Below are 144,179 nucleotides of genomic sequence, written 5' to 3'. Positions count from 1 at the left end.
GACAGACTATAGACCGGTCTATAGGAATAGTTTATACGTCTATAGACATTTCATAGACTTATGTCTACAAAAGTAAAACTATATAAGCCTATAGACTTTTTGTCTATAGACACTCTGCAGACATTTGTCTACAAAAGTGAATTTTCATTGATCTATAGACTGTCTATAGTCAGTCTATAGACTCAGACATTTTGTAGACTGGTCTAGAAAAAGTGTATGGCCATAAGTCCATAGACTGTCTATAGACTGGTCTATAGGAATAGTCTATAGATAATCTATAGACATCTGTCTATAGACATTTTATAGACTTATTTCTACAAAAGCAGAACTATATAAGCCTATAGACCTTTGTCTATAGACATTCTACAGACATTTGTCTACAAAAGTTAAAATTTATTGATCTATAGACAGTCTATAGTCAGTCTATAGACTCAGACATTTTGTAGACTAGTCTACAAATAGTGTATGGCCATAAGTCCATAGACTGTCTGTAGACTAGTCTAAAGAAATGTCTACAAAAAGTCTGTTGACTTCATAGACAGATGTCTATACACTTTATATAGACTTTCTACAAAAATTTTTGTAAGGGCAGAATCTTTTTGGGGCGCCTTTGTCTCTTTTGTGAATGTTATGCACCCAACGTTCACTTGCGCATTTAATTTTCTCTTGCACGAGCTCACTCGCGACCCTTTTCTTTTCTCGGTATGTATTCCATCTAAGGAGCACCTCTTCTTCTTGTAATCCCAACTTTTTGGCTTCTCGATGAACCCTAGATGCCTCTTTACGCTCTTCTATAGCTTGTTTAATTTCCTTGTTCCACCACGTAAGTGGTGGAACTAGCCCTTTTTATTGACTTTAAGAAAGCCTTCGATAGTTTAAATCATAAAATACTTCTTGCCAAACTTGAAAGCTATGGGATTCGAGGACGCAGCAGTGGCCGTAGCGACGCCCTCTGGCGGCAGCTATCCACTCTTCTACATCCTGGATGTAAAAGTGACATACCTGATAAAATGATTTGCAATGGAACTGAAACGGGCGGTCCTTCACTTGCTAATTTTTTCAATAATTCTTTCCTTGCGCATTCCCAATCCATTGGTAGCATATATGCATTGAAATTTATTTCGCCGAGTGGCCATGGAAGCGTTTTTCTTTCTCCTGTTGACAGCCAAGAAGTTGCCACCATATTTCGTAGCCTTAAAAACAGCACTTCGTTGGATGGGGACGACTTACAGATATTGCCTGTTAAGCATGTTATCGACCTCATTGCAGCCCCGCTGACCCACATTTTTAACCTTTGCCTTACGACGTCCACTTTCCCTGTTCAAATGCAAGTCGCTAAGGTCATCCCGGTTTTCAAGAAAGGTGATAAGAATAACGTTGCTAACTATAGGCCGATATCGTTACTTCCTGTTTTTTCCAAGGGCTTGGAAAAAGCTATTTTAACACGTCTATCCAGTTTCATTGAACGACATAACGTTATGACGCCATTCCAACATGGTTTCAGGAAAAATAGGTCGACTGAAACTGCGTTGCTGGCGCAGAAAGAATTCATTCTTGGAAACTTTGAAGAAAGACGCCTAGTACTAGCCCTTTTTATTGACTTTAAGAAAGCCTTCGATAGTTTAAATCATAAAATACTTCTTGCCAAACTTGAAAGCTATGGGATTCGAGGACGTGCCGCTGAACTCGTGAACTCTTATTTGTCGCATCGACGTCAATACGTTAATGTTAATGGGCACTCTTCAGAAACGCTAGGCCTTACGTCAGGTGTGCCGCAGGGAAGTATACTGGGGCCTTTTCTGTTTAATTTATATATTAACGACATTGTCAATATTCATAACTCATTTTATGTTATATATGCGGATGACACCAGTGTATTTTTCAGCGGTGAAAATCCCGACGAACTGATAAGAAAAGCTAACGAAATGCTTGCCGCACTGGAAGGCTGGTCGAAACTAAATACACTAGAAATTAATGCAGCCAAAACGAAAGCGATCATTTTCCGCCCTAAGGGTAAAACTGTATCGTTTTGTGAATCTTTGACTTATAGCTCCAAAAACATAGAAATCGTAGCAGCATTTAAAACCCTTGCTGTTTGGTTTACGGAAAAGTTGCTGTGGGATGTGCATATCAACCACGTGTGTTTAGCTGTCTCGCGTTTTGTTGGCCTCTTATACCGCAATAACTGTGTTCTTCCAACTAATATCAAATTGTTGCTTTTCAAATCATTGCTTATGTCTCAAGTGAATTATTGCCAACTTGTATGGGGCACTGGCACGCACACATCCTTAAAGAAGCTCTACGTCCTACAAAAGAAAGCTTTACGCATCATTTATAACTTAGCCAGAGATCACCCTTCTGCACAGCTCTTCCAAGCGACCGATATCCCTACGGTTTTCAACACGTATAACTTACGCCTTGTTCTTAGATATAAATATGAAATAAAGAACAATATTCCAATGCTTGCAGATTTGGCAGAATTAGCTGAATATTCTTCTTCGTATCCCTTACGGCTCATGAGAAAGTACGAAACAAGAACACCGCGCACAAATTACGGGGCCCAGATGCTGAGAACAGCTTTGCCCTTTGTGTTAAATCTGTTATCGCAAAATGATTTTGATATTTATTGTTGCAAGTCTGCACTTCATGCTTTTTTGGTGAGGTGATGTCTAAAATGTCAGCCTTGAACTTATCTTTGATGTTTTTTAGTGCGTGTAGCTGTTGTGTTCTTTTTTTTTTGCAACTATGTGCGAGAATAATGTGCGCTTTTTGTGTGTTTATACTTATGTACGCCAGTTTTTTTTTTTTTTTTTTTTTTTTGTATACCGTCACTGCATGCTGAACTGTAATCGGCTGGGAAGCCTAGTCAAGCTCACAAGAGCTTTTTCTTCCCATGCCCTCTACTTCCTGAAGTGAAGTGAAAATAAATGAAATGAAATTAAATGAAATTAGTTACGCCTATATCTGTGTCAAAACAGGCAACTTATGGAAAAACAGCTCTGCTCAGCATCTAATGAGCATGAGAGTTGCTTGTTGGGCTAGTTGGCACATGGTTATACTAGGAGAATGCCAACAAAATTGAAAAAGGAAAAAAAAATTCGATAGGTGGACAGAGACAAAGCGACAGCCACCTTCCTGTCGCTTTGTTTATGTCTGTCTCTCGATTATTTCCTTTTTCAAGTTTGTTGGCATTCTCCTAGTATAATCTGATCAGCAGTGCTCATCGTGCTCGAAGTAAACATGAAGAAAGTCAACATGAAGTCAACATGGAGAAAGTGTACCAAGCGTTGCAAAAAAAAAAAATGCGAAGCCACATCTTCTTCAGTACATCGCTTCTCGGCGGCAAACGCTTCAAGTTGCCTTCTCTTCTTTTTTTTTCAGCTTCAGATATGTCAAATCCATTTGTCCTTGTGAAATGCTTCTCTTAGTGATGTGCAGCTAACGACATGCTGAACATGTACAGTTTCTCATTCAGAACTACAGAGCGTAGCCATGAAAATCGAATTCCATGGTCAATGCTTCAAATTATTTAAGGTGACTTACGTTAAGATAGAAATTGGGTTGGAGTGCATACGGCAGACATTGCCAAATCTTGACTGGGAAATTGCCACTGTCGTTGAAAAGAAAAGTGTGCACTCATTGCATTCTACCGGTGCTTACATATGGGGCAGAAACTTGAAGGTTAACAAAGAAGCTCGAGAACAAGTTAAGGACCGCACAAAGAGCAATGGAATGAAAAATCTTAGGACTAACGTTAAGAGACAGGAAGAGAGCGGTGTGGATCAGAGAAGAAACGGGGATAGCCGATATTCTAGTTGACATTAAGCGGAAGAAATGGAGCTGGGCAGGCCATGTAATGCGTAGAATGGATAACCGGTGGACCATTAGGGTTACAGAATGGATACCAAGAGAAGGGAAGCGCAGTCGAGGTCGGAAGAAAACCAGATGGGATTATGAAGTTAGAAAATTTGCAAGCGCAAGTTGAAATACGCTAGCGCAAGACAGGGGTAATTGGAGATCGCAGGGAGAGGCCTTCGTCCTGCAGTGGACATAAAATATAGGCTGATGATGACGTTAAGATAGAAGATCTGATCACCATTGACTCCTTGGCATATAGCTTCGTCCCTTTATAACGTTTCAAGTCACCAAGTTACCCTCGTCGGCACATCCATGAACGGTTTACCATGCGCAATTAAAATTTTTATCTTTACAGTCCTATCCGTGTCGGCGAACGCCGCACGAGGACGTTACATGCATCAGGATAGGAGAGACACTTAAAACACACAAATACAAAAAAAAAAAAAGAAAAAAGCGAAGGAAACATTACCCGTCTGTAGGAAACACTACACTTCTCCACAGTTCACAAAACTTGACATACTCTACTGCACAGCCGAGGACTATGGAACCCAAGTACATGACACGCCAACAGTCGCTACTCAGATCTACCAACACACAGAAGCTTCCGGAAAATTGATAGCGTGTCCGCGGCAGCCACTTGAGGACCAGCGTGTCCGCGGCGCTCTCGAAAGTCGTTCGCTGACGACGTCGGTAAAGAGCACGCCAATCCCCACGCACCACGCAGCTCTTTTTTTTTTTTTTTTCCGCAGCCGCTGGCCGAACCGATCAACCAGGCCACCAGCCTCACGCGACGATTTAGGCATCCCGTGCCGCCCTTCGAGCCTGTCCGCGGGCGCGCGGAGCAGGACGCTTGTATGCATAGGTATACAAGACGAGTAAACGACGAGGAGCAGATCAGCGCGGCGGTGATCTGTTTGAGTGCTGACAGCCGAGTTGGATCGGCGGAATCGGTCATCATTAAGGACAGCGGCACAAAGGCCTCGGCCGATGTGATTGAGCACGACCGTACCGCGGCCGTGCGGGAGCACTTGAACGAGACAAGTAAAAACAACAAAAGTGATCTTGCGCACCGTTACACGTTGGTGTAACCAGCAATGCGAGGCGCACGGATGGACTCGCAGCCTTGCTCGCCGCTCCAACCATCCCTGGAGCAGTTCGTGCGAGTGCTTGGAAATTTGGGCCCAAGGCGACAACGGGCACCCGTCGCCCATCTTCCGCAAATTGACACGTGAAAGGGTACAACGCGTCAAGTTGGCCACCGAGTCCCGATATGCATTTACTTTTACGCTATGAACATACAAAAAGCCTCGAATGCATGAAGCACCAAAACGTCGTACATGCGAGTGTCGCTGGGTACCTTTATGGACAAACGAAATGCTTACACGTACCTGACGAACGCCTTATTAGCATTTAATTGAGTGCACTTTAGCGTCAAGCACAGGCAGCCTGAATGGTCAAGCAAGCGAGGCCCTAGCTACACTGAGGGCTTCAACTTAATTTTAAGGCACAAATAAAGTGTTTTCTCTCTCTCCCTCGTCAAGCAAAGGCGGCGGTGACATTTTGTAATTTCGCGCAGCTTGAGAACTTCCTGGCCAGTGCTGCATCCCTGACCTCGTACCTTCTGCGTGAAAAGTTTACAGACAGCGGGATCTGAAAAAACGTATGTCCGAGCATTTAGTGACAGCGGCCAGTAAAACCATATTATATAGTACTACTACGTTGTCCGCACATACTGTGTGTCCCAGCTAAGATGGAGCAAGTAGTAGTAGTAGTAGTAGTAGTAGTAGTAGTAGTAGTAGTAGTAGTAGTAGTAGTAGTAGTAGTAGTAGTAGTAGTAGTAATAATAATAATAATAATAATAATAATAATAATAATAATAATAGGGACGCAGGTTAAGTCCACTATAACAATGCGTGAGTAGGTGAGCGAAATAACAAGGAACCGTTCAGGCCGATGGCAGGAGCAGGAGCTATATTTTTTCTTCTTCTCTTTTTCTGGTTTTGCAGCACGCAGCACGAGGAACGAGGCACATGCGCATGCACATGCACCTGAGCGCGCCATAAATACAAGGCGGCCGATGAGGCTGACGATGGCCGCTAGAGTGCTCCCCCTCCCCTTTTAGGAGAGAGAGAGGGAGAAAATATTTGTTGTTCATGAGGTGGAGCGACTTCCTCGTAGGGTGGCGCCCTCAGTTTAGGGCCCCATTGGCTCACCACCCCGCGTGCCCGTGCATCGCTGCGCGATACAGGGGCGCCCAAGAAACGGCCTTTGATGACGGGCGGTCAGGTAAATCCTTTGTTTCCGCGATGGTAAAGTGGTCAAAAGCGCATAATGATGGCGAGGTCGCCAGGTAGGTGGGTTTTACTCTGTCGATAGCCACGACTTCACGTCCGTTGAGCTCCATGGTGACAGTTGTTTCTGTCCGGCTGAGCACCTTGAAATGGCCGTCGTGGCGAGGCGTAAGGGGTGGTCGGATGCCTTCACGCCGGACGAAAACGTGGCTCGCTGTAGTCATGTCCTTGCTGACAAAAACGCCAGTCGACGATGCGTCATGGCTAGGGCAAGGACAGAGGCGTGAAAAGAAGAAGCGGAGCTGTTAACGTAACTGTCTGGAACGGGCATGGCGACAGTAGCTGGCGCGAAAAATTCGCCAGGCATGCGCAACGTTGCGCCAACTATAGACCAACTCCGCAGTTATGCAGTCGAGGTCGTCTTTGAAAGACGAGCGCACGCCAAGCAGGACGAGAGGAAGATCTTCAGCCGAAGAAGTGCGAGCCGGGCGAACCATCAAGGCGACTTTAAGTTGACGATGAAGGCGTTCGACCATTCCATTGGCCGATAGGTGGTACGCGTTAGTATGGACATGGTGAATGCCAAGCAGGCACGTGAGTTCGCGGAAGAGCTCGCATTCAGACTGTCGGCCGCGATCAGTGGTAACAACGCTGGGGCATTCGAAGTGTGATATCCAGCCACGGACAAACGCTGAAGCCATGGTAAGTGCCGTTACGTCGGTGAGAGGAAACGCCTCAGGCCAGCGGGTATAACGGTCCACACAAGTGAGGATGTAGCGAGCACCTCTGGATGGTCGGAGTGGGGTAACGATATCGATGTGAACGTGATCGAACGGCGCGTCGGGTGGGCGAAAGGAGTGAATTGGCAATTTCGTGTGTCGTGTCATCTTGAAGCGTTGACAGTGAAGGCATTGACGCGCCCAGCGGCGCACGTCAGAGTTCACAATCGGCCACACAAAGCGGGCGTAATGAGACGCTGCGTAGCGCGAACTCCGGGATGACTTTTTTTTTTATTTCGGTACCCTAAGGGCACAGAGGGCATTACATAAGGGTGGGGGGGGGGGGGGGATTTTTATACAATCGTAATGTACATCAAAGTTGCAAATACACATGAAAATAGCAAAATACAAAAAAAGCCTATAGAAATAGAAATGGAGCGTTTACAAATCAAAGCAGTAAAGTAAAAGAGATGTCATTTTACAATCAAGAGGTATACTATTTAAAATATCGACTTCGTGCACATTGACAAGGTTAAGGTTGTTGCGTGTCAATTCTATCAAAATACATCCGCAATTCTGTCTTAAATGACGATATATCAGTAAGGGTAACTATTTGTTCCGGCAGATCGTTCCACTCCTTTACTGACAATACAAATGGCGAGTTCTGATATTTCAACGTTCTTGCGAAAATTGGTTCAACTTTAAGACGATGATCCCTGCGTGAAGAGATATGATGCGCCGGAAGGATATTCGTAATTGCAAAAACTGTATTGCTGTGATACATGGAGTGAAAAAAATGACAAACGAGATATCCTGCGTCGTGTGTCAAGGTTATGGAGACGAAGTCTTCGCTTCAACACCGTTACACTTTGATAAAATGAATATGAAGATAAAATGAACTTGGCTACTTTGTTATGCACAGATTCAAGCTGGTTTGAAAGGTCAACGCTATTTGGATGCCATATAATAGAAGCATATTCTAATGTTGACCTAATCAGCGTTGTGTAGGCATGCAGCTTCGTTTCGGCATTGGCAGCTGACAAACGGCGCTCTATGAGGCCTAGTTCTTTTAAAGGCTTTACTTGTTATATGCTCTATATGAACGTTCCACGTTAGATTAGGCAAGAAGTGCACACCCAGATACTTAAAGGGCTATGTTTTTGCGATTATGCTGGTGTTAATCGAATATGTATTCGCAGGAGTATTAGTGAGCGTAGAAAACGTCATCAGCTATGTTTTGTCTATGTTGATCTGCATTTGCCACAGTATGCACCACTCATGTAAGCAGGTTATATCAGACTGTAGGCGTGTTACGTCAAGCGGGTTAGTTATTTGTCTGTATATAACACAGTCGTCGGCGAAAAGGCGTATGCTAGAGGTTATGTTGTTAGCTATGCCATTTATGTAAATTAAAAAAGTTGTCGCAGTTTCACCTGAAAGGCGAAGCATCAATTGCGATAGCAAATTCGTAGAGAGCTATACAGAGTAATGATAGTAGCTTTATCAGCTGTATAAACTTGGACATGCAGCAGCACCGGCAACACGCAGAACTGTTGTCGACGCCGTCGGCGTTTTGCCCGCGTTCGCACAAAATGCGTGCGGCGTTGGTGACTGTTGCCGGAGCCTCTGATATAAACAGGCACTTGGTGCCGCAGCTAAACGTCGCCTCCCTTCCCTCCCCCTCCCCCCACCCCCCCACGGCCTTTCGTGCGTCAGAAGAAGGCGCGTTTGCTCTACATATATGGTGATTGTAAAGGATGAAAGAGACGCCTACTTCTGCAGCCCTTAAGGGAGCACAGCACAGAACTCGCGTTTGTTCTCCGCCGTGCGTTCACTCCCCGTGAAAGCGCGCGTCCCTCGCGCCCTTTCACTCGCACATACAGCGTTCGGCGGCGCGCGGCGACGATTTCATCTCCATTGACGTCATACGGAACCTCACGGCGACGGCGACGGCAACGGCGACGGCGACGCCGACGGCAGAAATCTGCTTTGGAGTGTCCATATAATTGCTATCGCAATAAAAGAGAAGCGGCCCTAATACTGACCCCTGTGGCACGCCCGATATTAACGCAGTACAGCTAGAAATGTGATCTCTAATGTTGACGTGTTGAAAGCGACTGCGCTCTAATTCTTCGATCCAAAACGTGGTATTGTCGTCAAGTTTCAGTTTACGAACCTTCTTATTTAATCTTCTGTAGGGCACCCGATCAAACGCTTTTAATAAATCTACAAATACAAATAAATCAAAGTAGTGCAAAGCATGCAATGAGTCATGACGATCGCTTACTAGTTCAAATAACTGTGTTTGACAGGACTTCTTGTATCTAAATACGTGTTGCTGTTCAAGCAGCAGATTGTTATCGTTTAGGTGGGACATTACGTGCGTGTAAATTATATGTTCCAACAGCTTACAGCAAACTGAGGTCAGTGAGATAGGTCTATAATTGTTGGGACAGGTGCTTACGCCCGACTTGAATATCGGAATGACGTGTGCTATCTTCCAGTCGTCGGGAAGACAAGCCGATTCCAAAGACTGCTGGAATATGAGTGCTAATAAAGTGGCTGGCGTGTGACGTGTTGCGCCGTGAAGCTTGTCGAATATTTGACGGCGGAGCCGGAGTGGGACAAACGGACGTGTTCGACCCCGTGAGACGTCGCAAACGATGGTGCCGGACGAAAAAGGAAGGGGAACGTCGGACAGCGCCAGTGACGTGGTGGATGAGCGGATGTCCCGAAGTTCGACGTCTGTAAGTTGCGCCGCGGCGATTTCTTCAAGTCAAATGTGGGCGTTGATGTTGTGTTGATACGGGAGAGGGCATCTGCGGCCGCGTTGACTGGGACTTCAATGTACTGAACGTCCACAGTGAATTCGGAGATATATAGTTGAGGTGCCGTATTTCTCATGCGGTGTAAGTGTTGTGGTTACCGCGAAAAGCGAATGTCATAGGCTTGTGGTCCGTGAGATCGTGAACCCAGCTTGCGGTCCGTGAGAACGGGCTTAATTTCTCCCGCTGGAAAAATAAGCCCACGAAACGTAAAACGTATACCACGCGATTACGCATCCACCCGTACCAAAAAGAGAAGTGTAGGATGTGTCTCCGAGATGGGGAATGTATAGTTGTGACACGCACGGCTTGTGCGACATGCACATTTTCGATCCAAGAGCTTATCTTATTGGGCTCTGTCTGGCTTCAATTCGGCAATTACCCCGCGCCCCATGTAGGCTCACTGCCATATAATTTAATGGGGATGCTCCCGAGTAAGCAGCGGTGATTTCGACGTCACTGCTTTCGTCACGCCAGGCTTGGCAATGTAAATTTCGGGCCAGGTGGCATGACGTCACGGACCGGAGTGAGCATTCGTTGTGCTATCTAGGTGGTGTTGGCTCAGGGCCGTGGCTTCCGAGCTACGGTGCAGACAGCAAGCTGAGGCTCCAAGAGACGGACACCAGACACACAAACGGGCCGCAGCGCATTTACTGCAGTCGTGTCCAGGCACCAATTGCCGCGACTGGACCCGGCACCCGCCGCGGTGGCTTAGCGGCTATGTGGTGCTGCGCTGCTGAGCACGAGGTCGCGGAATCGAATCCCGGCCGCGGCGGCCACATTTCGATGGAAACGAAGTGAAAAACACGCCCGTGTGCTTGCGTTGTAGTACACGTTAAGAAAACGACAGGTGGTCAAAATTAATCCGGAGCCCTCCGGCCACTACGGCGTGCCTCATAATCAGAACTGGTTGTACGTGGCACGTAAAACCCAAGAATTAATTATTCTTGGTGTGCACAATTGTATAAGCAGTGCCTGAAACGGCTATTCAGAAATTGTCAAATTATATTGCGCCCATACAGTTTGCGGTGGATCACGGGATGGCATGGAGATAGACAGCACGGTTATTACATAAGAAAGCTGTCACTCACTTTGATAATCGTCTGAGGTTGTTTCAATCGCATTGTACTTTTGTTTTAGCATTATGTCTTCAGAGCTCAGTTGAAACAATCAAAACTACCTCCTCCCATCAATGGCACGTTTGTGTAGGAAATTTGCGTCACTTCCTCGTAGTTTCACATAAAATAGAAGACGCAAAAAGTCAGACATAGTATTTTTTTTTTCTTGGTAGCATCTCATTCCGCCGTGCTCCATATGGCCGAGTATAGCGCACAACATAAGAACGTACGAGGAGCGAAGGAAGCGTAAATGCAGATGTGGGCATTATAAGCGGAGGGACACTTCGATTAGAACACTCGAGAGATTGTCGAGGCAGTGGAAATCGCTAGTGTAAGAGACGAATGTGTTAGCGTCCCGTCGTTATCGCTGTTAGAAAATGAATTGCGTTATCTGGGGATAGAGCAGAGTGTTGTGGTCTCCTATCCGTCATCGTCTATATAGTTCGCGCTGCCGCTTGCAAAATATGAACTTCCATCGACTCACCCAAGTTTACCTACTATTGCCCTATATACTCGTACTATAGCGAAATAGCATTAACTGAACGCGCATGCTTGACAAAATGTGGCTCTCATGTGCATCTCCTTTATGTGGCTTAGCTTCAAACTAAAATGTGCTTTATTGCTGCTCTTTTTTTGTTCTCTGAGTTTTTCACATTGACAATATAAAGTCAGTCGACTATACGACCGTGTTGTCCGTTCACTGTCGGATGGTAATTTCGTTGCGCGTTGCCATCAGTCATCAAGGAGATTCTCATTTCCGTAATACAGCCAGTGCAGGAGCCCTATACACTAAAGCAGTGCACATATAAATGAGACGACTGGTGGGTCGGACACCTCGCAGCTAAACTTCGCACCACACCCAGCTAAACACTGAGTGTGCGGCCAAACGAAGGAAACAATTTTCGGCGTTCGCAGGCACCCGGTCCGCCACGTTTCTCGTCTCAGAGGCCACACGCGGACTTCTCGGCAGTGTCCCTAGGTGGCACATCGTGTCGAGAAAGAAACGCGAGAGAGAGAGGAGCCCGGTTACTGCATGACGCGTTTCTGAGCGTTCGCACGCGCCGGCGTGCCAAGGATTTCGGAGGCCACGCGCAAGCTTCACGGCCGCGCCGCTTGGTGGCGCCGTGTGTTCTTATGGAAGAGCGAAAGAGGAATCCCGCTGAAGTACACGCGTCACGCATAACTCGTTTCGACGGTGGCAATACAACTGCATCGCTATATTGATTCAATGCTAAACCCATTACCGTCGACATGCAGTCATTGTGAGATTTATATAGCCTCCCTGGAACACTCGCCCATGAGAGGGAGGGAATAGTCACTCCTGGTGCTCTGTCGAGTTGCCGAGGCGCATTGCCGGTGTGCCCGAACCGTCAGCCTGAGTCAGAGAAAATGGGAGAAGGCTTCGAGCAAAAACACGCGCGCATGCATACATGGGGAGTGCAAAATATTGCCAATTTTTGTATCAGTGGCATGATTAATGGTTTTAATGCGTTTAGAATCCTTTGGGAACTAACTGCAATTTCTTGTGTACGTCTAACCACTTTAACGCGACAGAGTTAAGGAAGGAAGGAAAGAAATAAATTTTATTTCAAAAAGAAAATTAGGCGAATGTGGTTGGGCCCTCAGTCCAGGGCTCCACTGGTGCGAGCGGCTCGCTGGGCTTGGTCCAGGAGAGCCGCTCGCACCAGTGGATCTCCTTTTCCTCGTCTGCAAGCCATGCCTCCCACTGCCTATTTAACATGAGTCGTTGTGATGTTATGTACGGGCTCGTAATATGTGAAGCCTTTTCCAGGCACTCCCATGTGATATGTTGTAGTGCGGGTTTGTTAGAACACCATGAACAGACGTCCAGAAGTCTAGTTGGGCTTAACGGCCCCATGTCGCAGAAAATCCGGCGTCGTTGTCGGCGTCGGGGTTGGCGTCGGCATCCGCGGCCGAGAAAATCATTCCCAACCACCCCGACCACGCAGGCCCTCCACGTGGCGCAGAGGCGTTCGTCAATTGATTGAATTTCTCAAAGTAAAATGTGTCAGAAAAATCGTAAAGTACGACTTAACCACAACCTAGAGACATGATAGAGTCTAATTGTAATTTGAATATACAAGAAAACATAATTCTGTTACGCGGAAACTCAAAAAAAAAACACCGCCCAAGCACTCCGTAAAGATATTTAACCAGCGAAGCTGAAACATGCGGCCCCGGTGTTTAGCAGTGGGTTAATCCTGACGCTGCATTGAAGCGTTTCTTATTTATTGGTTACATGGTTGTGTTTCTAGCGGAACGCAAGCGCCAATGGCGGGCGGATGCTGCTAACCACGACGCCGAGCTAACTCGAGATATCAAACGCATGCGACAACGGCGAGCCGAGGAGACGGCGTTGCGGGCAGAGCAGCGTCAACGTGGCAATGGCGGGAACGCGTTCGCGTTCGCTAACGACGTCGCTAACGGTGCTGCCAATGGCGCGCGCGCTTGCGTGCGACGTAGAGAACGATGTAACTGACGGCGCTGCCAGTGGAGACGTTTAGCGAAACATAGGAAGAACGGTTTTTCGTTTGGCCTAGCCATATACAGCATTCGCTGTAAAACTCCTTTTCCAGTATTTGTATCATTCATACAGCGGCGCGCCCGGGTCGGTTCCTCGCAAAAAAAAAAACATCCAGATGGCGCTCGCCTCGGCAGCGGCGCGCGGAGGCAAAGGTGGAGAAACGAGAAAGATGCAGTTGCCAGGAAGCTTGACAAGCAGTCAGGGATCTTGGAATGCTATCGCGTTCCACTTTTAAAGGCGAACCTTAAGCGTCCTCCAAATTGTTAAAAAAAATTAAATCATGGAGTTTTACGTGCCAAAACCAGTTCTGATTATGAGGCACGCCGTAGTGGGGGACTCCGGAAATTTGGACCACCTGGGGTTCTTTAACGTGCACCTAAATCTAAGTACACGGGTGTTTTTGCATTTCGCCCCCATCGAAATGCGGCCGCCGTGGCCGGGATTCGATCCCGCGACCTCGTGCTCAGCAGCCCAACACCATAGCCACTGAGCAACCACGGCGGGTCCTCCAAATTGTTTGTGGGCCTATCCCGACGAGAATGCAGCCTAACATAGCGGTAAAAAATGTCGCAATGTCGGGAACGCATTACCCGCCACAACTGTTGACTGTCCAACAGTTTTATCCTTGCTTTCTGCACTTTGTGAATAAACCATAGCATTCATCCCATGTCTCCACCCGTCAAATCATGATTGTTAAAAGGTTTCTCTTGTGTTGTTTGTTATGCAGATTCTTGTTCAGAGTCTGCTATCTTGTTTGATCATATTTCATACTCGTGTTTTGTTTCAAACGCCCACTCCTGCCTAAGGCCTGGTAACAAGGCTGGCAGTACTTGTAAAAATAAATAAAAATAAATAAACTAAATACATAAATAAATATATACTGTACATGTGTACCGTACACATGTACATGCTCTGGTATACACATACAAACCAGAGCTGCGGACAACGGACGACGACGAGGGACAAGGCTCGGCCCTAAGGTGCTTCGCCCCTAAAATTGAACTGCCGCCGACCAACCATTTCACCGATATTGGAGGCACACGTGAAATGTTCGCTACATGGAATACCCTCCAGACCCATAGATGTTGCTCAAGATACATCTCCATTTGCTGCCAAAATGCTTCATCCGCACACGCGATAAACATAAAAATTTAAAACAACAATAGAATGTTTCTTATTTCGTGTGTGCCTTTTAGGGCTCACGCAATAAATAAATGACTCCATACTCTTTTTTCTTACACAACCAATCGACATCGCGGAGTGTCGTGACACCATACATTTAAAGTGCGTGCCAAACAAAGTTGCTCAAACTAAAAAAGTTCCACCAGGATATGTAAATTGATATAAAACTGTATACAACATGCATATAAAACTTTAGTCAGGCCAGTTCTCGACTATGATTCTGTCATCTGGTCGCCGTACTATTCATGTGTCGTTACAAAACTTAAGTCTCTTCACAAGAAACTAAATAATCATATTAGCACCAATGTATTTCTTTCATTTTTTTTTCGCACAACACGTCGCAGACACGCATTAAACATTTAACCTGGAGTGCCCCAATACGGCTTGCCTCATAATAACATCGTGCTTTTGGTACTTAAAGACCCAGAATTTAATTACGCATTAAACAGGCACGGTTCAAAGAACACCTTGATTGTCTTACATATATTCTTTCTACCCGTATAGTATTTAAAATTTGAATAATGTAAATGGTTCGCTTAGAGACTTACTCGAGGCGTTGTTTCTTTCAGAAATTGCTGGCCTTATTGACTTTTAGTCCCGTGTTGGTGATTATACCTGTGTTTATATTTACAGACAGACACACAGACATGAGCTTTATTTGGTCCCGAGGAACTACGTGGGGACCCCCTGTGGTAAGTCCGTAGTAGTCGCTGGCCGCGTCCACGTAGGTGCAGAAACACCGTGGTCCTCCGCCCTTTCGCAGGCCCTCTGGACAGCCTGGAGTTGGATTGAGAGTACGCTGCTTTTAAGGGCATTGTCCCAGTCCGCTTCTTTGTTTAACGGTGCGTTACGTAACGCAGGGCATTGCCAGAGCATGTGAGCCAATGTACAGAAATGCACACCACAATCTGGACAGTGTGGTTTTATATTTGGGGCGATGCGACTTAGAAAGCCCCTCGAAGGAAAGGACCCCGTTTGGAGCATTCTAAAAGTCGACGATTGAGACCTGTTAAGCTTAGGATGAGGTAGTGGAAAACTCCTCCGCTCTAACTGGTAGTGAGAAACTATTTCGTGGAATGTAAGTAATGGGTCGCTGTGCTTAATTTCGTACGGCCCCCCAAAAGCTTCCATACCACTGCGGCGGATAAGATCTCGCGCATGGTTATGAGCAAGCTCATTGGGGTTTGGGAGATTTATAAGAATATTCGGACCCATGTGGGCTGGAAACCACGTAATGGAGTGAAAACCAGTAACCACTCTATTTCAGAGGATGGCCGCCGCCTCTCAGGAGATGGAACCCGATGCAAAGGCATGTATGGCCGCACGAGAGTCTGTGTATATATTGGGACGCACAGGGTCCCTCATTGCCAAAGCTATGGCTATCTGTTCTGCTACATCGATGGAAATATGACGGACAGAAGCCGCGTTGATGAGTGCACCGTTCGTATCAACTACTGCCGAAACAAAGTTGCTGGTATGTCCATATTGGGCCGCATCAACGAATGCTGTCAAGCTTGGACTATCTGCGACTGTCTTTAAAACAGCCCGGGCGCGAGCCTTGCGTCGCCCAATGTTATACTGTGGGTGAACATTCCTAGGAAAAGGACTAACAGCGAATGATGGCCGGATTCCTTCCGATAGTGATTCCTCATGGTCGTTGATTAAGCTTGGAGCTAAGTTGACTGAGTCTAGTAAACATCTTCCGGCTTTGGATGTAGATAACCTGACAATTTGTGCTGTTCTTTGGGTCTTTATCACCTCCGAGACGGTATTATGCATGCCGAGCTGCATAAGCTTCTCTGTACTAGTGGTGACTGGTAATCCCAGTACTCTTTTAATGCTCTTGCACATGAGCGTGTCTATTTTGTTCCTTTCTGTCTTAGTCCAATTTAGTGCAGATGCCACATAAATGATGTGATTCATCAGGAACGCGTGATATATCCTGAGAAGATTGTCCTCTCCGAGTCCCCCTTTTCTATTCGAGACTCTAGAGATGAGCCGGAGCATACTCTCCGCTTTGGAGCCTCTGGCGTCCAGTAACAGGCCCCATATCCTGATCGAGTTGACTCGAGGAATAGCCTGACCATCCTTCGTGTGTAAGGCAATAGGTATCTGTTCCATCGGAACCAAACCCCTAACGCCCTGTCTCGCCGGCCTGTACAGCAATAACTCAGACTTGGTAGGTGAGAGGCTGAGCCCTATTTCAGTTAAGAATTCTTCCGTTACATTTAGTGCTTCTTGTAGCGCCTGTTCAACGTCCGCGTCTGATCCACCAGGACACCAAATCGTAATGTCGTCTGCGTATAGCATGGCCAATGTTTTGCACGGAGGATAGGCGCTCCGAGAGTCCCGTCATGGCAATATTAAATAAGAGAGGGAGATTACTGCCCCTTGCGGGGTTCCTCTTGCCCCCCAACTCAAACTCATCAGATTTAATTTGCCCAATTTTGATGGTAGCAACTTATCCTTAAGAAAGGATCTAACATATGTGTGGAATCTCCATCCCAAATTTAGCTCCGCGACTGCCTCAAGTATGAATCTATGTGAGATGTTGTCAAATGCTTTAGCCAGATCCAGGGCGAATATTCCTCTAATATATCTAGCCCTGCGGTCGATAATTTGGCATTTGATGAGAAGCATCACATCTTGTGTGGAGAGTGCGGGTCTGAAGCCTACCATATTGTAGGGAAATATTTCCCGGCACTCGATATAGTTGGAAATCCTATTGCGAATAGCGTGTTCTGCAACCTTACCCGCACAAGAGGTGAGCGAGATCGGGCGCAGGTTTTCCGGAGCTAGAAGTTTCCCTGGCTTAGGAATGAGGACCACCGAAGCAGTCTTCCAGAACTCAGGAACCGTGCCCGATTCCCATATCCTGTTGATTTCTTCCGTCAACTTCGTGATGGACTTATCATCCAGGTTGCGAAGGAGGCGGTTGGAAATTACCATCCGGCCCGGGGGCCGAGCGGCCATTAAGGTTAGGTAATACCTCTCTGATCTCAGCCTCTGTAAAGGGGACGTCCAGCTCCCCCACCTCTTCCCCCCGGTAGCTGGGATAGTCCCGATGACCAGCCGGACCCATCGGGAGATATCGATTAGCCAGCTCCATGATGAGGGCCGTCTCTGAACCTCCCTTCTCTTTGTGCTTCCGCACTATCCTATCAATTGCAAGCCTTTGGTTACTTTTTGCTTGCGAGACGTCAAGCAAATGTTTAAGGAGGTTCCACTTTCCTCCCGTGCGCATTCGCCCATCCACCGCCGAGCAAATCTCACTCCATTGTTGCTTAGCTAGTTCTGCGCAGTACTCTTCAATCTCTCTGTTGAGTTCCGCTATTTTCTTCCGGAGTCTGCGGTTGAGTCTCTGTGTTTTCCAACGTGCCTGAATGGAGCTTTTGGCCTCCAGAAGATGCGCCAAATGCGAATTCATTCTGGGGACCTCAACCTCCGTGCTGACCACCTTAGTATCCTGCTCGGAATCTTTCTTTAGTCTTTCGAATAAGTCACCTATGCTACTGTATTCTTCGGTGTCCTCTTTTCTGATTTTACGGCAAGCATCCCAATCGGTGACTCGAAACTCCCTGGGAGGCGCGGCTTTGACCTTGACAAAGATGGTTATGACAAAGTGGTCACTGCCCAAGCTCTCCTGAAGGTTTTGCCACGCCACCTCGGTTATGTTCTTAACGAATGTCAAGTCCGGTGTCGTATCCCGCGCTACGGACATCCCCATCCTTGTGGGAAACCGTGGGTCCGTGATTAATTCCAGGGCGCAATTGTCCGCCGCTCGAACGAGATCAATTCCTTTCGGGGTTTGCCTTGTGTAACCCCATACAGTGTGCGGTGCATTAAAATCTCCAGCAACGATTAACGGGGAACCTCTAGCTAAAGAAGATGCTTTAGCTAAGATGGAGTGAAAAGTCTGTCTCTGCTGTGATGGTGGGCTGTATACATTGAGTATGTAGACGCTCTGCTTAAGCCAGCTATTAGGTATGATTTCTACTAGGAGTGCTTCAGCCCTGGATCTGCCTAGTTGCATTCTATGCTCCTGGAAAGAGCATTTCTTACTAACTAGTGTGGCTATCCCTCGTTTGTTTTCATCCCGCCCCGCAACGGCTCGATAGCCCGCCAAGGACGGAGATTCACACAAAGTTTCCTGTATAATAATACGTGCGGTTTGACCGCCTGTGATTTAATATACTGTTGTATTGGTGTCCTAAAGGAGCCTTGCGCTCCTTTAGGACACCAATTTCCAAAGGAGCATTACGCCTTTGGAAACTGGCGCAATTCCACTGCCAAACTACCAATTCATTAGTATTCCCCGCCATGGTGCCTATATTACATTAGGCACCATGGGGGCGCTACTACCATCCGTGCCCGACATGGTCTGTACTGAACCCTGGTTCGTGGCGTTTGGTGTACCCACGATCGCTAGTTTTGTATCGACCACCCCCATTCTCAGGTTGAGCATGCTAATACTCTCCATAATCTGCTTCATTGACTTCTGTATATTCTCAAGAATTTCATTACTAGATTTGGTGTCCATAGAATCCGATTCGTCCTGTGGAGGAGGGGCCTTGCGTTTGGTCTTGTTAGCCTGTGACCCTTGCTCCTGGGTGGAAGGTTTCTGAACACTAACATTTTGTTGGGCGTTCGCCTTTCGAAAAGCATCGAAGTCGGTCCTCATTTGCTGTATTTCCGCCTTTAGACGAACATTTTCTTGTAAGAGAGAAGCGACCTTCGGGTCCTCCCTTTGCTCTGGCAATGCTACCTGCGTTACCTTTTTCGGTGTCGTTGTCTGTGGCTTGACTCGATCCACCCAGGTAGGCTCCTCCTGGATCCGCACCTGGGAGTTGGAGCACCCCCTGGAACGGGAGCGCCTCCTGGAGAGACTGCGTCGACGAGCAGCTGGTGTGACGGAGCGCCCCTGTCTTGGCGCGCTTGACACGCTGGAATTACGTGATCGGCTCTCCCGAGCCACCTGTGTCTTCTTGGCTCGCATTCGGCGCCGCCGCCTCCCTTGTCTGACAATGTAGGGCACTTGGAAACGCTCCTTACATTTTTGGTCCACTGTAGGATGCTGTCCACCGCACAATCAACATTTTGGGATGCACTGATGTCCCTCCACGGGAGATGTTGTTCCGCAGCTTCGGCACACCGTCTTGTTTGGGTTAGGGCAAACATCCACTCTATGGCCGAGGCCTCCACACCGGTAACAAACATCCATTTGCCGTCTGTATAACGTTCAGCGAAACATGCTGGCGCCACACAACACGTAGTTTGGCACTTTCATGCCATCGAACAGCACGACAACCGTGGTAGTGGCCTTGATTCTTCGAGCCTCCAGGGCCCCAGGGTTTCGGTGATTAACGATCATCGTTTCGAGTTGGGCGTCGTTGATATCGGCGTCGACTCCTCGTATGACTCCCTTGCACGTGCTGTCCGGGGCGGCTATGTAAGCGGACACCTTGTACGTTCCTTCGCTCAGCCGAACTTGTTGAATCCCTGCGTAGGCATCTGCGTTCTTCTTGTGCGGCGTGCAAACCACAAAGATATTCTGAGCTGTGTTGGGGCAGATGATATCGCCCTCCGTTTCCGCCGGAGCCAAGGCTGCCGCCATAGCCAGGGCTTGCGCGAAACGTATCTGACTGACCTTTGTTACATTCAGGCCATAGCAGGGGCGAGTACATACAGGAAGAAAATACAAAATCACTTGGTTACAAAAAAAAAATGTGGTTGATCCCTCTTATATAGGAATCGGTATAGAACACGAAAGTGAAACGTGTCTTCACAGAAGTAGTGTAATGTTTATTGCACATTGATATATAATGTCTATTGGTGTTTTGTGGCTAAAGCGCCCTTAGGCGTTGATGCACCCACGCTGACGCCTGGTGGCACGTCTCCTCCATCACGACTACCAACGTCGATGACCATGAGCAACCGTCGTGCATATGGAAGCTGCACTACGCTGCACACGCTAGCACAACGCGAAAGACGAAGCACGTAACTGACACACTAATACAACGCGCAAGACAAAGCACGTAACTGAATCGTCACCGAGTCAAATCAGCGCGTACAGCGCGTCGTAATTGCAGCCTCCGCGATCAACTTCAGAAACATTTTCAGAGCTAATTGCGGAGGCCACGCTCCGCTGTGCTGAGTACGGTGAACGCCACCTAAGTGGCGTTGGTAGTGCTTCTTGATGCCAGCGTCCCTTCGAATGCTGGCATCGAGGCGTGGTAGTGCTGAGACCACCGAAGCGTTCACTGTCGGTGCGCGTTAGTGTCATAATGCAGTACTTCTCTTTTCTGCTCGTAGGCGGCGGCACCGCCCCGAGCAAGAGCGCGGGTACACGGAGGAGTGTTAGATATATAAGGCGCGTCTGTGTAGCTCTCTGCAAATGCGTTTGTGGCGCAATGGGTTAAACGCTCGGCGATCTATCGTCGCGGACCGAGAGGTCGTGGGTTCGATTTCCAAATTTTGCATGTTTGTGGAACTTTTTCTTCTGGTTTCTTTCTTTGTATTATGTTCTATGACGTATTTCCGTGACGGAAATACGTCAGTGAAGTCTTGGTGGACCCCGGCATAAAACACTTTCGTGTTAAAAAAATACTTTGTTATTTATATTTACAACAAAGCATATTTTTTTGTAACCAAGTGATTTTGTATTTTCTTCCTCTATGTACTCGCCCCTGCTATGTCTCGTTTGTGTGATATCAGCACATGCAAATAAAAAATAAAATGAACAGGACTGATAAAGAGTTTAAGATTTCATATCCAGTGGTATTTAAAGTGACAAACAGTTACGATATGGTATCTAAGCTACGTGGCACCACGCCTGACAGAAGGTCATACTAAATCCTGCCTGACTACATTTGTCCTTGTCAACTTCACTGAGCGTTGTGCCGTCCGAAGCTGGAATCATAAAAGAGACGATATCCCTCTCTAGAGCGTCGCCAAAGCAATAAAATAGACGTGTTAAATAGTGCCGTCAATGCGCTATTCATTACGGTCAGCCCATGTAGCGCACATGCGTATGCCTCTTCGAAGGGACAGTTGTGATCACAAAGCAAGACGACGACCACACGAGGATGATAACGCATTGATTTGATTGACGGGACTCAATCTCCCGAAGCAACAACTGTGGGGAGACGCTATTAATGGGGAGATTTGAATTACACTTGATCCCGTAGAATTCTATAGCACACATCCAAAGAAAGCATGGTACACGAATGTTCTTGCACTGCGCGCTCCCATCAGAATGCGACCGCCGAGGTCTGGAATCGTATGGGTGACCACATGCTCAGCCGCAGGGCGTCATTTCCACTGAACCACCACGGCTTGAAAAGGCTCACAGAGGTGCAAGAAAAATAAGTGAACCCGAGGAGCTCGATTTTTCGTTAGTCACAGCCATACGAAGAAACAGGAAACGAAGCCAGATATAGCACAGGGAAGATCAATTGATGTGTTTGATTGAAATGTAGAAAGAACAGCTTAAAGGGAAGTGAAAGTGGACGAAAAGATAACTTCCGCGGGTTTTTTCTTTTCTGTTTTATTTTGTTTCTTCATATGATTGTGACTAATGAATCAAGAGTACTTTGAACTGTAGTCAACGTACATCCATTACGTTTTATTTGTCTTCCTTTATTACGGGTATTTGAACGGCGTCCGAAGGTATTGTAGTCACCACATGCAACCAAGTTTTTACACCTCATTGGACGTATTCGAGCGTGCAAAATTGATCGCCTATTACTTGCATGAACACGGCTAAGTAGCTGCGTGTGAAGTTGGAAAACATTTTCGCAAAATGAATGTCAGTGGGGCAGAAAGAAAGCGCATCGCTGTGATTTCGTAGATTCGCGATTGCCTTGAAAATGCTCGAGAACGTGGTAGACAACGAAAGAAATAATAGTAGCACCAGCGGAAACACCGACGCAAAATACACATTCGTGGGGAAACGGGTAGTTACAATTTCTCAACTGTGTATCTTATCGGGATAGCCGGCTCAATGCAGTATATGCCTTCCCAGCAGTTATTGAACAGCAACAAAAAGGCCATTGTGTGTGTGTCTTTTTTTCGGTTACTTAATTGTGTCCGTGTTCCAGCCTGTCATCTATATTATACTTTATATTACTTTACATTACCTTACTATACTGTACTATACAATACCATACTATACTATACTATACTATACTATACTGCACTGTACTTTACTGTACTGTACTGTACTGTACTGTACTATACTATGCTACACTAGACTATATTGACGCGTGTGCCCAAGGCAGACGACAACGACGATGGGGGCATTAACGGACTCCGTCTAGTGGGTTAGTTGGTTTTGGCTGACGACGAAGAAGTGTCTCTGTTCTGTTTTGCTTGAACAGGTTGTCCTGCTATTCTTAAAGAACGTCTTCCTGTCCTCTCTTGGCGTTGTACTGTGAGGTGCTCCCGCCAAGCCCACCTAGTCGCCGCCATTGTCTACCTCCCTGCTCCCGCCAAGTAAGCGCCATGCCGGGATTGAATTGGGCCGAAGTCGACGCTGCCACCGCCGCATGCTTCAGCACTGAGTTTCTGCAAACTGAGCTCATTCGCCGCGGAATCGATGCTACCGGGTCAAGAGACGACCTGATTCAACGTTTGACAGCGTGCCTGGAGGAAGCTCGTGCAGCGATTCCGAAAGCACCGAGACCGGCCTCAGCGCCAGTTTCCTCGACCAGAGTGCAGTTCCATGCCTCACCCCTGACTCCGACGGTTTATCAAGCAATTCCAGATGCAACCTCGCAAGTGTATGCGCCCGCCTCGTACGTCCCACCGCCACCGTGGTCCTACCCCACGCCGCCGCTCGTTTGCGACGCCGCAGCCGTGCCAACGCAAGTTTTTTCGCCGCCACAGGAACCACAGCCTTTTGTAACAACACCCGGCTTTGTAACGGCTCCACGGTACCCCCAGCCACCATTTGGAGTGCCATTTTCGCCAATGTCACCGCAGTACCAGGCCCCTTCCTTGCCACAGTTGCAAGTGACAACCATGCCCGACGTATCGTCTACCCTGACATTGTTCGAGGACTGCCACAAGCAAAGTGCGCGTTTGTGGATTCAGGAGATTCAACGAACACAGCAACTCACTTCGTGGTCGCCAGAAACAACACGCCTCATCGCCGCAAGCAAGTTGAGAGGCACTGCGAAAAACTGGCACCTGACTCTTGGCGCGCAGTTCCCGACTTGGGATACGTGGCGTAAAGCTTTCCTGGACGCATTCGCCGACGAGCTGACTCTACTGCAATGGCAGCAGCAAATTATGTCCCAAGTACAGTCCAGCTCTCAGTCACTTCGCGACTATGCCTATGCAAAGCTTCGAGTAATCGAGAAATGTCCAGCGCCACTGACGGAGCCTCAGAAGGTGGAATATCTCCTGCACGGCATTCAGTGCGCGCGAACCGCAACAAGCATAACAGTGCAACGCCCATCGTCAGTAACCAGCTTCATTGATATATGCACCCAACTTGACAGGGCTATGCAACATATGCAGATCGCTAACAACCCGGCTGATCTTCCTGAGCAGACTCTTCGCAGTAAAAATAACGGGACTACGCCATCCAGACAAGTCTCTTCTGCGTCGTTAATGCCTTCAACGGCACCTCCAACAGTCAGCAGTTTCAAGAAAAGCCATGTGCCCCCGTCCCGCCCTGCCAGTCCTCCGCATAGCCGTCGCATAGCAGATCTACCGCCTGCTGAACAGGAAGCTCAGTACTCGGCTCTGTCACAGCGTTATGGTGTCCCTGCGTTTCGCCCAGGACAGTCATTGAGTGAAGCTGTTTGCTTCAAGTGTCACGAAAAGGGCCACCTAGCATCAAAGTGCCCAACAAAGCAAGAGAATGTCGCACAGCAGCCAACAACAGCTTCAGCATCACTTCATGCAGCAGCCCCTGCGCTGCGCACAAGCCCTTTGGAAGACGTCCATGGCTCCCATTTGGAGTGTTCCTTCTTTACAGCTGACATTGCACTCTTGGGCTCCTACGACGCGTTCCCGGACACAGGGTCCAAGATAACTATAGTGACCTCTCTTCCTCTGATGCCCTGGACACGCGAGCCCCTAACCGTTGTTGGTGGATCAAGTGTGCATCCCGAAGGCACAGTCTGCCTGAAAATTACAGTGGGCCCCATAACAGCTCTAGTGGAAGCCGCTGTGATCAGCAATAATGTCTTGCCAGTTATACTGGGTGAAGATTGGTTTCGTTCCAGCAATACAAGACTTGTGTTCGAGCCAGCTGAAATCCACCATCTGGCCTCTGGTACAGTCATTCATGCACACCAGAAGCTGTATCCACGTGCCTCATGCGCAGTAATTCTTCGGCAGTCTTTCCTAGCTCAAAGTACTGAAGTGCCATATTCAGGCGGTCTCCAAGAAGCACCTCTCCCAGGAACGAAGCACCTTTGGAAGCCTTTGTGCAAAAGCCTGCCAGAACAACCCATTGTTGCTCCAGAAGGTACAGTAGTCATAACCATTCATCCTGACCTTCCTCCGGCTTGTGTTGCAAAGGACCTATCAGAGATGCAGCAAGTAGCTCTGGCTACAGCCCTTTCCAATCCTCATCTCACATATGCTCGTGATGAGGATGGCATCAGCCATTTCCAAGGTGTGGAACATTGCATAGACTTAGTGCGCGATGCCGTGCCGTACAGCCGAAGTCCATGTCGACTTGCCTCTCTTTTTGCATTGCTAGTGCTGTCCTTTTTCTTTTTCTTCTCTAGTTGTGTAAGCAGCAAGGGCTCATTATTATCTGTCCTCTGCAAGGCCTCCCCAGAAATTCAGCCATCATGGGTCACTAAGTTGGAGGAAGCAGCATTCGCTGTAAACACTACACTCAATACAAGCACTGGCTTCAGTCCATTTGAGTTACTCTACGGGTACATCCCAAGGCTACCAGCGGAACGCTACCGGCCAGTGAGCAACTCCTCGCTCACAGAGCGTCTTCTGGATGTCCAAGCACATCGTACTGAGGCCATGGCTAACTGCGAAGAAGCTCAAGATCGCAGGAAGCTCATCTATGACAGAATGCATCGTCCGCATACATTCAGTGTTGGTGATTTTGTGTGGGTCCGTCACCAACAACCTGTGCTTCAAGGGCTTGAGAAACTGTCCCCTCACTTCAGAGGCATCTACCGCCTAGCAGAACGTCTTACGCCTGCCACATTTAGGGCCATCCAGGTTTCAAGTCCATCCACCAGGCACTCTGCTCAGCCAAGAACAGTGCACGTTTCACAACTGAAACGTTATGTGCCGCCACTGCCTGTGAAGTGCCTGGAAGACACAGCGTCAACTTTGCCTTCGTCCTCTGAACAAGATTCGCCTTCGTGCCCTCAGCAGTGCGAACCGCCCAGCCTGCAGCAATCAACCAGCAGTGTGTCACGTAGCTCAGAAACTGCATCTGCTTTTCAGCTGAACGAGCAGCGCCCAGTCAGACAGCGCAGACTGCCCACCCATCTTCAGGACTATGAAGTGGACTTTTGAAAGTGTTGTGCTTGTGCCTGTTGCAATTTCTTTAGAGTTTGTCTTTGCCTTTAGAGTTTGTCATCGCAGTTTTGGCCTTAATCCATGTGGAACATTTATTGCCTTGCCTCGTCTGTTGCTATTTGCCTGTCATATGCCTCTGTTTTCCTGCCTCGCCATTCATGCCTAGTATTGCTATACATTGCCTGTTGACCATGTCTAGCCTTTTCTCCCCTTTGCCCAGCCTTACTTCACAATTGTAATCAAAGAGGACTTTGATCATAAAAGTGGGGCCGGATGTGAGGTGCCTCCGAGACTCCCACGTCCACTTCGCCAGTCGCCCGACAGATGGCAACACCTGTCTGGCGTTCTCCCCTGCTTTCCCGCCTTTAGTTGGAGAGCAGAGCTGAGTGAGTGTCTGCCCCGCTGCCATGGAGGACTGTTGTGTTGAGTCGCGCTGGCGCGCGTTAGCCCTTGTATTGTTCTGTATGCCTTGCCAACATTAATAAAGACGTCGACCTGCGTCGACGTTACTGCCTTCGTGTCAAGCCTCAAGCATCTCGCCCCAGCCTCGCCCTCCCAGTACCGCGACAGTGGTGGAGGTGCGGGGTATATTGACCACGCCTGATGCCCCGGACTCCTTCTGGGAGTCGTTCATCTAGCCCGGACGCATTGTCACCAGTTACAACCCCCGTGCATCGCTTCAGTCATCGACTGCTAGGCCTTGCCCCAGAGTTCTGCCCTCTTCAACCACATCTTTCCAGGAGCTTCACACATCTGGTGTGAGTGATGTGTGCTTGGCCTAGTTGGTCTGGGCGTCTACAGATGGCGCAACGTGTCCTGCGCAGCAAGTAGCCGCGCCGACATCGTCACCTACCTTGCCTTCTTCCGTTTCCGGCAGCCTCATCCTTTGTTTGCCCGCCATAGGCGAGTCAGTGAAGCCATTGCCGCTGTAGTGCTCAGTCGGTGTGATGTGTATGTAACATTAAACCGTTTCCCTACTATGTGAGTCTTCCTGCGTCCAACCCAAGCCTCACATCTGGCGCTGTCGACCCCGAACCTCTGCCAAGCCACTCAGCCACGGCAGCGCAAGAACGCCTTTTGGTCAACGCCAGCGTCGAACGCCGGTCAGTACGCCTTTTCAACCGCATTCGTCATTGTACTCACGCACTCACGCCGCCGAAGACTCACGCCTGAAGACACTCCTGCCATTTTACCGCTCGTCTGTGTTCACTCCGCATCAGAAGAAAAGCACGGCCGTCATATGAAGAGTGCCGTGAATGTTGACAACTAGCCCAGAACTAACTGAAATCCCCCTCATAGCCTGTGGCTTAGCGCTCACTCGCCTAGTCTCCCGTGCGCCCAGCCTCGTTTCGCGGTGCATCATGCCCGGAATTATTTGGGAGGAGCTTGACTCAACGACCATGTCGCGGCTCGGAGTCGACCTTATCCGCGAAGAATTGGCTCGACGCGAGTTAGAGAGCACCGGCTCTAAGGAAGAGCTCATTCAGCGTCTCGAAGTCGACATTCACCAACGTCGTGAGGCAACGCCGCGGTCAAGCCTGGAGAGGGCGGATACCGCCGGAAACTCAGGTTTGACCCTTGATCCCGCGACGCTCGAAAGTCTGGCACTTCTGTTTCAACAGCTGCCACGCCCCTCGACTACAGTTACTACCCTGCCAGACCTGTCGTCATCGATTGCTTACTTTGACCAGTCTCCAGCACAAAATGTTAATGTCTGGCTCAATGACGTTCGCCGGGTACAGCAGCTTGCCGCGTGGGATGACGCCACCACCCGTCTCATTGCGGCAAGTAAACTGAAAGTCACAGCTCGGAATTGGCACCTCGCTTTTGGAAATCAGCATTCAACCTAGGAAACGTGGATCGCCGCCCTGAAGGAAACATTTTCGTCGGAGCTGACCCTCATCGAGTGGCAGGAACACGTCATAAAGATCAGACAGGGCCCAAGCGAGAGCCTGCAAGAGTAGGCTTACGCAAAGCTGCGTGTGATTGAAGCTGCCCAGCGTCTTGTCCCGCGAATGGCCAATGCCGTCATTTTAGCCCGCTCAAAACTTTTTGCGCCAGCAGAAGCAACGTCACAAGGCTGTCTACAACGAGAACCCTTACTTTCGCAAGAACAGCCTCGCTGACAAGTTTTGGCAGCGAAGACAGTGCCATTGGACAGCAGCACTGCCACACTACAAGTCTGCACTACGGTGCCTGTAACCATTCACCCCGAACTTCCACCAACCAGCCTAGGCATCCAGTTCTCCCCTGAACAGCAGTCTGTCATTGCTGACATACTGGCCAAGAACTAATGCCGTATTTTCTCGCCATGAAGATGACATTGGTCATTTTACCGACATTCAACATCGCATTGATTTGCTACCTAATTACTGTGCCGTACAGCCGCAGCCCTTACAGATATACGCTAGAAGACAGGCAATTCCTCGAAAGGCAAATCAAAAAGCTCCTTGCTCAAAATATCATCCTCCCTGCATCGGGGCCATGGGCATTCCCAGTCGTTGTAGTGTCCTCGCGATGGAAAGAAGCGCTTGTAGTGTGAATTACATTCCACTAAATGAACGTACGATCAAGGTTGTACACCCGCCCTACCACTGGTAGATGACATCATTCAGGACATCGCTGGCTGTGCCTACTTTGCCACAATGGACATTAAGTGCGCCTACTGGCAAGTCAGCCTAAGACCCCAGGACTATGAGAAAACAGCATTCATCACCCACCACGGAACTTACATGTGGACCCGAATGCCATTCAGATTAAAGAATGCACCGTCCACATTTCAGCGAGCCATGCAGTTGGTATTTCAAGACCTTCGGCCTCGCCCGGACAAAAGCGGCATACGAGTATATCTCGATGACATCCTTATCTACGCAGAGTCATTCGCCACATTCGCAGACCTTATGCAAGAAGCCGTCCAGTTGCTGCATGCCAGTGGACTTAAGGCCTCACTTGGCAAATGTTCCTTCGGTCTCGCTTGCATCAAATTTCTTGGGTTCATCATATCAAGCGAAGGCCATCGCCCGGATCCAGAAAGAGCAGCTGCCATGTGCCGTATCGCAACTCCCCGAAACCAAAAGAAGTCCTTTCCTGGATACAGACAGCCAGCTTTTAACGTCGATTCATCAAAGGCTTCGCTAAAGTGGTAGCCCCTCTTCAAGCCCTTGTCAAATCGTCCGCATTTCTGTGGTCCCCAGAATGCGAAAGTGCCTTCCAGACTATTCGCTCAACCCTCACAGAGCCACCACTACTTGCTCATTTCAATCAATCTGCAGCAACAACAGTAACCACTGATGCTTCTGGTGAAGCCATAGTAGCAGTGTTGTCACAATTTCAGGATGGCAAAGAACGTGTTATTGTCTATGCTAGCCAATCCCTGACACTAGACGAGCGCAAGCTTCACAGTAACGTGTGGGAAGGCATCGCAGTACATAGGGCGATAACAGTGAAATTTCGTCAGTATCTAATCGGAATGAAGTTCGTCCTAGTTACAGATAACTGGACTGTTGCTTGCTTGACCAAGTGTGTGAAACCATCTCGCAGATTTACGTCCATGCTCATGGACTTGGTTGAATTTGACTTCTCTGTCAGACATTTGCCTGGGCGGCAGAATGTTGTAGCTGATCATTTGTCTCGACTTTCGTGTGCAGTCACACACTCCGCCCAAACACTGGCTACCGCTCAAGAAAAAGACCCTGAATGCAGCGCAATTCTTCAAAGCTTTGCTGATGGAGATGCCCCGGCCGAGTTCAATCTAGTCGACAACATTCTATATCATCGGACACCGGCAGGAACCTATGATGATGTAGCGCCATCGTCATTGCGCCCCGCCATTCTCCAGGCACTACATGATGGTGCAGGTCACTTCGACGTTAAGCGGACTTTACAGTGCAAGACCGCTACTGGTGGCCAGATATGGAAAAGGCAGTCAAGAACTACGTGTCATCCTGCCAGTGCTGCCAGCAATATAACCGTCCAACCTCAAGAAGTGTCGGTTTTCTTGGCAAAATGCCCACTTCAGATGTTCCATTCTCAAGCATTGCTATCGACACATAACTATGCCTCCCAGCAACTCATCACGGTACATACTGAACGTGATTGATTTTGCGACTGGCTTTATAGTTCCAGCAGCCGTTTCGTCAACCTCGGCAAGCGAAGTTATTCATACTTTACATAAAATATTTTACTGCTATGGTGCACCTGACCACTGCCTCTCTGACCATGGGTCAGCCTTTGAGTCGACAGAGTTCAAGCGGTTCATGCGTCTACATAACGTTGAGCTGCACTTTTCAACAGCCTACGGACCGGAAGGGAACGGCCTCGTTGAACGTAGCAATGGGACATTACTTACAGTGCTACGAAAATAGTATCGTTGAACGTAGCAATGGGACATTACTTACAGTGCTACGAAAAATATGTGCTTTGGAACCTTTATGATGGCCTGCAAAGCCCCATGAAGCAGCCTTTGCGGTCAACACTTCGGTGAACTCTAGCACAAGATTTTCGCCCTTCCAGTTGCTCTTCAGCTACGTGCCTAAGGTTCCTCTCTAGCAACAATGGTCGCTCCAACAAACTGGCCTTGTTGAGCGCGTCCTCGACGTAACAGCGCAACGTTCAGAGGCATCTGCCAATTCAGAAGCAGCTCAAGCCTACCGCAAACGCCACTATGATAGTGCCCATCGCTCTCATAGCTTCACAGTAGGTGTACCTAGTATGGGTCAAACGTCAAGCGCGAGCGCCCCACGAGAAAACGGCCCCGCGCTTCAGATGGATATACCGTCTCACTGAGCAGTTGACTGCATCCACATTCAAGGCTTTGCGTGTGTCAGGAGTGACAGCTCGCCTGCTTAACCAGCCAAGAACTGTGCATGTTTCGCAAATCAAGTTGTATGTGCCTCCGTCATCTCCTGTTGCACACCTTTTGTCCAGCCTTGAAGGGGAGACATCCTCCACTACAGTCCCTGATGATTAACTGCCATCGACCAGACACAGCCTCAGCGCCAACAGCGTGTGCGCCACCTTCCCCGTCACTTGCGAGACTCTGTGCTTGAGTGACTGTGGACGCCAAGTTAGACCAAGGGACTTGGTCACCCGGACGGGGGTGGAATGCGAGTGATGTGTGCTTGGCCTAGTTGGTCTGGGAGGCTACAGATGGCGCAACGTGTCCTGCGCAGCAAGTAGCCGCGCCGACATCGTCACCTACCTTGCCTGCTTCCGTTTCGGGCAGCCTCATCCTTTGTTTGTTTGCCCGCCATAGGCGAGTCAGTGAAGCCATTGCCGCTGTAGTGCTCAGTCGGTGTGATGTGTATGTAACATTAAACCGTTTCCTACTATGTGAGTCTTCCTGCGTCCAGCCCAAGCCTCACACTGGCAATGGCCGAAACCAGCCCACCGCAAGTACCCCAATGCAGCCGGTCACCCAGTCAACAACAGGTAACTGTTCTTCATCCGCTGGTTCCCGATCGCTATCGCGGTGCAGCCTTCGAATGCATTAAAGACTGGCTTGACAAGTACGAGCGCGTCGCCCAGATTAACCAGTTGACTGAGCAGCAAAAGCTCTCCCACGTCTATTTCGCGCTTGATGGCAGTGGCCGTACTTGGTACGAGAACCGCGAAGCTAGCCTATCGACATGGCATGACTTTCGGCAGAAAATCACCGATACGTTTGCAAATGCCGACCGACGCGACCGCGCCCAGCAGTTGATGGAGCTACGAGTGCAACAACCCAATGAGTCGGTCACAATGTTCGCCGAAGACATGGCCCGTCTCTTTCGTAGAGCCGACCCGAACATGACCGAGGATAGGAAGTTACGCTACCTTATGCGAGGTGTAAAAGAGCAGTTGGTTGCGGGGCTTGTGCGGAATCCAGCAGTCACCGTCGCTGATTTTATCAAAGAGGCTACGGCTATTGAGCGGGCCCTTCATCAACGATGCAGGCAGTACGATCGACTGTCCACCAGCACCGCAATCAATGCCGCCGCATTGACTCCAGAGTATCAGAGCCCCTTGCGTGAATTGATTAGAGAGCTCGTCAGAGAAGAAGTTCACCGGATCCTGACACCGACACTGGATAACCCCGTCGCGTCAATCGCCGAAGTGGTACGCGACGAAATCAGGCAGGCGTTACCGGCAGCCGATCTTCCCGACCACCAGCGTCCCATGAGTTACGCCGCCTCTGTCCGATGTTCCCCACCCGTTACAACCACACCCCCGTACAACCAGCTTCCGAGAGCCGCTCCTTGGTCGCCGCCTCAAGAGGAGACATCGAGGCGCGCACCCGTGATGCCGATGCAGTCATACCGCCAGCCGTCATTCGCCGCGCCTTGGACCACGCCGCAAAATGACCCTACGAGACGGCCACAATTTCGGAGATCCGACGCGTGGCCCTTTCAAAGTTCTCAGCGACCACCATTCACTGTGCTGGTTGACGAACCTTAAAGATCCGTCTGGACGATTGGCACGTTGGAGCCTAAGGCTGCAAGAGTTTGACATGACGGTCATGTACAAGTCGGGGAAGCGACATACGGATGCTGACTGTCTGTCTCGATCGCCGATAGAGTCGGCTTCACCACTTGAAGAAGAAGATACATCATTTCTTTGTGTTCTGGACACAGCCGCCATCGTTCAGCAACAACGGGATGACCCTGAGTTGCTTGCACTCATCAACTACTTAGAGGGAAGGTCTGTGAAAGAACCTAGAGTTTTCGCAAGAGGACTGTCGTCGTTTTGTTTACGCATCAAAGTCCTTTACAAAAGAAACCTTTCTTCTACCGGGTCCCCCTACCTGCTCGTCATTCCTGCAGCTCTTTGTTCGGAAGTACTTCAAGCCTGTCACAACGAGGTGAGTTCTGGTCACTTATATAGGCTACACGCGAACAATGGGCAGAGTGCAGCAAAGCTACTACTGGCCGAGGCTTACCCCGGCCGTGAAACATCACGTTCGCACTTGTCTTGACTGCCAGAGGCGCAAGTCACCTCCGACAAAACCAGCCGGCCTCCTACAACCTGTCCAGGTTTCTCGAACACCATTTGATCAAATTGGTATGGATATTTTGGGCCCACTTCCTACTTCCACTGCAGGGAATCGCTTTGTTCTCGTCGCAACCGACTATCTGACACGTTACGCTGAAACAAAGGCCATCCAGAAAGGCACAGCAGCCGAGGTGGCGCGCTTTTTCATTGAAAATGTTGTGTTGCGACACGGAGCCCCAAGCGTCGTAATTACCGACAGAGGAACCGCATTCACGGCTGCACTTTTAGAACACGTCTTGCTGCTAAGTGGCACGGCTCATCGGAAGTCGACCGCCTACCATCCACAAACCAACGGACTGACAGAGCGCCTAAACAAAACAATTGAAGACATGCTCTCAATGTACGTGGATGTCGAACATAAAAATTGGGATGACATCCTCCCTTATATCACGTTTGCGTACAATACGGAGAGCAAGAGACGACGCGCATGACTCCGTTCACCTTTGTTCACGGCCGGGATGTACGAACGATGTTGGATGCAATGCTTCCACACGAATTTGACGACACTGAAACGGACGCCCGATGTGTTTACGCAACGCACCGAAGAGGCTCGGCAGCTCGCGCGCGTGCGCATCTGCCAGCAGCAAGACTACGACGCAGGCCGCTATGATGCTCACCGTAGAAACGTAACCTATGAAGTCGGCGACAGAGTGTGGGTTTGGACGCCCATACGAAAACGAGGCCTCTCCGAAAAGCTGTTAAGGCGATACTTCGGCCCATATCGAGTATTGCGGCGACTCAGTGATGTCACCTACGAGGTCGTCCCGGATAGTCCCAACTGTACGAGGCACCGCCCGCACCGTCCTAAACTTGTGTATGGTGTACGCATGAAGCCGTACGTGAGCGAATGACTATGCAAGAGACCCTCACTTCCGCAAGTGACATTTCTGGTATAGCATCGGGACGCTGCTCTTCTAGGGAGGGACAAATGACGCGTGTGCTCTAGGCAGACGACAACGACGATAGGGGCATTAACGGACTCCGTCTAGTGGGTCAGTGGGTTTTGGCTGACGACGAAGAAGACGTGTCTCTGTTCTGTTTTGCTTGAACAGGTTGTCCTGCTGTTCTTGAAAAACGTCTCCCTGTCCTCTGTTGGCGTTGTACCGCGACAATACTATACTATACTATACTATACTATACTATACTATACTATACTATACTATACTACTATACTATACTATACTATACTATGTCTTACGGTGCAATACCAACAAGAACACACTGAAACACTCGTGGCAGAAAAAGTCAAGCTTCTTTCTTTTTTGGCCGTTAATTGACTGAACAGTTTGTGCAAATTTAAGTGAGCGATCATCGACCAGTGACGGCCAGTTGACAGAAGAAACATAGAAGCCAGCAGGCCGAACAGAAAGGTGTAACAAGATTGTCGCTTTATGTGGCAGCAACTGCTTAAGTCACACGAGCTGCTGCTCAATGCAAACTTAGAAAGTGTCTATTAAAAACGGCTCTATATCGCTCGCTGAGCGACCAAGTGCGCGCCTTTATCAATACATTTACTGGCAGGAGATTGACCCCGGAGTAAATCGTGTGAGTGTTGGAGCGCTCGACAGGTGTCTGGCACTGAAGCGATATCAAGAGAGATGTACGCGTGGAGATATTGAAGCTTATTTTTTTTATTCACAAGAAATGCGCGTATCAATTGCGCCAACATTCCCAAAATAGTCCTGTTTGCAAAAGTGGTCGATTATCTGAACAGTTAATGTCAACAGTATGCCCGTAGGCCAGTGTGTGTGTGCACGTACGTGTGTGTGTTTTCTCGGCTTCTTTTTCTTTACTGTTTTCTCCTTAGTTAATATTTGCTTCCTTGTTCATTTACTGGTCAGCGCAGGTGTGTTGGAATGTCATTCTTTAAGTCCCGCAATTCACTACTGCTGTTTTTCTCGAGGGTCATTTGGTTTTTACTTTGACCCCGGCTTATAGTGTACACGTCCTATCTTTATTTTTGACAACTGCCCAGCGACGTGGGAGCGGTCCACGGTGGCTCCTCTCCCGTAATTGGGTCTCGGAGTCGCTCCTCAGGACCTAAAATAAAGCTCACTGTCTGTTTTGACACGTACAAAATATGTGTTCAGAAAATCACCACAATACTGCAATGACAGTTACGATGTGTACGCGTCCCAAAGCAAATCGCAGTTTATGGCTGAAAGACATTGCATCGGAGGGGCTCCGAATTAATTTAGATCCCAGGGGGTGGTTCAAATAAAGCATGTCCGTGCACCAAAAGCACGGTATCACAGCGTTTTTCTTCCACCGAAACACGCCCACAGCAGCCGGGAATCGAGCCCACGACCTCGGGATTAGCAGCAGAACGCCATAAACACTGAGTCATCATGGTGGGTTGTAGTTTACGTAACGCTCTTTGAATAATTTCAGTATAGCTTTGACTGCTACTTAAGGGTTTGATAATACGTGAATTCCAACTAGCTTACATTGCAAGACGTGTTTGTCTGTGAAGCGATGCTTAGCCTCCACTCCATAGAAATTTATACGTTACTTCTGCGCCTGTACGTGTCTCTGATATCCTTACTTAATGTACTCTTGCAAGAGGCTTTCAGGAGGCCACGATGCCAATTCAGTTAATAATTTCCGAACAATTTGAGTTAATAATTTTCGTCGCTTTTCTGATAGTGAAGGGACATGACGTACAGCCTAGCAGTACATACTGCTCGTTTGTAATGAGTCCGTACACTTAGTAAGACGTACAAACATGGACATATCCACGATGGCAAGCCCTGAACAGGGTGTGTCAGGACATTTCACACAAGGGCATGCAGGTGTATATATATATATATATATATATATATATATATATATATATATATATATATAATCTCACGGGAAACGGTATAACTGCAAATATATTTACAATATATATACAGCGAGCTGTAGCACTGCCAAGATGGCGGAAAGACAATCTCTTCAATCATCGTCTTCTTCACCCAAATGGTCAACGTCATCTTTGTCCCATTGCGCGCAGTCTCGTAACATTAACCTCCGGCCGGAAAAGCGCCGACCCGGCGCCTAAGACGCAAGGTATGGCTTGAGGCGAGCCACGTTCACGACCTCTGAGGAAGGAGAAGACGTGGTAGGATCGAGCGGGGCTATTTCGTAAGTGACATCTGTCAATTGTCGCAGGACGCGGTAGGGGCCAGAGTATCTCCAAAGTAGTTTTTCGGAAAGGCCAACGCGCCGAGACGGGGACCAGATAAGCACAAGATCACCCGCACTGAAGCGGGCGCCCCGGTGGTGGGCGTCGTACAACAACTTCTGCCGTGACTGCGACGCAGAGAGGCGAAGACGGGCAATGTGACGTGCTTTTACTGCTGTAGCAATGGCGTCGCGCTCGTATTCAGTAAGCAGTGCGGCAGGGGTCGAAAGAAGTGTGTCAAAAGGGAGCGTTGGTTCTCGCGCGTATAGAAGATAGAAGGGAGAGTAGCCGGCGGTGTCATGGCGTGAGGAGTTATAGGCAAAGGTGACAAAAGGTAGCGCAGTGTCCCAGTCATGGTGATCAGACGAAACATACATAGAGAGCATATCAGTTATAGTGCGATTCAGACGTTCAGTAAGACCGTTAGTTTCGGGGTGGTAAGCAGTCGTAAGTTTGTGTTTGGTGGCACAAGAACGAAGTAAGTCTTCAATGACTTTAGATAAGAAGTAGCGACCCCGGTCGGTGAGAAGCTGACGAGGAGCGCCGTGATGTGAAAATACGTCTTGCATCAAGAAGTCGGCGACGTCTGTAGCGCAACTGGTCGGGAGAGGTCTTGTGATAGCGTAACGGGTCACATAATCCGTAGCAACGGCAATCCATTTATTGCCAGCGGTGGAGAGAGGGAAGGGGCCGAGAAGGTCGAGGCCAACAAGAAAAAATGGCTCGGCGGGTATGTCAATAGGTTGGAGGAGTCCAGCTGGAGGAAGAGACGGCCTTTTCCGGCGTTTGCACGACGCGCAGGCAGCGACATAACGTTGAACAGAACGGTAGAGACCGGGCCAGAAAAATCGCCGCCGTACACGGTCATACGTCCTGGAAACACGAATGTGGCCGGCTGTTGGGACATCATGCAGTTGCTCGAGTATGGTCGCCCGAAGGTGTGCGGGAATGACGAGTAGTAGTTCCTGTCCCTCGGGGTGCATGTTACGGCGATATAATGTGCCATTTACAATGACAAACAGGCGAAGTGACCGGTCCGATGAGCCAGACTGCAGGCCGTTGATGATATCATTTATAGACTTGTCCCGCCGTTGCTCGTCACCAATGTGGCTGAAAGCGGAGAGCGAGAAAAGGCCAGGTGGTGTATCCTCCGTGGTAGCTTCGGGGGTATCAACGGGGTGCCGAGACAAGCAGTCGGCATCCTGGTGTAGTCGGCCAGACTTGCACACCACAGTGAACGTGAATTCCTGGAGACGTAGAGCCCAGCGACCTAGACACCCAGTTGGGTCCTTGAGGCTCGAAAGTCAGGGACAGAGCGTGGTGGTCAGTGGTAACAGTAAAAGGCCGCCCGTATTGACCCTTTTCGCGGCGCTCCCGTGGGCGCTGCCATGTTTGATCACGTGGTGACGCGTCCATTGCTTGCCTCAGCCGCCTCCGTTAACTCCGTGTTTACAATGCAAGCGTGTGACGCGGGCACGACGCAGCAAACCTCTGTTTCGACGCGTATCGTAAACGGTGACTGCGTGGATGACACGAAGCTTTGGCCACAGCTGTAGAGGACATGTAAGTGCTTTCAGAGCTCATTACGCCTTGTCCAAACGGCGTGAGCAGTGTATACAGTGCTTGTACTAAAAGCGGGGCTAGAAATGTATTCCAAGCTGTCCAAACTTTCCGCTTATAAATTAAATCGGGATCAAGTGTGCTCTGCGTTCTTTATTTGGCAAACATTTTGAACCAGTGGCTTGTCATATTTCTGACTCAGATAGTGGCCTCAGTGTGGCCACTATCTGATTGTTTATTTTCAGCGTAATCACTCGCGGATATGCTCTGCTGCGATAAATTTGTTCTTGCTGCGCACAAAGTATGGAATTTAAATGTTCTGTACTTTGTGGTAGCCCGTAGCAAAGAGGTATTATCGCTAGTCCCTTGCTTACACTATGGAACGTCACGAAACATTCAGCTTCCAGCATTCGTGTCTTGTCGGTGTAGTCGCCGTCACCCATGCTCCGGCACATTGATTCAAGTGTGCGCCTATTCACTCACACGTTGGCGATAGGGTGGGCGTAAGTTTTCGTGCGAGTAAGGGTGGATGTGTGTAGAAAACGTGCGGGAAACTTACAATGCCAGTAAGTGGCACTACTTCATTTTGTAACGAGCGGTTCTCACTCCCAAGTGCCGATGTTCCGGAATTGAAGTCCTTTCTTTGGAGGTTAGCTATACAGCGCAGGTGAATGAATTATATTTCTTTATCCTTGAGGAAAGCCATGCATCGCGAAGGGCGCCAACAGAGGCAGTCCTTATGCAGCAGCTGCGACACAGGTTGATTCCATTCATTAATATGTGAATCAATATTTTTGCAGCGAACTACCGCACACGTCTTCCCTTTATCGGCACACATTTTGCAGTATGAATTGGGCACAGTGCATTAGCGCACACCCAGTTGCATTTTCGACCGCTGATCGCACAGTAGGAGGGAGGGTAGACGCAGTAATGGTTTCGTATTCGTGCGCATTCGCTGAGGCAACGTATGGCGCGCCGCCGAAAGCGCCATCTCGTTTCTCTAGAGCAAACTGCTCCGCGAAAAGGGTCAATAAGTAGGGGCGAAATTCGTTAACTGCCCAAACAAGAGCGAGGCACTCGCGCTCGGTAATGGAATAATTGCGCTCGGCAGGGGAAAGAAGCCGGCTGGCGTACGCAATAACTCGATCACAACCACGTTGGAATTGGGCTAAAACAGCACCAATGCCATAGCCACTCGCGTCTGTGCGTACTTCAGTTGGAGCATTGGGATCAAAGTGGGCGAGAATCGGCGGGGTAGTGAGTAGCGTGATAATATGTGAAAAGGCTGTGGCTTGAGCGAAACCCCACTAAAACGGAGCGTCTTTCTTGAGAAGTTCTGTTAGTGGATGGGCTATGTCGGCAAAATTTCTGACAAATCGTCGGAAATACGAGCACAAGCCCACATAGCTCCGAACATCCTTAGCACAAGTTGGTACAGGGAACTCAATGACAGCACGAACCTTGGCGGGGTCGGGACGGACGCCAGTTGAATCGACGAGATGCCCGAGGACGGTAATTTGGCGGCGACCGAAGTGGCATTTCGAAGAATTAAGTTGTAGCCCAGCCGCACGAAACACCGACAGGATGGATGAAAGACGTGTGAGGTGTGTGGCAAATGTCGGGGAGAACAAGATCACGTCGTCCAGGTAGCACAGGCAGATAGACCATTTAAAGCTGTGCAACAGCGTGTCCATCATTCGCTCGAATGTGGCCGGGGCATTGCACAAGCCAAATGGCATAACTTTGAACTGATAGAGGCCGTCAGCTGTAACAAATGCTGTCTTTTCACGGTCCCTGTCGTCGACGGCGATCTGCCAGTAACCAGAGCGCAGGTCGATGGATGAAAAATAGGTCGCACCGTGAAGGCAATCCAGAGCGTCATCAATTCGTGGAAGAGGATATACATCCTTCTTGGTGATCTTATTGAGATGCAGATAACCAACGCAAAATCGCCAACTGTTGTCTTTCTTTTTAACTAAGACAACAGGGGAAGCCCATGGACTCGCGGACGGCTCAATAATGCCTTTTTAAAGCATCTTGTCAACCTCTTGTTGAATAACTTGGCGCTCGGATGGTGACACGCGATAAGGTCGCCGGTGAATCGGAGGCACATCGCCAGTATGTATGCGATGTCTGACGAGAGAGGTTTGCACCTAAGGAACGGCCGTCAAAGTCGAAGATGTCGGAGTATGTGACGAGCAAATGACAGAGGTCGTCGACTTGGGAGGGCAGAAGATCCGAAGCAATCATCTTTGTGATAGCGCTCTGTACCGACGGAGAAGTGGGCGCGTCGGCGGACAAAATTGCTGACGTAGGATCACGTGACAGTGATAAAATCTGGCACTCATCTGATGGTGATAGGGTGGCCAAAACTATGCCTTGGGGAAAAACTTGAGGACAGAGTCCGAAGTTCAAGAGGGGCAGGCAATTCTGGTTTGTCGCAACAGTCATAACAGTGTGGGGAAAGGAAATGTGCGACAAAAGGACACTGATAGACGGAGTAACCACATAGTCACCATCCGGTACACTGGGGCAAGGTACAGCGACAATACAGGTGAGTGCTTGGGGCGGCAAACGAACAAACTCGGCACAAGAGAGCTGGCTCTGGACTACGTCAGGAGCGTCTAGTGAAGCGGGGAAGTCAAGTTCAACGACACCGGCCGAGCAGTCAATTACAGCGGAGTGGTCAGTCAAGAAATCCAGTCCAAGGATTACGTCATGGGGGCAGTGGCGAAGAACATGAAACAACACGGACGTGTGGCGGCCAGCGACGCTCACGCGTGCGGTGCACATTCCAAGCACGGCTGGAGTTCCACCGTCAGCGAGACGCACAATGGGGGACTCTGCAGGTGTGAGCACTTTGTGTAAGCGTTCACGGAGATCAGAGCTCATGATACAAATATGTGCACCGGTGTCGATAAAGGCAGTAACGGGTAGGCTATCCACTTCTACGGCAAGTTGGCTCTCGTGCGTGGGCAAGGTTAAAAGAGGCTTTGCAGGTCGTGGGTCCAATGCAGCGTCACCTCCGGGGTGCGGCGATGAATAGCGGCGGGGCAGAGGGGACCGGGAACGACGATCGTGCGGAGAAGGTGAACGGCTGGAGCTGCGGGTTGGTACAGGAGCGTCTCGGAGCGGTGAGTTGTATACGAGCGGGAAACTGCAGGGGTCGATTCTCGTCGCGGCGAATGCCAAAAAATGATCGAGAGGAGGAAGGTTGGCGATACCGGCAGTGACGGCAAATATGTCCAACGCCGTGGCAATGAAAACATATGGGCTTATCGTCCTGGGTTCTCCACTGGGCCGGATCACGATAGCGGCGCAACGTTGCTGTATTCCTGTAAGGTGGAAGAACAGAACTGACCCGAGGGTGAGGCAGGGATGCAACAGGCTGGAGTCCTGCGTTAGCCAGCTCTTCCCTCACGACGGCTTGGATTAAAGACACTGTCGGTCGGGAATCTTCGGAAGGGCGTGCGAAATAGGAAGGTGGCGACGCCGCCTCAATTTCACGACGAACGATGCGGACAAGGCTATCGGTGGTCGGTTGCTGATTGGGCGGCTGAACGTCCGCGCAGGATGATGTAGCGGCCGTGTTTGGAAGCCACATGAATTGTTGGGCGATGCGGCGACTCTTCGGTGCTTCAAAACGCCGGCATTCCTTGATAATGCCTTCAATGGTCGAGCAGTCCTTAAAGACCAACAAATTGAAAGCATCATCAGCAATGCCTTTTAGGACGTGACTTTGTCCGCCTCGGTCATGGGGCCTCTTCGATTATTCGTTTCTGGCAGTCCCGGACTGTCCGAAAGACTGCATACGCAACGCTCATTGGCTGAAAGCCCCGTCTCGGGCAGTCCGGGACTGCCAGGAACGGATAATCGAAGAGGCCCATGGTGGCATCAACTCGGCGGCAAAGGGCGATAACGTCAAGGATGTATGTCACAAACGAGCGCGCAATCCAAGCGCGCGCCGCGTGTCAAGCAAGCCAGAGAAAGAACACGCCGGCCCCGCGGCCACTTCAACAGAGGGGGAGAGCGCATACGCCTCAAACAGCGACGCGAACAACGGCGCCGAAACGTCTAGAAGAGCCTCGACGAAGCGACGTTAACCGGAGAGAGAAAGAGAGAGAGAGGACACGCGCACGCCGAGACACCTTCTCACCCGGCGAGCCGAAAGAGATAACTACAGCGTGAGCATGCGCCAACAGCATGAGTCATCACCCCCCCCCCCCCCCTTGACAACACTCCGATGCCGGCGGTCGAAGGTACGAGAAAAGACGAGAAGCTTCCCAAGCTTTGGCCATGCTACGAGATCACGACTCCGATAGGAAGGTTCGAGAACGCCTGTGGGAGCTATGTAACCGCCGTGCGAGAATCAGAGTGTGGAGTTCAACAAGCTCAGTCCGCACCGGTGAAGTGATGTAACGTGAAGACCGAGTGTCTGCGGAAGAAGGGGATTCCCCGGCAAGCTAGTCGACGGGTTCATCGAGCGTCTGCATTTCCGGAAGAAGCTCTTTCTTCGAAATTTGCCCCGAGTTACGCCGAGATCGTCCGACTTCAAGACCAACACTGGTGAATACGATTGGACACTTAGTGTACCTTTTTTATTTTGTACTTCACGTGTTGGACTCTTAGTGCTTGTCGTTAATTATTTTCCTGTGTTTTGTGAATACCCATCTGATTTCTAATGTGTTGTGTCTAGCCTAAGTTTGCAAGTGTGACAATGTACGACACGTACGACTCCGTGGGAGATTGAGCGCGACAGGAGAGATCTTTCGAAGCGGCGCTCTGGCGGCCAATTGGTTTGCCAAATAGGTCACGAAGCTTCTGCTTACATAGATCCCAGCTGCTCACTTCCGTTTCATGAGTGTCAAACCAGACGCGTGCTGTCCGACTCAGGCAGAAACCCACATTAGCGATTGTCACTGTCGGGTCCCACCGATTGTTGGTTGCGACGTGCTCATAATTCCTAATCCAGTCATCAAGTCGACGTTGTCGGTGCCGCAAAAAGATCCTGGGTCGCGGGGTTGGATCAAGATCACTGGCTGGGGTGCCGGTGTTGCGGTTGACGCAATATCCCCGCCTGTTGACATGGTGGAACTTGCCAGGACATGTCCGCTACGGAGTTCCGTCTTGAGTAGTACCCCAGCACTTCCACCAAACTGTCACGGGAAACGGTATAACTGAAAATATATTTACAATATATCTACAGCGAGCTAACACTGCCAAGATGGCGGAAAGACAATCTCTTCAATCGTCGTCTTCTTCAATGGTCAACGTCATCTTTGTCCCATTGCGCGCAGTCTCGGAACAATATATATATATATATATATATATATATATATATATATATATATATATATAAGATCACCTCGGCGAAATTGCGCGACACTCTTCTCGCAACTTTTATATATATATAGCAGCGAGAAGAGTGTGGCGCCATTTCGCCGACTGCATTTTTTCCCATTCCAGATATTCTTTCTCCGCGGGGTGCCTCCACTCTCGTACAGCTATTCCACACAGGAACCGTTAGCTCAGGTGTTAGTGACCACTGTCAAATTTTTATGCCGTATTATTTCAAAATTACAACACAAAGTGTTCACAACAGCCACACGTCATACAGTATATATCGCACGAACAGTATATATACAGTGTATATCGCACGAAAGCCTGCAGGATTTCAGGCGTGATGTTAGTGAACATGACTCATCTCTTCTTTTCAATACAACAGACGCAAACGTGGCGTACAACAAATTCATTGTAGCCTTTGTACTGTGATTGACATGATGTGCTTTTCCTGAACTCACGCGCACCAGCAGATCTGGCAGTGTTTAAAAAAAAACTAGGTATACGTTAAATGGTGAAATTAAGCGAGATAAGACAGCATACTATGAGACGATATTTGCTGATAGTACAAATAAATCTGCTGACTTAGTATGGAAGCTCATCAAAGACGTAGTCGGTCGCGCAAAACAAAGCGTCACGCCAGAAATAATTGCCGTTAAAGATGTTGAACTGACCGGCAAGGCGCTCGCGGATCACTCCAACAGCCACGTTGTAAACGTATGTAACAAGTACGACAACCCATAGTCGACAGTCCAGTAACAGTTATATCAACGAATCTTTACCCAAATAGCATCTTCCTTGTGCCAACCAATGAACAAGAAATTTGCACTGCATTTATGAACATAAAAAAGATCAATGCACTAGACATTGATAATATTCAGATTACGCCAGTGAAACCCGTCCTAGAGATTGTACGTGCCGCACTTGCCCATATATTCAATCTAATAATCGAGCCAGGAGTATTCCCTGACGATATGAAAAAAAATATAGGGTAACAGTAATACTTAAGTAATGTGACCCAAATAATGTCTAAAACTACAGTCAGATATTAATGATTCCAATGTTTCTTTCAAAAGGTTTGAAAAAAAATAATTTTCTCTCGTATGTCAACTTCTTTTTATTGACGTAATAACCGATTCACAATTTGGTTTCGGTTTCTTGATAATTCTTGATTACTTCAAGTCTACACCTGTCCGTGAACATCAGCCGACAGCGCGCGTGATGGCGCGCATATGTGCTTTCAGCGCATCAAGATGTCCAGCACTCTCCCTTTCATATATCACTGTACAATATACCCCGCTCCAAGTGTGGGGATATTAAATGAACTGCGCACGCGGGCACAAATAAGCAGTGCTCATAAAAGCGAGCCAGCAGTTAAAACAGTGGCCATCGAGGTTCGATTTTTTTTTTTTTAATTTCACGCTCGAGTGTTCAGGCACGGTGTTTGCAAATAAAAAAAAGAAATTAAGGATAAGATCGAAGAACAGCGAGAAAGAGCACTGACAGAAGTATTGGACTGCAGAAGGGGTCTTACCTTCCTATATGGCGACGTAGGCACAAAATTGCCCCGCGACGAATGGAGCGGATCCATGTGTCCCGGGAATTCCCATATTTCAGAACTGAAGCGTTCAGCACCTTCTTCTCGGATTGGCGATTTCCAGAAACGCACGATAACATCGATAATAGAGTGTTTTAGCTGAGCGCTTGCTGTCCGTCCGCTCCGCTCAGACCGGCATGTGCTTGCAAATGCCACACAACCGCTTAGCGGGAAGGCTATTGCGCTTGCGCACAACGCCCATGCATACCGGCAGCGGAACGAAGACCGCATCCCTCGCTCCGCTACAAAGCCGACTGAGCGGAGCGTGACAGCGTGTCTACTTGGCCTCTTTGTCGTTTTGCAGCCGAGTTTGACAGCGCGTCGCTCGCGTCTCGGCAAGACGCGCGTATCAAATGCGAAATCTACGCAGTTACCTGCAGTATCTCAGAGCGTGAAATCTGAGCGGAGCGGAGCGTAAGCGGCGCTCTGCTAAAACTGTCTAATATAAATTCGAAGAGCTACGATGGAAAACGACTTTAAAATCGAATCCAAAGCAAGGGAAAGGAGGTCGAACCACTGTCGGCTTCCTACCGCGAACTGCCCTACGGGCAGGAAGTGACGCCAAAATTATCTAAAATGTGTCCGACTTGGCTCGCTGACTAAAGGACGACGCAAATATACGCGGTGAACCGGTGGCGGCAAGGAGGCGCCACTAGCTGTTTCAGCGCGATACTGAAAATTGCCGATGTCATATATACGCTTGGGGATTCGCCGAAGACAACACGACATAATAAACGGACTTGCTCCTCTATTAAGAGTTGCTCCAGCACGATTCATCCAGCCAGGCTCATGCAGTCCATGGCATTCCATATTATAGCATTGGTTTCATTGGTTCCATGGCCACGTTAATTCGAGCGATCGCATACGCCCTCGCGTAATTAATATAGCGCGGTGGCCCCCAGTCATGTCAGAAACTGGATACCTGCGTGCCTCAAGATCAGGGCTAAATGTTGCGTTGCGAAATACCCACCATAAGTGCTAATCAACGCTGCATGCTTCGTTCGCTCGCTGGTACCTGTGCTTTGGCGCTTCTGTTAATGACGCGCGATGTTTCAGTGGTTTCAGCGCTGGTTGCCCATACAAGGTATATATGATCACTTATATATACAGTTCCGCATTAAATGCAACGGTGCGTCAACCAAGAAGGTTTAGAAAAAAATATTACTTGAAACGTCGTGGGCTTATTCAGCCAAGAATGTCATGTGCATGTATGCACACAGTCACGTACGTAGCTGAGAATGTACATCTAGAATGTGCAGCTGTAACAATCTACAATGTGTGTCTTATGTATGTTTCGAATAATTGTCATCATTTTTTCTGCGCCTATGATACTCAAATTTTATCGCGATTTGTGCTTTCAGGCTAATAAAAACAACGCTTCCGTCGCCTGAAACTGTTTTCTCGAGGCATATACCGTTCTAAATAAATTAAATTCTGAGGTTTTACCGCGATTTGATTATGAGGCACGCCTTAGTGGGATACTCCGGATTAATTTTGACCACCTGGAGAGCTGGTAAAAATACGGCACATATTGCAATTTACGAATTGCAGCCGGTCAGTTTGCAAGATGTATCAACTTAAAATGATTCCCCAGGATGACACCAGTTTCGAGATCATCATCGTCGTCATCATCAGCCTATTTTATTACGAAAGCAATTTTATGGACACTCCAAGCGTATTTCTGCCATCGGCGTCGCCATTGTCGCCGTCGCCGTGAGGCTCCATATAAAGTCCAACGGTGATAAAGTCGTCGCCGCCCGACGTACGCTGTGTGTGCGAGTGAAAGCGTACGAGGGTGAGCCGGCAATCGCGGCTCAATGTAGCGCATGCGATGGAGGAAGGCCGGAAGCGCGCGTTCGTCTTTCGCGCGAGAGGCACGGGCAGGCCCGCCGTATCTTGAAAGCGATCTGCGATGTGGGCGAAGAGCGCGCCTGCGCGGACCTCATCTTCAAAGCGATCTGCGATGGGGACAAAGTGCATGCGCTGAGTGCCGGTAGCTTCGTATATGTGATGTGCTTTCGACGTCTAGTTCGCGTTGAAGCAAAACGAGATACAGCGCGAAGGTCAATTTGCCCGCTGCTGCTGGCGCGCTTTCTCACTCCGGCGTTTTCAGAGGGAGTTTCCGCGGTCATCGAGCGACATGTGTTCATGTTTACCTGAGCGACGAAAGCACAGCACATACAAAGGTCAGAGACGTGTGGAGATCGCTTTCAAGATACGGTGCGCGCGACAACACCGACAGCCCGCACCAGCGCAATGTACAAGAACGCATTTGTTGGCAAAGTAAAAGCCGCCCCCCACCCCTCCCTCCGGCGCTGTCTTCCCGCTTTGCTCCTTTCGCGTGGGAGATTGCGTCACCAGTGCCCCTCGCGCCCGGTTGCAAGATACGCATTTGGTACCGCAGCACAGCATCGGCCCCCTCCCTTCCTCCCATACCCCCACGGCCTTTCGCGCGACGGAAGTCGCGTTTGCTCTCTGCCGTGCGTTCGCTCTCCGTGAAAGCGCGCGGGGGACTCGCACATACGGCGCACGACGACGACTTTATCGCCCTTGCACTTTATATGGAACCTCACGGCGACGGCGACGGCAGAAATCCACTGCAGTTGTCGAATCAAATAGAAATCGCAATAAAACGGAAACGTTTATATGGATTCTATACAATATTTAGACAGATTGCAGACATTACATATTTTTGCAAGTAATGTCCATAGAGTGTTCGTGAACAACCCATTGAACAGTCTACACACCACAGATTAACAAAAAGCAATAAATTTGTTAACTACTTTTCCCTGCAGACAGTACATACGCATTGCTTAGCCAGTACGAGAAGTTCGTAAAGAAGGTTAAGCAGTATACCCGCCGCGGTGGCTTAGCGGCTATATGGTGTTGCTCTACTAAGCACGAGGTCGCGGGATGAAATCCCGGCCCCGGCGGCGGCATTTCGATGAGGGTTAATTGCAAAAACATCTGTGTCCCGTGCAATGGGGGTACGTTAAAGATTCCCTGGTGCTCAAAATTAATCCGGAGTCCCCCAATACGGCGTGCCTCATAATCAAATCGGGGTTTCAATCAAACCCCGGTATTCAATTCAAGGTTAAGCAACATACAGGAAACCTATGGAAATTGACTCTATAGCTACGTTCCACGTGATGTGGACTGGTCGTATATGAGAAAATTTCCCGATTTTGCTTCATCATTTCTATATTGTTGCGGGTAGATGTTCAGACGAGTTTATTTACACTATCTACACGGTAGGCAAAGCAAATGACCACAGCAAGAAAAATGGCGAACCGAGAGACATACAGCTTCCCATCTTTCTACATCTAAAATAAAAAAAAAATTAAGAAAAAAGAGACACCTCGTCCTCTCTCGTGTCAATTACACTTCAACATCTTCTTATATATAGTGATAACAATATTATGCTCCGAGTAATCAAAAAAAAAAAAAAAGAAGAAGAGATACAGTGTTTCATGGAATTTGCGCCGGCATGTGTGAAGTTTGGCAGAAGCAGGCGTTGGTTTCGTAACGTATATGGGTTGCCTATTACGAAACACTCTGAAAGGACGCCGCTGCTTCCGCCAGCAACGGGCGAGCTCTTGGCATACCTGTTATCACCAGCCCCGTGTGAATGAAAGCTGGCGCAGTTCCTCACCGAAGATGTCAGCTGGCACTGCTCATATAAAGCAACGCTCTTTCGCTCGAACCGCTTCAGGTTTCAGCACTGCGCATTTCCAGTGCTCACCATTCTCCGAATGAGGGTGAGTGCTAACTTCCGCCACACTGCATGTGTATGTGACACACACCGTATGTGTGTGTATGTGTATGGTTCAGACCTTCGGCAGCCATTTCGTAGGCGAGAACCATGAGTTTTCATTTCTTCCACAGAAAGCTGGAGTAGTTCTGAACCAGGCAATTGTAGTGAGTACTCTACAACACAACTTGGGTGTCATTCGGAGAGATCTAGGACCTGAGTGACGAGTTTGTCGAGATTCTCAAAACAAAAGAGACTTCTTAACATGAAACGCTACTCATCTTGAAACTGCAGCGCGCACACAAGAAACGAGGACACAAAGCAAAGGTAACACACAGGCGCTACCTTTGCTTGTACCAGGGTCCTTCAATACTTATTGAAGGACCCTGCTTGTACCTTTGTGTGTTGCCTTTGCTTCGTGTCCTCGCTTCTTGTGCGTGCGCTGCAGTTTCAAGATGAATAGCTACCAACTCGCCCAACTTTCAGTACTTCTACAGATGAAGCGTCATATTCTTCTTTTTTTCTTGCATTATTTGGAGCATAATATTGTAATGAGCCAGTGCGATATATAAGAAGCTGCTGAAGTGTAATTAGCACGAAAGAGTACGAGGAGTTTTTATTTTTTATTTTAGGTGCAGGAAGATGGGAAGGTATCTGTCTGGCGGTCCGCCATCTTTGTTGTTGTGGCCTCGCTTTGGTGTCTCCGTGTAAATAGTGCAAATAAATTCCTTAGTCTGAAGAACGACCCGTAACAATAACAAATTGATCCAGCTAAATTGAACAATTCTGTCAAATCCACGTGAAATAGAAAGTTAGCTAGTTAGAATAGAACGCTAAAGAGTAAAACCGGTTTGCGCGAGCCCCACCGTGAGTGGCAGCATTGTGCACATGACGAAGTATCGCGCGGCCGGTAAGGAAGTCGAGGAGAGCATTCAGCAGTTGGTGAGCTGTGAACTCGTACGAACAGTATGCGGGTTAAAGGTACAGTAAACTAGGAAAGCTTAATTGAAATTAAAGTAAAAAGATATCTTGAAGTCATCGTCATCATTATCAGCCTATTTATGTCCGATACAGGACGAAGGTTTACCCCAGCAATTTTTACTTACCACTGTATCAATGCACCAGCTCACACCGTCCTACGCGAGCAAATTGAATGTCATTACCTCACGTAATTCTCTGTCGTCCTCGACTGCATTTCCCTTCCCTTGGCGCACATTCTGTAACTCTAATAAACCACCGGCTATCTGCCTACGCACTACGTATATATGACTAGTTGAACTCCTGTTCTTCCTCGTGACGTCACGCATATTCGACATCTCGATATGAATCGTTTCGATAGCTATTCGCAAATGTTGAAAGTTGGATGAATTGGCGCGCGCGCGCCTGCGTGCGTGCGTGGTGCGTGTGTGAGGAGGGGGGGGGGGGATGTAGGAGGGACAAATTAATATAGCAGTGGCTGTGCGTTGCGCCCTGGCGTCTTTGTGGTGATAAAGGATTGATAAAGTAACAAGGACAACTACAGCATCCGAAATTCCCGCGTCCACTGTTGCAAGAGCGCCTGGAATAACTGACCCCCCAAAATCGTGCGGCTTTACATGTTGCACAGACCGTACAGACAACACCTGTGATCTCAAGCACAAGTGTTTTGACAGCTCACAGCTTCTGCTACATTTATTTCTAACTATCTTAGTCATAATAATTTATGTATCAAGAGCTCACATTGTGTAAGAGAGCCGGAAGTCTCTTGATGTGTTTGAACCGTTCGAACTCCCGGGGTAAGAAGCGTTAGAACCAAATGTTCCGCCTGTTTTTACCTTGGTAACCTCAATACACTAAATATATTTAAGGCGTGATTCAGAAGTTATGAGTTGAACGTATCTATAAGAAAAGGTAACTGTTTTTCTTACGTTTTGGTTTCGTTTTGTATTTCATGAACTTGGCTATGACCTGGCCATTGGCTTTCTTCCTCTTTCGTCGACGCTGAAGATGGCGCCCTCCATCATGTTGTACTGTGTGCGGCCGTGCATTCTCAAAATTTTTAAACCATGGCCACCGTAACCTGGCAGCTTCAATGTCAAGTGAGCATTTTATTACAACATCTGTAAGCTTCTTGCTTCTGTATGACGATGTTACGGCCAGCGCTTCATTGACATGTTTCGCTGCGCCGGTATCTCTCTCAGCGCTTCTAAACATCTGTGACTCTTCGCCTTCCATAATGTAACTGAATAATATGTGCTGTTGCGAGGTTAGACCGTTGAGGTGTGCGTTGTTCGAGTCAAACTGGTATTAGCATCAACTGGGGTGTTCTCCTTAACTGAAGCTTCCATCATAGCTAGAATCATCATAGCTAGAGTCTAGCATCTTTAGGAACTTGCACCTTTTCCTTGTTTTCATGCTTGCCAAAGCTCTCCCGCTATTGGTGACAAGGCTTTTCGGGACGATAATTCGTCCGTCATGCTTTGATTATGTTCGAATTTGGTTATGTGTCTTGGGCACTATAACTGAATAACGTAATTAACGTGGTAGAGCACGCTCGAATATTGTGCATTCCTCCCATGTAGAACGGTGAATTGCGTCGGGTGTAGTCTTTCTTAGCGTTTGTACATGTAGTTTTACGTATCGAAGCTACACCTTGGCTATTATTCTCATAAAAGACGCAGTGGTGAGGGAGATTTGCATTAATTAAGTTTAATGTGAGCCTCTGTTACACATCGGAATGAGGCGGCTCGGGATCGAAGCCGCGACGTCGTTCTCAGTAGTAGAACGCTGTAGCCAATGTAGCCTTTTCGTATTTCTCACATACATGGTGCAAACATAAAGCATCCACTCCAATGAAATGAAAGATGTCTAGCCAAATTGCAGAAAGCTGGACAGCGAGCCTAGATTTGTTGGTTTAGTAAATCCGTTGCAGTGTTTACTGGCCGAAAGCACGACGTTTCGCGAATGCTCTTCACTGACAATTTCATGAGCCTCTGTTTTGCAAAATTTCGTAAACTTTAGAAGGGAGCAGCCAGCCATGATGTGGCAGGGTGTCGCATTTATTGTGAGGTGTGCTCTTGTGTGATTTGATCTGCATGAGTCATACACCTCTAGCCACGAGTTCCATCAAAAAGTAATTTGCTGTTGATGCAGGTTCTGTGAGCCCAGATGCTGAATCGGTCGCTACGACACTGCCACCTGGTGTTGTCAACATTGCTTTTAGGCGTCTAACATAAAAGTATATTAAACCAGTGGTAAAATGTCTGTAATGGATTTTTTGGAGACCTCTCTATATTAATTATAAAGTTAAAAAGCTTGCATGCCTGCAACAGCAACACCATGCTTTTAAGGTGAGCTGTAAATGGTGCTTGTAACCATCCACCGTGGTAGCTCAGTGGTTATGGTGTTGTGCTGCTGTGCATTAGGTCGCGGGTTTGATCCCGGCTTTGGCGACCGCATTCCAATGGGGGTCTAATGCAAGAACATTTGTGTATCATGCATTGAGTGCGTTAAAGAAATCCGGTGGTCAAAATTAATCCGGAGCCGTCCACACAATGGCGTCCCTCATGACTCAGTGTGCTCCCAGTTTGGGGACATTAAACCCCCACAATTTAATTTGCTGCAGGTAACCATGCACTCTCTCATTTCAGGACGGGCAGTATCACAAGTACCAGTAGGTTTTATCGGTCTGGGCAACATGGGGAAGAACATGGCACGTAACCTTCTTTCTAAGGGGCACCGGCTAGTTGTGTATGACGTCTACCCAGAAGCCATGGAAGCAATGGCAAGTCAAGGTGCCATTACTGCTCAGAGTCCAGCCGAACTGGGTGAACAGTGTGACCGCATCATCACTATGCTTCCGTCGAGCCCTCATGTGAAAGAAGTGTATGCCGGCAAGAAGGGGATTCTGTCGTGAGTGTACCATTTTGTCTGAATTTTTCAAAATTACCTTCTATAAATGTTGCAGTGGCTTAGCAATATCAGACTTTCTGATAAACATAGCTTCTGTATTGACTATTAAATCACCTTTTTTAAATGCCCTTGCAATGTTTGTATAATGCCAAGAAATAGCTCAATCACAGAGAGAATTGAGACTGAAGGGACTGCACAACTCTTTGGCAGTTCGCATTCCTTTGTAGAGCTCCATCGCTTAGACAGAATCCTGCACTGCACTGGCTCTCACGGATGTCATGCCCTGGTTGGTGCTGCCGCTTGCTTTGAGTCGCAGGGTCGCACATAGAGGGCGCCGCTCTCATATGTAGCAAGAATAGAGCAGTTTGGAGAAGCAGCACAGCTGAGTTATATGAGAAAACTAAATAAAATTGCCCTAACCAAGTAGCATTTGCTGTCATATTGAAATGCAATGTAATAAATTCCTTTATGAGTGGTTGACAACAATTTAAAATTATAAACAAGACCTGTTATGTCAGTGAACGTGGTAGCATCTTTTTCTGTGGTGGCCCTAGTTCCCTGCATTGTTTGCATCATGTTCTCACTTACAAGAGCTCTGTTCTTGCTTAAAGTAATGGTTTGGACTGCTCAAAGCAGCTGTCCTGTCACCTTAGCTTGACTTAATAGTTGCCTTACTGTCTTTTTAAGCTCTCTGCCTTGGCTAAGATATGAAGAGCTCTTGTAGGAGTGCTATGATGTAGACTGCCAATTTTGCACTCCACAGTGGTCCTCTGCCAAGAATATTAGTGTGCTATGGCGGTCAGTGTGAAATATGGATTTGCAAAACACGAGAAGACCTAGAAACAGTAACCTTAGCTCTGTCTTAAGAGTTGAACCTTTGTCAAGTCATATCCTATGTGAACGTCAAGTAAAACAAGCTTAATCTGTGCTGCAGGACTCCATTTAATGTCTTGCTAAAGAATGAAGGCTTACTGTGTCATTGTGGAGAAATGAAACCCAAGAGAAAAAGTATAACACCTCTTACGCGTATGAACTGAAGAGTGCTATTTTGAACTCTGTAGTCAAGAGTTCGACGGCCTATCGCCTGGTCAGGTGAAACTATTATTAAGAAAGAAGTAGGTCATTGACCATTTTCAAAACAAATAGATGTTTCAAAAGATCTCAAAATGCCATTTTGTTTTGACTATGGTCAGTGTCCTGCTTCTTTTCTAACAACATGTCGCATCGATTGCCAAAAAATGGTGCTGGCTGTAAATCAGGCATACAAGCCAGATCATGCCTATGATACAGAGTGGCAAAACAGTAACAAAAGAATGCATTTTAGTTACTCCTAACTAGTCTGTGTTTAATTTGCCAGTGATAGTAAATATTCCTGAACCTGCCGTGGTTGCTCAGTGGTTATGGTGTTGGGCTGCTGAGCACAAAATCGCGGGATCGAATCCCGGTCATGGCGGCACATTTCGATGGAGGCGAAATGCAGAAAACACCCTTGTACTTAGATTTAGGTGCACGTTTAAAAACCCCAGGTGGTCCAAATTAATCCGGAGTCCGCATGCCTCATAATCAGATAGTGGTTTTCGCACATCATCATCATCAGCCTATTCATGTCCACTGCAGGACGAAGGCCTCTCCCTGTGATCTCCACTTACCCCTGTCTTGCGCTAGATGATTCCAACTTGCGCCTGCAAATTTCCTAACTTTTCAGTATTTTTGGCAAATACAACCCCATATATATAAAAACAATCAATCAATAAATATTCCTGCAATAGTATACTGTCTGCTTATTAGGTACCACTGAATGACTTTATTGACGCTGACTTACGCCAGCACTTTTCTCATATGTTAGGGCTTCTTATCAGTTCATCTTTTATCTTTTGTGCATTGTTTTCAGGACAGTGAAAACTGGGTCTCTTCTAATAGATAGCAGCACCATCGATCCATCTGTCTCCCAAGAGATGGCAAAATTGGCTGAAGCAAAAGGAGCTTTGTTTATCGATGCTCCTGTCTCTGGAGGTGAGCGTACTAATAATCTCGGCAGTTGAACTTTGTTCTGGTCTAAATAAAAGAAAAGCACAAATGCGAAATATGTTAGAATGCCATTGATATGTTTGTGAAGACTACGGAAAAACAGTATAATCCAGGAAAGCACTTGCAGCAGCTTTACCGATAAGGCAAACAATTATTCTTATACAAACTTAATTTGAAGTTTAATGGGAAGCCAACAAACTAACAAGAACCTACTCAGTAAAGCTCATTATCCATATGGTGAACGTTACATGCTTTTTTTTTTTTTGTGGTCATAGCCACGAATCACAGTAAATCGAGCTTGTAATTTCCACCTAGTGCTTAGGTCGAATCTTTGATAATAACAGCTTCTTTTAGAAAAACACTTGCAGCATTTGTGAAGTTTCTGCGCAACCTTGTATGTCGAAGTAAACACACAAGGTATTGGAAATTCATGAGACTGCATATGTGGGTGTGGGGCCTGCTCCTTGTGTCTTCGTCCACTACCTCTTGACTTTCAACTTTGTGAGCTGTGTTGATTGGTGACAGTCTAAATATGGCGATGGTGATCCTCTTGCACCGAATAGCCCCTTCACCAGCTAACAGTGTTGCATCAGTGGTACGCTATAGTAGTCATTATACCTAACAATGAGAAAAACAGATGTAACAAATGGAGAGATAGTACACATGACTGCGGAAAGTAAATTGGTCCGCTGTTTTAATGCATAAGAGCCGGGAAAATGTAATGAACAGTAATGTGTCAAAGAGCTTTTATTGTATTGAATTGGGCTTGCTTTTTATTATTCTGTGCTAGTGTTTATTCAACGGTGAAATACAGTCGACTCCCGTTAATACAAAGTTCACAGGAACCTCAAAAAACTTCGAATTAAACAAACTTCCAATGAAAACAAAAAACGGCGCCTTTATTAATTTCAAAGCCGAAAGTCTTTTAGGAAAAATAGTCTCTCATCTTCATCTGCTTCTGCTTGCCGAATCTAGCTGCGGCAAGCATGTTTTGCAAGCCGTAGACATGTCAAAGTACTTCTTCGACATAGTTTTCTCTAACTAAAAATCGCTGCGCGAGAGCGAGACCTGCAGTTACATCGGCAGCTCTCGGTTGTGGCTTGTTTTCGATGTCGTCGTCGGCGTCGCTTTCACGAATGCATTCATGGGGCCGAACGATCTGCGCAATTTCGCTGTCCGTCCGTGGACCGCATGTTTCCACAGTGCTGTCCACAGCGACATACTCTTCAAAACGAATGTCACCGACAGTGGCGCCAAAGCTACTGTCGTCGAGCTCGCTTATTTGCACTTCCCCTGGCAGACAAAAAGCATCCCCTGAAGTTTCCACGAAACCACATGCCTGGAAGCAGTTGGCGATAATCTCATCTTTCATGCAGCACCAAGCTCGCGCTTGCATATGGATGGCACTAAGTAAACTTACTTCGTATTTCGAGGAGTTGTCCATGCACAAAATCATGCGCTCGACGAGATGCTGCCTGTACAGGACCTTTACATTTTTTATTATGCCTTGGTCCATTGGCTGCAGCACTGACTCCGTGTTTTAGCACACGCAAGCTGTGCCACACTGTCTGTGCGGGCATGCAGCCGCAAGCATACATGTGGTCTGAGCTTAATGTCATCACTCTGTGGAATTACTTCATGGTCATTTCGCATATATTACAGTGAAGCTTTCATTGTGGACTTAGATGGGTGCTGATGTTATGGTGGTGGTTGGACTGTCGAAAGTAGTGTGAGTGGTGAGAAGGGGAATAGGGTGGTGCCTGGAGAAGGAAGGCATGCTGATTGGCATTAACTCTCTGTTCTGCTTAGATGGGTAGTTTTGTGTGGGATGGTAAAAGAATTCAGAGAGCACTACAACCTAACATAGATGCTATGCTCATCTGTCTGCTGTTTGTGTGTGTTATGAACAGTGATTTCCTTTGCGAAGATGCACCTACTAGCCTAAGAAGGTGTATGTGGTGGGATGGCTCCGGGATTTGAACCATATGTTGGAGTTTATTAATGAAAAACATTATTTGGCCCATCCCAGGCACTTTGCAGTAGGTAGATAGGTTCCCGTATGACCTGAATAAAATGACAATTCAGGTGTTCAATGGTAGGATGAAACCTTTGACTCCCAGCATGGCAGCTTGATGCTGTTAGGCCACAATCGCACAGTTTCTTTCATGCCAATGCCAACTAAGCTCCGACGCAACTATCGCCTGCATCACGTCGCACATCACAAGCGAGGGCACATGTGCGCGCCCCAGTTTCTTTTTGGGCACCGACTTGCCACCATCTTCCTTGTACGTAACAAACAGGAGCGTTCCGGTTTTTACCATTCTTACCTCATGGCAGCTAATGTGTTGAGATGCTGTGTTATACTGCATCGCATTCGCGATCAGCCCACATCCCCTAGTTCTTTCCTTGCCGCAGATAACACTATGAAGATGCTGTGCAACATTGTACCACCTCCGGAGTTAGCCCAGGTCACAACGGAACAGGGTGTAACATTTCTTTGGCAAAGTAAGAACAAAGCTGACATCATGCCATTGCCATCATACTATTGTCGTCACTGTTGCCGTGCTTTTGTCATTACCTGCAGGCTTATGTCAAGCACACAATTGCTTGTTTTACACATCCACGTTAGTCCACCGAAGAAATCACTGGATAGCCAGGTACCTGCAAGATGCTTTGCATAACAATGATTCCAACAACGGGGGGTCGGCATTATTTTTTTCATTTCATTACAGGGGTAGCTGCAGCGGAGGCGGGAACACTAACATTCATGGTCGGAGGCAACGAGTCCGAAGTAAGTGCCGTTCAAGAGATCCTGCTCTGCATGGGCAAGAATGTCATCTACTGTGGTGGAATTGGCTGTGGCGAGGCTGCAAAAATCTGCAACAACATGATGCTGGCCATATCAATGATCGGAACAGCTGAAACGATGCTCCTCGGAAAGAAGTGAGAGCACTCTCCTCCTGTTCCTGTGAGGTGTTTGTTTCACTTTTGCAGTAGTACTATTTGGTGGCAACCTAATTCAGAACCACCGTGCTTGCCGAGTGGATTTTGCTTTGTGCTGCTACGCACGTGTTCACAGGATCAAATCTCGGCCTCGGCGGGCGCATTTCGATGGTGGTGAAATGCAAAGGCGCCTGTGTATCATGTATTGGGTGCACATTAAAGAACCCCAGGTGACCGAAATTAATCTGGAGTCCCATACTACGGCTTGCCTCATAATCAGATCGTGGTTCTGGCAAGTAAAACCCGAGAATTTAATTTTTAATCTAATTCAGTACAATTTCCACCCACAAAATTACACTGTAGCACATGAACTCGGTGAGGATGTCAGCAGTTTGTCGTCTGCTGCAGTGTGCATGGTAATGGCTGTATTGTGTCTCTTTAATTTCACGCAATGACATGTGTTCAACCTGTGTAGTAGGCCTTGTTGCTATTCTGTGTATTCAAGAAATCAGTGTCAATCTCAAGCTAAAGCTTCATCTTAGGCTTTTTCTTCACCCCTTAACTGCTGTGACAAATTCCGAGAAAGGTTTAGAAATGCGAAAAAAGTTGGCAGAAGTCATAGTGTATTATATTCTTGTAAAAATTATAAGACACTGAACACATATACAAGTGCAAAATTTCATGAGTTAACTCATCATCGGCACCAGAGGACGGCTCGTTGTGATGGCAAGTTGTCTTGTCATTGGGAGTTAGGGGGTTAATCTTGCACTTATGACCTGCACTGCAACATTAACACAGACATTTCTTGCAAATACCTCTACTGCACAATTTCACCAACAGCTCATCCGCTAAATACAGACAAGGAGTGAAGAATAACATGTTGTAAGCATTCTTATTGCAACGACTGTGTGGCACCGATGCGGATTGCAAGTGCAGGGCTTCACACTAGTTGTCGAGAAGGCCGAAAGGTGGTGCCAAGGGTCATGAAGGACCTGGAGAGAGCTGCAAGTGATGATAAGGCTGTGGGAACAATGGATAAAGGAGTATTGACAAGACATGCTATGTACACGCTTCCTTCGTGACACAGTTTTTCACCAAATGGCAACAACATTCTCATTCCAGGCTCGGGCTGGACCCCAAAGTGCTCAATGAGATTCTTAATGTAAGCTCTGGGAAAACATGGCCTAGTGAAGTCTACAGCCCTGTCCCAGGTTTGATGCCCAAGGCTCCTGCTAGCAATAATTATGAGGGTGGATTTGGAGCTGCACTGATGACAAAGGCAAGTGTCTTTATGAAATGCTCAACATGTGCTCATGTTCTGAAAGCCTGTTTTTGAGGTGACATAATTATGCAATTTTTAAAAGTTTAAAGTTTTTATAATGTTTCTGGGGAAACATTGAAGCTAAGGATGTCATTGCAGTTTTTATTTATTTTAGTTGCATCACACATTTAGTGCAATATGCTGGAAAGTACCATTGTTCATAAAACAAAGACAGATTACAACGAACACAGTGAATGATGCCCTGGCTTGAAATAAACATAATTATGTATTTTATTTATTTAACAATGCTGCGGACAGCTGTGCTGTCCAAGCAGGTTATTTAAGGTGCAACAACAAAGCATCTTCAATTGCAGATACGTTAAGACGTTCAAAACAACATCGGGTAGGCAGTTTTGTTGCTTAGATGTACATGCAGTAGAACACCATTGATACGTTTTTTCAAGGGACATGCGAAAAAAAAAAAAAACGCAACAGCCGGGAAAACGTAACGGTGAGGAAGGCCACCAATTGCCACAGCTATGTCAGAAGCAGCTCTGAATGGCTGCCAATACAGTTATTAGACACCTCGGGGCTCGTACTGCGACTAGGGCTGGTGCTTGCACATGTATAATTAAGGTACAGTAAAACCTCGATAATTCGAACTCGGTTAATTCAAAATTTCGGTTAATTCGAAGAATTTGAGCGGTCCCGTCATTCTCAATGCAAATTCTACCGGATAATTTGAATGGCCCGCACGGCTCTATTCGGATAATTCGAAGTTTCCGGCTAGTAGCAACGTGCGGCGGTTAGGTTAGGGCGCTCCGCACAGTCGCCAACCGATTTTCCGAGCTCGTGGGGACTGAAAAATAGTCCGGAAAACTCGTTCGGCCGAAAAAAAAAAAGTGATTAATTCGGCTTTAAAAAAATCTCTAATAATGCCCTGCCTCATACTACGCTTGGAGGGGATCGACTTGCTTGGATTTGCGCAGCAATGACGTCGTCTCCGTGTACAGTCGACACGAACGTCACCGCGTTGGCGATCTCCGCCAACGGAGTTCGCCATGGAGATCCAAGAAACGAGCTTCGCACCGCTTAGCTCTCGCCAAGGTACAGGAGGTAGCGCCGATCACTGAGACATGGGTCTCCGAGACACCTGCTCAGTCTACACGCCACGTTCAAAATAGCAACCGAAACTTGAGAGAAAAAAAACTCACTGAATTAACACGCGTAGGTGCCAGCGCGCACGAGCGAGTGCGACCGCCGCAGAGCGAGCGAAGGTTCGTGCGGTCTTTCGCTTCAACGGAAACTGAGCGGCGAGAGCACAGCGCATACAAAAGGTCAGAGCCGTCTGGAGATCGCTTTCAAGATACGGTGCGTGCGAGAAACCGCTCCGGCGCTAAGTACGCAGTTGTTAGAAGAGCAGAAGTCGCCCCCCCCCCCTCCCCCCCCTCCCTCCCTCCCATACCCCCACGGCCTTTCGCACGAGGGAGGAAGTCGCGTTTACGCTCCGCCGTGCGTTCGCTCATGAAAGCGCGCGTCCCTCGCGCGCTGTCACTCGCACATACGGCGGGCGCGCGGCGATGATTTTATCGCCCTTGGACTTTGTATGGATCCTCAGGGCGGCGATGCCGACGGCGAAAATCCGCTTGAAGTGTCCATATAATTGCTGTCGCAATAAAAAAACATCCCACAATAAATGGTTACAACGATAGTGCTGAGCGCATATACTAAGAAAAAAGAAAAAGTGCAGTACTCTGGAGCGTTTTGTCAGTCAAGAGCGGGTATGTCCTCTGAGACTGGAGGATTGCGCGACTTCTCTATTGATAGCGCGCGTTCCAATCTTGGAGGCTATACAGCGAGCCACTGGAATCCAAGCCAGTGCAAAATCCAACATGGCGGCCTCCAAGATTGGGTAGCGCGGCTCGGAAAGAGCGATTTAGTCCGCAAAATCGAACTTTGGGGTCTCAATTCGTCCGAAAAATTGGGTGCGAAAATGCATGAACTCAATGGGAACCCTGATGGTGCATTTTTGAAGTCCGGAATATCCAGCAAATCCAAATTTTTGGAGTCAAGCACCACCACACCCGCTTTCGCGGCAGTTATCGATTCCGTGAACATCGTCCGCAACTTAGTTGAGTGCAGTGCGGGTGATATTTGTATGCTACGTTTTTTGAGCCAGCTGGAGAGCATGGCACTAGGGGCGGCGAACCAGCGCGCCAAGTAATCCCGCATCGGTGATTACTTTGAGTAATTTTTCTCGGACATGGAAAATAAAGGTGATTTCTTTTTGCGGCAAGTTCTTGCTTGTTTTCTTTTTTTTATTATTCATTTCGGTTAATTTGAAAATCCGCTTAATTCGAAGAATTTTCGCGGTCCGGCGACCTTCGAATTATCAAGGTTTTACTGTACATGTACAATGTTTCGTGACAGTGGCCCCTTTCAACTCTCTTGACCGCAATACTATTTTGCTTATTCTGCAATGCATAACATGGCTCAATTGCGGTGAAGATGACTTAATAGAACCAGCGATTATGCTACGCATACCCTTGCCGACTCCAAAATAAATGCAACGCTGCACTCGGCGGATCTGGCCCAGTGTGCGTGGTTCCCAGTACGCTTTAACTGATGCACACTTCGCTTCGGGTGCTTCGCCAACTACTCTGTGCACGTGTGCAGCAATGAGATTGTGCAACTTTGGTCGCTTACTGCAATCCGTGGTCGCTTACTGCAAACTTCAGTGACTTTGCTGCAATGTGGCGGTCGCTGTTGCAACGCACCGGTCACTTGTTGCAACCCACAAGCTGGCTGCACCGCTAAATTTACATGACCGCTACGTTCAAACGCAATGTAAGCTGCAGGAACATTAAAGATAGGCGACGTGTCGAGGGAAACATAATACATGGAAGTCAATGGGATTTAAGTCGGGACCGCGAATACGCGACATAGCAGTCGTGAAAACGCAGCAGCGAGGAACATATCAACGGGGTTCCACTGTATCGGGGAAAAAAAAAAGCAGACTTCTGAACCAGCTTTGTCTTAGCAAGGTATGGGTGCACAACTTGACTTCAGTGTGGTTTACACACGACAACCTCATTGATGGACGAAGCGAGTCGTTTTTACGTGACGGGTCAATTTTACCATTGTAGAGCAGATAAAAAGATGTCTGCCATCGGTTGCTGAGCACGGAGCACTGAAGCATGTGGTGCAATAATCGGATTGAATAAATCTATCTGCAAGTCTCTGAATCATTCCACTGTTGCATCTTTAATATAGTGAGGGTCCTAAACAATAACCGCATACTCAAAGACAGGGTGAACTAAGCTGCGATACTTTTCAAGCTTAACGTGTGATGAAGAACATCACGAGCGCGCCTTGCGCGCTTGTCACGTGGCGTCGCAGCCAATGGAAATTTAGGTGCCGTTTCGCTGCTACAAACACTACTGAAGATTACACTACTTCATCACTACTTCATCGCTACTTCATCGCTCAATGGGCCATTTGACGCTTTTGCATCAATAAGGACACATGTACAGGTGGTGTTCAAAATGTAAGAGATTAGACTGCTAGTCAAGCTTCAATCGAAGGTCGGTATGAAATTGACTTCATGCTCTTGTGCGAGTGAAAAATCCACACGACAAGAAGGATTGCTCGTAATAATTTCTACAAATGCTGTCGAAACACTGATAGATTAAAACAACTCACGGTGGGAAAAATAAAGTTGCACTTGATATTAGTCGACAATTATCAAATGGCACACACTCATGAACATGTACCATTGTTTGAGACATCATTAAAACAACCTACACGTCGGACTGGAATATTAGACAACCCGGGAGAAGGCGCTGTGTCCTCAATGCTGCTGTTAAATTTTGTTGCCGAGTCTACCGAAGTTCACGAGGCGCACTGTAGGCTAGCTTCAACGATACCTCGAGTTGGTGTTTTCTTTTCCAGACTCCCCAATCTACCAAAAATTGTTGAATCTGACAAACGTTTCTATTTCAGTTGTGATTTCAGGTGGTGCATGATGTAGCTAGCAGAAGAATTTCAACAGAAATGTTTAATAGTGCGTAGAAAAACTGTCGATCAAATTGATCTATTTATATAGGTGCGGTAACGAAAGAGTTAAAGGGACACTAAATAAAAATACTAAGCCAGTTTACACTGATAGAGCTGTAATAAATATGCTTTGATGTTACAGATTTTTAAAATCTGTGTTGTCACACCAATTTTACTTTGACGTTCATTTTGTTTTCCAGCAATAAACCTGTTACCACGAAATTAACGAAAATATAATTTTGAGATACTTTATCGGTCTAAACTGATTTAGTGTTCGTTTTAGTGTCCTTTAAATGAGTATACAGTCATGATCTGCAGTGAAGCGGACTTTGCCTGCAATAATTTTATGAAAATCTTTGTTTTTTTTCCTTCAGGACCTTGGTTTGGCACAAAATGCTGCAACACACACTGGTTCTACAACTCCTTTGGGATCACTGGCCCATCAAATCTACAGACTGGTTCTCAACCACGGCCTTGGACATAAAGACTTTTCAGTGATTTACCAGCTTCTAGATGGAAAAGTGACTAAGTGAAAGCAATTGCGTGTACAGACTGAAGAGCCAGAACACGGTTGTCTTGAAAACGACGAGCATTCCAGTACAGCAGTTGCCTGCTACAGGTGGCGCAGGCACTGCAATGACTGCACGGCATTGAAATAAAATGTTTTGTTACATATCAGCAGCACTAATACGGTAACTTCGTTCAAAAATGTGTAGTAGAGGGAATCTGTGAGAACAAAAAGAGCGAAGTCCTGTGCAGTGCTAGATATCTTGGACAGCGATAGCTAAAAACCAAGGCCAGGCTCTCTAGTGTACCCATTGCAAGTTTGTAAGAGTGCCAATACACAGTGTCAAAAAAGAGCACAGTTACCTGCTTTACTTTTGTTACTTCCTCGAGCATATCTGTCAACTAAAACACACAGCAGGAGCCTTGCAAGGCGTCTCCTTCTTCTGCTATCATCTACATGTCAAACCTCGATATAACGAACCCCGATATAACGAAATTCGCGATGTAACAAACTATTTTTCTTTCCCCATATTAATTCTATTGAATTAATGAAACCTTGATATAACGAAACTCGATATAATGAAGTTTTTCGCTGCAATTACAACTTTATTACATCGTGGTTTGACTGTATCTGTCGCTCTGGGATGGCACTGGCACACAACCTATACCAACACCAATACGCAACCGTGGTGTTCTGCTCAGCTTGAGGTCGCGGGCTCGATTCCTAACCATGGTATCATGGCTGCATGCAAAAACGTTTGTGCAGCACTTTGATTTACGTGCATGTTTAAAAAGAAAAACAAAAACAAGAAAGGCATCTATAATAGCCAGCTACTTTATTCGAGAAGTTATGGAAACATGGGGCTCCCCAGAGATCCATTTTCAGTATGTGTTAATAAAGCTAACGATGCAATAAAGCTAATAATGCAAAATATAGTTTAATCTCCAATTTTCAAGCATGCTTTGTTTCTCAATATTTATGCCAGTAACTTTTCTGTGCACCCTGGAAATTGTGATCTCTTGTGCAAGGTTGGGTGCTTCATACCAGGCCTAGGAGTGTATTATAAAATCGGCGATAGGGTATTGCATTTTGTAGACAACTGATTGAAAATAAGTGCACAGATTTTCTTATAGATTTATTACCTAAAGCAAAAATCTTTAATGTCAACTATCGTTATTTGAACATTGACGACTGCCTTTCTAACATGCACATGACAAAAATTCCTGTAAATTACAGCAAGACCCCGATATTGGCAGTCTACAAATCCTCGTTCGTGCAAAAGTTGGTTGAGAGCAAGAATTTTTGTGCACAAGCAGTGAAAGCACCCCTAAAATTGAACAAAGAGAAGAGCTATATTGAACGTTGCTAAGCACGGTTGTTACTAGTGTTACAGATGATCAATTTGCATGAAATTTGGCCACAGTGCAGATCAGTCTTTCCAGAAAAGCTTCAAAGTTTTCCTGCTACATAGGCGGTACTCTCGAAACACTTGCAAGCTTCCTCTTCAATGTGCGCTTTCTTTGCTGCATTGCGAGGAGATACAGCTTCAGTTGTATACAAGTATGGCTTTTTGAACTAGTTGGTTATATACATCAGAGGTGGTCATAACGCTAGAAGACACGGACAAAAACTTCAGTTGTATGTTTTCCATTCTTTTGTTTCTTCTTAGACTGATCAACTACCAAGTTCGAAAGATGTCCAGCTCCTCTATAACTTCCTCAAACCTTTGTAGCCTTTCTTGAACTACAGTATGGCTATAAACGTGGCCATCTCCACAACACTGCGTGAAGCAAATATTTTTCGGCACAGCAACCAAATCTTGTTGAGAGACTTGGCTGCATTATGGGGTTTGCCTCGACTACAGCAAAACACGAGCTTTTCGCTTGTCAGTCTCTTGTATGTAGGAAGCGCAGCCTTCGTCTTGAGTGCTGGTGAAAAGTGGAGAATGAGCCGGTGCTCGTTCAAACCAGGGCTAGTGCTTGCACCAGGAAAGCTTGCCACCTGAGCAAAACTTGTAGCTGTGAGCCTCGCCAGTCAAGCATAAGTGGGGAAAATGAATCCCCTACAGCCACCATGCGTCTATTATAATTGTTTGTCGCAATCTTCTGGTGACAAAAATGCCCCAATGTTTTCACACATGAAAATAGAATGTCGAATAATTTTGCAACTGAAATCTAAAACATAATTTCTAAGAGAAAATGTGATTTTTCGACCCGCATCTCCCCTTAGGTGGGAGGCCACATTCAAAAATCAATTTTCTTGCACAAGATTGTTTTTTCGTTTACATTTTGTGTATGCTCAAACATTTCAGAAGCACGCTGCCAAATAAATTATCATTAGTTTAGGAGTTCCAGCGAGCTTTCCAATCTATACAATTGTATTGCGAAGCCAAAACCACATTGCACTGGTTCCGAAAATCAGTACTATTTCTTTTATATAAATATTCAAAATACTTTTTTCAATTTACGTTGTCGAAGAGCACACAGGAACAAAAGGACAGACTAGTGCATCTCATGGGGGCTCCAGCTATGAACCTGTTGTATTTTAGGCCTCTGTGTTGTTTTTAACATCTTTCACGTGGTTTGAAACCGTTCGTTGTTTTTCTCAAAACAAGATTTCACTCCACCTATGTTACACAAACTTTGAGAACTCTTTACTGGATGAATATCCGCCCCTAGTGCCATGCTCTCCAGCTGGCTCAAAAAACGTAGCATACAAATATCACCCGCACTGCACTCAACAAAGTTGCGGACGATGTTCACGGAATCGATAACTGCCGCGAAAGCGGGCGTGGTGGTGCTTGACTCCAAAAATTTGGACTTGCTGGATATTCCGGACTTCAAAAATGCACCATCAGGGTTCCCATTGAGTTCATGCATTTTCGCACCCAATTTTTCGGACGAATTGAGACCCCAAAGTTCGATTTTGCGGACTAAATCGCTCTTTCCCAGCCGCGCTACCCAATCTTGGAGGCCGCCATGTTGGATTTTGCACTGGCTTGAATTCCAGTGACTCGCTGTATAGCCTCCAAGATTAGAACGCGCGCTATCAATAGAGAGCTCGCGCAATCCTCCAGTCTCGGAGGCCATGCATGCCATCGTTGTAACCATTTACTGCGAGATTTTTTTTTTTTTTTTTTTGCGACAGCAATTATATGGACACTTCAAGCGGATTTTCGCCGTCGGCGTCGCCGTCCTGAGGATCCATACAAAGTCCAAGGGCGATAAAATCATCGCCGCGCGCCCGCCGTATGTGCGAGTGACAGCGCGCGGGGGACGCGCGCTTTCATGGAGAGCGAACGCACGGCGGAGGCGACTTCCTCCCTCGGGCGACTTCTACTCTTCTAACAACTGCGTACTTAGCGCCGGAGCGGTTTCTCGCGCGCAGCGTATCTTGAAAGCGATCTCCAGACGGCTCTGACCTTTCGTATGGGCTGTGCTCTCGCCGCTCGCAGCGATAGACCGCACGAACCTTCGCTCGCTGTGGGCTGCGGCGGCCGCGCTCGCTCGTGCGCGCTGACACCACGCGTGTTATTTCAGTGAGTTTTTTTGTTTTTTTCTCTCAAGTTTCGGTTGCTATTTTGAACGTGGCGTGTACACCGAGCAGGTGTCTCGGAGACCCATGTCTCAGTGATCGGCGCTACCTCCTGTACCTTCGCGAGAGCTAAGCGGTGCGAAGCTCGTTTCTTGGATCTCCATGGCGAACTCCGTTGGCGGAGATCGCCAACGCGGTGGCGCTCGTGTCGACTGTACACGGAGACGACGTCATTGCTGCGCAAATCCAAGCAAGTCGATCCTCTCCAAGCGTAGTATGAGGCAGGGCATTATTAAAGATTTTTTTTAAAGCCGCACTAATGACTTTTTTTTTTCGGCCGAACGAGTTTTCCGGACTATTTTTCAGTCCCCACGAGCTCGGAAAATCGGTTGGCGACTGTACGGAGCGCCCTAACCTAACCGCCGCACGTTGCTACTAGCCGGAAACTTCGAATTATCCGAATAGAGCCGCGCGGGCCATTCAAATTATCCGGTAGAATTTGCATTGAGAATGACGGGACCGCTCAAATTCTTCGAATTAACCGAAATTTCGAATAAACCGAGTTCGAATTATCGAGGTTTTACTGTATTAAAATGAAATTTTGCAGACTCATTCCTTACATAGCAGCATGTGCAACGAACTAAGACAATAGGGATTTATGCAATATTTTTGAATTTACAGCTCATTTTGCAAATAAATGTGGTCCAAATGGGCAATTTTTTTTCACTTTGCTTATTTTGTTCAAACTTCCTTAATACTTCTAAGATTACATTTATCCTAGTTCACTGCATAGGTACCACACTTAGCTACATAAATCCCAAAGCTTGACTCAATTCAGTAATTCATCAATTACTTATCATAGCTGGCCTTTTAACACCATTTATGACAAAATCTACCTACCAAAAAAAATAAAGTCGACCATTTTTTGCACTTTAAATAGTTCGGGAAGGTAAATAAGACATGCCTATTCAGTAAAAATGTTATTTCAATCCTGGTTCAGATGGTGGTTTTGGCACGTAAAACCCCATAATTTAATTCATTCAATCCTGGCTGCTGATGTAAAACAAGATTTCTTTGTGTGACCTCCCACGTTAAAACCCATAATTTGAGTTGATTTGAGAAAGCCAGAATTGACCGCAAGTATATTTCTGCGGCACATCATTTTGGTGACGCTTGTGACTCCATAATCATTTTCATTGTGATGCTTATGTACACTTCTAAGCAAAAGCTTGGGAATCATAGGTGCTGCAAAAAAATTTTATTCACAGCCTAAGCATATGGGCTAAAATCAAGACGTACAGCCCATGTAAGCATGTTCAACCGATGCAGTACACTATTGCACTGCAATGGTAGAATTTTTTTTAAAGCGAAGCTTTGTACCTCAACCAGCCAAGGGTTCTGTCGTGTTCGTCGTTGTAAGCAAAAAACGATCCCGACGAACCGCTAACAATTGCAGGTATAGCAGTATAGCTTACTTGAATTCAGGCATTCAGCGTACAACTAAGCACTCGTTATCGCAAGAAAAACCACAAAAACAAGCTTCAAAGTGATGAGCCAACATGATGGATGATAAGGGCTGCGGGCAAACAAAAGAAACAGGCTCGGCGCGGTCCGTAAGATTAGATTGCAGCTGTTGCAAAGCTTATGCAGCTGCTTGAAAGAGGGTTGGCGTCATTCGAAACCCTTCCAGCCTAGTAACTGCTTCGGTTCATTTTCTAGACTACCCCACTATGGGGTAGTCTAGTAGTGTATATCACACCGATCATAAAGCAGTAGTGAACATTGTTGTGAAGTAAATAATAATAAAGGCCATGGTTAAAGTTACGTTGTAGTGTGTGAAATATCAAGTGCGCCGCAGTCACTGTGAGGGTGGCGTAAAAAGCTTCGCTTTCCAACCACCTTCACAGGGTGGGTTGGCGGGCAATTTTTTTTTTTTGCTGTTTTTAATGCCTTTTGCACTCATGTACATATAAGCTGCATCACACTAAGGTTATGTCATGATCTTTATGCAATGCAGTGTCCATTATGCCTATCGTAATTGACTTATTATGCCTATGTTATGCAAGCTTTTCATGTTACGTTTACAATCTATGCCATGTTAAGGAATTCTGAATGTACAGTACCTTTGTTTTACATGATGCTGACAATGTTTCTCCACGCTGTTTCATTGGGTTGGCAAGGCTTGTCCAGCAAGCAGTCCAGACTGCTTTTTTTTTTCTTACCAACTTTGGTTTATTTTGTAAGAAAAATGAAATAAACTGAATGATTGACAGTAAAGTGTGATTAGCCAACCTCTGAACAGTCAACGTTGTGTTGACCAGGCCCGCTCCAGCCATGGGCCTCTTCTTTTTGGGGTTTTACATGCCAAAACCAGTTCTGATTATGAGGCACGCCGTAGTGAGGGGCTCCGGATTAATTTTGACCACCTGGGGTTTTTTAACGTGCACTACAACGCAAGCACACGGGAGTTTTTTGCATTTCGCCTCCATCGAAATGCAGCCGCCGCGGCCGGGATTCGATCCCGCGATCTCGTGCTCAGCAGCGCAATGCCTTAGCTGACTGAGCCACTGCGGCGGGTCATGGGCCTCGCGGTAGATGATGCAGTTGGAACCACGAAAAGTTAACAGAACACAAACTGCATGTCAGCTTTTGCCCTCACCCACACCTCACTGAAGGGCTCAAAGAAATAAAGCTGTGAACAAGGGGCTGATGAAAACAGTTTCCTCTTGTTCGCTACAATATCAACATCATCTCTAAGCACTGTTTTTATTGGAAGGAGTGTCACCACAGCAGCGAGATCATATGCGACAGAGACAGTAAATATAGTATTTCAGGGTGTCTACCAAATGGGCGTATTAAGCTCCCCGATTTTCACAGGTGTACTTTGACCACCACAGTAAAATTTCCCAGAGAAAAAGTACCAGTGTATCTACCGAGTGGGCCAATTGTTTAGAACAACTTTTTTCTGCAACTCATGCTTCCAAAAAGAATTTGCAAATTTGCTCTCCTATCGCACACAATATGACCCCTTGCCAGCACCTTCTGATGAGAGTAATCAATTTGAATTTCCTCTGCCCTTTTTTTTTCTTGTGTGTCCAGCACCTTAGTGGTACAAACACACAAAAACGCTAAAAGCTTTTAGTTCTCCTAGCAGAGTGCTTAAAGTTGAAATTTCCTGGCTTTTCCTTCACCAAATTTCCTTCCTTCAAGTTTCTTTATACTATATATGTATATATATATATATTGTTACCAAGCAATGCTCGAGGCAACGCTGAAGACAATACAGAAGACGACGACACTCTCCGATGTCGTGCGGACTGGTTTTGCATCTTGTATGCCTTGTATGCCAGTGAGCACTTTGTAAATATCTGTAAATATAATTTAAACCTCTCTTTCCCCGTAACATTTTGGTGAAGATGCGGGGTATCCCGGACGCACAACGGATTTACACTGCGGGCACTCCTTGGGGCGTTGGCCAGCATTAAAGCACATTAAAAAGCTAAAAGTTGCAACCACCAGGATGGCACAAAGCGATTCCTCGTTGCAGTTTCCTTGCATTTAAACAATTTGTAGGCTTTGTGATAATCATGTCTATCATTTCAACTTACCATTTCAGGTTATTACAAGATACAAGACCACTTGAGCAGGTGTATCACCGTAACGGGTGCGCACAAAACAATTGGTGCTCGATTCACAATGCATCGAGCACCAATTGTGTGGTGTCGAATAGCGACAGTCAATGCACTATTATCAGCACTGCAGAAACAATTTTATGTTTTATCGTAGCACTGTTCTTCATCGATGCGTCATGCAGGCTCACGGCAATGCACAGCGCGATGCAGCGAGGCGACCTTGCAGGGTCGAAAAAGCGTGTAATCTGCATCTGTACTTTTTATGCGCTTCATGAATTTCTGAAGCAGATGATGCGCCCAAAAATATGGTATATTTCTTGCCGCTGTAAAACAAGCGACTAATTCTGTCATGCATGTTACAGCAAGCAAAAAAGTTTTTTGCACAGATTTATTCAATCCTAAAACAAGGCACATAAAACAGTCCAACCAAAAGAAAAAATGACTCTCAAATAAGGCACACAGAACAGTCCAACTGGAAAAAAAAAAAATCTAGAATGAGGATGTTTTTTTTTTTCTTTAAATAATAGACTAAAGAAGTGAGAGCCATGATCTAAACCAGCAGTTACATTCAGAGCAACAATAGCCCACGTTTATTTTACAGTGCATGATACCAACGTTCATCACGTTTTTATGCCACCAATAAAATAACATCAGTAACATTCAGTTCACTGCAAATGGTTTCGCCATGCATGTATGCAGCAGATGACTTTGCATCAATTCTAACTCCTAGAGACAAGAAGAGTTTTGTTCAAATTATCAAAAGTTCAATTTATTTGAAGTTCGATAAAATATGGCCCGAAACACAACTATGAGGCCATTGCATGTACAAGTCTTGTTTGAACAGCTGGGGCCGTATTCTGAAACGTTCGCCTAGGCGAAATTTCTTTTTTCGCTTTCAGGCGTGCGCCGATTGGCTGTTTTAGCAAAATTGGATGAGCTGATTGGGTGGTTGAGCCCGACGTCATTCAATTTTGCTCAACCAGCCAATCAGCGTGCACACTGATTTCGCCTAGGCGAACGTTTCAGAATACGGCCCCTGTACGACTGAAACAAGCACATTGACTGATATGCGCACGACCCAGTTGCTCCTGCAGCAACCGGTCAATGACACCGTATTGTTGTGACACACGTCAAGACGCACAGCATCCTAAATATCAAACAAGAGCACATTAGGCTACTCATGCCGTATAGATGTGTCCTCTCATCAGTCAATTTTCCGCCATATTCCTTTGCCTTGGGAAGCCAGAAAGTCAATATTTACCGCAAAATTTAGGTTCGTTCGAAATAGTGGTAATTTTCGAATAAGTATCAGAGTTTGAATTGTGGCAAGTCTACAGAAGTTGCATGTGTAGTCATGTATTGCAACACCCGACAGAGTTATAACCCACCATGGCACAGATCGTAACCCAGGCAACCCCCAGTTAACGAATACCTCTTAAAACGCCAGCAACGAATGCAAATTGTGCACTGCCTTTCGGACAGCGCAATGTTACCAGAGAAATTTTCCATTTGCGAGAAAAAAAGAAAACCATCTTAACGACCTCTGCAACAGCTGGCACAGTGATCAGTGACTGCTGTGCATTGGATATTCGTTAAGTGCATAAGGCTATGTCGTGGGAATTTACAGCAACAAACACACAAACATTTTGTTTGAGCGTAGAATGTAGATTAGTTAAAAAAAATGACATTCAATGACACCCCTTAACTGTACAGGCCACCGAAAAGCAATAAAACGAAAGAAGGAAAAGAAGCCTGACATAAAATGGGACATATAATTTACTATTCTAGTCATGATTATTGGACATTCAGTTTTAATGCTAACTGTACACAGTCACAACAAAATTGGGAGATTGCTAGCAATAACACGTGCACAAACATATCACCCCCCTCCCCAAGAACAACACTCATCCAAAACAAGGGCTACAAACGTTCGGCATACTTCACTAATCTCTTACCAAGATTCATGGCAGCATGTATTTATCTCGGCGCTCCATACATACTACACAGCAACACGTCTTTGTCTCGGTTAGTAGTAGGAGCTATAAGAAAAAATTTTAAGGCACATCTGAGGTGACCGGTGATCTAGTCATCCTTTTTGCACTGCGGGTTCTTGGGCAGAGGTGCCACGACAGCCTGCTTTGGCTGGCGGGATATTTCGTGGAGGCCCAAAATGTCGCCCGAGGCGTCAACTGGCAAGATTTTTGCGGCAGGAAGGCTGTCGTCCGGCGGGCCTTCTTCCTTCGCCGCCTTGCTCTCAAAGCCTTCGTCGCATGTTTCCATGTCCGTTTCATCTGTGTCTTCTGTTTCAGAGAGACAGAGCGAGAGAGTTGTTTAATGTCAAACTTATCGAAAAATGGCACTAGCTGAAAAACTATGGAATGAAATGATGCTACAGTCGATGACAGCCTACGAATTCAGCACAAGCTCTACCCATAAAACCAATGTGCCATTCTTAGATGCTTTGTTTGATCACATCATGACACTTCCATTGCTTGCCTCAGGTTGCCTTCACTGCCTCTGTTTATGATGGCAGCACATGGTGCCAGTGCTGTGTATCAAGCATTGGCAGCTGTTGTCAAAAATGACTGGGTGACTGACACGAAGCTTTGGTCAAAGCTTTAGAGATCATTTAAGCGTTGCCTATCTATTCTTCCAAGCTCATTACACCTACACCTTGTCTAAATGGTGCGAGCACCGCCGTGCGGTGTGCATACTAGAAGGCCGGGTTATAAACAAGACACAGTAATGTGTACTTTTTGCCGCTGAGTAGTCTTTTTCTTTATTTGCCCATTACTTTGAACTACAGTTTCAGACGTTTTTGGTTCAGTAACATTTTTCGGTGCGATGTCATCTGATGACTTTTTTGCTACCTAATTGCTTGAGAGCATGCCCATTTGCAGTAGATTTGTTTTCGCTGAGCTCCAAGCTTAGAACATAGATGTTCTGTAGCTCAGTCGACTCCCGATAATTCGAAGTCGCTTAATTGGAATTTTCGGTTAATTAGAAGTAAAGGAGTGGTCCCGTCAGTTTTATATGCAGCTCTATGGAAAAAATTTCTCGATAATTCGAAGTTAAAATCTCATAATATTGGTCAATTAGAAGTTATTTTTCAATCGAGAACCTCGAGGCTACCGTAATTTTTCAATAAAATGCGTGATTTTTCACGTGCCAAAACAGCTACTTGATCGCGCTCGTGTCGTCGCCATCGCAGCTGCCTGCAACGCACTGTTATCGCCATCACCGCTGTCCGCAGCGCCACATCTCTTGAAACGGCAAGATTGTTTAGTCAACGCCGGCGTTTCGTAGGCCTCGTCCAGTCTCTTCTTTTTCGTTGAGTGCAACAGCCGCGCGTTGGATTAATTCCGCGAGTTTCTCCACGCTTCTGATTTTTAAGTGTCGTAGTGCCGACGATTGATAATGGCAACTCGCGGTTCTTACCGAACACTTGACCTGGCAACGAAAGTCGAAGTCTTGAAAAGAAGTTGACAAAGGAGGCACCGCCAAGCAAGACATCGCACGCAAGTACGGCATTAAGCCTAACACGCTCTCGAACTTTATCAAAAATAAGCGTTCAATATATGATGCTTTTGAAAATGACAAGTTCAAGATGTCACGGAAGCGAATGCGCACCGGCGCCTACCCGGAGTTGGAAAAGGCATTGCTGATTTGGATAAAAGAAGCTCGCAATAACAAACTTCCCCTCAGTGGTGAGGTCGTCGCGGCGAAAGCCCTATCGCTTGCAGCAATGTTGGATATCAACGATTTCGCTTCTTCGGATGGGTGGCTCACGCGCTTCAAGCATCGGCATGACCTGGTCTGCAAGAGCGTGTGTGGAGAAAAGGGGTCTGTCAACCCGGAAACTTGCGCTACATGGAGAGCTGAAAAGCTTCGCGAGTACCTCAGCAAGTATCAGCCGGTTGACATCTTTAACGCAGACGAGACTGCACTTTTTTACCTGCTCCTACCAGACAAGACCCTGACATTCAAGGACGACGACTGTGCTGGAGGCAAACGGAGTAAAGAACGGGTCTCGGGTCTGATCGCGGCAAACATGACTGGCACCGAACGATGTCGCCTGCTCGTCATCGGGAAGGCTGCAAAGTCTAGGTGTTTTAAAGGCATAAAGACGCTTCCTGTGGACTACGCCTCAAACAGGAAGGCATGGATGACGTGCGACATTTTCCGAGAGTGGATCACCAAACTTGATCGCAAGTTCACGTTGGCGAACCGCAAGGTGTTGTTCCTTGTGGACCAATGCAGTGCCCACATGAATGTGCCGACCTTGAATGCTATCCATCTTGCATACTTGCCTGCAAACACGACGTCGGTGTTGCAGCCGATGGACCAAGGCATTATAAAAAATGTAAAGGTCCTGTACAGGCAGCACCTCGTCGAGCGCATGATTTTGTGCATGGACAACTCTTCGAAATACGAAGTAAGTGTACTTAGTGCCATCCACATGCTAGCGCGAGCTTGGGGCCGCGTGAAAGATGAGACTATCTCCAACTGCTTCCGGGCTTGTGGTTTCGTGGAAACTTCAGGGGATGGTTCTTGTCCGCCGGGGGTTAGTGAGCTCGACGACGGTAGCTTTGGTGCCGCACTCGGTGACGTTAGTTTTGAACAGTACGTCGCCGTGGACAGCACTGTGGAAACTTGCGGTCCACTGACGGACAGCGAAATTGTGCATATCGTTCGGCCCCATGAATGCATTCATGAAAGCGACGCCGACGCTGACGGCGACATCGAAAACGAGCCACAACCGAGGGCTGCCGATGTAGCTGCGGGTCTTGCTCTCACGCAGCGATTTTTTGTTGGAGAAAGCAACGCCGATGAAGCACTTGGACACGTCTACTGCTTGCAAAACATGCTTGCCGCAGCTAGATTCGGCAAGCAGAAGCAGACAAAGATGACTGACTATTTTTCATAAAAGACTTTCCGCTTTGAAGTTAATAAAGGTGTCGTTTTTTGTGCTTTTCTTTTAAGTGGAAGTTCGTTTAATTGGAACTTTTTTGCGGGTCCCGTGAACTTCGTATTAACGGGAGTCGACTGTAGTAGGTGTCGAGAACACGTTACTTGTTTATGTTGTGGTTCGTGACAAAACATTCAGCTTTGAACATTCATATTTACCTAATCGATGTAAACTGCACCTTGGTCAGCATACTCATTAATGAGTCCAATCATTATAATATGTGAGCAACTAAGTGGCTGCGTAAGTGCAAGTCTTAATGAATTCAATTGAGAGGGGGGTTGGACGTTAGTGGATGACATAAAGAAATATTTACTACCTTAAGCGATTGCCGACTAATTTTGCCGAGCAATCTCGAACTGTGCCTTTGATGAAAAATAAAATAATTTGCAAAAATGTTCTGCTAAAGTAAAGCTATATTTTTTATAGATGGTGGTTCGATATTTTATTCTGACATTTTAGTGCAAGGAAACAAGGACGAAGAACACGCAACAGTACAGAAGCTACAGTGAAACAGAGGCAATGCCATTTTGGAGTGGTACATCTTCATTAAATAATTCTTGTTTGTCCTCACAGGACACTGCAAGCTGGTCAGCTTTTAATTGAAAGACCCATGTGGAAATGTCACAGCTGGGAGTCTGTGACATTGCGCCTTACTCAAGCAAGTACGTAAGGCCCATTTAACAGATTACATTTAGCTAATTCATCTACGTTGACTGCATTTAGGTCAGTACTAAGGACCTGAACAAGTAGGGCTGCTACCTAGAAGAGTTCTCTGTGCCGCACTGATGTCACAGTTCTACAGATGCGTTTCAGTTGTCTGTTATGTCTTGTCTTGGAAGGTAAGGATTGACTGGACAGATGAACACGATTAGAACAGACACTGCTAGTTTAATCTGCCGTTGTTCTGCTTACGTGGTTGTTGAATGCTTGTACAATTTGAGTTAGATAGAGCGGGTATGGAACTACATTCACCTTGCACTGGTTGTCAACTGGTTTTAGAGACTTGGCTTGATGTAACGAATAGGGACACAACATATTACACGATAGAGAGCATTCTAATGAGAAACCAGCTACCCATTATAGAGATCGAAGCAACAAATATTGAATAGCAGTCGTGAGAGAGTGGCATCATTGTCAGTGCATGAATGATTGCACAGTGCACACTGTTTTGAGGCAGGTAATCCCATCAACCAAATTATGGGATTTCATGTTCCAAAGCAACACATTGACTATGAAAGGTGCCGTAGTTTGGGGGCCTCCGCATTCATTTTAACGTGAAAGCGTTAAGGGCCCCGTGTCGCAGAAAATCCGGCGTCGGTGTCGGCGTAAGCGCTGACGTCCGTGGCGGAGAAAATCATCCCGAACCAACCCGACCACGCAGGCCCTCCGCGTGGCGCCGAGGCGCTGATGAACTAATCGAATTTCTCAAAGCAAAATGCGTCGGAAAAATCGTAAAGTACGACGTAACCACAACCCACAGACGTTATAGTGTCGGATTATAATTTGAATATACAAGAAAACAATTCTCTTACGTGGAAACTCAAACACAAACCCCTTTTCCAGCATTTCTACCACTCATCCAGCGGCACACCACGGTTTACTCCTTGCAAAAATACCATCCAGATGGCGCTCGCCACCTCAGCAGCCGCATGCGGAGGCGAAGTTGGAGAAAAAAGAAAGCTGCAGTTGCTGGAAAGCCTGATAAGCAGCCAGAGATCTTTGAATGCTATTGTGTTCGACTCTTAAAGGCGTAGCTTAAGCATCCTCTACATTTTTGGTCACATGGTGTTTTTTGACGCAGACCTAAACCTATGTACAGAAACATTTTTGCATTCCACCCTTAACCGAACTCGATTGCCACAAACCGCCACACAGACAAAGCGGCAGGTCTCGAGGTAAGAAATGGCTAAGCACGCTCAAAGTGCCATTTCGTTTTTAGTGAGCCGACTAGTCAGTGAAAAGTTTCCATAGCTGTCACCAACCACACTTTATGGTCACGCTGGTGTCAAGGCACCCCGAGTAAGCTCTCGAACACTTGCCACCCGCATCGTTACTCGTTCGGACAACACGTTTCCTATGAAAGCACGAAATGGCAGCTCTCAACCTTAGCATTTTACAGTCCAGAGGCTCACTTCGAAGGTTCCTTAGCAGGGGCCTGCAGTATTAGTCCTAGCAGGGGTAGTGGCGGCGGCGGCGGCAGCAGCAGCAGCAGTAATTGCCGTGCTTTCCAGTTTCATGCCCACAGAACCCATTGTGGCGCAGGACTTCTGCGCCCACGATGTTAGTCCGATTACGCAGGAAAGCCCAGCTTGAGGCATGGCTGGTTTTCCTACAAGACAAGTGCAGGCATGACTAGCATCAGCATTTGATGTACTTGCAGTGCCTCGGTTACCTCTGGGCTACACTTTTGAACAAGGACGAATGGATGAGATCCTTAAATCGTGCAATGTTTTCATGTCTTATGAGGCATGCTTCTGCTGTTCATGCTTGTACCTTTTTACTGCGTCTGATTTTTGTAAAGAGACTGCACCGTTTCTGACACACGCAAGCGCAAGGGTCTTCCACAGAATGTGCAAGAAAAGTTTTTGCAGCAGAAGGGGCAAATAGAATGTGATATGAGTAGTGTCTGTTCTATCAACTCTTATGGCTAGTGAACAATGACTGGTACTGGTGCTTAAACAACATACAGTAATGAACACGTCAGGCAAGCTTTCGCATGTAATTTGCAATCCATGCATACCGGCCCAATCCAGTTACCATCCAGCACCCATTTCTATGCTATCTGGCATAATAATGCGAGGCAAGTGTTTCAACATGAACGCCAACGCTGGTTTTCGTAGTTATAGCAATGCATTCATTATACGGAAGACCACTTCCCAGAGCACAGTAACCTCTCGTCACTTCTACGTGCTAAACGAATCTATACACAAACACGAACCGGAAATGTTCAACCAACTTCCCCACCCCGCAACCCATGGCTACTGCGCCAGGTGATACTGAAAACGCTGCATGCCTGCTACTCACTCACACCGATTCTATGCTTTCAACAAACTACACCAAATTAGGTAAAAAAATTAAATTATGGCGTTTTACGTGCCAAAACCACGATCTGATTATGAGGCACACCGTAGTAGGGGACTCCGGAAATTTGGACCACCTGGGGTTCTTTAACAAATTAGGTCTTCACCATTGCTCAACCACAGACTAACAGTGCTCTGCAAATTCCTTCACCATGCAGCACTAACATAATGCATTTATCTGCACTTCGCACTATGTAGTAAGCGGAGTGCAGAACCTTTTCTTCAAACGTCACTGCAGTGGAACCACCTTCTACTGAACATTCTTAAATCAGTGATAATTCATAATTTCATCATGACTTAGCCAATATTACTTACTAGAGTACAGTTGTATCTGCCCCTATATTCCTGCATTTCTTTGCTTTTTCTTGTATCTCTATGTTATGCACTGTTACATACTCTTCCCTTTCACCCTTTGAGACGCTGCATACAGAAATGCGTATGCCAAGATTGCGCATCAACAGCCACAGCACTGATGAAAGTAACAATATTTAAAATGCCCCTGTTTTGATTCCATTTCTGTCATGTTGTCTTGGTCCTGCTGCCACTGTCATATGCCATCATCATCTTTATCGTCGTCATCCCATCACCCTCATCACAATGTCATTCCGTCTGTCATAACTTGTCAATAACACAGTTACCGACCGATAATTCGGACATCTACCCGACTACGCCACTAGCCCCATAGACTAGGCCAACCGCAACGAAATTTTCGACCGCATAAAAAGCGTTTTAGATAATTTATACATACAGTAGTTGCTGTGCAAAATTTTACACTTGATACGAGGGCGGGTGCATCACAATGTGCTCACAAACATCGGTATTTTTCATACCCAAACTGAAAAAACAGCAGCATTACCACTCGCCGTAAGTGACGTACGACTTGGATTATTGAGAACCAGCGGCCGTGTTGTCTGCTTCCCTTGCTTGTACCGTTCCTGTGTATCACCAAACAAGTCTCGCATGCCTGGTAGTTACAGAATTAGTATACTCTGCTAGTTGCTTTGTGCGCTGTGCCCACGACATTCTTTTAATCATTCTTCTTTGAGTCAAGCCAGTTGTATGTATCTGGTTGCCTGCGTGCAACGACCATAGCCTCGATGCGTTCTGTTTCCGCTTGGAGGTGGAGAGCGCAATGGGATGATCAACCTAATAGTGCGCGTGTGATACATGTGTGCGCAGCTACGTTACGGTGGCAAAAATCGGACGCTCCACAGTCTAGTACGGCTGGCACAGGAATAGAACATGTCCTATCTCCCACTGGAGACACTGGAGGTGAGTGCACCGCGCGCTACCTGGGCTGACCAGCATGCTAGCCTACAGTTCGGTTTCACTGAAGCGAGCGTGCTGAGTTTGTGTGCTCGACAAATAACAAAGCGCTTGCTCGCCGCGCACTTGTGTGCTTGAGCTGCTGCAACAACTGATCGTTGTGCTGCTGCAGGTCATGTTTAATGTGCTGAACTATGCAGAGGGCAAAACTTTAGCGATCTTAGTGTCACCAGCATGACGTACCAACTTCGCCAGCCACTGCCTGGAACGCTGGAAACACCAGACTATATTCGCGCCTTTAACCTAGCTACCTAAGACCAAGTCGATGAAGCAGGCAACTACCGCTACGTATAGTAAAGGATGAGAAGTAGCTGAGGCTCAGCGCAAAGTGCATGTAGAGTCATGGCCAGTAAAGGTTTGTCCATTTGGTCTCTGGCGGCTTCGCATTTCAGCATAGTTTGCCCTCACATCTACACAGGGTTCGTAGTCACCATGAAGGAAAAAATTCAAGGGTTTTTAAGGACTTTCAAGGCCCTAACAAAAAATTTTCAAGGACTTGAAACAAGACTTTTTGAGATCATAGAAAAAGACCACAACATGCTTTACAGCAACGAAGCACATCTTTTACTGCACACAAGCAAAAGTAGGCACGTTTTCCACAATCAATAGCTAACTAAAAAGTTTTCACAGTTTCTTTTCTCAGCTCACTTTTTGTTTATTGGTGGTCTCACTGCATTATTTTCTGCAGGTGTTTTGCCGGTTTGCTTAACTAATTAATTTCACAATCTAGACGTATTGCACACACACACAAAAAGAGGCCCATTCTCAAACAGTAGACTCACGATTAAGTTCCTGAAGCTTTGCCTTCAACTTGTCATCCATTTCTGCAAGCTCCAGAGTCTTTTCTTTTGCCGTGTTTCTCAAGCTGTTGGACTTCACAATGAAGGTGATGTCGCTTGTAGCTTCTGCCCGCTCAGCGTAGTTGTCAGCACAAGCTGTTAAATCGGTAATTGTTGCCTCCAGCCTCCTCCTCTTCGTCTTCATGCCATGTATTTCTTCTTCAATGTGGCTTCTCTTTGATGCCTTTGACTGCTCGATCGCTTCTTTTTTTTATCCTCCAAGTAAGCTCGATAGTGGTTGTGTGCAGCCAAGACAGATCTATGCAACTCCTACGTTATTACAATGTTCAGGATGCCACTAGCCTTGCTTACTGCATCGTAAACGATTCGCTGCAACACATATGAGATCTCCTTCAGGTTTTCGAGAGAGACCTGGCGGTTCACGCTGAAGCCTCTTTCAACAGTTGCCTGCCCGTGGCTCAAGACGAGAAGAAGTTAGAAAACTTTCCACAAGTGGTTACAGGATGAGTCAACCTTGAAGAGCTCAAGGTAGAGCTCGTCCAGGCTAAAAGAGTGTTTGTCAAACTGCCGCAGGTTGTGTTTCTTCTCTTGCAGAAGTTCTGTGTATTCGCCTAGGACAGAATCGCACTCATGCTCACCCAACTGTCTAACTGCAATGAGCGCGTCTAATACTTTCCTGAAGCCTGTGAGGCACTCATCTGGCTTTGAGGTCATTTGGCGAGGGTCTAGCGAAGACAGGCTCCTAACTAGATGGTGTGTCAGCGGGATCTTCTGCATAATTTTCTTGGTAGTACAGATAAGGAACTGTTTGCATTCCATCTTGAAGGCAAATAAGTCCTTGGCGCTCACCTTTGCGGCTTTGACGATTTCTTCAGCCGCATGCCCAATGTCAACTTTCTCTGAGGATACACGGTTATTTGGGTTTACGAGATCCATTTTGAGCAAGCCGACAATTCCTGTAGAAGCTGACAGCACTGAGCACTTCATGAATCGGGTGAGTAGTTTCCTCACGAGACACTCAACATCTCTTTTTAAAAAGAACATCAGTGGTTTGTCCATTTGGTATTCCGTGAGGACCATTCCTCACGGAATACCAAATGATTCTGAAATGAACTGAATACAATGATTCTGAAACCATTTTCAGAATCATCGTGATGCCGAGAGCCAAGTTCAGTTTTGCTAACAGCAGTGGGTCCTGGCAAAATTCGCAGAGCTGTGTGAATGACGCACACTTTGGCAAGTTCACCTTTCTTTTTTGCACATTCCACGTACCTTTTCTCATCCCCCCACAGCACAATGGCACGTTCAATCACAACACCATTTTCTACCCAGCGGTGAGCAACAAAGTTGAGAGGAAATGTCATTTGGCCTGTCACAGTAGAGAAGTCTTCCCTTCGCGCTGGCGCATCATGAAAAATGGCACTGAGGCTTGAAAGAAGATTCTCTATGCCCCACTTGCTGGCAACACCCGCCCTGTAAGCATTATGTATTGTATGCAGTCCGCAAGTGCCCAGGTCCAAACACTGAACTTGATGGTTCTGCTGTAAGTATTCCTGCATTTCCCTAAAACACTTTAGGTTCACATTGGGGCCATCCATAGACAGCTGGACGGCTTTTGCCAGCGGCAAATCTGCCAAGGCAACCAGAAGCTTCTCCTGAAGGTGTTCGGCAGTCGAATGCCCCATGAACACCGACGTATAATATCTTGTGGTTACACGCTCGGGCATTGTGCTCCAGTACCGCAAATGAATGTCCATCTGTTTTCTCTGCAGGCAGTCGTTCAAAGACTCATCAAACAGAATGGTGTGGCCATAAGATTGCTCTAATTCACATTGTAGGCACAAGAGAAAAAATGGTCTCAGACCATGGCACACTACGTATGCAGATTTTCTTTCACTGCAGGAAAATGCCTTAGCGATTTCGCTATCCGGGAACATTTTTTTGAACAATTCCCCTGTGTGTGATGACGAGTTGTAGGAATAGTGTGATGTTACCATTTTCAGGGTCCACAGTATCTCCGCGTCGGTCATACACTCGTGTGCTTTGCACAAGCTGCTCACATCTGACGACGTTGATGGAGCTGGCTCGATGCGTTGCTCATGAGCAGTTGCCGTCAAGTAGCTCCGCATGGTACTACACGCCGTAGTTGCTTTCGTGTTCGCAATGTCTTTTGCGCTCTTCATATGACTTTTGAGGGCCGACTCACCCATTGATGATACGTCGAAGGTTTTCCTGCATGACTTGCACTTTGCCCGATGCGAGTTTGACGTATTCGGAGAAATCCACTCCCTATAAGCAGCACTGTTTAACCCCGACTGCTGGAAATTGCACTTTCCCGGCATATCGCAGCTACGAAAGACGTGACAGCGATTATTCGCGCACCGTGCATTCCCACAACGAAGGTAGGCTTAGCTGCGGTCGTTGCCGCCACTGTAACTATGCTACTGCGTTGTGGCTACAGAAACGAATTAAATTGGATGCTTTGGTTGGCTCAAGAACGTAGCTGCCAGGCGTTCAAGAGGTATCCGCTAAAAACCGGCTAAACGTAAGCCTACTGACGAAATTCAAGTATATTTGAGGACTTCAAAATAATTAAGGGTTTTCAAGGCCTTGAAAATGCTATTTTTAAATTCCAGGGTTTTCAAGGGTTTCAAGGACCGCTACAAACCCTGCTACACTATGGCTGCGCATTGCGTTCTCCTTCGTGACAAATGCAGCATGCGGTTCCTGCTGACAGCGTTTCTGGCGCTGTGCCAGAAAGGCTTTTGTTCGTCTACTTCAATGCGTCCCAATGTAGAGATGCACGTAATGTCTCGAAGATGATACACCATCGGAAATGATCACTCGAGATTATTGCCCCTCAATACCACTTACTTTTGCTTTTTGTGCACCATAGTGGCTTATAGTACTTGCATGTTTGTCACGCATAGCCATTCAGGAAGACGTACTTGCATGCTTGTGATAACACAAACTACTCGTAAGTGCACGGGTTTGTTAGTCACGCTCTAAGCCTATCTCAAAGCTCCTTGCTTATCTGCCTCAACACAGCCATGTTATAGAACACCTTGGCAAGGGTCAACAGGTAAATTGGCAACCCTGACTCCCACAACGACCATAGCGGTTGTGTTTGGAAACACTTACTCTCACTGCTGGGGTTGTTCACAGTGATGGACGACTCTTCAGCAGGGACAGGTGCAGCTGAAGGTGGAGATGGAAGAGCGAGCATGCCCGCTGGCGGCATCTCGAGCACCCTTGGCAATTCGGGGCGTTGCTTTTTAGCCTGGTTCCAGTGGAAACAGTAGCAACACCGGAATGCTGAAATTAAGTGAGAAGCATGGGGGTAAGCCCACATGTAGACACTGTGCAAGTGGTGCAAAAGGCTATTCAATTGCTCATTAACTCTTTCCCTACCGTGGAGAAAATAAGATGCTTTTTGTAGGTTAGGCCAAATTTTTTTCTCTAAAGGACCTACTGCACTCAATATTTTATGTAATGCATAAACAAAAAGCAGAATGAATGCTCTTCTCACACAAAGCTTTATTAACGAGATGTATGTCATAAAAAAGATATAAATTTCCAGTATCAAGACTATGGGACAAAACTGAACAAAGTTAGTAAAGACACTCTTGTATCTACTAAAAAAAAAGTGCGACAAAAAATTATGATATATACAAAATGTATTGTAGTCTATTAGGCACTATCTCCAAAAAAATTCAAATTTTTTATTGAACAGGTATTCCACGACAAAAATTTAACTGCAAGCACTACAGTTGGGCGTGCCGGGCTGTGGCCGCCAATGTTCCGGACTGGTTGCGTCGCCGTCACTCTCAGAGTCAAATCCCGATGAAAAGGCAACATCCTCAGATTTGCTGCTCCTCAATCCATCGATAAAATGAGCCGCACACGCAGTGAAATCACGAGCTATACGATCTTTCGAAGTGCGCACGCTGCTACCAGAGGCATCCATTTTGCTTTTTACTTGGATGACCGCGAAATTTCGGAGCGCATTTTAAAATTACCGCCTGGCGGGAAAAAAAATCCAACCACTTAGAAAACAAAAAATATAGTGCTCCTCTTTCACGTCTGATGGCAGTGTGTCTTTGAGCGGCATGGAAGGCATCGAAAGCAGCATTTCAAACCGTCGATAGCAGGCTAACGATACCCTATGGGCGCGATAAGGAAAGAGTTAAAAAACATGGTGGGCCTCATGGACTCATTCTGGTACTGGGAGGACACCCCATCTTCATGTATTCTGCGGCAATTTGTTGGGCTAGGGGGCCCACCTTCTAAACCTATGACCAGAATAAAATTGTGTGCATACCTGCCATCCTCAAGACTTTCAAATTCGTAAACTCGCGACCGGGGATTTGGGGGGGGGGGGGGGGGCGCACGGGACTTCTGCCGATGAGTACAACTTCAAACACACTTCAAAGTACTGATAGAGTCTAGTACTGACGAGGATTTCAGCATGCCATCACACTTTGCAGCTGCTACAGCTACGAAACACCAGAGTGCCGGAGTCGCACTGCGCGGGATGCAGCAGCTGGTCACACAAGAAAGAACACGAAGCCAACAAAACAGGGCATACTCGCTAAAAAAGTTTAGTGAAAACAACAGACAAGACGACAGGCCACATCCTCCTATACAGAAACTGTGCCTGCCGCATCGACCTGAAATCGCCGTCGTCTCTGGGGGCGCCACTTACGTAGGGCGGGTCTCTGCCGATGAGTACGACTTCAAACACACTTCAAAGTACTGATAGAGTCTAGTACTGACGAGGATTTCAGCATGCCATCACACTTTGCAGCTGCTACAGCTACGAAACACCAGAGTGCCGGAGTCGCACTGCGCGGGATGCAGCAGCTGGTCACACAAGAAAGAACACGAAGCCAACAAAACAGGGCATACTCGCTAAAAAAGTTTAGTGAAAACAACAGACGAGAAGACAGGCCACAGCCTCTTATACAGAAACTGTGCCTGCCGCATCGACCTGAAATCGCCGTCGTCTCTGGGGGCGCCACTTACGTAGGGCGGGTCTCTATGTTGAGAGCAACGACAACCAGGGATGTCGGGTTGTCCAAGTTATGGCGCACACCCCTATCTCCATGTGCAGCCACTTAAAGGGGCCCTGAACCACTTTTTATCGAAGTGGAGAAAAACATTTAGAGTGAAAATAGGCTATTTCAGAAATACTTTGCTGCAAAAAGTACTTCAATGCGTTCAGCAGAAGCGGAGTTATTGGCAATCAAACACGGCCTCTGCTGTGCTCACCTTCCTCCTTCAATGCCTTGCACTGCGAAGGCTACGGCGGAGTGGGACGGGGCCACAACGCTCTGCCTTCGAAATGTCACCGTGGCGCGCAGTTCAAATTTAATTTTGGATGATAACATAGACGCCATGACTTCCGATTTTGGTGCCTACGAAGCGATAAACATAAGCCAAACGCGATTGTCCACAGTGAGTTAATGTCGACGCCACAATTTCCGATTTCGGTGCCTGCACTAAATGTAAGCTAAAAGCGGTTGTCCACAGCGAGTAGCTAGTGGACTCGCGGCAGCACCCCGCGGCTGCCGCGGTGTAGCCGACCGCATTGACCAATAGCAGCCGCGTACAGTAAAAGCTCGATGATACGATCACGGCTAATACGAATTTCCGGATGATACGATTTTTTCTGTGGTCCCGGCCGAGCCCCATTACTTTGCAACGTGCTAGAGAACGGTTGTTACGAATCGATTTTCAGCCTGCGTCAGTTGATACAAATAAACGCCGCCCCATCGACGGCCGCGAAAGAGAACAGTGCGCAGTCACGCGCTTTCTCTCCTTCTCTTTTGGTGCAGAGGCGCGGCGCCGGACAGCGCGGACTCCGCGACTGGGCGCGAAGAGTTTGAAGCGGTGGCGCTTTTGGTGCTTCTGTACTTTTCCTCCTTTTCTGCGAGCCGTCAGATGGAGTGGCTGCTGCGCTTTGGGCCGCGTTCTTCGTGTTTGTGCCATTTTGCTTAGTCGCAGCGAGCTATGTCTCGCAAGCGGAAAGCACTCTCCTTTAAAGAGAAATTCGACATTCTTCGAAAGGTCGATGAGGATCCCAAGAGGAAGCGGACGGAGTTGGCTAAGGAGCTAGGCCTTGCAACGTCAACACTGAGCACAATTGTTGCACTGCGAGACTATCATGAAAAACGTGCTTTCGTTCAACGTCAACGCGAAGCAAGCGAATTCGAACACGCTTATTTCGAACATACCGCGCACCGACAATGCTCTTAGCAGCGCGCCAAATCACGCGGCGGCGCCTCCGACCGGCATTGCTCCGACACCTCCATAGAGCAAAAGCTCAGGAGAGACCCCTCAATGCCGCGCGCGAAGGAACGGGGAAAAAATACTTCTCGTGTACTTCTCTCTCAAATTGCAAGGTTGCCGTTTCTGCATCGCGCCGGAACAAGCGTGTACGATGACTATAGTGTTCAAGACACTCAGTCTAGAACACTCTAGTATTTTAGCACACACTAGTGCCGACGTCTCAGCCACGCGGATAAAATGGCCGTGAACCCTTCTCTATTTTCTAGTCACATGTTGACCTTCCACGCTGCGGCAGCAGCGCAGAGGGAAGCAGTGGCGGAGGCACAGTCGGGCCAACAAAACTGCCACGCCCGCAAACGCTCGCTTCCCGATAACCGCAGAAAACGAAACTTCAGGGGGTGGCTAAAATAAGCTGGCGCCAGCACGGCGGCGGGCGCGCACGGAGATGTGCGCATGGAGTCGAAGGTGAGAGAGCTACGAGGGAGTTGAGAGGGAGGGCGAGGGGTGCCACCGAAGCGGCGGAGTTGACGCGGCCAAATCCGCTTCCCTGCCGCCCTCCTCCCTCACCTTCGACGGTCTCCGCGCGCACCCGTGTGCCGGCACCGCCCGCTCGCTCCCTGAAGCTTCGTTTTCTGTCGTTATCGGGAAGCGACCGTTAGCCGGCGTGGGCAGTTTCGTGGCCCGCGCTTGCTATGCGCTTGCGCGCCGCGATATTTCACGACTCACACCGTTCGTGCATCGTGCTATGGTGCACGAATACTTCAAAAATACGTCCTTTTTATTCAAACAAATTTTCGGGCCCCTTCGAGTTCGAATTATAGAGATTCGACAGTAGTTTTAATTGTGTTTCGATGGTACGAATTTCGGCTAATACGAATATTTTTCGTGACCCCGTGAGATTCGTATCATCGAGCTTTTACTGTATTGTAATGTGCTTTATTATGTAATAAAGCACACAGAAGAGAGTGAGGATTATGGCTTCTGTTGAAACAAGAGCATTTGAGAGAAAGGCAACTTTGCATTCCGCTTGCGAGCTCCACGCACCGCCTACAACAGCAAAACTTGGCCGAGATGTTCACAGCAGCGTATGCTACCCGCGGACTATGTTATTTCGCCAAACCCGACGGGTGGTTCAGGGCCCCTTTAAAGCCCCTGGAAAAAAAATTTACACCCCTTACGTAAGTGGCGCCCCCGCCCACCAGCAACAATGTGGCTTTATTAGGAATTGAAATTTTTTTTCGCAAATAAAACCAATTTTCCGTGAAAACTGAGTCAACATTCGTAAAATCGTAAGACAGGTCCAAATTCGTACATTTTACGGAAAATTCGCAAGAGTTGGCAGGTATGTGTGTGTGTCTCTCTCTGTTTATAGCCCTTGCATCTCCTGAATTTTACTTTCCCAGCATCACCTTCGAATCTAGCAGGAATCATGATTGTCACAGTGCTACGACGAGAAATGGCGAGAGTGCTAGGCTATCAGTGCCACCTGATGGCACTGGGTGGCGCGGGTGAACAAAGAACATGCTTGCCCTCTTTGGCTACAAGATGCCAACACATACAGACCAACTGTGCTCTAGTTGGTCAGCATGGCTGAACATGATGCACACATGAACCTTGGTTTGCAGGCACAGCACCTGTAAATGATTTAGGCCTCAGAGTCTGGCATGGGCAAATATGCGATTGGCATTCCTAAGTGGCAAGTCGCAACATCTTCGATTCCTTAGTGCATCCCCTTTGAGTAACTACAGCATAGAGCACTTATAACGTAACTGCTTATAGTGCAGGACCGGATATAGTACGGTCTTTTCAGACTCCCGTTAATTTTCCCATAGCACTCCATGTATACGCATACCGCTCACAGTACAGCCGCGTGAGACGAAACACCGGTTATAATGCGGCTTCTGCGGAAAAATCTCGCCGACAAGGGCGGCAGCGAGCACGCTTCTCAACAAGGTGCGTGCTCCCGGCCGGCCTGTGCATTATTCAATGCAATAAAACTCTCGTTAATTCGGACTTATTTGGCCGCACATCGGTTAATTCGGACTACAATCGGAGCTCGCTGAGCGAGGAGCGCCGCAAATGTGCGACGCAAAAGAGCAAGAACGGCGCTAGCGTCCAACCGAAACGAAGCGGCGGAGTCCGCATCGCCCCAGCCATCAGTTGAAATCGTACGTGAATGACAGCAACGCTGGAACGCTTCAAGCCTATTTGTGTCCTTAAAGCCTGTATTCTTGCGCTTACTGCCGCGCGTAACACCGCGTTGGCCGCGGGCTTTCGTAACTGCGTGTCGTCATCCACGATCGCGTTGATAGCGGCCGCGGTTTTCTCTACAGCGGTTGCGGCGAACAGTAGTTTCATCTTTACTCGGTACGCGCGTTGGCCGCATGCCTAAAAAACTGCGTAGTCGCCATCGATGATTGCATGGATAGCGACCGTCGTTTCGACGGCTAGTTGTTGCAGCGACTGGACGACTCGGTGTGTGCGTCGGGCACATGCCTTCAGCACCGCAAAGTCGTTCATAATCGCGTCGATAGCGGTCACTGTTTTTTCCGCAGCAGTTGCGGAAAACATTTGTTTCGTTTTGACTCGGTGCAAAGCTGTCGAGCTTGAAGAGCACCGACTACATCGCGATGTGCGCGCGATATTACAAAGCGTGTCTACATGCTTGGTCTGCATGTTTTGCATATGTGCAGGGCTTGAAAATCGTTTTGGTTATAGTGCGGTGCCGCTTATAGTGCAGATATTCGCGACTCCGGCGACTTACGTTATAAGCGGTCTACACTGTACTCTCATTTTGACTCGCAGGGATTGTGTGCAGAAAAGAAGTGCCCTTTTACACTGACACGTGTATTGTTTCCAACCGCACGACCTGAGAAGTTGGTGTACACCAAATTTGGCACTTTGTGAGCCCAAGGTCACAAACTTCCGAGGTTGTCAAAAAAAAAAAAAAGCACCCACTGATCTAACACAGGGTGAAATATGCTGTGGGCTATAGCATCCAGATTCACGCTGCTCTAGCTGGTGGTCCCATACACCTCTCTGTCACTCATTTGCTATCATGTGGGCGTTATCACATGGTTCACAAGATGTATTCTCTGGATCTGATCGTGCAAAAAAAATATGAGAATTGTGGGGATCTGCGAGACCATGACCCAAGGCCACGTCAGAGGCAAGTTCCTCTTTCAACCACTGCCACATTCTTATTTGTCGTCTCAGTCTGAACCATCGTGAGACTACAGACCACAGTGGTCAATGGCAAAGAATCAAAAGTGAGGCAATGCGATAAGTAGGTTGACATGTCATGTCGGGTGATCTTCCCGCTGTAGCAGCGACAGCAAAAGGACTACAGGTCGGTCAAACTTTCTTATGCATTTGCTCACTTCATTGTTGTAGCTTTGCTTTTCTGCAAATGCTTCATCGAGACCACATGGTACAAGTTGTGGCTTTTTTCCATCAGCTCTAGAAAGTGTTCACTCGAAGGCAAATGACCGCAGTTCACCCAAATATTGCATTCTGTCATGTTTTGGACTCACTCGCCTGAGTGCCGCTGAGAATAATAGCATGGGGCTACGTGCTCCAACCAAGCTAGAGTGGAGATAGTCCAAGCCATAAGTGGTTAAGAAACATAGAGTAGAACCTCATTAATACGTACAAATTCAGTTCAATTTAGTAGAACCTCGTCAATATGAACCTACTTAAGTGCAATATAAAAAAAAAAAGAAGAGCAAGGGTAAGTTATCTAATTCATTTCTTAAAATCAGTATCGTCTTACTATGTATTCAATTCTTCCTGTTTCAAAAAAGTTCCACTGAAATTTACCCAGCATAATATACACATCCCTTAACTTTGCTTCAATTTTTCAGGAAGAAAAGTGCGTCCCTTACTTGAGTATATGCAGTAGTACGATCATGGGGAGGATGTGGGTTCAGCTCCCCTTTGGGGGCAAGTTGTTTTTTTATCCGCTTTCATTGCCCTTTGCCTTATCAATTTTACATTTATCATAAATCGACAAATAATTTTCCTCATGCTTTCCTTGGCTTCATATGGTTGTCGATCAACAAAAATTGGACTCCTCAGTTCCCCTTCTTCACAATTCCGTTCTCTATTTCTCATGTTAGAAGAGGCACACAAAATGAAAGGCTTATGTGTAGCAGCTATGCACATGTTTGAGTCCTGCAGCTCTGTCTTTATAGCCAGAAAACCCGCGAAGCACAGAGAAGGAAGGAGGCATTGGTCTAGTGTACCAAACGTCGAGAACAGAGAAGCAATAATGGCCGTCAGGACTTACACAGGTACTCGTATTCTTCCTTGAGCGCCATTCCGTTATGTGAGCAGCAGCGGGTGCAGATGAGCGCGTACCGGTTGCTGGGGCCCTCTCCCACGAGAAAGTCGATGACTCGGTCAAAAGCTGTCCTCTCTCGAGGCAGGATTGGCCGGGGCAGGGTAGGCACCGGCAGCGGACCTGGATTTGCGCAAAGTTGCACCAACTTCAACTCGTAACAAAAGCAGACAGGATGCTCAAGACATACAAACGGCAGGGCAAGTGCAATTACAGCGTTCAGAGTAGTAGTTAGCAAAACAGAGTAAGAACAGTTTGTTTAACCCTTGTTAATGGCAAAATCAGTTCATTTGGAAGACTCGCTCCTTGTCCTTCACCCATTTCGCATTGTTTGATTTCGAAGACGGCAACCTACCAACTCGCCCAGCTTGGCAGTTTGATTCCCTCCCTGGTCCTGGCAAATATATGCATCATGCTACGGCATTGGAAGCTCTTCTTATCTTCACAGCAGTTAATTCTGATGACCCACACAGTGCGATGAGTGTGAAATGCCATCAATGCACAACACAGGATTGGTGCCAGCGTCAAACCAATAGGCTTGAATAAATGTGCATCACCCCAATGATTTCATTAGTAAGAGAGGCAAAGTGGCCAAGAGTGGCAGGAACTATCAGGGCACCTTTGCACATTTTTTTTTCTTATTTAGTAGTGCCACATTCGCCACTTGCCAGTGGGACTGCTCAGTTGCAAAGGCAGTTACGTGCACATGGTAACGTGATCCGGTCCACTCTGGGGGCTCCTCCTACTTCTTTTAAGCTGGATGGGAAAGGAGAATGCACGTTGCTCTGCTTGCTCCAGTTCAGTCTCGGCTTGCCGCATCTCTTTCCTCAACATTTTTACGGCACATGACATTACACTAGCTTGCGACGCATTGAACCTTCGCCTTTGGCTCGGGTTTGTGCGAAAAGCGGTGCATGGGAGTGAGATATTGATCGAAATAACTGTTGCATGGATTTTGGAGTTCGATTTCACAGGAGTTTTTCCCTATTCAAATAAATAGGATGACTTTGCCGGGACCAACAGAGTAGTTTGAATTATCTGTCAATTCGAATTATGAGATTTCGAATTATTGAAATTTCAATCTAATAGCTTGTAGTAAGGATGTAGTACAGTTAAACCTGGATATAACGGAATTGACAAATTCCCGAAAAACTTCGTTATAAAGAGGATTTAGTTATATGCAGGTTCGGCACGAAAATTCGAAAAAGAAACGCTTACCGTATTTACTCGATTCTAACGCGCCCTCGATTGTAACGCGCACCCGTTTTCCGTTTTCGTCGAAGCACTCATTCTTGGAATGTCACACCAGGTACTGGATGCGTGGACACGTGTCGTTTCGCACAAGTGCGAGGCATCGGAAACCAAAAGCGAGCGTCACGATAGTGTCGTAGCGTCGTATAGTGTTACAGTAGAACCCTGCTGTTACGTCGTTTTCGGCCAGTCCCAGCACAGCTCCCACAAAACTCAATGCATTGGAAACCCCGCTGTTGCGTTGCAACTGTGGGACCGTTCCCACATCGTACATTGCGAACTGCCACCCCACGCTGGCCCGAGCGGCCATTTTGACTTATCATGTTGCTTGGCTTGGTGGTGATATAATCTCGACCGGGTGAGGTGGGTCGTCACCGCAGGAATCAGGAGACGACGATGAAGGCGGGCATAGTGATGATGAAAAATAGAAAAGATTGTATTCACTTCATTGGTACATGGTTTTGACTCTATCTGAGTCTCAAGCGGTTCTGATTAACACGGGGGCCAGGACGGCCTTAAATCCCCTCGTGGTGGCCGTCATTTCCGTCGGGGAAGTCCTCTCTCCGGTGGTCAAGTTGACGACCTCCTCGCCCTCGGGTCCTCCTTCTTGGTAGCTCGCCGTTTTCGTCTGCTCCGTAGAGATGAGAGCTCTCTCGGGGCTGAAGGGGATTATCTCGTCAGGGGAAAAGCGCTGGGGCTTGCTTCCCACATTGGAGAGATACAGATTCCAGGCATAACCTGCCGATGACTCCTTCGGGGAACTTGTGGAAGTGTCAGACCTCTGTCGGGCGGTCAAGTTGGCGACCTCCTCTCCCTCGGGTCTTCCTTCTTGGTAGCTCGCTGTTTTCGTCTGCTCCGTAGAGGTCAGACGCTCTCTCGGGGATGAAAGAGGATTATCTCGTCACGGGAAAGGCGCTCGAGCTTGATTCCCACATTTGACAGGTGCAGTTCCAAGCCGATCATAACAGTGGCTTGACGATGGCACTAGCCGCCCAAAGTGCCGGGGGCGACAACTATGACGTATTTTCTGTTTCCGCCAGCAAAAGTATGGCCCTTGAGATCCATATTTGTTATCTAAAGATGGTGTCTATGATGCGTTGTGGCCCTAAAATTGGTGTTGCCTCATAGATGTTCTGTATAAAGTCCAAGGGCGATAACGCACTCGCCGCGCGCCGTATGCTGTATGTGCGAGTGAGAATGTGCGAGCGGAGCCGACGACCTCGTCTAAATCTCGCGCGCGCATAAAAGAAAAGCAGGGAGGAAACGCGCCTTCTTCCGTTGCGCTCGAGGCACCGGCGAGGGAGCAAGGGGGGGGGGGGGGGGGGGGGGTAGCGGGCGGCGTTGTACTGTACTCTGGAATCAACTGCGTACTGCGCGGCGGCGCGCGGTCGCACGGGCCATATCTTGAAAGCGATCTGCGTTGGGGCAGAGTCGAGGCAGTGTAGGTGCGTCGGCGGCTCGGCTCGTAGCTTTGTGCGTGCTGTGTGTTCTCGGCACTCAGTTTGCGTTGCAGCGATAGACAACAGCACGAAGGTCACTTCGCTCGTTTCTGCAGCGGCGCTTCCACACGCCGCCAGCGTTTGACAGCGCGTGTCCGCCCTCATCGAGTGTGATGTGTCACAGCGTCTGCCAGCACGTCAGCAACATCAACTGGAAAAGGAGAGTACCAGCTTGGCAGGCTAGGCCAGCTGCAGCAAGCGGCAGGATCCAAGTTTGAATGAAGGGAGGGGGAAAGAAAGGTCACGCCAGCGGCGGCAAGATCGCCAGGTCGAGGGATGCAGGCCCGCCTCGCACACGCTCGCATGCACGCACACGCTCGCTCGCTTTGCATTCCGTCGCGGCAGAGGTGCTTCCGGTTGCTGCTCGCGCAAAAATGACAAAATTTGGGGCAAAATCTCTAGGTTGTCGGTGGGGAAAATTCGTTATATCGAGGGGGTCTCCCGCTGCCACTTCGTTACGTAGAGGTCTCAAATACATGTGCTTCTATGGAGTAACGGCGGGGAATAGAAAAACTTCGTTATATCCAGGAATTCGCTATATGGAGGTTCGTTATAAGCAGGTTTAACTGTATCGCCAGTCCCTCGCTTGCTCTGTGGACTGTCATGAAACGTTCAGTTTAACATTTGTGTGATATCAGTGTAGTCACCATCACCCATGCTTCAATGCATGAATTCAAGACTGTGCCCATTCACTTATTCTTGATACGTGCATGATGAGTGAATTTTTTATCCTTGAAGAAAAGTGTGCATCGTGAAGGTCGGCAACGCAGGCAGACCTTGTGTAGTAGCGGTCCGTGAACGTGGCCAAACAGATTCGTTCCATTTCTTAACAATCCAGTCGCGATATTTTCAGCAAAATACTGCACACATCTTCCCTCTACCGTTCCACATTTTGCAGCATGAATTGAGCACAGTGCGTTAGCCATCACCAAGTAATATTTCCAACAGCTGGTCCCACAGTAGGAATGTAGAAGTGGTAACCATTTGACGTTCACTTGAGGCAACATGTGGCACGCCGCCGGATGCGCCATATCGTCCCTCTAGAGCAAACTACTCTGCGAAAAGGGTCTATATGAAAGTTGCTGCAGTATTGGGTTTACAGACTTTGTGTGCTCTCTCGTTAAGACTCTGCATCATCGGACGTTACAACCAGCATTGTCGCTGCTGTATTACCCCTACGGTAAACCTGGCATTCCGCAAACAGCACTACATTTATGGACATGCTAAAGCTCTCTAACTAATCAAGGTTATGGTGCCCCCTCTGTGTGGGTGATTCAGTTCTCACCGTGTGCTTGCTGCCCATTCCTCGACATGCCTGGAGCAACCACCATCATGCGGCGCTCCTCAAAGGGAGCATTGGGCATTGAGGAGGAAGGCATCTTGAGGTTCGAGTGAGGTAGCCGGGCTCCTGGGCGCATGGGGGCGCCCTTGATGGGTTGGGGTAGCATGCGCCGCCGCAAATCTACGCATGCCAAACACATCTATTTTTAGGCACACACACAAGCACAAAATCCTTTTATCTATTACACAAATTAGCATTCCTTTAGGAGTTATGCATCATTAGAGAACTTTAATAAAAGCGTAAGGTGGCGGCAAGCACCCAATGCACAAGGAGGCTGCAAGACCGCAATGTGTAGAGTTTCGTAGAAAAATTACTAGATGGGAAATCGGGTGCCAGTTTATCAAAGTGGAAGTTTGGACACATTAGTACTCCATAAGGACAACTAAAGAAGCACGAGCGAGACCCTCACGTAAAAAGGCACACAAAAGGCAGATAAAAAGCGCATGTGTGTTTATGTGCTTTTTATGTCCATGTCCCGCTAACGCTTATTTAGTTGTCCTTCTGGTGCTAGTGTCGACGGTAGCTGCAAGCATGGGAGCTCAGCCAAGCAGGGGACTGGTGGCAAGTTCATGGATCTGCCTCAGCTTCATCTTTCTGGCTTCAAATGGCTTTACGAATTATCCCATTCAACAATATACTGCAAAACGAGCGCAACTATTCAAATTGGTTATGCAGGTGCACAGAGTCTTATTGTCTTAATACATAAAAAAAATACGACTGCTTAAAAAAATACCTGCAGAACACATCTCACAATGACTGTCGACATAATGCTATTAACATTCAAGCCATGTAATGACATCGTAGTGTTGAAGACACCGTTATTTACAATGCGACATATGCAACTATATGCAACACACTTTCTCTGGGATCTGCTCACTTTGCTACGACACACTCGCTTGCCAGGGTCAAACACGATCGCGACGCCATGACAAGAACTGTATACGACACAGTGACGACGTTGGAATGACAAAGAAGGAATGATGATGAATGTATGAGGACAATTAGATGGCAACAATGGTACAACCAGGTCTGTTTTCATGACAATGGAATGACCATGATGGCATCATGACAACTGTATGATGACGCAATGACAAAATAGCATGACAATGGCGACACAATCCCAACTGAATGATGACGGGGTGATTATGATGGAATGCCAAAGAAATGATGTCAATGGAACAACGAAGGCAGCATGACAACGGCACGAAAACAATTGGATGGTGTGACAAGGGTATGACGACGGCATGACGAGAGTCAGATGAGGAAGATGAAATGACAATGGTGGAACAACCACAACGGCATTACAACCACGGCTAGATAGATAGATTCAACATGCCTGAAGTAGACAAGGAATGCGGGTCACAAACAGCGCAAGAAATGTGACAAGAAAGAGACAAATACAATGCGGTTGGCACAATGTGTTTGGTTTGTCTCTCTTTTCCCATTTCTTGTGCTGTTTCTGTTTTTAAGGACACAAGGACAAGGTCCTGAAGAGAGAGATAATGCAGAAGACGGCACTTATCCATGCTGCCGTGCCTCTTGCATCAATTTCGGTTTGCTGAGTGGCATTTTAAGCCAGGTAAGCTAGAAGTGTTGACAATGTCAAGCCAATGGGCATATGTTGACCAAAGTTCAGCCGATGTAGCCATATATTAGCCCTACACTGGCTCCTCCTTGGTGCTAGGGAAGCTGCTGAACAGTTGACTAAAAATGCATTGCAAGACTCATTTCAAAAGACTCACATAAAATACATGGCAGCACCCTTAGACTGCCACCTTCCTCAGACTTATCCAAGTCAGATGGTTGCTATACTGCTCAAACTGGCCACTGCCAGTCAACAGTCACACTAGCTTTGATTGGTGTCCAAATTTGGGACTCTTATTGCTTGGGATTCTTTGTGTAGATAGGTTAGCCTGGCCAACTGTGAGAATTTTAATGCACTGGCAAGTAAGCAAAGCTCAAATCTCTTCAGTCGACTTCTGTTAATTCGACCCTGATGGGACCAACGGAATTGCTTGAATTACCTGACAGGTCGAATTAAACGACATGCAGAAAAAAACCGAAAAACACTGCTGATTCATTTGGCAGTACTTGCCCGATTCTAGCACGGCCCCAAATAAAACATGCACATACTTTCTGTGTCCAAAGTAGAAAACTAACACAGAGATGACATTAAAGCTCCTAAACAAAGTAGAAATCTAATGCACAACATATGTTTGAGCAAAACAAAATGGAGAAGGGTCTAATGTGTGTTGCACAATGGCAGCCGGTTTTTTGAAGTCAGCTTCGACACGCAATGTTTTAAAATGAGCTTCGCCACAATATATCTGTGTCATGCGGTAAAACACACATGCCACGAAGGCGGTTTTGATTTTGTATTTGATTTCATCGTACCAGAAATTTGCGGCCTAACTTTCTCATAAAAAAAAAGAATGCGTACATTCAAATTGGGTAATTACCAAAATCAGAGATTGTGAGCTATGGTTATTGCTTGAAAAGCTTACTAGGGTTTTCAGTGGGAGATGACGTGTGTTCCAACGCACTCACGAAATAAGGATTGAAATAACGACAGTTTGGGCCTATAGAAAGGCACGGACGCCACCCGACACTTTTGGTCGGGATCAAATTAACTGAAAAATCTAATTACCCAGAGTCAAATTAAAGAGAGTATACTGTACCAGGGCGGTATTCTTTGGCGATCACTTTCACATGACTCTGCACCATATGCGTCACACATATGGCCGATAGTGCTTCGGACGCTGTGCCAAGCTTGTTATCTTCACACAGTGCGAAGAGCACTGTCGGCCGTATACAGTAAAAGCTCGATGATACGATCACGGCTAATACGAATTTCCGGATGATACGAATTTTTCTGTGGTCCCGGCCGAGCCCCATTACTTTGCAACGTGCTAGAGAACGGTTGTTACGAATCGATTTTCAGCCTGCGTCGGTTGATACGAATAAACGCCGCCCCACCGACGGCCGCGAAAGAGAACAGCGCGCAGTCACGCGCTTTCTCTCCTCTTTTGGTGCGGAGGCGCGGCGCCGAACAGCACGGACTCCGCAACTGGGCGCGAAGAGTTTGAAGCGGTGGCGCTTCAAGAAATAAATACTTTTTACGTACACGTGCCTGAGTGAGTTCACCTCTGACTCTTTAATTTAGCTACAGTCGAATCTCGTTAATTCGAACACGCTTATTTCGAACATACCGCGCACCGACAATGCTCTTAGCAGCGCGCCAAATAACGTGGCGGCACCTCCGACCGGCATTGCTCCGACACCGCCATAGAGCAAAAACTCAGGAGAGACCCCTCAATGCCGCGCGCGAAGGAACGGAAAAAAAAAGAACCCGCGGCGGAAATTTCCCCCTCTCTCAAATTGCAAGGTCGCCGACTAGAGTGTTCTAGACAACCGTATTCTAGCACACACTAGTGCCGACGTCTCAGCCACGCGGATAAAATGGCAGTGAATCCTTCTCCTCTATTTTCTAGTCACTTGTTGACCTTGCACGCTGCGGCAGCAGCGCAGAGGAAAGCAGCGGCGGAGGCACAGTCGGGCCAACGAAACTGCCACGCCCGCAAACGCTCGCTTCCCGATAACGGCAGAAAACGAAACTTCAGGGGGTGGCTAAAATAAGCTGGCGCCAGCACGGCGGCGGGCGCGCACGGAGATGTGCGCACGGAGTCGAAGGTGAGAGAGCTACGAGGGAGTTGAGAGGGAGGGCGAGGGGAGCCATCGAAGCGGCGGAGTTGACGCGGCCAAATCCGCTTCCCTGCCGCCCTCCTCCCTCACCTTCGAAGGTCTCCGCGCGCACCCGTGCGCCGGCGCCGCCCGCTCGCTCCCTGAAGCTTCGTTTTCTGTCGTTATCGGGAAGCGACCGTTAGCCGGCGTGGGCAGTTTCGTGGCCCGCGCTTGCTATGCGCTTGCGCGCCGCGATATTTCACGACTCGCACCGTTCGTGCATCGTGCTATGGTGCACGAATACTTCAAAAATACGTCCTTTTAATTCGAACAAATTTTCGGGCCCCTTCGAGTTCGAATTATCGAGATTCGACAGTAGTTTTAATTGTGTTTCGATGATACGAATTTCGGCTAATACGAATATTTTTCGTGACCCCGTGAGATTCGTATCATCGAGCTTTTACTGTACTTTGATATATCCAGTGTCAAGTCTCACGAAAGTGAAACTATCTCCGAAAGTGATCGTCCAAGAATACCACCCATAGCCACCTGCTAGCCTTAGTAGGAGACTACAACTACTACTCGGACACTACTTGTACAGATCTTGACAGCCGTAACAGCCCACTGGTTTATGTGCTGAATGCATCTCTAGAAGAGGTAATCTAGGGTTCTGTCCTGGAAACCGTCAAATTCTGTGTTCTTCCGACAATAACGACAATAACGAAAATCTTCTGACAATAACGGAAGATTGGCCCACGCAAGAGGCCGCGTTTCTGCCAGAAAGCTTGCCTTCGTACATAGCATTTTCCGCCAGCGTTTCCTGGTAAACATTACAGTTACATAAGCTGCAGTTTCCGGGAAGCTCGAGAAGCAGTCAGGGATCTTTGAATGCTATTGTGTTCCACTAAGCAAAGCTTAAGTGTCCTCCAAACTTTTTGAGCCAATCAGAGAACACAAGATGCTGAGCCTGAAAATATGCCAGAAATTGAAAATTTCTAAAATAGCACATGTGAGGTCAGGGCGTGCAGCACTAGAGGGCCAAGGTTGAGCACTGCTTACAGTAGTGGACAGCTTAAGACTTAACTGCATTAAACCCAGCGAACACCATTGCTTGCTATCCTTAAGGACGTGTGCCTGACTTGACTGAGTCGGCATTCTGCTCAAAGCCAGAGGGTGCGGAATCGAATCCCGGCCACGGCGGCTGCATTTCGATGGGGGTGAAATGCAGAAACGCCCATGTACCGAGCATCGAGTGCACATTAAAGAACACCAGGCGGTCAAAATTAACCTACAGTCCCCCACTACGACGTGCCTCATAATCAAATTGTGGTTTTCGAACGTAAAACCCCTATTTGATTAATTAATTGACATTCTGCTCAAGAATATTAGGAGACAGCTCACTATAATGATACCACTAATATTAAAGTGAAGCTATACCACAATAGCTTCAAAACTTGAGCACTATCTCGCCTACAAATTTTGTATCCTCTGTTATCAAACTTCACTCTGCAGCCACAGTATGTTCCAAACTGCACCGATCCCCATAACAAGGTCACAACTGATTCCTTGCATTCGTCCTAGAAATGGAACCACATTCGCCAAAGTGTCTCCGCCGTCACCAATGAACTTCTTCATGAAATGTCAGCAAACACTGTATACCTATGATCTTTATGCTACTACCTCAACTTACTGAGCATGCTTTACTCTGTTGCTTTGTAAACACTGCCCTCTTTTATGCCATATAACCCCAAAGGTCATATTGTTACACACGAGGTGTTTAATGCAGAACCAGATGAATCTGGTTGATGAGCGCATTTCGAGAGCGGTCCCAAGGCAGCTTAGCTAGCGTCGTTCTCCTCTTCCACCTTTTCTTCCACCTAGTTATCTGTGTGGCATCAGTGGTTCATCGCAAGAGCTCATGACAACATAAAAAAAAGAAGAAAAATAGGCCAGAATAGGCTAGCTCTGCGTGATTTTGATCATTGTGACATCTTGACAGTTGTGTGCATGTGCATCAGGGCGACCTTGCACACTCTCCTTTATCAAAGTGTATAGTGTATGACAACTGATGCCAATGGTGGGATCAAACCTCGAACCATGCGCGACTGATTGTGGGATCGAACCTCTGTCTTTGAGCACAGCAGTGCAATGCTCTAACCATTAGGCCATTGTCGCATGCATGCTTCTCTCATGCCAAAGCCACTCTTTGAAACACATGGTGCCTGCGTCACACGCAACCTGGTGACAGCTGGCACTTTGGGACACGTGTTAGACCGCACCGCCTTCAGGATTGCCCCATTTTTTGTCGTCAGAGGAATGCGACGCTTTTAAATTGGATGAAGTCTGCTTATAATGCTATCACATAAAAAGTAAGTATACTGCTATAGTTATAACCCTTCATTAACACCATTAAATTTAGAATCCCAATGTGACTGACACAGTGTCTCCTCTGTTTTACAAGATACTTAGGAGTGCATGCATTAGGGTCTACACTAAAAGGCAGAGTCAGACCAAATTTACGAACTCCTACACAGGCAGAACTGCAACAACTTCAAACCTTAAAGAATTTTTTTCTTGACTGCTATCACAGCTATAATTTTCTGTTGTCTGTTATAAAACCTCGTTTTGCAGCTGCAGTATGTTTCAAATCCCATCGATCACCGTTATAAGGTATAAATTGATTCATGCCACTGCATTCGTCAGTGTTCATTGGCTTTACAAACCATTTTTTACTTAACTTTCCCATGCAGGAGACCAAAGCAATAGCACAGGCTACAGCCTTAAAAAAGACATGCACACACTGGTGCTTCCCCCTGTCTGATAAGCCACAGACAAAAGAATGCTAGCTCGTAACACTACACCTTGCTTCCACTAAGTATTAAATATTAGTCCTACATATGCTACTATTAACGTGTTCCACTGCAATGTGCCTAGAAAATTCCCATTTGCCATCTTTATTAAGGATTTGGTTATTCAAAGCATGCATTTTTTTGAAGCCTGATTATTTCTTAAGCATGCTTTCTTCCAAAACTATGCACAAATACTTTTAAGGGGATATTGTTAGCTTCACTATAACATCTGCACTGCAACTTCTAAGTACATGTGCAAAATGCAGCGCTGTTGCTCTTGAAGAAGTGGGTTACTAGGCTCTTCTTGAAAGACTAAACAAGCCACAAGCAGGTCTCACCTGGATCTGTGCCAAGCAATGGCTTGACAGTCTTCTCTTCTAATTTCTGAAAAACAAAATAAAAAAAAATTCAGGCAGTAGGTTCAAGAACCACAAAGGGGCTTTTCTGTTATTCATTGAATCTTTATGTTAAAAGGCATTAATTTCAGAATGTGTGATGACTAGACTCCAATGGACAATATGCGAAACCTGCAAGTGAGTTTCTTCACAAACCTCATTTGAACTAATCCAAGATAGTGGAAATATCGACTAGAGTCTCAATTCATGTGTCAACATGCGAGCTGGTTGCTATATTTCTGCCGCCCTCCGTTCCCTTCCCTGTCCAAGCTTTCAAAATGTATGTTACAGCTTTAATTAACAGTGCTACTAGCAAGAACACGACCATCTTGGTTGTGGCAGGTTAAATGTGTGAGAAAGCCAGGTTACGGAATTTTACATATTGTCCATTTCTGAGGAAATATGTTCCATGTGGTTATCAATTACTTTCACGGAGTACACATTTCAGTCATGATCACTGCAGTGTTTGTCACACGACACAAAACAGATGTGCCAACATTGGGCACATCTATGCAGGTCATCAAATTTACGCAAAGTATCTATGCCGAGTGTACTAGAAACATTGTTACTGCCATAAGGGACCAGCTGCAAATAGCGTATCAAAGAAGTTTGTATTTTACAACAACCATGCACAAATAAAGACATTATTATTTGAGCATTTTATTTCCACTCAAGTGCAATAAATCTTCATTATAATCAAGATGTCGGGGAAGAAACTTGGCTTTGCTTTAAACAGTATTTCATCAAAAGCAGAAAGGCTCTATAAAAGCCATAGTAATGCGCGAGTTCATATTCAGTTAAACCCGTTTATAATGAACTCAACCGTTCTGAGAAAAATGGTCGTTTTATCAGTAGTTCGTTATATAAGTATGAACTCCCCCTTAACCCTTCACTGCCGGGTTTTTTTCTGACTGCTCCTCACCCCCTGCCGGGTATTTTTTTCATGTTGGTTCAGTGGAAATTTCATGCTAGTAATGCACCATGATACTCCACAGGACATGTAAAGATATTCATCAGCAGTTCTTGAATTTCTTCGTCCGTCAAAGCGCGGACGCATGTGGCGCGCGGACTCGCCATGGCTGCTGCGCTCTGCCAAGAAGAAGCAACGCGGGTGTAAACACGTGAACTCCATCTGTAGTGTAAAATTTAATTTACAAGTTCTATGTGTTTAGGTGACCTCTCCATAGATGGCGGGACACGAACGCAATCTTTTTTTGCACGAAGTTGTCTCGGGAGTGGCAGGGAGTGAGTTTAAAAAGCAACACGAGTATACTAGAGAGTAGCAGGGGATGCGCGTGGGTGGTTTCACGAGTTATCTCAGTAGTGACAGTTAAAGGGTTAAAAAAAAGCTAAAAAATTAACCGCACTGAAGCTGCCATCAGCAGTTACAATTCGGCAGCAATTTGGTTTGAAAATCACACTTTTCACATTCAGTGTCACTTTTGTTCGCTCACCTAGCTGCAAATTTCATTTAGAAACGTCCATACAAAGAACAAAATGCGGTGTTGTATCGCTCTTTCACAATGACGCCTTGTTCCGATGACCTGCTATTTCAGAACTGCAAGCACAGCCACTATTTTTTATTTGAGTGCTTGCTATATATTTTACTACTAGCAGGACATGACTGTACTCTACACCATGGGTTCTCAAAGTGGGTTCCGCGGAACCTACGGGTTCCGCAGGCCCCTGCTCGGGGTTCCGCGAGCCACTGATAAATTTTCCCTGGTCCCGCTCCCGACAAGTGTCTAAAACGGTGAACACGAGGTGCGCTTGATCCAAAGAACCTCCATTACCCATGCCTGAGTGTCAAAAAGCACGTCACAGTGCGTAACAGCAACGCGCGAACTGCGAAATAAATACGCAAGCAGCTTGTAGCCACCCAACCTCTCAGAACGGGCAGCGCGCCTAAGCTTTCGCACTTGAAGCTCGGAGGCCGTAACTTACCACCATGCGCATTTCTCCTATTTGTAGATAGGGTAGGTGCCGATAGCGTGCGCACTGACCTATACGTTGAAGGAAAAAAAAAAAAACAAAAAAAAAAACGCGGAGCACAGCAAATGCGCGCCGCAGAAGAGCAAGAACGGCGTAGCGTCCAACCGAAACGAAGCAGCGCAGTCCGCATCGCCGTGGTCCTCAGCGGCAATCGTACGCGGCACGTGACTGACAGCAACGCCGAAGCGCTTTGTGCCTAATTGTGCCTTTAAAGCCTTTATTCTTGCGTTTATCGCCGCGCGTAACACCGCGTTGGCGGCTAGCCGCGTGCCTCCGTAAGTGCGTAGTCGCTATCTCTGATCGCGTCGATAACCACCGCAGTTGCGTCCGCAGCGGTTGCGGCAAATAGTAGTTTCGTTTTCACTCGATGCGCGCGTCGGCTGCGTGCCTTCACAACTGCGTATACGCCTCCCATGGCAGCGTCGATAGCGACCGCAGTTTCGTCCGCACTTCTTGCAGCGAAAGGTAGTTTCGTTTTGACTTGGTGCGTCTGTCAGCCGCCTGCCTTCTGAACCGTAAAGTGGTCGTCCATGATCGCGTCGATAGCGGCCGCGGTTTCGTCCACACTTCTTGCAGCGAACGGTAGTTTCGTTTTGACTTGGTGCGTGCGTCAGCCGCCTGCCTTCTGAACCGCAAGGTCGCCGTCCATGATCGCGTCGATAGCGGCCGCGGTTTCGTCGACAGCGGTTGCGGCAAGCAGTAGTTTCGCTTTTACTTAGAAGATAAAAAGCACCGGCTACATCGCGATGGACGGACAATTTGTTGGCGAGCAGCTGAGTGGCGAAAAAATAATCGGGATGTGCGCCCGTTGGTGCAAAGCGCGTCTCAGATGAAAACGCGCGCCGCAAAGGATGTCGCGAGGCCTTCGCCGCTGCTAGCGCTAATCAGTCATGAGATGAAGAGAATTTCAGCTTCCGCACTGGTCTTGTGCTAAATAGAAACAAGATTTGACGATTCATTGAGTAAATGAAAGCGTGTTGACGTAGTGCAGCATTTGTTTGTTTTCTTGCTACCCTCGATAATTCGGTTAAATCAGGGGGGGGGTTCCTTGGCACTTTATGGAGCTTAGCAGGGTTCCCTGGGATGAACGTACCTGAGAACCCCTGCTCTACACAAAGAGAGCGAAGCGTTCTAGTCGGCTGGAAGCATAAACTTCAGAAACTACTGCGACATGCTGCCATTCTGCAAAGGTCTTGTACATCGCGGTTTCAGCATTACGACTATGCGTCAGCCACACAAAAGCCGAAAAATTATGTTCGTTGGGCGAAAATAAAAGCTATGTTCGGAAGGTAGAAAGTCACCGTGAACCGTCATCAGCAATCGGCAACACATAAACGAAGCGTCGCCGAACTGTGATTAGCTGATAAAGGCGTAGTAACTGCTGATCCTTTGCAACATTGCGTGATGGCAGCGCATGGCGCAGCGTTCTCGCCGACTCGGGCCACGTGAATAATGACAGGAATGCTTGAGTGGCTGTTGTTCCCATGATGAAAGAACATAAATGGTCGTTCCAAATCGTTAAAATAGGCGTAATGCACGTGGTGCCGCACGGACAATTGCTCAAAAATGCATGCTGCCATTGCGGCATCCGATATCGCACCGCCGCACACACAACAGCACGCCCAGCACCATGCTGTTTAAGCTGTACACCTCCTCTCTGTGCAATGAAAACGAGTGGAGCATGTGACTTTTGCCGCTTCCGAAATCCACGCACTGCGGCCACTCGCACATATCGGAAACCCGATCATCGTCGCAGTTGGACTGGAGTGGGGCTCGCACTGCTGTGCGCCCAGTTTTGTCATTCTTCCGTGCTTTAGTACAGTATAGACCACTTGTAACGTAACCAATTATAGTGCAGGACCGGATATAGTACGGTCTTTTCAGACACCCGTTAATTTTCACATAGCACTCCATGTATACGCATACCACTTACAGCGCAGCCGCGTGAGACGAAATACCGGTTATAATGTGGCTTCCGCGGGAAAATCTCGCCGACAAGGGCGGCAGCGAGCACGCTTCTAAACAAGATGCGTGCTGCCGGCCGGCGTATGCATTATTCAATGCAATCAAACTCTCGTTAATTCGGACTTATTTGGCTGCACATCGGTTAATCCGGACTACTTTCGAAGCTCGGTGAGCGAGGAGTGCCGCAAAAGAGCAAGAACGGCGCTAGCGTCCAACCGAAACGAAGCGGCGGAGTCTGCATCGCCACAGCCATCAGTTGAAATCGTACGTGAATGATGGCAACGCCGGAATGCTTCGAGCCTATTTGTGCCTTTAAAGCCTGTATTTTTGCGTTTACCGCCGCGTATAACACCGCGTTGGCCGCGGGCTTTCATAACTGCGCAGTCGTCATCCACAACCGCGTCGATAACGGCCGTGGTTTTCTCCGCAGCGGTTGCGGCCAACAGTAGTTTCGTTTTTACTCGGTACACGCGTCGGCCGCGTGCCGAAAAAACTGCGTAGTCACCATCGATGATCGCATAGATAGCGACCACGGTTTCGACGGCCCCCCAGTTGTTGCAGCGAATGGTAGTTAATTCGTCCAGACTCGGTGCGTGCGTCAGGCGCGTGCCATCAGCACTGCAAAGTCGCCGTTCATAATCGTGTCGATTGCGGTCACGGTTTTTTCCGCAGCGGTTACGGCAAACATGTTTCGTTTTGACTCGATGCAAAGCTGTCGAGCTTGAAGAGCACCGGCTACATCGCGATTATATTTTAATCAGCTCACTGGCGAAAATGTAATCGCAATGTGCGCGCGATAGTACAAAGCGTGTCTACATGCTTGTTACATGTTTTGCATACGTGCAGTGCTTGAAAATCGTTGTTTTGGTTATAGTGCGGTACCGCTTATAGTGCAGATATTCGCGACTGCGGCGACTTACGTTATAAGCGGTCTACACTGTACTTCATGTGCGCCCTCCTCTTTTTACCATGACTGGGTCAGAAGCGTTCATTGTAACAGCATGGCAATTTTTTAAATGTTTCATCATATCTGGAAGCAGTTTCAATAGCACTATCAAAACTTAAGAGTGACGAGCATGTGCGATTTCAAACATGAATCATTCTGATGAAGCCATGACCCATTCGTTACCACATCCAGTTTAATTTTTGAAGCCTCACACCACGATGAGACTGATCTATGTGATGGGGGCTGTGAACCAGTCAAGCTATATTAAAACGCCCCCCCCCCCCTTTTTTTTTTCAGAGTCCTTCAATTTGTATCTCTACAGAAATAAAATAAACTTCGATTTGGTTATTAAAGTCAAATCTATAGATCTTTAAGTTAGTTATTCTCTTTATTGTGTATCTTAAAGGTTAACTGTAATGAAATTTTGGACAGTTTAACAAGCCTAATTTCACACCGGGTAGATATAAAACAGCCACCATGCAAAATTTTATGTTTGTGAAGTATGATTGGATGCATTTTGAAAAGCTTGCAAAATAGTAATTTTCGATACCAACATTGGAAAAAAATTACGGCAGGCAGAACTCGTCTCACGATGACTGTCAATGATAATGCGAATAGCAATTGAGCAATGTAGCAACAGACCATATTCACGAAGTCATATTTATTTAACACGTGTAGTGGTAATGCTGAGACTTTCGTTGCTTCGGCTATATGCCACACAACCCGACATCGTCCCACTTTGCTACGGCACTCGCGTGCCAAGGTGGCCCATGAGCATAGAGGCATAACTACAACTGTATGTCACCGACGCAGTGATGATGGAATGACGAAGAAGGAATGATCTCGATGGAATGACAAAGGCGTGCAGTCAAACCTCGCAATAACAAAATCGGCGGGGAGCGCAAGAAAATTTGCTTTTGCGAGAATTTCGTTGTTGCGAAATGGGACAGCACAGATAGGTAATGCGTCACAGAACAAACTTTACTGTCAACATTCCGTTAGCCTACTTCGGCAAGCTTTGCTTGAGGATATAGAAGTGCATCGCCGACAGTACAAAGTGCACCACATGCGTCGATCAGCAGTGCTGCGGAGCAGTATTCTCGGTCAATTGCTTTGGGAGATACGATGACTTTTGCGAGATTCCGCGTAACTCAGCACCGGACGCAGAGAAACAGCGCCCCACGCATGCAGCAGCATTTCTCCAGTGCATGCTGTCGCCTGTAGACGCCGACGCGTCCGGTGGCAAAAGTGATTGTATCTCGTATACCCTGAAGGCAATCGATAGAGATTACGGCCCCTTCACACAAATCTACACCCAGTGCCGAATCCGTAAGTGATGCCTGTCGTGTGTCACCAAAACCAGCGTTCTTGAAGCGAGAGATGCGTATTCCCCGGACGATCCCTGAATCACGGCCCGATGTGCGGCACTCCATGCTCCAACCGCCATCACAAGCACCATAAACAATTCCATGTAGGTGGGGCGTGGATTATCTTATTTTTGCTGCATTTTTCTCACCAAGGCGCACATTACGCACTGCACTAGGTGTGTAAAAACCGTTGTCACATGTGGGTAGCAACATGTGTGCCACTTCAAACAGGCCATCAACAAACAAAATGGTGGTCATGACGCGCTCCCAGTGCACGCGATCGCTTTCGGCGCTTCGTTGTTCTTGTAAACAAAAATGGCGGCGCCCACGTAACTGTAATGTTGTGGTATTTTACGCAATTTTAGTGCAAAGCAATCGCATTTAAGCACATTTTGGAGCATGCTGGCTTTGCGCGAGTAGGTAATATGCAGGGTTACATTCCGGCAAATTTCATTGATACAGGATTGTAGTACAGTATAGACCACTTATAATGTAACCGCTTATAGTGCAGGACCGGATATAAAACAGACTTTTCAAACTCCCGTTAATTTTCCCATAGCACTCAATGTATACGCGTATCGGTTACAGTGCGGCTGCCTGGAAGTTCGGCAGTCAACCTAGACGGCAAACGCTCCCCTCTAGCCACAAATCCCGTATTTACTCGAATCTAACGCGCACTTATTTTCCGATAAAACAAGCCCAAAATTGCGTGCGCAATAGAATCGAGTACGACCCTAAATCTGCGTTACCATATAGCCGTTGGCATTTCAAAATGGCCGCCTCGCACACGCGTTGAGCCTAGCTACTCTAGAGCCTAGCCACCATAGCTTCCTCCATGTGCTGCACTACACGTGCTTAGGCAATCGTCTATCGTCTGTCTTTATGTTCTCTGCGTCTGCTCTATCAGCATGAACTACCGAGTTCATCATGATGCCGCATTTGAAAGGAAAGTGATCATGTGCGCAGAGACGGACGGAAATCGGGCCGCATCATGGGCGTTCGGAGAATCCGAAACTTGCGTTCAGGAGTGGCGCAAACAGAAGGAGAGGATTTTCGCCAGCAAAGCAATGCAGAATGGTTTCAGTGGACCGAAGCAGGACGTAATCTGCGACGATCCACTTCGGCGATACGATGGCCTTGGCCCTATCTTGAAAGCAATCTGCGACGGGGAAAGTCTGTCGCGCGCCGTGTTTTCGCCGCTTATAGGTCGCGTTGAAGCGAGAGGCATGATAGCACAAAGGTCAATTCGCTCGCCGCGCTTAGTCACTCGAGCGTTTTGACAATTCGTTTCTGCGGTCAACGAGCGAGATGTGTTCATGTCTGCTTGTGCACGCGTGACACCGTGCTTGTTAATTTATGTAGTAAGCGAATACAGAACCTAGAGCACAGTGACAGTGACGGCAGAAATGCGCCTGGAGTGTCCATTATTGCAATAAAATAGGTGTTTTGGTTATAGTGCGGTACCGCTTATAGTGCTGATATTCGAGACTCCGCCGACTTACGTTATAAGCGGTCTACACTGTACAGTGCAGTCCACTTATAACGACATCACATGTAACGATATATTGCGTTTATAACGATGAGTCGACTTAAGAGTATCAACTTATGCATTAGGGCTATGAGAAAAAAAAACCATATAGTATAATGATATGTTATTCACCGCATATTGGATGTAACGATCGAAATTTTGCTTCTGGGGGGGTGTTTTCATGCAGAATAATCATGAAGTTTACGTTGCTAAGTTGCCCTTAATCTAGATGGGCCTTTGCCCATCTAGATTCTGATCAAAATCTAGATCAAAAGTCTGCCTTTGCGAGTTCGTATCTGCAGCTATTACCGAGCAGCGCTTCCCACTCGCACGCCGGTTGAAAAAGCCACGGAGACCATCGCAAGTTGGCGCAGACTGCACAAGATGGCGCCAGCTGCTTCGCATAGCTAAGTTCAGGGGACTTGTCACCGGCAATCGTGTGAGCGTCCATAGAAGAAAAGGAGGGCGAAGAGAAAGAAAAAAAGAACAAAGCGATAAGTGAGCGGCGCTAGCTCCCTTTACAACCTCTCTCTCTCTCTCAGCGAGCACGGAAATGCGTCACAGAAGCAGCGGGAGGTGCTCCGACAAAGCGCAAAGTTGTGTCGCTTGAGACAAAGCTGCAAATTTTGCAAGACTATGAAGTACGAGCTCGCACAGTCGACGATATCAACGATTATGAACACCGGGAGCGCCACAATCATGGAGGCTAGAAGCAGTGCCCATGCCGATCAACGGAAAAGGTGGGCTTTGTGCGCCAGGATGAAACCCCCATGGGTGAAACCAACACAATGGAAGCCGCTGACATTACCAAACTCTGGGAGCATGTTGCTACCGACGATGAAATAGGTGGTGCTTCGATGGAGGAGTTTCCGAGTGCAGATAGTGCTGCCTCGTTCTGTGAAAAGATCTCCGACGGAGCGATCGTTGTCACGACATATGGCGGCGTTGTGCGACGGAGGGAGCGACAACAGTAAGGGCAGTGACGACGAGATGGCCTGTCTTTAACACCGAGCCCGATGTTCAACCAAAGTGCAATGCCGTCGATCGAGTTGCTCAGTGATTTCATGCACGCTAAATTACAGCCGCCAGTGTTCGTGCAGCCGCTGGACGTGGTGCACACCGCAGTTGTGAACCTTAAACTTCCGCAAGAGCAAGTACAGATTTCTGACTATTTCAGTGCACCTAACGACTGAGACACTGTTTAGAGGTATAAATACACATTTTATTTTTCACACTCTTTCTGCAACGTGGTAAATTTGGTTTCATTACTACAAAGGTACATTCGGCAGTTTCTTTTTAACGGCAGCCCAGATATAGTGATAATCGGTTATAACGATAGGATTTTTCATTCTTCTTGATATCGTTATAAGTGGACTGCACTGCACAGCGACATTTCATTGTCGAGAGCTACAAAATGCATCGAATCCTATGGGCATTTGCCGGGGATACGAAAATATTTCGTCGTCGCGGGTTTTAACTGTATAACGACGATGACGACGATGTGAGGACAAGAAGATGACGATGTAGCATGACAACATTGGTATGAAGATAACTGGATGAAGCAGGAATGACGACGTGGTACAGATAAGACGGCATGATGATGATGGCACAACGGATGCATGATAGCGTCTGTGTGACGATGACATAGTGATGATGATGGCATGACGACGATGGAATAATCACGACTGAATGACAACAGCATGATCACAACAGAATGAGGAACAAGGAATGACGTCGATGAATCAACGACAATGAGATGGCAATATTGAAGTGATGATAATTGCGAAACAACTGTGTGACGACAATGGCATGACGACAACAACATGATGACGATGGCATGACGAGATTCAGATGTTGAAGTTACAATGATGACAACAGAATGACCACAACGGCATCCCAACAATGGTATGACAACGAATGCATGACGATAACTGTATGACGATAATACAGTGACAATGACATGAGAACAGCTTGAGGGCAATGGAATAACGACGAGTGCATGATGATAATGGCATGACAATGATTGTATCATGAAAGTGGTATGACGACGATAGCATGTCGAGAGTCGGATGACGAAGCTAGAGTGACGATAACGGCTAGACCGCGAAAGCATTACAAAGATGGTCTGACAATGAAGGCATGATGGCGACTGTCCAACAATGATGGCATGACAAGAGTTGCATAATCATGATTAAGTGACAGCAATATCATTACAATACAATGACGAAGAAACACTAACATTGATGGAACGGCGAAGATGGTATGACAACGACGGCATGACAACAATGAGATGACATTACTGAAGTGATTATAAAATGACAGCGTGATGATGACTGCATGACAACGAAGGCTTATGGCAATGGCATGACTAGTCGGATGACAGCTGGAATGACAACAATGCAATGGACACGACAGCCTCACAACCCCAAGCACATACCTAATGGCCCAAGCTATTAGACAACTTGGACCACTGGGTTGGAGCAGAAGGCGTGACGATAACAGCATAACGAGAGCCAGATCGCGAAGCTGGAATGACAATGACTGAACAACTACGAAAGCATCACTACGGTAATGCGACAACGAATGTACGATGACAATGGCGTGACGACAACAGTGCAACGAGTGTCGGATGGCAAACCTGGAATGACGGTGATGTAATGACCACGACAACAACACGACCACAAGCCCATACCTAGCGACCCAAGCTATTAGACAACTTGGACCACTAGGCTGGGGCAGAAGATGTGAAGACAACGCATGACAAGAGTAAGATCACAAAGCTGGAATGACAATGGAATGACCTCAATGGCATCACAACCCAGTTGCACATACTTAGTTGCCCAAGTGGGTAGACAACTTGGGCTATTGAGGCAATGTTGCTTAGGAGTGAAACTGTATATTGCCACTCAAGCATTCCCTATAACCAACAGAAACTTTTGTACTTACGACACTTTTCCTGAGTGTTTCTGGATCATATTTCTCCAGAATTTCCTTGGCAACTTTGTAGGTCTCAGTTTCCATGACATTGTCAAGCACTGAGCGCTTCTGCTTTATCAGATCTGTGAGCTCCTCATTTTTCCTCTCAATTTTTCTCCTGAAGTACCACTGCAGTAGCTTTTTGGCAAGCACTATTCTGTGAAAGAAAATGAAAAGCAGAGGGCGGCAGGCGTGAGGAACAGAACAAACAACAAAACTGCCTGAGGCGGCGCAGATTTCAGCAAGTTGGCAATCGTAATTCATTGAGAATGCTTAATGAAGCACACACTCACACGAATACTGCACGAATGAATAACAATGACCCACAGTATGTACTACCTTTCAAGAAATCATTACATGCACGCACACATGCACACACACACACATTTTAGAGTAAGTAACACGACAGAGAAACATGTGTCCTAAGGTACACTCTAATGTAACTCTGTAACTCTAATGGTACACCGATTATCTACCCTATGCATTAAATGGTCTGCCAAGCTCCATTTTTTTTCCTTAATGTCAACTAGAATGTTGGCTATCCCCGTCCACTTCCTGTTACTGCACTTCCTGAAGAAGGTATTCATTACTTGGAGTCTATTCCTTTCCACGAATTCAACCAGCATCTCTTCTCTAGTGTTCCTAGAATCGATGCTGTAGTTTCCAACTGCTTGTTCCCCAGCCTGCATTCCCCCTCCCCCCCCCCCCATTTTGCATTGAAGTCGCCCATGACTACAGTATACTGAGACCACACATTTCTCTTTGCTAATTCAACATCTTTATAAAACTATTCTAGTTCTTCATCATCACGACGGGAGGTTACAGCTTAGGCTTGTACTACCTATAATCTATACCTCTTATTCAGCTTTATTACGACGACTGCTACCCTCTCATTAATGCTGTAGAATTCATCAATGTTGACTAACATTGCACGTTGGGCTTGTTAGTATAACATGATGGAGGCAAAAGGCATAGCACATCAGAAACAGGACACAAGAAGAACACAGACAACACGTTTGGCGCTAACTGCGCTACGCCTTTTGCCTCCATCATCAATGTTGCCTGAGATTAGAAATTTTACCCCGTATCCTCTCTTAACTGCAAGACGTCTGTAGCAGAGGACGTGGCCGTTAGAACTGTATAAGCATCACCAGTTCTTTTAAAGATCATGTTGACGTTTTTTGCGACTGACATGATTATACATGATTATATGGATTCTGAAGTGCATTTAGGAGATAAGACATTTGGTGCCGTTAAGTGATATACGGACAGTAAACGCTTACGCACGGTGTTGTGAACATTAATTGTGAACTTGGTGCGTGAAGTCTGAGGTGTGCGATGAGCAGTTTTTTGTGGAAGAAACTCTTCAAATGGGGACCCATGTCATGAGCCACAGGCAAATCTTGTGTGATAATGTGAAAAGAAAAACGAAGACGGCGGTCGACAACGGAGAAGGGAATCGCGAGGCTAGAAGCACGTGAAGCGTGTGAAGCACGAGAGAAAAGAAAAAATGAAGAAAAAGAAGACACAGGCGGAGATGAGCTGGCATTGCTGACGTGGACAAGGAGCAGGGCAGATGCATCTCCAGCTGTGCTCTGGAAACGGGAAGCGGCGAGGGGACGTCCGAGCGTTGGCTAGTGACAGCTCCAACTCCTGAGCCCCGACTGCGTCGCCGTGGCTGTGCTACGTGGCACCGTTCCAGCCCCACGCTGCCGTGACCGGCTGCTGTCCCGTGCCACGGAGGCAATCGCCTGGCCACGTCAGCGGCCCAATGTCCGACTGGCCCAGACCGCGTCCTGTGCGACGCGGGTCTCGACGGAGGACCACAACCTCATCGCTCGCAACGGAGGTCAACGCCCACGCCGCGTCGGAACCACGCAGGGCCGAAGTCCAACATGACTGGCGACGGTCAGAACATTCGTTTGCTCGTGCCTTCTCGTTGGTTAGTCGAGTGGAGGAATATATAGCAGAAGGCTTGTTTGTTTTTTCGTATATAGCTAGATTTAGGAGTGTATCATGTGTGTATAGGGTTTATGGTGTGTCAGGGTAGCTTGTTATTCATTTTTCCTCATTACAATTTTTGTCAAGATAAATATTTTTCTTTCAATACGTTTGCACTGTGTCTCTGTCCATTTCTGGAATGCTAAAGTTGGTGAAAATTACAATGCCCCCATGCCCCATTATCGGTTACAACAACTGAATATGGCTTGTGATTGTGTGCACCGGAAAAAAAAAAGTGAAATCCTTGAAAAAAGAAGATGCGTGCCACAGCATTTGACTGCGTGTCACTTTCTCCACTCCAGTCTTTGCCGCACAGCACGCCTTCGTTGCCCTACACTTCGTCAGCCTCACACGTCTCTCTCCGATCTCCCTTCCACCCCTCCGACATCGATGCAGTTTAATCGTGTATCGGAGGATGGGGCTCCGGAGGGAGAGCGCACAAAGCTGACGATGCATAGGGTGATGCAATGAAGGCGTGATGTGCGGGGTCAGTGAATGTCACCAATGAATGTGGCGGCGTTTCCCATTGTGCAGCTCTCCTCAGACCGCCGCATGCATTTCCATGCGTTCGCCCGCTTCAGCTCATGTTCGATGTCTTCCCTAGTCGTAAGAAAATCCAGGTTTTAGCATGTCAGTATCAAACAGTTCTTGAGGAGTTCAAGTGTTGAGAAAGGGGCAAAACTGCGGCGAAGCTGGCATGTTTTTGATGTACATGAGGGCTTCGAGAGCCAGCCGTCAAACGTCCTGAAGGGAAGGTGCCTGCGACATACGAATGTCAACAGAAGTGTACGCTGACAGAATCCGGTTTCAAAGTGCCTTTTTTTTGCGTGAAGGTGAAATGAAAAGAGTGTTAGTTTCTCGTTGCCATTGGGATACACAATCACATAAACAGCCAATTTCGATGTGTACTTCATGTTCAAACAAACTAGCGCACAGCTGTCTCACCTCACACACACTCTGCTGCTCCTATTAAAGTTTATACCCCATGAATAAATCTGTGAGTGTGCATCAAAAATGTTATTTCACGTCAGTATGTGAATCACACCGGCTGGTTAGAAAGGGAAACTTATGAATGCGCAATAGATGTGTGCCGCATGAGTTCACTGAATTGGTTTTGTGTATTTGGCCTCAACTTTAACCCTTTAGTTTCCTTTTCAGGGTCCCTTCTTTTTTTAACAGCGAAGCTGTTTAAGCCAGCCGTAATTTGTGGTGCGTGGCAAGTCATTACCAAGAAAGGAAAGAAAATTAATTTTCTTGCCAAGGTGGGATTCGAACCCGCGTACCCCCAGTCCCAAGGCGAGCGTCGTAACCACTAGGCTATACAGCCACGCTTGCAGAATGTGCATTTATGTGAACCATATGATAGCGAACCATATGATAGCGCTCCAGCGTCGGCTTCGTCCACAGCTGGCGCGTTCATGCGCTCGTGCTCTGCGAGATGAAAAGGTGTTGCGCACTACGAGAGCGAGAGAGAGACGCATTCACGGAGGGGGTCTCCTGGAACGCGGTGTCGGTGTTGCAAGCTGCACTATGCAATGCGCAGTGACGGCCGCAAGTCCAAGACGTGCGAAAAGAAATTATCATAATCATGAGTAATAAGATGAAAAGTTCGCATGCACTTCCGGAAAATGCTGGGCTATGATCGCCCAGCTTTGTTGTTTCAAGCGTTGCGCGGCCGAGTGCAAGGTTATTTAGTTTATGCAAACATCACACCAACATCAAATTATTTCTTTCTCATAAAGTGCATCAGGCAAGCATCTCATGATAACACCGAGTTGTTAAAAACAAGATAGAAATAGCAGGCACTATAAACATAAACGGCACACGCTGAGGTAAGCAAGGCAAAGGTCAAGTAAACATTCGGTTAGGGCGAGAGAGCTAGAAGGTGGAAGTGCATTCTAAAAAAAATTTAACTGCTGGGATGCAAATTAAACTAAGTGCAACAGGGAAAGCTGTGACCACTTTAGAAACATGCGCATGTAAATGCCACGATGTCAACAAATGTGCACTTCACGCGGTGCACACTGCATAACCACCCCTCTAGCTTGTCACGGAGGCATGGCCGGATTTCATTAGACATTCAAAATATATATTCGAGGGAACAACAGCTCGTGGGTTACACCACAAAGCTGCGACATAAGCCCGCACAGTGCTTCACAATACGTCGGCTGCAACAACATTCACGACAGATACCTTCGTCTCGCCCCGTGCAACACCAGCGCCACTGCCGTAACGCACGCTCCCCGTACCCAGAAGACCATACATTTTTATCTTATGTTCAAAGTGAGGGGACAGGCACCGGATAAATTTTGACTCCCTGAGGTTGTCTGATGTGTTCTCAAAATGCAGCATGTGGGCATTTTTGCATTTTGTCCCCCCCCCCATAGGAATGCGGCCACGGCCGCTGGGTATTGAACCCGTAACCTTACGTTCAACAGCAGATCGCCACAGCCACGACCCTGTGCCAAGCACTAGGTTCAAGGCAAGCGACGTAGAAGAGCACACTGTGGAGCAGAAAGCTTTACCGTTTCAAGTATACCTAAGCCAGCGCTCCCCTAGGAAGGCATAACTTGGAACTATATCCCACGAACACCGTTTAAGAGCGAGGCATTAAAATAAATTTACTCTAAACAGAACTCAAGTAACAAGCCACGAGCACAACTCCACCGTTTTGTGAAAGCGTGACAGCATACTTACACGACAGGAAACAGCACCACTGGCACAGCGCACAAGACTTGGCCCTGAAGTGTCCTCGGGTAGTACCACACGTATGTTATGACCATACACAATATGTAGAATAAACACGAGTAGAATATCAGAGCTCCCACAAGCCTCTTCTGCTGTCGCTCTGTGTTCAGTTTGTACTCATTTATATTTCTTACTTTCTGTAAGAGGAGGAGAGAAATGAATACAGTTAAGCAACTATGCACGATAAAGAGCCACAAGCAATGATAATAATGGCAGACATTTCGAATATAGTTCATCTACTTGTGCATCAACGTGATCAAATGGCACCACTGCTAGAGTCCCATATCATTAGAGGTTGATGACAGAATTCTCGCCATACCTCAGATGATCATTTAGACCTGGGAGAGTGCTTCATTAGGAAAGCCTACTCATGCAAATACTATCGCAGCCCACAACAGTAAAGAATCCTCCTCTCAAGCTGGGGCCTTCCTCTCCACTCTTTGCTTCCCACAAAATCAGCAAAAATGCAGGTTCTTTTTGGCTCTAGTTTCCTTTAGGCGCATGAAGGGGACAAAGTTTGATATTTCGTAAAAGCATGAAAATGTTGCGGATATGTTGTCATTGAAATTCACTTTCAACATAGCCTACAGGGCCCATATTATGTTTACAACATGTGTTATTACTATACCCACATTGCCATTGGTAATCAATAGGTTGACTCGTATTCCAAGTGGCTATGACTACACCTTGCCTACTTCGGCATTGCAATACGAGAGTGGTGTCTGCCGTCAGTTGGAACACAGCTGTTCCCGTGCCACTCGCGGACAGTATACCAGTTCGATCCAATGCATTGTGATGGACTCAAAGCCGGAAATGTGCCATTGTTTTCAAGATTTATATGCATCTCCCATTTTCATGTTTATTACTTTTTATAAGCAAACAAATTATGCCTAAATATACTACTGAAGAAATATTGTGCACTGCTGTGCTGGAAGTATTGGAGATTACGGCATACAGGAAAACAATGCAGTCACTCAGTCAAGTGACATCATCCACAAAATGGTAGAGGCGCTTGAAAACATTGATTTTCTGACTATCTATTACCCAGTTAATGCAAAGTGTTTAATTGCTCCATAGTTTTCACAAAGACTTCCCCTGCCAAATCAATGTGTTCTTGCACAGCTGTCAAAATTGTATCAGGGTTTTTTCAAACAAAGGAAAACAAAGAAGAAAAGAATGTGTTGTTTTTTTAAACGGTATGGCAATCATACCTTTTCAATGTCATCTAGTAACTCCTTTGTTCCAGGCTTGTTCTGCAAGGAAGATATAAATCATTTAAACATGGTTCTATTGTTCATCTCCCAAATGAAAACAACTGCAACAATATCAAAATTTCACGATACAATTTTCTTAGCTACGATAGAAATAACACAAACACCACGAGTCCTCTCTTCAGGTTCAGTAAATGAGCAACTCTCCTAGAGCAGACTTCAGTAATCCTTGCATTGACCCCACAAAGCCTAATCACCATTCTACATCACAGAAAATTAGAATAAATTGTTAATCTTTATTTCTGGTCAGGGAGAGTACATATATACAAAAAATTTAAATCTTACTTGAGCTAAAAATTATTTAGTAGTTATAAATATTTACTTAGTAATTGGTTTGCCGAGATACACCACAAATGAAAAGTCACCCCATATGTATGAAAAACGTTACTATGGGCTTCGTGTTAGGTTTCCCCTGCTTAATGGAGAATTTCAAGGTATCAATCTCAGCATAGCAAAAATGATATTTGGGCTTTGTGGGTTAAAGGGGCATTGCAAAACTTTTTGAACATGGCAAGAAAATGTTCTTGATCAGTAGAACTGCTATTAACCAGCAAGTAAAATACTGTTTCACTGTGCACAGCACGAAACTACAATCTCACTCAGTAGATCACTTGCTCTTTCCTGCAGCTCGTAAACACCCTCCGAAATTTTGGGGGAATATGTTTATTGAAAGCCATTGCCCTCATTCCAGGGTGTTGCTCAGGTTGTAAGAAAAGGTGTTTCAGAGTCCCTGTGTCATAGCAATAGACCTCGTCAATGCCTTTGCAGTTCCGGAATCCTACAGTGAGCCGGCAATCCCTGAGGTCATGTTTTGATGGGCACCACCACCTGTTTAGGGTCACAGGGCTGCATGGATGACTCCCAGATACTACTGACAGAATGACATGAAGACACAGCTTCATCGAGGTTTTTGCAAAAATATCCAGTAAATCTGGCATATCTGCATTTTGTTTCATCTCTAAATGCACTGTAATGTTTGCTACCACCCATTCACCACTATTCAAACTCTATAAACATGAGATCAGACTTGACCGGAAGCTAGTAATAGTTTCACAGTGCCAGCATAAACCTGCGCTATGTTTGTGTCACTTCCTTGTTACTAAACAGGCCCTTCAAAAACCAATGAAATTATTCGTTCTAGTTAAAAAGTTAACTAGTTCGATGCAGACAGTGTTAAAATCTGCAGCATCACAATAAGCTGGCGCAAGAACTTCAATGTGGCGTCTTTTTATTCCCACCATTGAACCTAACCCCTGCTTAGGCCAATGAGCCATCCTTTTCATTACAGTTAATTCTCTCTCTGGCATGCCGAGCCTTCACTCTTTGTAAGACAGCTTTTTTTGGATTTCAGACACGTAATTTACCAATCAAGGTTATCTTCAATAGTCGCTAAAGAGGAAAATTATTTAAGCGTTCCTTTTGCAATAAAAACAAAAACAAAAAAACACTGCTCTTAGATAAGAGGAGGCTTGACAAGCCAGAAAAGATGCAAAAACCAAAACATCGATGATGCCACCACCTTGAAGTTTGAGTAAAAGCCCACTGTGACGATGTGGATTTTGACGGTGGCTGCTCGGGCCAAGCTAATTTTTTATTGGCAAAGAGTGAGTACATTCCATTCTAAAAGAACCAGAGACTGAACTCTAGAAGTTTCGAAAACTGTAACAGAGCCACAACAGTGCAGGTACGAAAAAAAAAAAAAAAACTTTGAAATTTGTTACGATACCCTGATGTACTGGCGATGGGGTTTCGGCAGGAAATAAATAAAATGGAACTTTACTTTTCATTTTCTCTTCTAATAATCAACCTATTACTGCAAAACTAATGAACATAGTTCTGAAAGAACACTTAATCAGTTTAAACTGATCTTGTGCTTCTCTAAAGAGGAAGCTTATTAGCTTGGAGGCTCCTATCTAAACACATGAGAACGGAGGAATCGTTTGTCCCCGACAACCACTCCACCAAATTTGGTGAGGTTTTTTTCGTCTAAAAGAAAAAGTTAATCTAGTGGCTGCTGGATGTGAATTTTTGATTTAAGCTGGCAATTTATCAATAAAAAATTGTTGATAATCACAAATTTTCAGAAGATGAAACTATGAAGTTTACAACTCTAACTCAGCAAAAAAAAAAAAACTATATCGCAATTATGTAAACTGCACCTAATAATAAATCTGAAACAGACGAAATTAATCTATTATACATGGCTCTCAAGTACGCCACTAATATGCAATTAGGACCTTTGCAAAAAAAAAAAAAAAATTCAAGCCCAGATCAACATTCCACTTGAAAAAGTAACTAGAATTTAACTTTTTCTCTCAAATGCAGCAAATTTCTTTAAAATCAATTCAGGGGTTATCTCAAAAATCATTTCTGTATTTTACAAGCACTTGAATAGGCGGCATTGGAGTTGGGTACAAGCTAAATCTTCCTCTTAAGTGTCTCTCTATAAAAAACACAAGAAATAACAGTTATTACGCCATAAAAATGTTCAAGACAGTGGTGAAAAATTGATTAAATAAAGACCAAATTCCAGATGTCTAGAGGCTTGCACAGTTCCTTTTCTTTATAATGGGGGAAAAAAAAAAACAAGAGGTTTCTGCATATTTACTTTTTCATAACTTAAAAACTTGGCTTGGATAGTCAGTTGTCCTTTTCTCACAGCAACACAGTTGCACTTTCAAACGAAAAGCAATTTTGGAAATTTCTTGCAGCTTCCTTTGCCAAGTATACAATAAAGAAAAAAAAAATGACAATGAATTGGAGCTGATTGCGAAACAAAAATAATATAACAAAATATTTGATCGTAACTATATCGCAAACTGGCACCAAAAATAACAGCCAGCAAATTAAGTTTCTAAGTGCTAATGATAAGAAAGCAGTGTCTTGAGACGCAGTTGCTGCTACAATGCCCATTGTGTCATTCAAAGGTAAGCATAACATAGCAGTGGGGACAAAGAAGCCAAGTGAAAGCAAAAACAGAAAAAAAAGAACATAAAAAGCAAGAAGAGGCACAAGTGGTGTTTTTGCACGGCAGGATAGCCGCATCACCTCACAGCTGTGGGCAAGAGTGCAGCAAAGGGAAGTGCTGCTGTAGAAGAGTGCTACACGACAAATATGAAAAAGCAAGTAATAGCGCAAAGAACGGGATGTGTAGACTGAGACAGACGAAGCGCTGACTAATAACCAATATTTTATTGTGCAAACAGCAGTATATACAGGAGCTTGAATAGGCAGGAGGGAGAGGAGACATACCAATGTAGGAATACATAGTCAGGAAGATAGCCACAATGATGAATATAAATAGACAACACAAATAAATGGTTGCCATCATCTATGTGCAAGATACGAGAGTTCCTTATTGAGGAGTCATTGATATCACCCTCACCGATATTGAGATGCTATCGGTGCAAAAACAAGGCGATAGGGTGTTGCTTCATACATTTTCTCACAAGTCCTCATTATTACACTTGTAAAGGGTTTATTAGAGTTCGGAGCAGCGCAGCGGTGACAGTCAAAACGAGACATGACTTTCAAGCACTAGTGCCATTGCCGAGCAAAAGCGCTGGACCCACTAGCGTCTGGGGCCACTAGAGCCAGACCCACTAGCGCCTATCGGTGACCTAACAGCTCGTCAGGATGACAGGATAGTAGTATGGCTTGAGGCGGTCGACATGGACAATGTCTCGTCCACGACGGCGCTGGTCCGAAGACGGTTCAACTGGTTTGATGACATAATTCACGGGAGATGCGCGTTTGACGACTCGGTAAGGGCCTTCATACTTCGGGAGTAGTTTCGATGAGAGGCCAGGGGCGGTGAACGGGACAGAGTGCCACACAAGCGCGCCAGGAAGCAAGGTGACCGTGGAAGTGGAGTCGCCGCCGCGAGTGCTCTTTTGGCGCTCTTAGTCGTTGGAAGTAAAGGCATGTGCAAGGTCGCGGCATTCTTCAGCATGCCTTGCTGTTGCAGAAATAGGCGAGCCCTCGGATGCATCCGGCCGGTAAGGTAAAATTGTGTCGATGGTATGCGACGGTGCTGACCGTACAGTAAGAAAAAGGGCGAAAAGCCAGTGGTGCTCCTGAGTAGTGGTGTTGTACGCGTAGGTGACGAAGGGCAGAATGGCGTCCCAGTTCGTGTGGTCGGAGGCAACGTACACTGAAAGCATGTCGCCGAGCGTGCGGTTGAAGCGCTCTGTGAGGCCATTGGTTTGTGGGTGGTATGCCGTAGTTGTGCGATGAATAACGTGGCACTCTTTAAGAATGGCTTCAACCACTTCTGACAGGAAGACACGGCCGCGATCACTGAGCAATTCCTGTGGTGGACCATGCTGCAGGATGAATCGGTGAAGCAGGAATGAGGCAACATCGCGTGCTGTAGCTGCTGGGAGAGCAGCGGTTTCGGCGTATCGTGTGAGGTGATCTACTGCTACAATGGCCCAGCAGTTACCAGCTGACTTAAGCATCTATTTATTGTGCAGTTAGCTTTTGAATAAGATTAACTGAGTCACCAGCCTGAAATACGAGGGTCGATCGAGAAATAAGGTTCCCAAAGAGCTCCAGCCCCAAGGGAAGGTGCGAGGCGAAATCCGGCAACACCGCTGTGCATGGCTGTTCCCCCTACTCCTCGATTCAGCCCGGCCACGCTTCGCTGCGCCGCTCAGTCTTGGCTCAGCAGCCGTCCGAGATGGAGGTGCCCATTGTTGCTCCTGCCAAATGCGAGATTCATTCCAGTAATTCGCTTTTTGCATGCCAAGGGGACTTCACCCGTGGATATTCATCGTTAGTTGACAGAGGTGTGTGGCGACAAGTGTATGTCTGTTCAACACAGTCCGAAAATGGTGCAGGAAGTTTAGTGCTAGTCGGAAGGACGTCCACGATAAAGAACGGAGCTGGAAGACCGTCAGTTTCGGAGGCAATTATCGAGATGGTCTAACGCGAAGTGCTTCAAAACAGGAGGATCACCGTCCGTGAACTTGTTGCTCAGATTCCTGGGAGTTCTTACGGTACAGTGGAAAGAGCTTTGACTAAAAAATTGGGGTATCACAAGTGTTGTGCTCGATGGGTACCGCGTCTGTTGACAGGAGAACACAAGGAGAAACGCCTTGCCTGTGCTCGCCAGTTTCTTCAACAGTGTCAAGAAGATGAGGAAGGATTGTTGGACTCCATTGTTATGGGAGACAAAACGTGGGTGTTTCATTTTACTCCCGAAATGAAACAAAAGTCCAAACAATGGCGTCACTCAGGGTCACCAGTCGCAAAGAAGTTCAAACAAACTTCCTCTGCTGGCAAAGTCATGGCCAGTGTGTTTTGGGATCATAAGGGGATAGTGCTGATCGATTTCATGGAACCTGGGAACACAATCAACTTCGGACAGTTATTGTGCAACACTAACGAAACTCAGGCGAGCTATCCAGAACTGCCGGCGAGGATGATTGACAGCCAGTGTAACGCTGCTTCACGACAACGCCCGACCTCACGTCTCCAGTCAAACCCAGGACCTTTTGACAAACTTTGGGTGGACTGCCATGCCCCACCCAGCGTACAGTCCGGACCTCGCGCCTAGCGATTATCACTTGTTCCCTAAGTTAAAGGAACACTTGAGTGGCCAACACTCCCGGAGCAACGATGAAGTCAAAGAAGAGGTGAAACATTTCCTCAACGGGTTGGCGGTGGAGTTCTACGACATTGGGATACTGAAATTGGAGCACTCTCTACAAAAATGCGTAGAAAAAGATGGCGATTATGTCGAAAAATAGAGCAAAGTCTTCTTTCCAACGATGTACATTGCTATGAGAACAAACAACGTTGTCTATTTGTAACATTGATGAGAACGTTATTTCTGGATCAACCCTCGTACATGTACTAGTCAATTAGTACCTGAAAGCATTATGAGAAAGGAAATATTACTGTTTCGACATAGATACTGAACACGGCCCGTCAAATGTCGCATCAAACAAGGCAGTGTCTTCTGCAAAGAAGTCACCTGTAGCAATACGCAGCACATTAAAGTGCTATGGAGACATACTGAGTATGCTGGAGAATCAATTCAACCGAAGGCCTATTTCTGTGGTTTTATTTGTTGCCACCACTGGAAAGAACAGGCAAAAACCAATTGCGCGCACAAATATTTATATAAAGGTTAAAATAAAACCACTCGCCTAAGATTTGAAAGAAAAATGAACATATAGCATCGACATTTCGACGCCATTACAAATCTCATAGTAGCCTCAAAACGTCAATGCTATGTGTTTGCTTTTATTTCAAACTTTAGGCCAGAGCTTGTTTTACTTCAACCATGTATCACCCTCACCTGAGTAGTTTTTGTCAAATATTGGACTAAATATATGCACTGCACACGAGGGGAATATGCACCTGCCACATTGTGCAGCTGAGAGCACTTTGTGCTAACCAGTGCACCATCATGCAGCATTGGTGCTTGGTAACTTGTCTGGGTTTTTGTGCCCTATACAGACTCGGAGTGGTGGCATCAGTGTATTTACTTTGGAGGTCACAGAAGACGAGGTCAACAATTCGTGCAAAGACAGTTGTTTTTTTCCTGCGTGCAAGCCAGCACGTTGAGGCACTTGGCGCATTTTCTAAACGCCGATGGTTTCCCGTTAGCCTCATCTTGCACACCAGTGATGTGTGCCTCCTGTAACACCACTGGCAGTGCTCTTCATCACGCCAGTGTTGTGAGACATTTTGACGGTGAGACAGGGCGTTGTTGCTTTTACCCAGCAGGAGTTGCCTTGCGTGCTGCGTCGCACCAAGATGTTGCACCCATGTATACTTTGAAAAACGTCCGAGGAGTCCAAGCGCGATGCTAAACCTTGCGCTGTCAATGCCTCTCAATTCTGGCGAAACTGCCAGCTTATTGTGAGGACGACAATGACAAAGAAACCCAACCACCTTTCGATCGCACCTACAGTGTCGACATCAACAGGTTTAAGCTGCATAGCCTTCCTCAAGGAGCTCACACAGGCAAAAGGTTTAACCTACAATGTCAAAAACCTGACAAACTTGACACCCACAATAACAGGTTTAGCAATACATCCATGATTTCTGCCGATGAGGCACCATGCATGTCGTTTCTCAGAATAAAGCATCACTTCTGCACTTTGTTCAAGCTATCATAAATGATTTTGAGGGCATGTGCAACTTTAACCAAATTCTAACATAGCAAGCACTCTTTGTACAACGAATGAGTTCACTGTATCTAGACTTGACTGAACAAGTAAATTAGCGCAATAAAAGACAGACACAAGAAAGGCAGACAGAGGCAAGCGCTCGTCTTTGTCTCCCTTTTTTTGTGTCTGTGTCTTTCATTGTGCTAATTTACTTGTTCATCTCTGCAAGACCAACTAGCCCAACAATTAATTCTTCTGGACTTGACTGTATTGCACAACATGATCAAGCACTCTGGATTTGCATGTTTAGTGAAACTTGTCACTCTGTTTTTCTGTTACTGTGCAAGCTGTTACGAATATCTTAAGTGATTTTCGTGCCATCTGTTCTAAGCACCCCCCCATCATGAAACATTAACTTCACTTGCCAGAAGTTGCTAAGAAAAAATTATCAAAATGAACATCTCCATCTAAGATATGATCCTGGGTCCATACTGCAAGATATCGCCATCTTTAATGTTATCATCTCTATACTGTCATCACTGTCATCGCACCTTCAGCTGTCATCATTCAAGTGTAATCATCTTTGTCATATTCAAGTGTCACCCTTGTCATCGGGTCAGTTACAAATGTTTCGGTTTGCTCTTAAGGCTACCCCTTGAGTGATCTTACGGACTCTTTCTAAACCCATTATGTTGATAAATAATTAATAATCACTTTAGCTATAGAACATAGTCGTGGTGAAATACACACATAACCCTTCCCCTGAGAATAATTCCAAGCTGTTCAGCCTTGCTATCACTGATCTCTGTTTTCACGAACACCTATCTCGAATATAAGACAACGACCAAACAGAAATAAACAACATTTTAGCCAAGATTAGATTAGCTAATTTGCAGGTATACAGTTGGTTGATAAAACTCCGTAAAACCAGTGATCTCTACACAAGGCTCTTGCCCATCAAAGCGCTCAAATCAGGCCGGTTTTGCCTGATCTTGACATTGAATGCATTTGTAGCAGGCACTGGCTAGAGTGACACAGGCAAGGAAGTCACAGTCACACTAAAGGCTCATTCACGCCGGCGACTTGCAGTGGTTGCCCGACCACGTTGGTCACAGAGCGATCAATCACAAATTATTACTTTGGTCAAAAAGCGACTGTTTGAAGTCAGTCACTTGCTGCTCGATTTTTCAGTCATGCGACTGCGGTCGCAAACATACTGAACCAATCAGTGGCGCACGAGCAAGACGCCTGTATACGCCGATGCTTATTTTACTTAACAATGGCGGTGCAAGCAAATGCGAATGGCACCAAGTGCAAGACTTTTAATGGGCAGGTTGCGCCGGCCGGTGTGAACACTGGTCGCCGTGAGCCACTCCTTGGTCGTCAGTAGCATGACCTCCGTGGTGACTCACACGTGTAAATGCTCCCTAAGCTTGGGCAGGCACTTTTAAAGCCATGTTTGAAAGTTATACAGTTATTTATGGCTGCTGACTTGCATTTTCTGCAACCCTTGTACACACTGCAAACGTGCAGTTGAGCCTTGAATAACAAACACGGATACAGCAATTATTGGATATAATAAAGTGAAACCTAAAATGTTTCTTGGGGATATCAACATTTAACAAATATATGCTTATAATGAATATTAGATATAACGAACGTATTTCATGTCATATGCATCTACGATATAACGAGTTTTAACTACGGTGGCCAAGTACCGAAAGCACATTTACTGCCTCTTTTCTCTACACATTCATTTTTGTGCACATATTGTGAACAATCATTAGCTGCCCATTGGAAGTACAGCATCAAAATGAAATTCTAAGAACAAATAAAAACAATGATTACTTTTACTGACTAAAGAAAGCAAATGACCTTTTTTTGCTTCAGCCACATATCTCTCTGTAACCATTACACATTTCCAGTATTGTTTATTCTGGTGCCCTTTAGTGTTTCCTCAACCCAACCATGCTGCCAATTAAATTAGTTCATGCCCGTCATTCTGCTCAGTCATTCACATCTAAAGCAACACAATTGATCAACCAATTAGTGTGCACTGTAAATGTCAGCAACTCTTTCAACGTTTCTTCAATATCACATGCACCCCCAGTGCATGTGTTGAGAAATTCATTTCCCTGTTGTATTATTCGTAGCTCACATGACCTTTGCATCTGTGTTCATGTATGGTTACGTTTTGACCCGTGTTAACCCTCTAAGGACGGAAGACGAGCTAAGCTTGTCAAGCACGTACTTGCAAAAAAATAAAAACGACAAGACCAGCTTGTCCAGTGCTTTTTTGTTTTTCGTGCAGGCCTGAAGATGACTGGAGCTCCTGTATTGCTCCGCGCTTCTTTCAGATGGTGCACAATTACTTTGTGCTTGTTGTAAATAGCATCAGATGCTGCAAGGAGCTGTTAAAGAGTGAAGTTTGGAGCATAGACTCACTTGTGTACCGTGAAGCCCACCTTTGCTACCAGTTAAAAAATTTTTTTCATTAAACTTCACCTTTATGACAAATATTTTGCAGGGTCTTGCCTTTATACAATTATCAAAATCACCTAACCACGTTCCACACATAATAGCCTCTGTAGAGGGCCTTTTAGTAGAAGGTCCTATTAGCTTCAACCATTTCACCTCCACTGGCATACTGTAAACTGGAATACTGTACAGATTCGCTCAGTCCATTTACTGCCATACATAGTATTGCTCTTACTACTATAAAGTAGTTTAATTTCCCTTGCATCGTGATGGTAATCATTTTTTTATTGCTGGGCTTTTACGTGCCAAAACCACAATATGATTATGAGGCAGGCCGTAGTGGAGGACTGTGAATTCATTTTGACTATCTGCAGATCTTTAATGTGTACCCACAATGTTAATTTGCGTAAACAATGTTTGTCCTTTCTCTTATGACAGCAGTGTTTCATCGTTCTTGCAATAATACTGTAATAACAGTGTACATTTTTTTGCTACTCATGCAAACTGTGCACCACTCGTCTGCCTGATGTTTACACATCACTCAACTATTTACAGCAGGTTCCCACGACATTTATACATGACCGTTTTTTAAAAACAAATTGAACCAAACGGTATGGAGTTAGAAGGTACGCATTTAAAGACAAGAAAGCACAATTCATAGTTCTAAACTCGAAAGACATTAAGGTGTCAGCTAAAAGCGAAACTAGCCTATTTCGATGCATAGTTGAATATTTTGAGAACAAAACATGCAAAGTGCAGTAATGTCGGTTATAAGTCTGGCATATAAGAACTTCTGTTAGATCAACTGGAATGAAACTATTACTAAACGCAAAATATAAATGAGAACTTGCGAAAGGACGCACCGGTTCGACACATCCGCAGATAAAAACAACAAGTAAGCGAAACCTTGGCCTTATTCAGTCACCGCATGCCAATACCGTACTAGGAAACAAAATAAACGAGCAAGCCAAAAGTAAGTGATGGAGGACACTGACCACTCCGGCGCCCGCTGACCACGCATACCTGTCGGGCAAGTCGCCCCGGCGACGTGTCACTGAAAAGTTCAACTTAAATTGCACTCCTTGCGAGGTCCGATTACGACTCGTAGCAGCGGTTCGACTGGTTTGAACTCAGCACTTGACACGACCCGCTTTCTTTCTTTTCTTTTTTTCTGTTGCCGGTGATCAATGTGCGGATTTGTAGGGCATTTCATTGCGGGCATTTCATTAATCGCCTAGGCACAGCCCACAAACAGCGCAAACGGCAAACAGCGACGCTAAACTATGTTCGCGTGCAAAAGAGTGGCATCAGAGAGGCTGCTTGCTTGGCTTATCAACGGAAACCGCCGTAGAAGATCCGCTCCTCAGGTACGGCCCCAAAAGCCAACAAAAGCTGGCCGAGGACGTTGCTCTATGAGGAAAGCATCCCAGCGGTGACATTCAAGTCGCAAGCGTTTATGTACACGGATGTGACAGTACTTCTTGTCTAACCGCATCGAGAGAATGATTAAATGAAGCAAACAATACACGGTTTCCACAGGCAGAAACGCGCGTAAATGCTTTCAGGCGCCGTTTACAAGAGACTCGTCAGTGGTCGCTAGAGGCGACCGGCCATACTTCACCTTGAATCTTGACCAGAGGATCCCCATTTTGTTTCTCTGTGTTGTGGACCCTTCTGAGAAGCTTCAAATTAGGAGTGACATCGGTGACCACCACAGGATTTTGTTTTTAAGACCCTAGAATCACTAGAGTCTCCTCGACGTTTGTCGTTTCGAATACATTTCACCTAAAGATTTTGCGGAAACACCTTATGACGTAAACGGAAAACCGCTGCTGCCATCTATGGAAATAAGAACGAAAGCGAAACTTTCGTAGGGACTTGCGATACAATTATTTAATATTAAAAAGAATATTGTTTCTCCAAATAAATTTTATGTAAATTATATGTATTATTTGAAATGAAATCCGCGCCCATCCATGCTCCAGCGACAACCACCTCTGATCAACAAATGCATATCTCAAAGGCCCTGCTTTGTATACGCCCAAAGCGATTGCGAGAACCAAAACAGGTCATGAACGTGAACTTCAGGCTGTTGAGGTAGTGTACAAGTGACCGTTGTCTTTGAGAAAAAGTAAACAAATGTCTTTGTCTTTAAAAAAGTGATTTGGGAACCGAAAACACGTTATAAACGCCATGTGTTAGCCACGGGTCCAAAACCACGCTACAGAGGCGGCTCCAAACCTGTAACAAAAACAGATCTCGAAGGCTATACTTTTCCTAATCGCATAGGGCAGAAGCAAGCGCAGAGTAAGAAATATGTGATGAAGGTGATGTTTAAAACATGATAGCAACTATTTATTTCGGGCTCTTTAATCGCTTCCGGTGCATACATCCAACAACATAGCCTTCGATATTTATTTCCGTTATCCAGAGAGAGGCCTCGAGCATGCACTTGTACACCCCCTTCTATATTCAGCGACATTGCCAAACTTATCAGTTTTGTAATCTTTAATCATACTCACAAAATACAAACGTTGTATGAGTATTTTATGGCATCATCGACAAATCGCACCGGTGCGCCCTGTGGCAATGAAGATTGAATTAAACGGTGCACCAGGGTGCCCCAGTGAGCACCGGTGCGATTTGTCGAGCATACCATTGGTTTAAATTATGTGAGGCCGTGCTTACAAAGGAACCAAAACCGCAACGCAGATCTTCGTCATCAGCAGCAACAGGACGAAGGCCTCTCCTTGCGATCTCCAATTACTCCTGTCTTGCGCTAGCTGATTCCAACTTGCGCCTGCAAATTTCCTAATTTCATCACCCCACCTAAACTTCTGCCGTTCTCGATTGCGCTTCACTTCCTTTGGTACCCATTCTGTAACTCTAATGGTCCACCAGTTATCTACCCTACGCAATACATGGTCTGCGCCCCAGGTTCGCTTTTTCTCTCTTGATATCGACTAGAATATCGGTTATCCCCATTTGGTCTCTGATCCGGGAAGGCAAGCGAGGCGTGCCAGCTGAATTGATCCACTCTGTCGTTTGTGTTTTTGTGTGCGCCCAATTGTTTGTACTTGACTGGGCTGCCTTTCCTAACATGCTGCATCAGCTAGGTATTTCAAAAATTCATATGACTCTTGACTGTTTGAATTACCGTACTTTCACCAATATATGCGCCCACTCGATAGCTCCACCCTCTCCTCCGTTTTTTTTATTATTTTTCACTTCGGGTGCCCCGATAAATAAAATGGGGGAAGGTTAAGCAAAAAAAAAAAAAAACAATGTTTCAAAGCACTGGCAAAAAATACCACCTTGTCTAAAGTTAACATCTACAAAATTTCGAAAAGTGACGCCACTGCGACATAGGTCCGGTTGGCCGCAATGCGATTATCTTTGTGCGGCTACTTAGGCAAAAGGTTAACTGCTGTTGTGTTTCGACGTCCAGGGTCTCCGAAGTATATCTGATGTGTGGGGGCGACGTCTGGGGGCTCACGTCACGTCGTGCAGTTCACTCCCTCCCTCTCTCTCGCCCCCCTCTCTCTCCCTATATATATATATATATATATATATATATATATATATATAATTATCCATCAACAAATCAATCACTTCTCTGAAATAGAGAATTACTATATTTAACTGCTTTCTATGAAAGTAAAACACAAAATAAATTCGTCGGCCCTTCCACTCCGTTAAGATGGTTAACCAGCGAAGCGGAAACGTGGGGCATCCTGTGTTTATCACGGGGTAATCCCGAGGATTCATTAAAGTATTTCTCAATTATGAGGTTGCACACACGTTCGGCTGCGACGGAGAGAACGACGTCACCTACGGTATGCCCGCGGTCCGCCGTTGTCGCTTGCGTTTGATGTATCGAGTTTTCTCGGCGGCGTGATTAGCAGCATTCGCCCGCCATTGCCGCTTGCCCCCTGATTCTTGTCACCAACTACTGACACATCTTTACCCGCTACAAGCGAACCGATTCACCTACTGAGCTTCTGCATCGCGCGGGGCTAGCTACACTGCGCGACACAGCAAAGATACAACGCCTGAAGTTTTTAACAGCGAAGCTGTTCTACCTAAAGCCCCTATATTTATAAAAGTAGCGCCATTCTTAGATCTTGCCGCCACCGCGCTCACCCCGGGGCTTCCTCCTCGACCTCTCTTAGCCGCCTCCTGTCGCCCCAGCCTCCTCCGCTCCCCCATTGGCCAATCCGTGTCACGTGGAAGTTCGCGTCGCGCTTTTGTATATTTTTTTCTTTCCAGCGCGCTCCGACTGCCATTCTCGGGCCTGTGCGACGAAAGTGCTGTACACACAAACGGATCAAACGTGTTAGGGACAAGAACTTCGTTGTGATGGCATGCTGCTGCGCCTTAAGTTGCCGCAACCGACAAGGCGAGGGCAAAAGGCTTTTTTTGTTTACCATCCGGCGTGCGCAAACGCTTGCTGCACACTTGATATTTGCGCCGTCTCGCATCGTCGCGTTGCTACTTCCAAAACGGCATTATTAAGACCAGTTACTGACTGACGAAGCAAAATCGCGCCTCAAAAACATCTCCGCAGGGCGCGATCGAAGTTTTCCTCGGATTTCCTCTGGTAGCGCGTTAGCTGTCGTCTGCCACGGCAGGCCCGACGCAGGCGGCGCCACTGTCGTTATCGCACCTCGATCGCGCTGGTCGCGCCGAGCGCGATAGTGGAACGGAGGAGGAGGGAAGTGGATGGCGCTACTTTTATAAATATAGGGGCTTTAGTTCTACCTAACCGTAAAAAAGTGCCGCCTGCTGCCGCAGAAGCTCGCGAAGCTATGAGGTCACTTAGGGAGCCTACATGCAAGCGCTGTTTTAGGGTGGAGACAACCTTTGTAAGGGTACTTGCCACCGCCAGCTAAATTGGCGGGTAAAATTTTCCGCTAAATATAGCATGTGGGAATCAAAATGGCGAAAAGACCCGCTGACAGACCACGTTTCCCGCAACCGTTGGTGCCGTGAAACTAATTCAATTTTAAAAATAAATTTATTTATCAGCAGCTAGAGACCCATAGCGTGCCTGAGAGCAGTGCATGGCACCTCTGCGTTTTAGTTAAACAGGCTTTTAATCACATTTTTTATTACAGCACACTTCGAAAAACACCCTTTATATCGTGTGTACAACTGGAAGGCAACGACAATGTTTATTGCAGTTCACATTCTTGGCGTGAGAAAATACTACCACGAGCACGCCACCGTGCCTTATAACTTGTTGCTCTTTATGCTATGGAAAAAAATAAGTTGATGTGCTAAAATAAAAGGAAAAGGCAACTAGTATATTAAAGATGTATGGAGGTTTCGTGTGCGCATTGGGGCAAAACTAAATTAAAGAAATTGAATAGATCGCGTGCCAAAATGGGTACACCAGAGCGTGACAAAAAGAAAGCAGGAATGTGCCGCGTCATCTAGCGAAATTGGGAATCGAAATGGCTATTGACCAAATTTGGCGGTGAATAGCGCTCAAAATTTCGGAGTTGTCACCACCCTAAAACGGCGCTTGCATGTAGGCTCCCTAAGGTCACTGCGTTGTCTAGCAACCACCTCGCGGAGCGGCGTGTGTCTCACCTCCTCTTCGTGCCGTGCACATGTTGGCTTGACATGGGATGTTAAGGAGAGGGAAGAAGAGCATGCTCGAGAGAGGGAAAGAGAAGTGAGAGCGAGATAGAGGGAGAAAGAAATTGTAGCAGCACCAACGAGGCAACGGCAGAGCTGCTGCCGACGCCGCCCGCGCGGCCTAGCCGCGCATGCGCCGAAGCAGTAGCGATGACGTCTCCTCGCGTTGCCTAGTAACCGTCGGCGCAGGTGCGCGCTCGCTTCGCCTGACACAGACACGGCTCCGCCGAGCATCCGCCAGCTGCGCGTCACTCGCATGCGCCGTGACGTCAACCCGGCGTGTCGTCTGCTGTGCGCCGCCCGTACACTGTGCATAGCTTTCGCCCAGTGTGCATGCGCTTGGCCTCGGAGTTTGCCATAAAAGGGGCTGCGCCTAGTCGTGTCAACTTTCACTAGATATCGAGCGGCTAGCCTCCAACGTGTTCGCGTCGGCAAGCAACAGCGTTCTTGGCATTGTGCCAACCTTGGTTAGCCTGCCTGCATGCCAGGAACGCTGTCACTCGTAGGCGCCGACGCGTCCAGCGCTAGTTATGCGAAATGTTGCTCGAAAATGATCGCTCGAGAATACCTTCGCTACATGCGTAGTTAAGTTAAACCAAGTTAAGACCTAGCAGCAACCAAGTTAATGCCTTCTTCTTCACGTAAATACCTTGCAGTAGCAGCCAGTAAGACTTGAGGATCTACAGTTTCACTGTGCCTAAGCTTTGCATGACCGAGCGCAAACTTGCCCGTTTTTTTATCAATTGCTGGAAGGACACTACAAAACTAACGCCGTAGATTTCGTTAACATAAATTAGAAAAGGAAAGTGCCCCATAAGCAGGACTCAATGTACAAAGAATATTTTTGTAATAACAATATGTTTTTTTTTCCCTCAAGTAATAAGGGAATGTAAAGCACTTGACCAATTTCATGTAGAGCAGCCAACATTAGAAAAGTTTGTAGAGGAAATTGAGAAAGGTATACTGCCTGTGCTCCCGCCAAAGTGCCAACATTTTTGTGTGCCGTTTATTTTAGAGCGTCTTTCTTTATATTTTTTCTTTACATATCGAGAACAATGCTTGCACCTGTGCGTACATTGTCCCTATTGTACACCTACTCCTGTAATAATCCTGCCCATGGGATTGACATTATAGCCAAATAAATAAATAGACAGGGAGAGAACGAGAGGCACCCTAAAGCCGCGGCGCTGAGACTTGCTCCTGCAAGGGCTGCAGAATAGAGCGCCAGCCTTTCCCTCCTCGAGAACCACTTCAGGGCGGAAGATGCGTTCAACCAGACGAAAACAGGCAGCGCTCTCGACGCAGAAACAACACCGAAAAAGAGTTTCAGAAGTCACAAGCTTCCAGGAAAATTTCTATGGTTTGTTGGAGGAAGGAAGCACCCTTAACTAGTCAAAGTATACGCGCTAGCCTCACGGGTGGTGGGAGGGGAGAATAAGGGGGGCGGGGGGGGGGGGTCGGAACAAATGTGGGGGCATGACCCCACTGGTTTAGAACCTGTGGGGGCGACTTTCCCACTGCCCCCCCCCCCCCCCCCCCCCCCCTCCTGCCCGGTTCCGGAGCCCCTGCCGTCGTCCCAACAGCTCAAGCGCTTCACTCATGATAAGGAAAAAAAAGAAAGGAGAAAGTGCTATTAACATTAACCTTGAAGTCGAAGCAAAGGCGCCATATTACGCACGAGCCTTTCCTCGTAGCCCGTTAGCAAGTTTTTCCTTCCGCAGTCGAGAAAGCTCCAATTAAAGGGTGCATAAAATACACTGCATGGAGAGGAGTGTACACCTTTAAGGACATAACGATGTCCAAGACGCCCTCAACTACTGGTGACTCTGAGTACTACTGAGAGTATTCTGAGTACTACTGAGGTTTACAGAAACGCCTCATACTGTCAAACATCGTATGTACAGCATACATTTTCTAGCAACAGTAAAAGCTACCGGTGAGTCTGGTATAAAATGTTGGCATTAACAATGGGAGTGTAAATTGAAAATATGGGAACCGATGACTGTGGTAATCCATCATTTCTACCAATACATCTGTCACCCGATTATGCTAAGTTAACAGTTATGTGGTTCTCGCCGGGCAGTCTCGGTAACATTTTCTTCGTCAAATTAACCAGGTAGCGGCACAAAACACTCATTAATGCCTGTACAGAATAGAGCCCAAGTCACTCAGCGATAATAATTATGGTGACCATGATGACCTGCTCGGAGCTTTATAATTTATGTGCCTTACTACTATAGCTTTAAAACTATAGCTTTAAATTATTCCTCCGGTAACGATCCAGTCATGACCTTGGGGATGTGAAAAGGCAACGTTGTGAAAACAGCCTCGAAGTTAAAAGCAAGGATGGCCGCCTCCTACAGCGCTGATGGCGCTCACCGAAAAATATCGCGATTTAATTGCGCCCTCAGTTGACTTCTTGGATGATCCAAGAAGTAGTTTGACGATGGCGTCGGAAGTGTTCATTGACCAGCGGAAAGTCGCTATAAAAGTGACAAAGACTCCGAAAAGATAAACTGTTTTTTGAGGTGACTAAGCACTCGCGAAATTTAGCGACTTTCTCGCTAAGTTACCAACACTGTCGCCAGGCCAAGTAGATGTGCACAATATATTTCGAAGATGCGCGTGAATGAACTTGTGCTTATGTAAAGCACACCGGGTCTCAACGACGGTTGTCTCAGAAGATATCCCGATAAGTCCAGGCGTACACTTGCACCATAGTATGAACTGAATGCACTTGAAATGGGTTGTGCCTGGTTTCTCGCCACTTGTTGCCTTCCCTATACTGTTTGCTGCTGTGCGTCACGCTAGAAATTAGAGGCGTAATCACGTTCATCCGGGAGGGAGTGTGAAGTGGTGATAGTTTTGATAATATGACGTGCCCACTGTGGTGAACGCAAATATACGACGACGAATCAGAAAGTCTTTGCCCCCATTTAATTTTTTTAGCCAAATTTCGGCTGTAAATGTGAATTCAACATATCCATTCCCAGAGTTGGACCTTTCTTGGACCGACCCGGTCTCGTCTGCCGGTAGCACCGCGGCACGGCGCTGCTGTCATTTGTTGAAGATGGCGGTTGTGCTTCACACGTCCACGGCGTGCGAGCAACGAAGTGTGGTTAGTTTTCTATGAAGCAAGAGACGAACGCCCATCGAAATACGCAGGGAAATGCAGCCCACGTATGGGGAAAGGTGTCTCGCTTTGAGAAGTGTGAGGTGGTGGTGTTGTGAGTTCGCGAATTACGATGAAGCCAGGACGGTGGTTCCGCCGTCAGCCGGACGAACTCTACCACAGGGGCATCTCAAATTTAGTGCTGAGATGGGACAAATGTCGGAACAGGTGTGGGTGACTATGAGGAAAATAGTGTAAGGTACGTAGAATAGTAGGTAAATTTGTAATTACCGGTATATACCTTATTTTGGCCAATAAAAAATAGCGGCAAAGACTTGCTGATTCGCCTTCGTAGCTGCAAAATGTTTGTTGCCATCTTTTTGAATTTTTAGAACACATATAGACGGAAGCTTACTTTTTTGTACTCTCTGATCTAGCTACGAATCTTAAAATAAAAAAAAACTTTATTTAGTTTTGATCGGAGAAGAAAGGAGAGAAATAGGGGGAAAATTCCGTGTGATGTTTTGGACAATATACCAAAGCGATGATATATATCAACACGCGTCAACTCTTCTAGGATCTTTATGGCACCTCAGATTTCCAAACTCCCAATCATAATTATATGGAGGCTATTGACATGCTGATTTAAGGGGCAGGCTCCAACTATGCGTCGCACAGACCTATAGTTTTTACGTGCTGCAACCCGTGGACGTTGGTGAAATTTCGAGGTGAACAGATGATCTGCGTCTCCAAGTCTATGTAAAATACGTAATTAGATTTGCTGGAACTGTGAGTTCTCACGTTAGTCGTTAATTTTATATTTTCTCTTTCTATGTTTCAGCTATTCCCAGAAAAACACGGTGGTTCCTACAGGAGTAACAGGTCCAGAAGGGTTTAAAGGTGCATTTGACTTGTGCATCAAGGGTGTAATTACGCTGTGAAATATCTGAGAACTTGATGCTGCCAGGGTTGCAAAGTTAGGAGGAGGAGGAATAAACTTTATTGCAGAACCAGCACTTTATGATGGCCGGGCCTAAGCCTTCCATGAGGGGACGTCGAGGGCTTGCCTCGCCGCCGCCTCACGGGCGTGCTGGGTAACCCAGGTTTGGTCGTCGAGGGCGGAGCTCCACAGAGCCTCACGCAACCTCGACGAGAGGGTCGTGGTGAATTACATCTGCATTGAAGATCTTTGTACGCATTTTTTTTTTACTTCGAACGCTTAAAAAAAGAAGTCCAGAAAGCTTACTCGATCCCCTTCACTACACATCATTATTGTAACTAGGCGGACGTCATCTGCAAGAAAAACCAAACAAACCAAATCAATAATTATGCTAATTACAATAATTAACTTCTTAATTAAAAACTGTACGGCACGTTGTTTATATTGGAAAGTTGAAGGAAATTGTCATATATAGATAGTTAGGCGCAAAACGGCAGATAGATAGAAAGGTAGATATTTAGGCTCAAAACGGCGTAAGTAGGCAAATAATGCTATTCGCCTATAATACGGCAGACTGGATGAACTTTCCCAAAGAATGCTAAACGCATTAAATAGGGTAAATGAGAAAGGACATTATTACCATCAGCACCGCCCCATGCAGCTTGGAGGAAACGTACTAAGGAAAAAAAAAAGGGGGGGGGGGAGTAAACACTGCTCTCTCTATATCGCCGCTATTATTAGTCCATCATGTCAAAAACATTATTATTAGTCCATTATGCAAATTATTAGTCCTTTTTCAAAACTTTCTTAGGGAATACATTTACTGAAAGGCACCAAACTCTCTCTAGCATGTTCTCTGGTTCTAAGAAAAGGAGTTGCAAGGTTCCTTTAACGGCTGCGAGGACACCCACCTCCTTGCCCAGGTCCCGCCCGCCAACTTCGACATTCTTGCCGCCGAGTCCACCTCTTAACAAGATACCTAGTAGCGCAAAAACTCGAAATAAAAGATAACAGTGAGTGGCGTGCGAGGAAAGAAAAGACGAACGCTACATCTTTCCTTTCCTCTCGTCTCTCATCTTTATCTTTTATTTCGACTTTTTGCGCTACTAAGTATCATGTTAAGTAAACACCAACTCACCCAAGAAGAAGTTATTCTGGAGTCCACCTCTCCTCGACGTAGTGGTCACCTTTCCAAATATAAAGGGTCGCTCGTTCATGCGGTGACTACCCCGGGCTGGAGATGATGGTCAAAGGCAGCGAAGTAGCGCCCGAGCGCAGTACTCGCGCTGGGTATGACGGTGCAGTACGCACGCTGGTAGCATCCGGTTCCTGAAGTCATTGACTGGATTTTCGCGATGGTCTAGGCAGCGGCTGGTCTCTTTCCAGGCCATAGTTGAAAAATAATGTACAGGACGCACCTCATGTCTCCCCGCACAGTTCCAGTGGTAGGTCAACGCATCCGAATGATTCATGGAGCCACCATGCTACATTGTGCTACCAAAAGGGTTGTCGGTTCGAGTGCCTTAAACAACTCTATACCTCGGTTCTGGGGAAGAAGATCGGAATGTAGGATCTGCGAAACTTGTAGAGGCGCCGTTCGCGATGTAGTCCATTTCTGGGCTTGGGTGACACGACATGTTTGAAGCTGAACCCGAGTGTTGTTATGTATAAATGGCTGCTCTAACGCTGTAGTTGTACACGAACTATTAAAATGATTCGTTCGTCAGACGACTTTAGAACCCGCAATTGAACACTAATGGCAGGGGTTTGGACCAGCTTGGCATCGCAGGGGTACTAGCTGCCATGCACCTGCAAGAAAAAAATTACGCCATCTTCCCGTAGGGGAACCCTGAGTAGTATGCGAAGCAGCCATGGTGTCGACTCAAGGTAGTTTTGTCAGCTGTACAAACTTGGACATGCAGCAGCACCAGCAACACGCAGAACTGTTGTCGACGCCGTCGGCGTTTTGCCCACGTTCGCACCGAACGCGCGCGGCGTTGGTTACTGTTGCCGATGCCTCTGGGGCGCCTACCGTCGCGCCTCTAACCAATGCCTCCTTTACTAGTAAAGGAGGCATTGCTCTAACCTAAGCTGCTTTGGATTATCGCGCGCGGAGCCGCAGGTGTTGCCATTCGTTGCGCAATCCGGAGAGGAGTGTCGGAGAGGAGAGGAGGAATGCAGAGAGGAGAGGAGATGAGGAGAATGAGAAGACGAAGTGAATGATGATGAGTGGGCGAAGCACTGGGGGATCATTCGGGCAAAACGCCGGAAGCGTTCTCCGGAAGCCGGAAGGTGGCTTCCGGAACCGGAAGTGGAAACGGAAGCGAAACCGAAAGCGGAAGCCGGCTTCCGGTTCCGGCTTCCGGGAGTGAACGCCGAACGGCGGAGGGAGGGAGGGACATAGCCCCGACCATAAGCTGTTTCGCATCTAAAAAAAACAACAACAACAAAAACACCGCATATCCACGGTGTGAATGATGATGAGTGGGCGAAGCTCCGGAGGGAATCATCGGTAAACCGTGAATCTTCCGTGTAATTCGCCCAGTCTCGCCGCACTAAATCGAACGATTGACTTCCACCAATGACACGCGCCATATGTGACGTCATTCCTATTTTATAACGGCGCCCTTCATTATAATTGCACCATCTCCCGCTTAAGGGGACGCTAGCACAAACGCGTTAGAAACGTGCAGTACTCTCTAGTAAGGGGGAGAGGCCACAGCGTCTTACGCAGCCCTTTACACATGCCGGAACGTGCACCGCGTTTGCCGACGCCATCACATGACTGCTGAGAGAGTATAACCCCCGTATTCATAAACGCTCCTCGACTTGAACAATGCTCCATTTTTAGGAGGCATTGGTCAAGTTCAAGTCGAGGAGCGTTTATGAATACGGGGGTAAGGCGGAGAGGCCACAGCGTCTTACACCAGCTTCTTACACGGGCCGTAACGCGCTAGCACAAACGCGTTAGAAACGCGCAGTCTTTCGTTAATGTTGGGTATTTATTGTCATCGTGGTGCGCGTATCCATGTGCGCTTCGTGGCGTAGTGGTTAGCGCCGCGCGTTCGGAAGCGAGGGGTCCCTGGTTCGATTCCGCGCTACGGACACAACTTTCGGAATTTTTGTTTTTTCATAAAAGTAGACTTGGCTACCTACTACGACGACAACGACTTCTACTACTACTACAGAGGAGGGACAGACCCACACCCTAAGGAGCTTCGCCCCTAAAAAGGAAAGTGGGACAGTTAGTGTCAAATGGAGCAACCGGCAGAAAAACATTCTGCGAAACTTTTATTCGTGATCAGTGCTTTCTCAGATTTCGGCCACGATTAATTTTTTTAATAAATGTCGAAGATAAGCTATGCTAAACGTCCGATACTATACAGTAGATTATTTTTTTAGAATACTTTTATCCAGACCTTTTTATGAAAAAAAAAGCGAAAAGAATAAAAGAAAATGATGAAAAATGGAGAGAGCGAAGGTCGCATTTCTCTGTTTTTTAGATGTTCGCTCCTGAACCATACGGAACTCGTTGTATCAATAGACATTTTTAGTTTCGCGTACGTAGAAGCGCTATGTACGTGAAGACATTGCGGGATTAAAATACGCATGCGCTGAACGTAGGGAGCCCGTCGCGTCCCACGTACGCACGGGAAATCTGCGGTCTTGCGTTGCGCGCCCCACATACGTGACGGGCTCTGCAAGTTACCACTTAGGGAACGCAGCACAAACTAACACAGACGCGCAATTCGCGAGGGTCGAGAATCGGGCGTTGGCTCCTATTTCGGTTCGTCTTCAACGAACTCGGTTGAAGTAATGTTCATGTCTGCCGGCAGAGGGTGCCAATAGACATGTGGAAGAGGACCGGAAAACAGCGAGTTAGATCCTACAGGCGTAATGGGCAAATGGTGCAACAGAAGTTCCCTGGACTGATGTATGCGGAAGACATAGTGCTACTAGCGGAAAATACGAGAGATATTCAGCCACTTGCAAATATATGTAGTAACGCAGCGACAAATCCAGGCCTCAAGTTTAGCACAGAGGAATCGGGAATTATGATCTTTAATGAAGAGACGAGTAATTAAGTGGTGTCAATTCAACAGTAAGTCATACCCATAGTCAAACAATATGAATAACTTGTATACGTAAACGAAGGAAAGACTTAGGCAAGCACCCACCAAGATTATCTGAAAGTAAAGGGGAAGCGGAATGCAGCAATAATAAAACACAGATCACTGTGGGGCCACAATAAGTATGAGGTTGTGCGTGGAATCTGGAAAGGAGTTGTGGTGCCAGCGATAAAACCAGATATCTTGTCGGGGTTGGAAGTTAACCAAAGATTGGTAAGCCGGTTGGCTTTGGGAGCCCACGGCAAAACCACAAATGATGTAGCGCAGGTTCACATGGGTTGGGCTTCTTTTGAAGTCAGAGAAGCGCCGAACAAAATTCGTTTTGAAGAAAGACTCAGGAACATGGATGAAAAAAAAAAAAAGGCGGCTAAAGTGTACGCGTATCTGTACATGAAAAGCGTGGACACAGAATGGAGGAAGAGGTCAAGGAAGTTGGCAACCAAGTACAGGATAATCGAAACTGTAAATAGACAACCAGGAGTCATCAGAAAGAAAATGAGAGAAATAGTGACCCTGAATTGGATGCAAAGAATGAAGAGAAAAAAGGGCCATGGCGACTTACAAGAATGATAGGAAAAAAATTAGAAGGGATAATTTGTACGATAACACAAAGGGCAGTGCCTTGCTATTTGAGGCTTGAGCCGGCAGCCTAAGGACCAAAACATACCGGACAAAATATTTGGAACTCGATGAGGCATGTGTATGGTGCAGAAAAAATCCCGAGGCTCTCAGCACACCCTAATGGAATGCGAAGGGATTATTCCAGTGAGAACTGTTGCTTGCTTGCTTGCCTTCAAGAGTGGCTCGTACCCACTATGTGGGATTGGCCAAGAATCGGGTGATGGAAGGAAAACAATTATCGGAGTCTAATAAGGACCATTTTTGAAAATTTTTGAATGAAGAAAGGAATTTATTCATATAAAATCTAAGAACTTAGCAAGGAAATCGTCCTGATTCAATTATATACCCCACAACAGCTGAACCAACATCCCTATGACAATGTCCGAGAGAAGAGGCACGAAAAGATAGAATATTGGGTATCGTAATACTTAATCCAGTACTGTTAAATATTTCTTCTAAAGCATGTTTTCTTAATGAGCAAAAAACGGTGGCATGACAGGAAGTGTTCTATTGTTTCGCCTTCACCACAGTATGAGCACAAGGAGGAGGGCACCAGACCAGGTCGATGCAGATAAAAGTTTAATGTAGGAATGCGACATCTGAATTTGGTAAAGAGGACTTCAAGTTTTCTATTATGGCAGAATTTTCTGTTCCAAGGAAATATGAGGTGTCGATAATCAGATAGATTTGTTAATGGCACGTTCCAGGAGTCTTGCATGACTGCCCGTCTCCTGAACATAGCCGCGGTTATGTAAGCTGATACAGGAAGAATCGGAAGGATTGGACCACTAAGGGTAGCCCTCGCTAAGCTGTCAGCTAATTCATTGATAACTAATCCTTTGTGACCATGCACCCATACCAATCTAATTAGTTTTTAGTTAGAAGGAATAAGACATTGGAATGTACGCGAAACTTGTGAGCCACTATTTGCAGTGAGAGCTGAACATAATGACAAAGAATCCGTTACTATTACAACTTCCGAGATTGATGAGTGCACTTTTCGTCGAGCCAATGTAACTGCCAGAAACTCAGCTAGAAATACTGGCATATAGTCTGGAAGTCTTAAGGAGAACGACCAGTCGAAAGCGGAAGAGAAAATTCCAATTCCAGATTTTTCTTCTGATTGCGAGTCATCTGTCCCTATGACCGCTTTTACTTTTAACTCCGATATGT

At 46.7% G+C, this 144,179-nt stretch overlaps 2 protein-coding genes across 4 annotated transcripts; one reads left to right on the top strand and one right to left on the bottom strand.

Moving 5' to 3' along the window:
- Window positions 1-50,454: 50,454 nt before the first annotated feature.
- On the top strand, window positions 50,455-63,343 carry LOC119455540 (3-hydroxyisobutyrate dehydrogenase, mitochondrial-like). Its single transcript, XM_037716946.2, has 6 exons — window positions 50,455-50,567; window positions 52,119-52,380; window positions 54,272-54,393; window positions 57,141-57,351; window positions 58,474-58,630; window positions 63,043-63,343. The coding sequence occupies exons 1-6, from the start codon at window positions 50,561-50,563 to the stop codon at window positions 63,199-63,201; spliced, it is 918 nt and encodes a 305-aa protein (XP_037572874.1). The 5' UTR covers window positions 50,455-50,560; the 3' UTR covers window positions 63,202-63,343.
- Window positions 63,344-70,713: 7,370 nt separating this feature from the next.
- On the bottom strand, window positions 70,714-130,364 carry LOC119455539 (endoplasmic reticulum junction formation protein lunapark-A-like). 3 transcript variants are annotated; one of them, XM_049668861.1, is made up of 10 exons: window positions 130,182-130,364; window positions 118,899-118,940; window positions 117,637-117,824; window positions 112,909-113,095; window positions 102,108-102,153; window positions 95,183-95,359; window positions 91,097-91,270; window positions 83,659-83,832; window positions 71,362-72,642; window positions 70,714-71,173 (listed from the first exon to the last, which is right to left on the bottom strand). In XM_049668861.1, the coding sequence occupies exons 1-9, from the start codon at window positions 130,206-130,208 to the stop codon at window positions 72,425-72,427; spliced, it is 1,233 nt and encodes a 410-aa protein (XP_049524818.1). In that variant the 5' UTR covers window positions 130,209-130,364; the 3' UTR covers window positions 70,714-71,173; window positions 71,362-72,424. The 3 variants fall into 3 exon arrangements, with proteins under 3 accessions (XP_049524818.1, XP_037572872.1, XP_037572871.1); XM_037716943.2 differs by lacking the exon at window positions 70,714-71,173 and adding an exon at window positions 77,444-77,640 and having other exon boundaries at window positions 72,507-72,642; XM_037716944.2 differs by lacking the exon at window positions 95,183-95,359.
- Between the last annotated feature and the right edge of the window lie 13,815 nt (window positions 130,365-144,179).

The sequence above is a fragment of the Dermacentor silvarum genome, chromosome 6 (assembly GCF_013339745.2).
Source record: "Dermacentor silvarum isolate Dsil-2018 chromosome 6, BIME_Dsil_1.4, whole genome shotgun sequence".
NCBI classification, from domain to species: domain Eukaryota; kingdom Metazoa; phylum Arthropoda; class Arachnida; order Ixodida; family Ixodidae; genus Dermacentor; species Dermacentor silvarum.
The sequence above is the reverse complement of the archived record's forward strand: the minus strand, read 5'-3'. Positions and strand labels throughout refer to the sequence as shown.

Coding starts and splice junctions, on each gene's coding strand:
- LOC119455540 (XM_037716946.2), top strand. Junction 54,394..57,140: donor CGATGCTCCTGTCTCTGGAG/GTGAGCGTACTA, acceptor ATTTCATTACAG/GGGTAGCTGCAGCGGAGGCG. Junction 57,352..58,473: donor ACGATGCTCCTCGGAAAGAA/GTGAGAGCACTC, acceptor TTCTCATTCCAG/GCTCGGGCTGGACCCCAAAG.
- LOC119455539 (XM_049668861.1), bottom strand. CDS start 130,208: ATGGGGATCCTCTGGTCAAGATTCAAG. Junction 95,360..102,107: donor ATTGCTTGGCACAGATCCAG/GTGAGACCTGCT, acceptor TGGCATGCGTAG/ATTTGCGGCGGCGCATGCTA. Junction 72,643..83,658: donor GAACAACCCCAGCAGTGAGA/GTAAGTGTTTCC, acceptor TCTCTGAAACAG/AAGACACAGATGAAACGGAC.